The 116,574-nt window shown below is 44.0% G+C and overlaps 4 protein-coding genes, 1 non-coding gene and 1 pseudogene across 7 annotated transcripts; 4 read left to right on the top strand and 2 right to left on the bottom strand.

Annotated features, from left to right (window-relative positions):
• Positions 1–49,222: 49,222 nt before the first annotated feature.
• Positions 49,223–52,153, top strand: LOC136471276 (uncharacterized). Its single transcript, XM_066469007.1, has 6 exons — positions 49,223–49,640; positions 49,715–49,809; positions 50,503–50,591; positions 51,385–51,451; positions 51,547–51,738; positions 51,896–52,153. Exons 1-5 carry the CDS (start codon positions 49,561–49,563, stop codon positions 51,564–51,566), a joined length of 351 nt encoding a protein of 116 aa, XP_066325104.1. The 5' UTR covers positions 49,223–49,560; the 3' UTR covers positions 51,567–51,738; positions 51,896–52,153.
• Positions 52,154–55,162: 3,009 nt separating this feature from the next.
• LOC136475894 (tubby-like protein 4) lies at positions 55,163–57,368 on the top strand (annotated as a pseudogene).
• An 18-nt stretch (positions 57,369–57,386) lies between these two features.
• Positions 57,387–69,016, bottom strand: LOC136475895 (ubiquitin receptor RAD23b-like). Of its 3 annotated transcripts, XR_010763312.1 has the most exons (14): positions 68,739–69,016; positions 66,624–66,785; positions 65,704–65,742; positions 65,564–65,631; positions 65,426–65,470; positions 64,808–64,985; positions 64,578–64,709; positions 64,441–64,509; positions 58,622–58,669; positions 58,429–58,538; positions 58,178–58,259; positions 57,953–58,086; positions 57,816–57,854; positions 57,387–57,621 (listed from the first exon to the last, which is right to left on the bottom strand). XR_010763312.1 is itself a non-coding variant. In XM_066473552.1 (13 exons), exons 1-12 carry the CDS (start codon positions 68,802–68,804, stop codon positions 57,973–57,975), a joined length of 1,113 nt encoding a protein of 370 aa, XP_066329649.1. In that variant the 5' UTR covers positions 68,805–69,016; the 3' UTR covers positions 57,387–57,854; positions 57,953–57,972. The 3 variants fall into 3 exon arrangements, 2 of the variants coding, with proteins under 2 accessions (XP_066329649.1, XP_066329650.1); XM_066473552.1 differs by having other exon boundaries at positions 57,387–57,854; XM_066473553.1 differs by having other exon boundaries at positions 57,387–57,854; positions 64,441–64,506; positions 68,739–69,015.
• A 9,326-nt stretch (positions 69,017–78,342) lies between these two features.
• LOC136471274 (gamma-glutamyl peptidase 3-like) lies at positions 78,343–79,559 on the top strand. Its single transcript, XM_066469006.1, has one exon. It carries the CDS (start codon positions 78,485–78,487, stop codon positions 79,400–79,402), a length of 918 nt encoding a protein of 305 aa, XP_066325103.1. The 5' UTR covers positions 78,343–78,484; the 3' UTR covers positions 79,403–79,559.
• A 6,948-nt stretch (positions 79,560–86,507) lies between these two features.
• Positions 86,508–86,644, top strand: LOC136478843 (small nucleolar RNA Z247). Its single transcript, XR_010764516.1, has one exon. It is a non-coding gene; the product is annotated as a small nucleolar RNA Z247 (small nucleolar RNA).
• A 14,912-nt stretch (positions 86,645–101,556) lies between these two features.
• Positions 101,557–105,876, bottom strand: LOC136471273 (uncharacterized). The gene is made up of 8 exons (XM_066469005.1): positions 105,459–105,876; positions 105,235–105,359; positions 105,096–105,133; positions 104,573–104,683; positions 103,115–103,194; positions 102,854–102,890; positions 102,470–102,511; positions 101,557–102,072 (listed from the first exon to the last, which is right to left on the bottom strand). Exons 1-8 carry the CDS (start codon positions 105,711–105,713, stop codon positions 102,005–102,007), a joined length of 756 nt encoding a protein of 251 aa, XP_066325102.1. The 5' UTR covers positions 105,714–105,876; the 3' UTR covers positions 101,557–102,004.
• Between the last annotated feature and the right edge of the window lie 10,698 nt (positions 105,877–116,574).

Raw genomic sequence — 116,574 nt, 5'->3', positions numbered from 1 at the left:
AACGTATAAGCATTTTTTGTCTGGTTTCGAAGGTTGTTTTCGCTATACTGCTCTTGACAGTGTTACATTTGAGACATATAATTAATGGGCATAATATTCGGTACATCGATCGATCCAACGTAGAGCACGCCATCAGGGGGCTTGTGATGGCTTGTAAAGCCAAACATCTCCGTTGGATTTTTGTCGCTTCAAGTCATTGAAGATACAACCCGTTGTGTGAGCTAGAAAACACACACTCTTGGTGTTTGCGATGCACATACACCGCACTTATGGTGTAAAATCTATTGTTAACATATGTGAAGTTACATCCTTTCCTTTGAATATGTAGTGCCAACTTTATTCGCTTACAACAAAGTTAATCTTAAACGAATGATAGTTGAATAATAGAAATATTTCACCACTAAGAATGTATAGGCAGTGTTCGGCTGAGCTACAAGCTGGCTTGTTCGGCTTTTTTTTCAGTCGGAGCAGTGTTTTTCTCTCACAACATTCCAACATGAACAGTAAAAAATTCATACCAGCCGAACACTCTCATATATGTTAGGAAGGAATGGTTTAGACTGTAGACACTTTTTTTGTTGTTGTTGTAAGCTTTGTATTTACTCTCAAGGTCACATGGTTTGAGTGTTTATCTTGGTGGTATACGAGTGCTTAAATAAGCAACACGTTTTTGCCACGAGTGGTATATAGCGATCAATATATGTATGGCATTGAATTTGTGCCATTTTCTTGGGTATGACTTATGAGGCATATTAGTGTGAAGAATGGAAGGTGGCAAATAGCACTAACCAAATGTCTACAAAGTGCCAAATAAAATAATATATCCTTAGTTTCAAATTATAGCTCACTTTAATTTTTGTCATAAGAAAAATTCTATTACTTTGCCAAAATACCTGGCTGGTGAGACATGAAATGGACATAAGTGAGCACGCCATCAGGGGGTTTGTGATGGCTTGTAAAGCGACACATCTTGGTTAGATTTTTGTCGCTTTAAATCAGCCTCTTGCGTGGGCTATGAGACACATACTCTTGGTGTTTGTGATGCACATACACCTCACTTGTCGTGACATTCTATTTTTAACTATGTGGGATTAATGGATTATGCCCTTTATTTTTTATAGTTAGTGCCAACTCTATCACTTACAACAAAGTTAGTTATTAAACGAATAATAGTTGTATAATAGAAATATCACCCCTCAACTCTGTTAATGCTATAGATGTTAGGAAAGAATGGTTTAGGCTGTAGACTTTTTTGTTGCTGTAAACTTTGTATTTACTCTCGAGGTCACATGGTTTAAGTTTTATCTCAGTGGTATATGCGTTCTTAAGTAAGCAACATGTTTTAGCCACGTGTGGCATGTATATAGCGATCATGATATATGTATGGCGTTGAATCTGGAATAGTAGTTGGGTATTACTCATGAGGCATGTTAGTGTGAAGAATGGAAGGTGGCAAATAGCACTAACCAAATGTCTACAGAGTGCCAAATAAAATAATACTCCCTTAGCTTCAAATTATAGCTCACTTGAATTTTTGTTGTAAGAAAATTACTTTTACTTTGATAAAATTTATAGAAAAATACACACCAACATCTTAAAATATACGTCCTGTTATCAGCCAAACGAACAGGGCATTACTTTTTCAGCCAATGGATATTATTTTTCTCTCGCAACAGATCGTCAACGGTACTTTCAGCCATGACTTATCAGTCAAGCGAACAGGGCAATAAACGAGCTATATGTGGAGATTTTAATGAAAGTGGTGATTTAGATGATGTTGGTGCACTTTACTCTAAACTTAATCAAGTTCAATAATTTAACTTAGCAGAAGACTAAAATAAATACTGGAATTTGAAAACAAAAGATGGTTGGACGTGCTTGGTTTCTCTTGTCTGCGTACCGAGGCTGGCATCCAGGAGCCAGGTTCCCGCAGGTCAGGGTCTGTACATGCAGGATCAATTTATTTGGCTCACGTTTCCATCCTTCTTCTCTTAGCGCAGAGAGTGTTTGGTGAAAGGTCCTAATGATTAAAGTGGAGTGAATAGCTTATTAAAAATTCTATAACAACACTTAAGTCAAGTGGTTAGATAATTATGAGGTAAAACAAGTGTTGCGCTAGTCTATTAAAAATATAAGCCACATGTCCACAATTCTAGTTATTATGATCTCTAATTCACACAATGGCTAAGTCACTACTGTCTAAGTTAGTGAGCTCTCAAAGACTAACTAAATAGCCTCACTAACCAAACTAACAAGACACAAGCTAGCTCTCAATACTAAAGAGCTTAGCTACACTAGGAAAGTAGGTGCAAGAGAAGTAGCGAGGTTTATACCGCCGTGGCAAGAGATATACAATCAATCACAATGAGAATCCCGGAGACAATGATGACACAATGATTTATCCCCGAGGTTCACTTCCGTGCCGGTAAGCTACGTCCTCGTTGTAGCGATTCACCCACTTGGAGGTTCACGCGCTAATAGGCATCACACGCCTAACCCGCAATCGGGTGCCACACAAACAACACAAGATGGGGATCCACAAGCTACGAACAATTCACTAGAGTATCTTTTGACTCTCCTCTAGGGAAAGGTCAAGAACCCCTCACAATCACCACGATCGGAGTCGGAGACAAGCACCTTCCTCCGCTAGACGATCCTCGCTGCACCAAGCCGACTAGGTGGCGGCAACCACCAAGAGTAACAAGAGAAATCTGCAGCGAAACACAATCACCAAGTGCCTCTAGATGCAATCACTCAAAGCAATGCACTTGGACGCTCTCCAATCTCACCAAATGATGAATCAATCAAGCAAGATGAGTTAGAGAGGAATGGCTAGGCTCACTAGGGTGTATTCTCAATAGAAATGGCCAAGAGAGAGAGCACAAGCTGGTCACCACGTTTATATAGGGAGCACCAACAAATAGAGCCATTGCCCCCCTGTCTGCACTAATCTCAGGGCGACCGGATACGCCGGTCAACGTGACCAGATGCACCAGCCTCAGCGTCCAGTCGCTGACCGCCGTCCACATGTCCCCCGTTATGAATCTACGCTGTCAGATCCCAATGGTCGATTTCCACCACGCGAGAGCTTAAGTCATGACCAGACACACGACAGTGAGACCTGACGCGCCCAAGCCACGTCCGATCGCGCGTGCCCACGCTGCCTTCGCACCGAGACCGAACGCGCCACTACGTGACCTGACGCTGCATGGACTCAAGTCAATTCCAGAGAGGGTCTAGTGTCAGCAAAATGCAACCGAACGTGTCCGTTCGCGCTCGACCGGACGCACCCCTGTGTCCGATCCAGTCTAGCTTCGTGCGCCAACACAACGTCGCCTATGTCAGCGTACGTCATCATTGACCAGACCTAGATGCTGTGCGTCTGATCACCTCCTTGTGCCAGCGTCCGGTCAATAGACCGAGACTGTGCCACTCTGCCACGATGACCGGACTCACCTGGCCAGCGTCCGGTCACCTTGTGGCCAGAGTCCTGTCGATCAAAAACTAATCATTTTGATCACCAACTTCTCCACCCTTGCTCAAATGTGTCAACCACTAAGTGTATCACCTTGTGCACATATGTTAGCAAATTTTCACAAATATTTTCAAGGGTGTTAGCACTCACTAGAATCTAAATGCATATGCAATGAATTAGAACATCTAGTGGTACTTTGATAACCACATTTCACGATGAGTTTCATCCCTCTTAATAGTACGACTATCTATCCCAAATGTGATCACACTCTCTAAGTGTCTTGATCACCAAAACAAAATGTCTCTATCAAATATACCTTTGTCTTGAGCCCATTTTATTTTTCTCCTTCTTCTTTTCCAAGTCCAGAGCACTTGATCATCTCCATGGCCATCACCGTCATCATGATCATCAACATTTGCTCCACCACTTGGAATGTGTACTAACCTATCTCATGATCAGTTAGAGCCAAAGGTTAGTACCTAGGGTTTCATCAATTCACCAAAACCAAACTAGAGCTTTCAATTGGTCACACGCTCCTAGCTCATCTCGTGCACACGCCAGGAGAACGTCAAGCACTCAACATGCACCTTGTGAACCAGGCTCACCAAAAAATGGAATCAAATTTCATATCTCTGCAGCCATGCCATAGAGCCAGGGGCGGAGATAGGGGGCCCAGGCCCCCCTATGAACGTGAGTTTTCCACTAATTTTTTCTAAAATTCAAATAAATTTTGAAAAATTAACATTGTTGGCCCCACTAACATTCAAAGAAATAAACTTCCTGGCTCCGCCCCTGCATAGAGCCATTTTGCACGAGTTAAGCTAGGCATAGCTATGTAACACCTCTATGTTAAGCATTGCAATTTGCACTTGCATTTCATGAGCACAAGCATCATCCAAGCATTCATGAACATGAGCATATGAAATTTCATCTCATTCTTATACTTTGTCACATGAAATGTTGATTCATATATATATGCTAATGCTCACATATGCTAGGATTTACATGTCACCAATGTATAAAATGTTTATGGGACCTTAGGAGTACCTTAAATATGTTTAGAATGTCATATGGAACAACTTTTATATTCATGACTTGGACCAATTTGGTCTCTAGGTCATGGTTATAGTGTAGGCTTGCATTTTCAAGTTGTATGTTTGACCTAAGTTGAACTATAGCATAGAGTGTTTGCATGGCAGTGCACCCTTAAGAAAAGTTGTAGTACTCGACTAGGGTAACAACTTTTATTTTTGGGTCAAGACCTAATTCGGTGCATAACATGCTAAAAAATAGCTCACAAGTAGCTTGAAATGCTGTTTTGAAGACTTAAATTTTTTTTCTAAGTCTAAACTGCGTTTACAGTTTCAAGTGCTGCACTTTGGGATGATATTACTCATGAACCATTAGGATTTAGGCCAAATTCCTTTTAGCAATGTTGTAGATCTCATGTAGCTCTACAATTCTTGTTAAAGAAGTTTTTGCATTGGACGAACAATTTTGGAGTTACGATCGCGTGAAGTAGCTCTATCAGTCACGTTCATCGCCTCTGATGGTCGTGTCCACGCCACAGTTAGTGGCCGACCAGGGTAGGCCAAGTGCACCACGTGGTAGCCGTACATCAAGGTTGGCCCAATTGGTCTGGCCAGCGCGGAGGGTTATGTCGCGTGCCTACACTGCTCGCTTCCTTCACCCTCGCGCCACGCTTCTCTCTTGCACGCGCCAGAGCAAGCGTAACACCATGCCATCGTGCCATCGTTGTCGCTCCGCCGTGCTCGCTCGCTGTCATCGCCGCACCATTTCCCAATCAGTCGCGCCAACAGCTCCGCCATTATCACCTCTTCCACCCTGACCAGCTTGCCCCTCTTGCCAAGCCAGGGTAAGGGCACATTTTGCTTCGCCGCCCCCATGCCATCACCGGAGCACCGCTGAGCTCCATGCTCACAGTGGCCCAGCCATTCCACTACCCTACATGCATCCATCTCCTTTGGTCCATTACTTTGCTAGTGTCTAGTAGCTTAGGTCGAAGCGAGGGTTGACGCTACTACGTGTCGGTGCCGGAACGGTTCGCCACTCCACGTGCGACCGCCATTGCCGTCGTGGCACTGGAGCTTGTCGTCATCGAGCTAGTCGACCATGTCCCTCTATACTCTCGTGCCTTTGGTAGGGTAACCCTAGGTCTAGCTAACAGCATGATGGAGACCTCTCTCCCATCGCCATCTCGCCAGAACGGGGAGAGCACCATCGTGCTCTATGCGCCGCCGCGCTGGCATGCATGCGGTCAGTGCTTGCCGTCACATCACCGAAACCCTAGCCACCTAGGTTAGCTCCGACAGGTTACCACGAAGCTGCAGAGCACCTCATCGGTGCATATGGTAGCTAGAGGACGCCAGCGTACCGCCGCGCGACCACCGTCGTCCGCCATTGCCATTGGCGAGCTACTTCCAGTGAGCTTCTAGGCTAGCTGAGCACACCTATCGACACGGCTTGATGAGACGAGTAGGTAGGTGTTGTCGTCGTCGTCGGTGATCTCACCGCCGATGAGATATCGCTGGTCGGAGCACCTCCTCTACTTCTGTGTGTCTAACGGGTGGGTCCCCGTTGACCGCGGGTCCCGACTGTTAGTGTGTATAGAAGTGATTTCTGATTTATTTCATAGATTTGAATGCATGTTTCCAAATTTCATATCTCAAGCTAGGAGTGTCCAATTTTGGTGAACCAAATTTTGTTAGTTTCATCTTGAAGGGTAGTATTTGAAAAAAATATGAGATGCACTATTTCTAGTATTTTTCTAGGAGAATAAAATATAGCTAGATAAATGCTTTTTAAATGGTTTCTATCTTGTTAAATGCATAACTTGAGCTAGAAAGGTGATAAAATTGTGATTCTAATTTTGCTAGCCTTTTGTTGACATTCTCTAGCTAGAAAAAATACTAAACTTGTTGTAGTCATACTTTGAATATGGTCTTCATATTTAATCCTAATTAATTATTAGTTTCTACTAAAATTAATTGGGGTAAAAATACATAACATATGATCATGCAAATTTTTACACAGTATTCTTATGCTTGGAGGAATGTAAGAAAAATAGTAAATCTATTGTTTGACACTTTTCACTATGCTAAACTATTTTTGCTTAAATCAGCCTAGATAATTTGTATAGTGGACTATTGAGGTCAGTTGTAGGCTGCTATAATTTTATCAGAATTTATTAATCACTGGAATTATTTATCCTTTAAATCACCCTATTATTTAAGGAAAATAATAAATGGATATAAATAAGGTAGTTATGTTTGACCATGATGTTTTCTACGGTACTTGTGATACATATGATCTGTTTATATTATTAATAAGGCTTAAAAGCAATTGGTTGTGTGCAACTAGTAAATTATTGCTTTATAATTCAACTAGATGGCTGCATGTATAGTTTCGGTTGAGTTGATAATTTCATGTTGATAATAGTCTTTTTTGTAAAACTTGTTAATTACAAAGTTGTAGATAACTTACTTATCTACCTTGTGTTAAATTTTAATAGTCATAGGCCTTACGGTTTAAGAAGTATGGCTGTTAGAAGTCTGCTGTCAGAAATACTTGCTCTCTATATAGATTTGAATTATCGAATTGTTTGACCTAGATAACTACTGAATCACATTAAGATGATTAAAAGAATGTTGTAGGCAATTTTATATGCTTTCAAGAATATCTAAAACCATATTATTTTGGTGTGTATAACTCCAGTTATGGTCAAAACAAGTGGCTGCTATCTAGTAGTCGAGAAAATGGTTTACATAAGTGTTTGTTTAGTAATTATAAAAGAGATATGCACCTACTCAGTAAAATAAGTTGCAACTTGCTATTACTTTAATGCAAAGTCATTGAAAACACTTATGAGGATGCATTTATTACATCATACCATATTATACATATCCCCATATATGCATTCATGATATCTTAATTCATGCTCATGCATATAGGACCGTTCGACGAAATAATTCTATTGGAGTTCAACGAAGAAGAGGAGGATCAGCAGGAGATGCCTCAGACCATAGCTCTAGGAGAAGAGGAGTAGACTCTCGAAGATCTCCCTGAGTGCCAGGATCACCGACCAACCTCTTTCCTCAAAGGCAAGCCCTGGAGCATTCTAAGTCTCCCATGTTTTACAAAATATTACTTGAGTCATTTATGTTTGATGCATTAGGTTATAAGAGTTGATTCAAAAAACTTGATACATAGAACTACCTTGTCTAGTTACATATACCTTTAACCCTGTGTAGGTCTAGGATCGAATATATGCTTAGCCATGCTTAGACCTGTAGAAGTTAGGTGATTTCCTATCACCTAGGAGATATAGGTGGATACCGAAGCACGGTTGGCTATATTTGCTATCATAGAAAAGAACCATGAGGTAATGAAAATGGAAGCTAGGCGGAGTCTATGTGTAGGTGGACTCATGATTCTATCTGCGCCGATTAAGGACCGTACCGTTGTTGGCACTTCTGACAAGATTGAACGCATGCCTCTCACTTAGCTGGCCGGATAACTTGTTCTGACCATAAAGCCGAGTAGCTCAACTCAGGCTAGGCCCCGCTCTATTAGAGTGCGCACTCTGGATGGTAGTAAGGATGTGCGAGGAGCCAGCCATGAGCCCAAGGGTAGGGTAGTCCCGATCGTCTTGGCAGCTGGTTGTCCCTGATTGTACAGCGCTGGGTGAACCCATGAAATATGTACCTAAGTTGTACTAAAGGTGACCTAAGGTGACCGTTGATCTGGTCTACCTAGGTTTGTGTTAGGAATAAATTTCCAACTGGTTGAAATCAATTCGAATCACCGTCTCTCCTGGACAGTGAGAAACTTGGCTAGCCCTAACATCGTAGTAATTGTGTTCTGGAATATGATGGTTCGGATGAACATGGAATTACTACACTAGCTATGGTTACTATTGTATGCTACTAAATGATATACTACATGTTTGGCATAGGTTAGTTGCTAATCTAAAGATGAATAGATATAATTAACTTGATGACCGAATTATAATTGTACAACTGAATCAATCGCTTTTTATGCAAAATGGTGTCAAGCTATCTCCACTTATAAAGCCTTGCATAATCCTTAGAGTCACATTATTTTTGGTTTACGATGGGTAAGTCTAGCTTAGTACCTTCTTGTACTTAGGGTTTTATTCCCATTGTTGCAGATGGTACAGTTTATCACGGCTATTGCAAGAACTGCTTTTCGTCCCACCGTGGACGAGGAGTGAGCCCTGGGCAGGCATCTTTTGTTAATCCTTCTTATATGCTTTTGTGGGAGTTTGATCCTGAACATGCACTATGTATTTGAACTATGATGGTAGATGTTAGTTTCAAACTTTAATTTGCTTTCGCTACTATTTATTAAACTTGGTTTGTAACAACCTTAGTTCATACTCTGCTGAATGAACTGCATTTGTGAACTTTATGTAACATGTGACATGTATGTTGAATCATGTACGATCTTAGTTGTATGTCGATGGTTAATCGAGACCCGTTGTGGTACTCGATGGACTACTGGGTTTATATGGGCTCAAGTATGATATTGCGACCGCTTACGGACTGCCATTGTACTTGTGCTCTTATAAATTGGTCAGTTCTACGATAAGCTAAGCAACCAAATTACATTGTATCATGAACTCCAGCCAACCAATAATGTCCAATATGTTTACTATTTTATGTAAATGATTTCTTCGTAACACATAGAATACCCGCGTTCCTCCCCTTGTAGAGTACAATACTGTATATCGCAAGGTTGAATGCGACGCATCATAGGATCGCCATAGTTCATAGGTGGCAATGTGCCATGCCACTTGAGAGTCTTGAGTATGGGTTTGAGATTCGAGTCAATCAACTAGACAAGGATGACACACACCATCTGTAACACCCTTGGTGTTATACCCTAAACAAACTACTAAATCATATCATGAACATCATGTTTATGTAGTAATGTATGTGATAGAAGGTGTTGATAAACTTCTTGTAGCCTAAAATGACCAATAAAAATGTTAAATGGAAATTTATTCAATAACTCATGTTATGTCAAGTAGGGTGGAAAATCAATTTTTATTGAGCAAAAGTATTATATAACATGTGTATGACACATGACGGGTACATAAACTTAGGGTCCCTCATGGACCGGCTTCCCAACAAAGGCTCGGCCCAGCGGACAACATTGCAAACGATGCATAACTAATGGGCCCGCCCAAGTACCTAAAATGACAGTCTAGAAGGGCGATCCAATCTCCGACCGGAAGGCCTGGCCGAGGAGGAACGATGCCCGCTTCTGACTCTGGCCCGCCTCTTCGACCGGAGCGCTTGCTTTGGTCTCCAACCCGCCTCTAGATGGCCTCTCCGATCGGAAGGCCTGGCCAAAACACCACTTCTGACTCTGGTCCGCTTCTCTGGCCGATAGTGCGACGGACCCCTACTTATAGCTCCTCTCCGACTAGCGCAATCAAAGTCGACTGGGACCGACCCACCGAGGATGTCCGCTCGGTAAGGACCAGGAAATGGATGGAGAAAGTAAGGCATGGCACTCAAGTCAACTGCAATACCAAGGACCATACCCTGTACACCTGTAGGACAGTACCCTATGACCTCCCTGGCATGACAGAACCGAAGCAGTGTTGTGGGCACCATCAACTCCCATACCAGACAAATACGGTAAGGCTCCCCCCACATGCCTCTGGGGCATTGATAGTGTTGTGGGCGTTGGCATTCACCATACCAAGCGAACATGGTAAAACCCCTTGCATGCCTCTAGGTATCAACAATGTGGCAGACACCGACGTCTGCCATACCTAAAGAAGACAACGCAACATCCCACGTGCATCTAACATTAAACAGTATTATGGGCGCCTACCATCATCTTGTACCCACCGGCATGGGCAACAAGACTTAGTAGCATACAAACTCCCTCCCTCTCACTTATAAGGCCATCCCCTTCATCTATAAAAGGGGATGTGCTCTCTCCCAAAAGATAGTTCATTCAGATCGATCAAGTTTACTAGTACACAACAAGAGAACCACCAGGTTCAAACCACAAGCACACACTTGAATACTTAGCACATAGCGGGACTCCTGTCATTCTCGGGCCTTTAGACCAGAGTCCAACCGGACCTCTTGTACCCCCCATGCTTCTCCTTCTCGTTTGTAAACCCACTACAAACTTCAAGCACTTGGGCTTAGGAATAAAGTCACTGACCGACTCAAACTGGATGTAGGGAACGTTGCCTGAACCAGTATAAACCCTGTGTCATTGAGTGCTAGGCCACCTCCGATCACAACGTACAACAAAACTACAAATATTTACGTGTTGGTCACTTTTTGCACCGACAACACCTAAATAAGGTTTGAAGTACAAACTTTGTAGGTGGCAATGCAACTCTTGCTGTAGAAAAATAATATGACTAGCTAGTGTTTCTAATGGCTTGGAAATGGAACTTGAAGTCAAATTCAACTCAAGACTTGGAAGAAATTTTAAGTTTAAAAATAGTGTGACAATGCCATGTTGGTGAATTAATTCTGAAAAATCTAGCTAAAGGTTAATGTTGTGTTTTTGCTCCTTATGGTAGGCTGATGTCCCCTTGTTAGCATAGTCAAGGCAGTTTAGCTTCAATTGTGTTAGGTTTGTTTTTAGACGCGCTTTAAAATTCATGCACGTCATATGCCTAGCCTGTGCGCACGGTCGCCTCGTGCGGCCGCTCGGCGTCGCGCGGCGAGCTGCATCCCATGTGCCATGGTGCTGAGCCTGATCATCTTGTCTAGCCGTGGCTGGCCCCAGCGGGCCGCTGTCATTGCCCTGTAACTGCTGCCATCATGCTAATGTCCCACCTCGCTACTACGTGCATTGTTGCACCGTGCTAGAGGGCTACCACTGTGCTACGCCGGTGCAGCCACTGTGCGGTCACATGGCGAGGTGTTGTCGTGATGTTGTTGTCAGGTGCCCCTACTGTCATCGCGTGCATGTGCCATTTTGACAGCTGATCCGTGCATGGGGTCAGGCCGAGGTCAGGGTCGTTGTTGCCATGGCTACGTGGCAGTCGTCCTGCCCTGTGATTCACCTACCATGAGTTCATGTTGTCACTTGCCGCATCTTGGTCAACCAACCCTAGCTTTAGGGTGACAGTGATGCCTCGCTGCTTCGCCCTATCTCGCTAGCCGACGCCGATGAGTCACTCGGGCCTGGCTACTGCATTCAAGTGCTCCGCGCACTGGCACCCCTCTTAGCTCCATCTAAGCAATACCCAACGCACCTCCTACCCTCGCTCGTGCAGCCATGTCCTCGCATTGTCATACCCTATCGGGTCATGGCCAGGTCACCTTTGATGGGGCCGCATCGCGTGATGTAGCAGTGGCGATGCGCCACCCTCTCCCCTTCATAATCACCAGCTCAAAGCTTCCCAGCTCAATTCCTCCCATCAGTGAGAAGTAGAGGAAGTTAGCTTGATGCCCCACTCTTGTCGGGTCCAGCGGTGGTCTGGTCATGGCCAATTTTAGATTTTGCTCGCCGCCGGTCATGTGCGTCGTCGAGCCGGTAGGTTTAGGGGTAAGGCCCGTAGGGTTAATAGCAGTTCAAATGCTCGTAACCCCAAACTCGCCTTGACTCCCTCCATCCGTTACTCACGCCATTTTGGTCAGAGAACTCATCGGCGACGTGGTGACTCATGAGTGTCCATCCCGAAGCACCGCTGCCCTGATAGCTCGCACATGGCCAGACCGTTGCAGTGCTCCCCAGCTTCAACCGTCAGTAGGGCGTACACTATGGTGAGCTGCTAATACTTCTCCACCATGTCTACCTTTCTATGAGGGCATAGGCTCATCGGAACAGTCACGCAGCTGCCACGGATAGCCACTCACCGCTGCAGCCTATGACAGTGCGCCTCCGAGTCCATAACCGCCACCCATCCTTACGCGTTTAGCTGTAGATGGTGGTCGGCCCCTTAATTCCGTCATAGCGAGCCTAGTTTGCCTGGCGTAACCGCCTTAAGCCGTTGGCCGCCGTGCTGGCGTGCATAGGGTTTCTAGGGATCTCCCTGTGGTAAAGGTGAAAACATCCGAGGGTGTGGGAGCAAGATTACTTACGGTAGAAATAGTGCGCATAGTAGTCGTATTAATCTCTGAAAGCTCAGGGGTTTTCTACAAAGCCCCCGCCGTGCGCGAGCGCCCCCGGCCTTGGGCCATACTGGGCCACCGCGACGCGCGCGCAACCACGTCCGCGCTGGGCCGCAGGGTTGCTGGGCCGAATTGATTACCGCCGGCCCTTTTTTCTTTTCTAAGCATTTTCTAAATTAGTTTCTAAGGAAAAATTGTAAATTCAAAATAAATTTGTGTAGTTGACCAAAAATTGTGAAACTAATTTTGTTAAGTTCCTAAAATCATGATCTATCTGCTAGTATATTTTGTTCACATAATTTTATAATATTTTTAGGAGTTATCTAATTAATTTAGGATGCTTAATATTGTAAGATATAAACTTGTAGGAATTTTTGTGATAAATTGGTAACAGTGTTGGCTCTGAAACTTTCACAGTGAATTCCTAACATTATTAGGTGCTCACTGTAATTGTTGTAGCTCCATAATAATTCGTTTGCTAGGGTAGCTAAATGAGCCCTAGTTCGAAAATATATGTTTAACTAATAAAATGCCGAAACACGTTGAGAGTTTAGACCTAGAACATTTTTTGGGAAACAACGCCTTATTCGACAACATGGACACGTAGCATAGCATGTTAGTTGTTAGAGCTATCTCATTAGCTTGCGAGGCATAATCGTATTTCTAAGAGTTTTGGTTGCCGTTGATTATTTACGTCTCTGCGTTGCATCCATGTGGGAGAACCGCCCGAAATAACACGCTTACGGAGGTGCTCGTCTTCCACCAGACTCTAAACACCCTGAAAGCAAGCTACAGTAGGCGGTATCCGTTGGGCACACCCCAAGGGAGAACCCGAAAGATCCATATTTCCCAAGGATCCAATAATGAGAACGAGTTATAATACTTGTCCATTTCATACATCAGAAGTTCTTAGAAATTACATTATTACATTACCAAATTTCAGACTGCGAAATAATAAACAGCAGAATTTAAAAATAAATATCTAGCAATAAAGGACGAGGATGCGTCTGAGCCCACCAGAAGAATCCTCCACACAAAGGTACTTCTCATGCATTACCTACAACAGGGGTAAATAAACCCTGAGTACATAATGTACTCGCAAGACTTACCCGACTAGTGGGATTAATTTCCTGACTCCAAGGAGTATGATAAGCTTTATGGTTTGCTGGTTTTCTTTTGGCAAAAAACAATACTAGTAGTGAGTCCTTATTGTTGTTATTATTACCAGCCGTATTAAGTTATTATCTATCCACTCTATATAAGCACCTGTTCTACTTTCAAGCAAGAGTTGAGCAATCAGTTTAATTTCCTCATCTTCTATCTTTCAGTTCTTACTACGGTGCTAGACACGAAACAAGCCGTACCGGATTGCCCGGTGATTTACGAATCAATGCCCCAGCTGGGTACCCCAAAAACACATGCCCCGCTTGTACCCTAGGCACAAGTAGGACTAACCCATCACCCTCCTATCCAAGGTGTCTAGGTCCCCGTACAAACTTGGACTCCAAGCCCCCACTCCTGAGTCCCGGACTCAGTATGGTGCAAGGACCTCCACCATCTCCGCCTCCAATCAGTCGGTCCGAAAAGAGCCGAATCCATGACAAGAGAGCAATGAGTCTTCATTGCGCCCATACCCAAGTATGTGCTTGGGATAATAAGTCTGTGACTTGCCCACGATGCCTTATGCAACGACCGGTCCTTAATTGACATAGACAAGGAAAGAGTGTAACCAAGCTATGCCCTGTTGGCCATAGGACACAACCCCTTACACCTACCGATACCCAAACCACATCCCTGCCCGGCCACCATTTACCTTTACAATATTTTACCATGAGTGATCATATTTATCACCTATTTGTGGGTAACGGTAGGTTACTCACGCTACCGATATCCTGAGTATAGCAGCTACTCGACCTATACTAGTAGAACTCATAGGTAGATATATTTATGCATGTAGTTTCTATAAAATACTTGTACGTAAATGCACATCATATATATATATATATATTAAGTGATCATAAAATAGAGATTATGCAATGGGGTTTGCCTTGGGCAAGCGACGGGTCAGCAAAGTTAGCACCAAAAGGCTCTAGGGCTCCCTCCTGCATGAGGATCTCCTTCTCATACTCCTCAATGACTTCCTCATACTCCTGTTCATCGACGAGCATGAACTGTACCAACTCGTAATCTACATGCATGAAATGATGATGCAATACCTAGTAATATAGCAACAACAACTCTTAAAATAAAAGTACATCTATCTAACTACTAGCTAGTGCTATCGGCTAAGGTACTAAGTTACCTACTGTTACCACTAACAAGTACGAAGCATGACATACATTATCACATCAACTAAAGGTATTCTTACTCCTAATACCGACTTAATCTATATATGATAACACAAGGCTAATAGCTACTCTATTTATCAACTTACTCTAGGACTACAAAATTTATAGCAAGTACATAATAATCTAGTGAGCCCACTGTAAAATTTTCATAGCTATAGCTATCACCAATTTACCACAAAAAATCCTATAATTATTAATCTACATAATACTAAGCTCTCTAGTTTGAATTTATGAACCTACCATTGTCACAGCTAACTGTAATCTAACTACACTAACAGGTGGATGGTATTTTTGTGAACCTAACAAACTTGGTTTCACTATTTTTGGACATCTATAGAATTTACTATAATTTATAAAAGTTCAGCTCAAAACTTAATTGAATAAACATTTATACTTCACTGGAAATTTGAAAACGTATTCCACTACGTGGCCCAACTCGCGACGCGGCTCAGCCCACCACAGCGACACGCGCACCAGCGTGGCCCATGTGATGGACCGTTCCCACGACAGCGGCCCAATCGTGGGGAGACCCACGTGCGCGACGGTGAATATGCAAAAGAGACCCCAGCTTTCCGCTAAATGAATCTGTTGTCCCTTCTACTATTCTACTCTCTCGCTGATGCTCGCATTTATCCCCCCGTCTCATCTCAAATTTACGTTATGACACCCCTGGCCAGATTTAACAGAGGATGCGGTGTCTTCGGCCAACGCCGATGAGCACAGACCCTCTCGATAGCAATACTCACCATCGAGACACTCCTCAACGCAAATGTAGTTGAACGAGGTACCCATCATCACGATTGGTGGCGTACAGAGGCACGGCCATGCACCATGGCCGGGTTTGGCCCACGGTGACACTGACGTCAGCTAAACGTCTAGCCCAGTGCTACCACTACTCCTAGCCTCCATTCCTAGAGTACCGATAACACCCTAGATGTTCTAGATACAACCATCCTTCTCCCAATCCAACCGGCCATGGACACAGTGGCGACACGGTGTCCACCGGTGATGGCCACGCACTCCGGCGAGCCTCAGCCCCAATTGACTCACCCAGCTATCCTAGGAGTAGGAGGGCCTTACCAGCAACACATAGGACAGCTTGGACAAGGTCGTGGGGCATGGTAAGGTGACTGGCCACATACGCGGGGTCGCTCTAGTTCTCGGCAAGCACGATGACAATGTTCCCGGCGACCTCAGCTCCGCCAGCGAGACCGCTACACGAGTGAGGCCACCAAGTCAATCACTACACAAAGCACAACCTAATTGAAATAGTGGAGCACCATGTGATGCCCTGGCCGTGCGCCCGCTTTGACGGCCATGGCAGACCGCCGTGAGGGGAACGCCCTGCATTACCTCACTGTAGGCCGAACGAACGTCGGGACGACTCCAATTGGAAGCTAACCACCCGAGCTCATAGTGTGTATAGTTAATTGAAAAAAAATGTGGAGTTTGTGAGGCCAATTGCAGGGCCGACGCCTACAGACTTATGGTGGCCGGCGATTGCAAAAACTTAAATTGACGTCCCTCCATTGTACGACCGCAACAGTGGCAGGTTAGGCACGAAGCTGTCCTCCCACTCGACCACCAAATGTGCTCGGTAACAAGGATGGGGCCAGCTCATTGGTTTGGCTTTGGCGTGGCTCAGCCGGTCGGTGACCTTGCAGGTGACGTGACGGAAACCTTTGGCGTGGCCTCGCACACAAACATGAAAACGAGGGCAAGCCCACGCGCGTGCAACCGAACATCAACAGGAGTTGTAGCTATGCGGCAGCGTCAGACGGCACGCAGTGCAACTGGGGTACAATGCGACACGACAGCGAGCAGCAGCCTTAGGCGAACACGATGGAGGGGGCAGCGTAGCTAGGCTTGCCAAGCATAGCACGCGCACGTGCCATGTGCCAAAGCGCGGCAGCAAGAGGTCATGGCCAGCAGCATAGAGCCAAACGTGTGGGTGTGCCTACGCAGGCGCGATGGGCGGCCAGCACAGCAACGCCAAGAGCCAAACAATGACCGCACCCAAGCGCAGGCACCATCAAAACATGCGACTTGCATGCTTTTTAAAGTTACTACAAAAACCAACCCGATGATTCAGTAACTACACCACCTATTTTATGCTCTAGCTGGTATATCAGGCTACTAGAGGAAACCCTAAAACCATGCCACTACCTAATCCAATCATTCTACAAAATTGTCAAACATAGCTTCGTCAACGCATTGTCCGACGTGGGAAATTTTGGCTAAGTCCTAACGATTTCACGTCGAATGCAATTTTCAAGTTACCCGATACACTAGCTAGCGAATCCTGTTCTTGACCACACGTATTTCATTATCGCCTATGAAGTTTGGACTACCAACTTTACTATGTTCCGCTGATGCATTCCATAGCATTTACGTCCGATAAAAATTCATTTAGAACCCTAAGTGATAATATGCGACATGAAATATAACATTCGTTTCTTGTTTCAAATGAACGTTTCAAGTTTTGAATATCGATGTATACCCTATATTACACACATTTACACACAAGTATGATGCTCATGTAGTGTTTTAGCAAAAACAGTATAGTGTAACACCGTGGGTGTTACAAATCTACCCCCCTAAAACAAAATCTCGACCCAAGATTTCATGTGCCTAGTGTGAGAAGGAGATAGAAAATACATTTCGACGCAACAACTAACTATCTAGACCAGCAAGAAGGTGAGGGTAATGCTTCAATATGTAGCTCTCTTGTTCCCATGTAGTTTCATCCTCTGAATGGTTTTGCCACTGCACCTTGTAGAACTTTACCACATTGTTCTGGTCACTCTCTCTTTCTCATCCAGGATTTTGACAGGGTGCTCAACATAAGTCAAATTTGGCTAGAGAGTAAGCCCTTCAATTTCCACAGCTTCATCCAGAACCCGTAAATATCTCTTCAATTGCAACACATGAAACACATTGTGTACCGCATATAAAATATCAGGAAGCTAGAAACGATAAGCAACTGGGCCACACTGCTCCAACACCTGATAAGGACCCTCATATCAAGGGGCTAGCTTGCCATGGACACCAAACTGATGCACCCCTCTCATATGAGACACCTTGAGATACACATAATCTCTAGCTGCAAACTCTAAGGGCCTTCTTCGCTTGTCTGCATAAGCTTTCTATCGGCTTTGAGCTGCCTTCATGTGACTCTGAATAATGCTTACTTGCTCTTGAGCCTCTTTGATGAACTTAGGCCCAAAGTACCCATGGTCTCCCACTTCAACCTAGTTGAGTGGTGTCCTACACTTTCTTCCATATAGAGCTTCAAATAGTGTCATGCGGATGCTTTCCTGGTAGCTATTATTGTAAGAAAATTCAGCTAACTTCAGGCATTCATCCCACTTCTTAGGAAAATAAATGGCACAAGCTCTCAACATGTCCTCGAGCACCTGGTTCACCCTTTCTGTTTGGCTATCAGTCTGGGGGTGATAGGTTGAACTACAGAGGAGACTAGTCCCAATACACTCCTAGAGTTGCTCCTAGAAGCGAGAGACAAAAACTGAATCCCTATCAGAGATGATGGTAAGGGGAACTCCGTGTAGGGTCACAATCCGATCAAAGTATATCTCAGCATACTTCCTGGCTGTATATGAAATATTCACCGAGATAAAATGAGTAGACTTAGTGAGACGGTCCACAATGACCCAGATAGAGTTATAGCCCTTGGTTGTGCGGGGTAAACCCACAATGAAATCCATAGAAATATCTTCCCATTTCCACATAGGAATGGGCAAGGGCTACAAATATCCTGGAGTACGCATATAATCTGCCTTAACTCTACCACAAGTGTCGCACTCCACGACATGGCGGGTGATGTCCTGCTTCATGTTGGGCCACCAGTACAAGTGGCGTAGATCATGATACATCTTGTTGCTGTCCGGATGAATAGACAGCTTTGAATGATGGGCATCACTGAAAATCTTTTTCCTCAGCTCCTCACTGAATGGAACCACTAGCCTATCCTTGTATCTCACTACACCATGCTCATCAACACTAAAGTGAGGGCCACGCTGAAAGGTCCTTGTATGGTTTTGGTAATTGAGTAACAACCTAGGTGGACTAATCGTGTTTATGTGAGATACACTAGTGATTAGTCCATAGGTACATGCGTGTGAGCAACATATGCCATGAAGGTGAAAATGGCTTGGAGATGTTACAAAGCTCACACATGTGATAATGAAGGATCTCATTGCAAATGAGACATGGCATTGAGTCATGTGATCAAGGTGGAGAAGATCAAGGCATGACTTGGCTTGATGGACCGGTTGCAAGCGTGAAGGGCAAGTTGGAGGCTTTGGAGCGATGGACCGTGTGGCGGTGAAGCTTAAGCAAGACTTGGTGCCGATAGATGAAGGCAATGGTGAAAAGCGAGTGAAGTCAAGATCGATGAACCAATATGATCACATGATGATATGAAGTGGATCATATCATTGTTGATCATGTTGGTGCATGTGTTGCATCGACATTGGAGAAGATGGAATGGAATGCACAAGGCAAAGGTATAACCTAGGGCATTTCATTTCACTGGTCATAGGTATGTAGAGAAGTTTATGACTGAGTTTAGGATAGATGGCCGCACTATCAAGAGGGGCAAACTTGTTTGCATATCGGTCATCTAGTACCACTTGAGTGATCTAACTTTGCATCATCTCTAGGATCAAGTGGCATGGCAAGTTGAGTGGCTAATCCTTTGGAAAATGATTGTGAAAATGCTAACACACATACACATGGAGGTGTACACTTGGTGGTGTTGGCACATTTACAAAGGAGATGAAGTTAAAGTTGATGTGGATCAACTCAGCGATGAAACAAAGGCGAGAAGGGTTCAAAACTTCATCGGCAGAGTGTCCGCCCATAGAGTGCGGACTAGGTGGTTGAGTTGCAAGCCAGTGGTGCTTGTTACTCTTGGAGGTTGCCACCTCCTAGACCACTTGGTGGTGGTCTCCATCGAAGCCCACAAGAAGCTTATGCGGTGCTCCGAAGAAGAGCTTTGTGAGGGGCGTTGTTCTCGCCCTGCGGGAGCTACGAAGAGCAACTCTAGTAGAGCGAGACACGAAGGGCGACAAGTGGTCCAGCCGGGTCAAGTGCTAGAGCTTGTGGTAAGCACTTCATGTGGGAGAGTGTGACTTGCGGGTCACCACTAGCAAGAGGACTGGCGGCAACCTTGGAGCTTGTCTCAACGGGGACGTAGCGTGTTGGCAAGCACGTGAACCTCGGGAGAAAATCATCGTGTCAACATTGTCTTCATCATCTTCTCGATGGTTTGCTTTTCGCTCAACATAAGCTTGTATTACTTTCATATACATTGTGCTTGTGTAGTTGCTTTTGTAATTAGTTAGCTTGTGTAGCATAGAAGTAGCTTCCTTGCGTGGCTAATTTGGTGTGTGTAACCTTGTTAGTCACATTGCTTAGTTTGTGTAACTAAGTAACTTGCGCTCTATAATTTGGCTTGTGTAGCCTTGTTATTGAGCTTTGCTAGTGTGCTTAGGCGGCTTTATGCTTTTGCTTACTAGCATGTGTAGGAGCTCCACCGTTGCTTGAAGTACTAGTGGCATAGGTTTGTGTGACCTTGCTTCTAAAATTGATTAGGTGATCTCTAGCTAGCCCGACACCTTAATTGCTTAATTAGGATCTTTGCAAGGTGCTAGAGAACTTAGATAGAGGGGTGTAGTCTTGGCTAGACCAAAAGTTTGAATTCCACATTTATTTTGGTAAGCCGACACGATTAATTTTAGAAAGGACTATTCACACCCTCTAGTCTGCCATCTCAACCTTACAAGTGGTATCAGAGCTAGGTCTATCATTTGTGGTCTTCACCGACCTAAGAGGATGGCAACTTATGGGCTAGATGTTGATTGTCCACATATTTTTGATGGCACACACTTTGCACGGTGGAAAAATTGGATGATATGCAATTTTAAGTTTATTTGCCCTCAAATGTGGTGGATGGTAGATGTAGGCTTTTCTCATGTGTTGGATGAAAATAATCTAACTCAAGCATAAGAGGAATGCCTAGATCTCGACACCCAAGCAATTGGCATTATGTATAGATCTTTGGATGATAGCATATTTGGAGAGATCATTGACATGAAGACCACCCATGAGATTTGGAGTTATCTCAATGAGAAGTATGGGACGGTCTCCGATGATGATGATGAGCCCAAGAAGGAGGCACATGAGGATGTTGAGTGTGACCACAACTTGGTGATTATGGAAGATTGCTCCATCTCATGGTCAAGTGATGATGATGATGCTACCACAAAATCACTTGACAAGATTGATGGTGATGCTTCAAGTGATTCCAATGATGATGCTACTCCATGCACACTTGATGGTGATAATGATGGATCATGCTCGGGCTATGACAGTGATGTTTCTTCAAGCTCTCCAACTACATCACATTACTTCATGTCACAAGGTGACACTAAGGTATCTAATGCAAATGTGATTGATCTTGATTCATATGAGGAGCTTCTAGATAGATATGGTGGCATGATCAAAGCTTTAGAAAAAGATATGGCTAAAACCAAGAAATTAAAAATTGAAAACTCTTTTCTAAAGAACACATGTGAACAACAAAAGCATCTACTCTATGTTACTACTTGTTCACATGAGGAGCTAAAATTGGCTCATGAGGAACTTAGTGTTACTCATGACAACTTGGTACAAGACCATGCTTTTCTCACTAAAGAACTTTTAAATGAAAAATCTAAAACTAGTGAGAGCTTATCACATGGGTCAATTGATCAATCACATATCGTTGCTAACCCTTGTGATGTAGGCAAGAAGCATGTATCCACCTCTTGTGATGATTTATTAGCTATGCCATGTCCTTCGCATATAGATGCTTGTTCTACTTCTATGTCTTGTGAGACTAAGCTTTTGAAGAAGAACAATGAGCTCAAAAATGAAGTGAAGAATTTGAGCAATAAGTTAGAGAGGTGCTACAACTCAAAAGTCACCTTTGAGCACATGTTGAAGACTCAAAGAAACTATGGTGACAAATGTGTCCTTGGCTTCAAGAAGAAGATGACAAAGGGCGAAAGAAAGAGAGAAAGAAAGATGAAGAAGCTACAACAAAGAAAGCTCTCTCACACCATGTGCTACCGATGTCATGAAGCGGGGACACCTTGCAAATGGTTGCCCTAACATTGAGAAGCTCAAGAAGATAAAAGAAGAAGAAAGGCTCAAGCATGTGAAGTGCTTCAAGTGTCGCACTTGGGGTCATCTTACCTCAATGTGCCCAACCAAGCAATTGGTGAAGCAACTAGAAGAGCCTCAACCAAAGCCACAAGTTGAGCAAGAGAAGACACCCCAAGAGCAAGTCAAGATCGACCTTGAAGATGGTAGTGATTTGATGATAAAGAAGAAGAAAACTAGAAGGGATAGAAAAGCAAGAGAAAGGGCAATGCGTCTAAGGATGAATCAAGATGCAAAGCAAGTGAGCAAGAACAAAGAAGAGAAAATAAAGAAGATTGCTCACATGAGGTGCTATAGTTGTGACACATTGGGCCACCTAGCTTTGGGTTGTCCAAACAAGCTTGAGAAGAAGGCTCAAGCAAACAAGGAGAAGCAAGGCAATGAGAAGCATAACATAAGCAAGGAAGAAAAGGCTCAAGCAAAGAGAAAGTGCTACTCATGTCAGGAAAAGGGACACATGGCACATTCATGTCCCCTAGGTAACACCCCTATGCCTATTTCAATTAATGATGATTCTATGCTTAGGAAGAATAGTAATGGTACCTCTATGGTTGCTATTGCAAAACACCCCGCTACTCATACTAAGGCTATGCCTAAGTATGTTGCTCCTAACTTGAGAGGACCCAAACTAGTTTGGGTACCATCAAAAAGTGGATGAATGATTTTAGGTACCATCGGCATTAGAGGCTTGATTCAATTGATATCATATGTTGAATCAAGATATAAAGCCTAGTGCACATCCAAACTCAATGCTATGATATTTGAGTGAAGTCTAAATGCTGTCAACATACAAGTGTCAAATTCAAGTTGTTGGTGATTTATTGGATATATTAGATGGCTTGCAAATATTTGAGTTGAAGCTTACTAGTTGGATGATCATGAGCTAACCAAGATATATCTTTTGTTGATCATTTTATTTGGGTGCATATGAGTTGATTGAATTGGATAAATGTGCAATGTTGCTTGCTATGAGATATTTGAATGGATAAATAGCTTAGTAATCAAGTTTGAATTGATTTGTGTTGGATAAATTCATGAGATGACCTTTAGTAAGTGGATTGAATAGATTTATGTCTTGTGAAAGTATTCAAACAAGTTAGTTTCAAGTTTTGATTCATATTTGATGAAGTATAGCTCAATTGTTGAAATCTGTCCTATATTGCAAAATCTGAGCTAGCTGTGATCTTAGCTATGTTTGAGTGATCAAAACTTATTGTATTAGCATAAAAATTGGTGTACATACTCTAGACTTATAATAAAAGATTTTGTACAAATTTCATGAGAATTGGATAAGAAATGCTTTGGTTTTGGAGTGGATCTTGTCAGCTATAGTGCAGCAGTTTTCAGCATATAGCAGTGGTGGAAGAATTAAAATCTGGTAGCACTCTAGAAGTCAAATGAAGATCAAACTTTTACAGCTGCTAGATAACTTAGTAATGCACATCTCCAAATTTCATGGTATTTGGATTTGTACTTTGGGAGATATGTATTTTTCTTTGAGGAGTACAGAATCTGCCAGAAAGTGACAATTATTGGATTTATTCGTAGTCACTTTGATTGAAAGGTCCTCAAGTTGGAATCATGTTTATAAGTGATTGAGGTACCTAAGTTTGGTTTTGAGATAATCTAGAAGCATGACAAGCAAAGAGTACAAGGTCATTTGATTGAGGAGTGTACTTTACATATATTTGGTGCTCAAATTAGAAGATCAAGATCAAACTTAAGATGAAGATGAAGTTTAAGTTCTAGTGACTATTGGAAATCATTTGGTGGAAAGAAATGGACTTAAACAAGTAGAAAGAAAAGGACTTAAAGAAGGAATCGAGGTTACTCATCAAATTAAGTCCATCACTTGGATCAATCAATCAAGTTATTTTAAGTGGGTATCAAGAATGGTTCTTAGAGAGAGGTCACTTCTCCCTAGTGTAGGGGCTTGCCGCCTATGAGTAGGTAAACCAAGTGTGGTACTTGGAAGCTAACATGGAAGTGGTGATCCGAGAAATATTTGAAATGCTTAGTTGAAGCAATCAAAAGGGGTTGACCAAGAAAAGCAAGCAACACCCAAAAGAGAGCTAGTCATGATATTTCAAGTGGTATTCTCAAATTGATGCTCTCATACAAGTAAAGATGAAAAGAAGAAGCAAGCCAACAACAATAAGTGCACTTGATCATAAGTGGTATTCATTTCATATGGGTGAAGAATGGAATACAAAATGGTATCTATTGGTCTTCACCAAGCTTATGATTGGACTTCACAATGCTATTGGAGTAATGAATTGGAATCTATGTGACTATCCTCTACTCCAACATAGCAAAGGTATCATTGTAATGTGCATAATCATTTCATTCCTTACTAGTATGCAGTTAGTGCATATAGTACATGCTTCATAGGATCATGCATAATAAATGAAATGTTTAAATTCATAGCCTACCACTATTGCTTGAATGATTACTTAATCTAGTGGTTAGTATATGAATTGTTCATGAGCTAGTGAACCCAAGTACTTGATTTAATTTGGAATGCTAACAAGAGACAAGTACAATATTAGCAAGATAACCCTTACAAGAGGTGTGAAGAAGCCTGTCATTGGTTCAAACCGGACTTGGAAGCTTAGGCAAATCAGTTTAGTTCAAGTCAACCATAGAAGCTCATGATAGTGATAAGAGTACAAGCACAAGACAACAATGCAAATAGATATCTAGTTTATTTGTTACAAGTGGTATCTAGACTCAAGTATTTCATCAAAAATCTACAAGTGATATCTAGATCAACTCACAATTGATATCCTATAAGTGGTACTCATGAAGATAGCAAATGTTCAAGAAATATTTTTTATTGATAAATCAAGCAAGTGGTTCTATACTAGAAGATTCTTTCAAGTGGTATCACATCTACACATGGTATCAATCATGCAAGATGATGGTTCCATAAGTGATCCTCAACTTTAAGTGATCACCAAATGAAGAATGCATCCCTCACCTACAAGAGCTCAAGTGTATCAAATGGATAACCCATGCTATCACATAGGGGGAGGTGTCCCACAAATTAATATCAAGATCAAAGATCCTATGTGTGGTATCTCAAGAAAGCCCTACACAAGATACAAGTGGTACAAGTTATAAGTGGTATCTACAAGTGGTGTCATTCCAACAATCAAGTGATGTCCATAAAAAATGCAAGATTCAAGCCTCAACCATCTACCCCAAATACATACCTTTGCATCAATGAGAAGCACACCTTTTATGGAAATTGATGACAAAGGGGGAGAGATTGTACAAAGATATGAAAGCCTTGAGATTAAGATTGTATAAGAGAGATAAGATAAGATATGAAAGCTTTGGGAGAGATTGAGATAAAGAAGTAGAGGTTGGACATGGACATGGACATGGACAAAGAGGGAGCAACATTGAAGAAAAAAGATGGATCAAAATTCTTGGACAAGAGAAGCACACAAGTAGGGGGAGCAAGCTCATGAACTTTGATAAATTGCATTTGATATGTGCATATTCATGTGCTTGCTTGCATTGCATAAGTTCTTAAATTCAATATGCATGCTTGTGTGATGTATGCTAGTTGTAGAATTTGATTGATGAAATAAAAACTAGCATGCATAGGATGATAGTTAGACACTTGGTATGCTTTTCAAGTAATGCTAGTACCTTGCTTTTAATATTGATCTCACGAGGTATCTAGTGCTTTTTATTTCCAAGTGTTATCTAGCTAACCATGGTGCTAAGGATGAACTTAAAGGTGCAACTTCGATTGGTATCACACTTCAAAGGTTTACTCTATACACCTTAGCATCATTTGGTAGTAATTACTCTCCCACAATTCCAATCTATGCATATGTGCGAGCTTCAAACCAAACACTCTAGCACATATGTAGGGGGGTTTTGGGTTTGTGTTACTTGTCCAAAATCATTTTCACATGGTAAAATTGCTTGGGCAAGCAACATGAATCCAAAAGAGCTTAATTTCCATATCTTTGTAGAGTTGTCATCAATTACCAAAAATGGGGAGATTGAAAGGTCCTTGTATGGTTTTGGTAATTGAGTAACAACCTAGGTGGACTAATCATGTTTATGTGAGATACACCACTGATTAGTCCACAGGTACATGTGTGTGAGCAACATATGCCATGAAGGTGAAAATGGCTTGGAGATGTTACAAAGCTCACACATGTGATGATGAAGGATCTCATTGCAAATGAGACATGGCATTGAGTCATGTGATCAAGGTGGAGAAGATCAAGGCATGACTTGGCTTGATGGACCGGTTGCAAGCGTGAAGGGCAAGTTGGAGGCTTTGGAGCGATGGGCCGTGTGGCGGTGAAGCTTAAGCAAGACTTGGCGCCGATAGATGAAGGCAATGGTGAAAAGCGAGTGAAGTCAAGATCGATGAACCAATATGATCACGTGATGATATGAAGTGGATCATATCATTGTTGATCGTGTTGGTGCATGTGTTGCATCGACATTGGAGAAGATGGAATGGAATGCACAAGGCAAAGGTATAACCTAGGGCATTTCATTTCACCGGTCATAGGTATGTAGAGAAGTTTATGACCGGGTTTAGGATAGATAGCCGTGCTATCAAGAGGGGCAAACTTGTTTGCCCCTCTGTCATCTAGTGCCACTTGAGTGATCTAACTTTGCATCGTTGCTAGGATCGAGTGGTGTGGCAAGTTGAGTGGCTAATCCTTTGGAAAATGATTGTGAAAATGCTAACACACATACACATGGAGGTGTACACTTGGTGGTGTTGGCACATTTACAAAGGAGATGAAGTTAAAGTTGATGTGGATCAACTCGGCGATGAAACGAAGGCGAGAAGGGTTCAAAACTTCACCGGCGGAGTGTCCACCCATAGAGTGCGGACAGTTCGACGGTGCCACTGGTGCCCTGTATAGAAAAGATAGGGTTTCACAGAACTGATCGAACGCTGGCCTCGATAGGACCAGCGCATCTGGTTAGTGGCAGCAGTGAGCACGCGGTCTCGGTCTCGTGACCAAATGCTAGCGCAAAGAGTGACCAAACGCTCAGGGTGTGCGTCCGGTCAGTGCTGATGTATGGTGACGTAGGTGGTGCTAGAGTTAGGCGTGTGGGCACAGAACTGATCAAACACTGGTCTGCGTCCGGTCATGGTGGATTGGACGTGTCCGGTCGCAAAACAGAGGCTCAGGGAGCTCTCTGGAAACGACCGGACTCAGGCGCAACAGCGTCTGGTCATTCACTATGCAGCGTCCGGTCGCAACTTAACCATTGAGATCGGGCGATAAGTATTTGAAGCTAGGGATGATGTGGTAGCCATCCATTGACTGGATGCTGGCAGGGTGCGTTCGGTTGATCTGACCGGAGCGTTTGGCCGTCCCAAAATTTGCCCAGTGAAGGGGTAACAGCTAGTTTAGCCCATGGGGCTATAAATAGAACGGGGTCTCGACCATGGCTAGAGCTGAGCACCTCAGGGGACTTTGTGTCCATGCTTGTGAATGCTTGGGAGCCCTCCATCTCACATATAATTGATAGTGATCATTCGATTGTGTGAGAGAGCGATTCTAGCGCGATTGCATCATGAGGTTGCATTAAGTGGCACTAGGTGGTCGAGTTGCAAGCTAGTGGTGCTTGTTACTCTTGGAGGTTGCCACCTCCTAGACTGCTTGGTGGTGGTCTCCGTCGAAGCCCACAAGAAGCTTGTGCGGTGCTCCAGAGAAGAGCTTTGTGAGGGGCGTTGTTCTCGCCCTACGGGAGCTGTGAAGAGCAACTCTAGTAGAGCGAGACACGAAGGGCGACAAGTGGTCTGGCTGGGTCAAGTGCTAGAGCTTGTGGTAAGCACTCCATGTGGGAGAGTGTGACTTGTGGGTCACCACTAGCAAGAGGACTGGCGACAACCTTGGAGCTTGTCTCAACGGGGACGTAGCGTGTTGGCAAGCACGTGAACCTCGGGAGAAAATCACCGTGTCAACATTGTCTTCATCATCTTCTCGGTGGTTTGCTTTTCGCACAACATAAGCTTGTATTACTTTCATATACATTGTGCTTGTGTAGTTGCTTTTGTAATTAGTTAGCTTGTGTAGCTTGCTAGTTACCATTTAGCTTGTGTAGCATAGAAGTAGCTCCCTTGCGTGGCTAATTTGGTGTGTGTAACCTTGTTAGTCACATTGCTTAGTTTGTGTAACTAAGTAACTTGCGCTCTATAATTTGGCTTGTGTAGCCTTGTTATTGAGCTTTGCTAGTGAGCTTAGGTAGCTTTGTGCTTTCGCTTACTAGCATGTGTAGGAGCTCTACCGTTGCTTGAAGTACTAGTGGCATAGATTTGTGTGACCTTGCTTTTAAAATTGATTAGGTGATCTCTAGCTAGCCCGGCACCTTAATTGCTTAATTAGGATCTTTACAAGGTGCTAGAGAACGTAGATAGAGGGGTGTAGTCTTGGCTAGACCAAAAGTTTTCATTCCACATTTATTTCGGTAAGCCGACACGATTAATTTTAGACGGTGTTTAAACAGGCTAAATGACCATTTAGGCGAACAGTGCCTGCAAGAAGCTTGTGCGGTGCTCTGGATAAGAGCTTTGTGAGGGGCGTTGAGCTCACCCCACGGGAGCCGCGAAGAGCAACTCTAGTAGAGCGAGACACGAAGGGCGACAAGTGGTCCGGCCGGGTCAATTTGGTGTGTGTAACCTTGTTAGTCACATTGCTTAGTTTGTATAACTAAGTAACTTGCGCTCTATAATTTGGCTTGTGTAGCCTTGTTATTGAGCATTGCTAGTGTGCTTAGGTAGTTTTGTGCTTTTGCTTACTAGCATATGTAGGAGCTCCACCATTGCTTGAAGTACTAGTGGCATAGGTTTGTGTGACCTTGCTTCTAAAATTGATTAGGTGGGCTCTAGCTAGCCCGGCACCTTAATTGCTTAATTAGCTTCTTTGCAAGGTGCTAGAGAACATAGATAGAGGGGTGTAGTCTTGGCTAGACCGATGGTTTTAATTCCGCATTTATTTTGGTAAGCTGACACGATTAATTTTAGAAAGGACTATTCACCCCCCCTCTAGTCCGCCATCTCGACCTTACACACGCCCTTCGGCAATCAATTTTCTAATATGGGGAATTTCTTCAGGGTCTTGCCTTTGCTCTAGAATAATCTGCTCCAGCAACTCTAATGTCAAGGCAATGTGAACCAGCACTTCTGCATGGTTGAGAGACAAAGTTGTTTCCTCAACCTGATGTGACTTTCGGCTCAAAGCATTGGCCACTACATTGGCCTTTCCTGGATGATAATGGACTTCTAAGTTGTAATCCTTTATCAATTCTAACCATCTCCTTTGCCTCATATTCAGTTCAGACTAAGTGAAAATATACTTGAGACTCTTGTGATCTGTAAAGATATGCACTTTGTTGCCCAACAGGTAGTGCCTCCAAATCTTTAGAGCGTGGACCATAGCAGCTAGTTCTAAGTCATGAGTGGGGTAATTCACCTCGTGCTTTTTTAGTTGGTGCGAAGCATAAGCTATCACACGCCCATCTTGCATAAGCACACACCCCAACCCCGTCTTCGAGGCATCACAATATACATCAAAGGGTCTGTCAATGTCCAGTTGAGCCAACACAGGAGCAGTGGTCAGAAATGTCTTCAGAGCTTGGAAGGCTTCTTCACAGGCTAGGCTCCAATCAAACTTAGCTTCTTTTGGAGCAGCTTGGTCATTGGCTGGGCTATCTTAGAGAAATCCGAGATAAAACGCCGATAGTACCCAGCTAGACCAAGAAAACCGATGAATCGGATGCACAGACTTGGGAGACTTCCAATCCAACACATCTTGCACATTATTGGGATCTACTAAAACGCCGTCAGATGTCAACACATGCCTCAGAAACTGCACTCAATCTAACTAAAATTCACAGTTATTGAATTTAGCATACAGCTTGTGCTCCCTTAGTCGAGCAAGTACTATCCGAAGGTGTTGGGCATGCTCTTCATCATTTTGGGAATATATCAGGATATCATCAATGAATATTACCACAAACTTATCTATCTCCGGCATAAAGACTAAATTCATCAGGTACTTGAAGAATGCGGGAGCATTGGTGAGACCAAAAGACATCACTAGGTACTCATACAGCCCATACCTAGTAGAAAAAGATGTCTTTGGTACATCATGTGGTCTGATGCTGATCTGATGATAGCCCGATCGGAGGTCAATCTTCGAGAACACCTTGGCACCGGCCAGCTGGTCGAACAAAGTATCTATATGGGGCAAAGGATACTTGTTCTTAACTATTACCGCATTAAGAGGGTGGTAATCCACACACATCTACAGAGTACCATCCTTCTTCTTCACGAAAATAGTTGGACATCCCCATGGTGAAGAACTAGGATGGATGAAACCTTTTTCCATCAACTCTTGCAGCTGCTTCTTCATCTTAGCCAATTCCCTTAGAGCCATGCGGTATGGGCGTCTAGAGATAGGGGCAGTACTAGGCTCTAGATCAATGGAGAATTCTACCTCTCTATCTGGTGGCAACCCAGGAAGTTCTTTAGGAAAAACATCCAGGAACTCACATACCACAGGGATGGGGGTAAGATCAGGAGAGGCTTCAGCATGGGCAGCAACAGATAAGACTGGATCTGAGGGTACAAGAAGAGACATCATATCCTTAGAAGAAGGAAGTCGTAACTCGATACTTCTCTGCTTCAAATCCAAGACTACCCCATACACCCGCAACCAGTTCATTCCAAAAATAGCATCAATGCCTTGCCCAGGCATCACCATGAACTATAGGCGGTAAGTGTGGTTGGCTAATACCAAGCTTACTATGTCTGTTTGGGTATTGATGAACATTTGCGAACCCGCAGTACGGATTCTATAGGCATACGGTATAGCCAAAAGTGGTATGTTGTGCCGGTCAACAAATCCCATGCTCATAAATGAATGTGATGCACCAGAATCGAACAACACATAAGCTAGATGGGAATCGATGGTAAACATACCAGCCATCACCAGTTCCTGCTACAATATCTGCTCAGCATCCATGAACTTCACCTATCCGAATCAGCTGGCTGGCACCTTCCGCTTGATCACAGTCCGCTTGGCTAGCCTAGAGTTCGCTGATGGTTGAGCAGACTAAGCTAGCTAGTTCTGGGGACACTCTCAGGCATAGTAGCCATCTTTGCCACATTTGAAATAAGCGCTAGGCTTGTTCCCAAATCCCTAGCGAGGTGGGACCTGCTATCCCTGAGGTTGCTGGGGATGCACCTACGAAGTGGGTGCACGGTGCTGTGTGGACGAAGTCTAAGAAGTATGTTGGGGCTACCAAAACTAATGCCCACCTGATGGTTGATAGGGCACCCATCGGACAAGCTGTACCTTCCGAGTATGAGGGTGGCTAGAAGACCCCGTGGCCACCTGCTTCCTCTTCCACTCTGCCTAGGAATCCTGTTGTAAACCTTCCATGGCAATGGCAGCGTTCATCAGTGCCCCAAAGGTCTGATAGTTCATAGTGTACAGCTTCTCCTGAAGGATATAGGAGAGGCCGTGAAAGAAATGGTCCTTCTTCTTCTCGTAAGTGTCCACATGAATGCCAGCATATTAGGACAAGTGATTGAACTTATTAACATAGTCCATCACTGTCATACTCCCCTGTCGCAGCTCTAGGAACTCAGTCAGCTTCCGATTGATAACACCAGCAGGAATATAGAACTCTCTAAATGCTATGGTGAACTCCTGCCAGGTTGTTGGATGATCTGGCTGCTGCATGGCACGGAAGGTATCCCACCATGCACTCATGGACCCCAATAGTTGCTACGCTATAAAGTGCACTTTCTGCTCGTCGGCCACATTTAGCAATAGAAACTTCTGCTCCAGAATGCGAAGCCAGTGCTCCACATCTAGGGTGATGAGGACATCACTTCTTTAGAGGTACCCGTTGATCCTCCAACCGTCATGCAAGGTTCAATGACCCAGGCTCGAAAGCGACAACTCAATTTAGAGGTGAGCTCGTTCTTAAGCGATACTTTTCATACTTTTGAGAATAGACTACTACCTAATGATGTTATCTTGCTTAGGAACATTGGAGAGGGTCATGAAGGACTTAGAGGAAGTGGTGGAGGTGATGATGACCAGCAAGGACGTCCAACACAAGCCGGAGGCCCAGTCCAACAAGAATTCGAGTCTGCCTCAGCCTCCAGGACCAGTCTGCCTTAAACTGGTCAACCAGGACGCATCCGGACTCTGTTTTCAATGATCAACATATGGATGGAAAGCTAATTTGATAAGGAAGCCAATCCAAGTGGTTTCATGTCAAAACCTCTTTGGAATCAACAGGGATTGTTGAAACAAGTCAGCATCCAGAATCTGCCAGGGTGCTACGACATCGTCTTTTGGTCCGTTGGACCATGTATCGAGTTTGGGCCCATTACGGGCGCGTCCAAGGGTCTTGCACGACCCTAGAGTCTTTATAAACAGCCGCTGCCCCTCCATTAGGGTTCGGGTTTTGCTTAGATTATTCTATCAAGAATAGTTTTGCCGTTCATCGGTTTGTGAGACCCCAACTTCGTGAGATAATCATTCATCTGCAATTTGGTTGTGTTCTTTCTTGTTCTTGCTTGTGTTCTTTGTTGCGCAGGCAAGGATTAGCCTTCTTGGCAAGGTCAACCTGGTCCATGACTTGGTTGATAACCAAAGGAGCTATGGTGCTAAGATTGCAGGGTTCGATCTTTCGATCTGAAGCCGGATCGGTGTGTCATTCTCTACCACAACGATAGTTACCATCACCTGACGGAAGATCGGGATCCCTGTCTCCATTAAGTGGTATCAAAGTGGTAATTAGAGCTAAGGTATACCATCAGGTTCACATTTATTCCCTAGTTTGAGTGTTTCGCATTCGTCCCATAGTCCAGTGCCATACTCGTTTTTCCTGTCCTAGAACCTTCCGCGCCATAGCCTTTGCATATTTCATTTTCAGAGTCCATCGTGTTGAGTTTGTGTCCTGGTCGAGGTCTTGTTGTTGGTTAGGTCGTGTTAGAGTCTAGTTCCTGTGTTTCCCCCCACCGTTTCCATCAAATCTTTGCTGTTGTGATCAGTTTTGCGCACATTGTTCCCGTTTTGTCCTCTAATTCGGAGCCAATTCTTAAAATTGGTCTAGTTTTCGCATACGAACTCCGATTTCGACGTTCCATATATCAAAATCGATCAAATTTTTTTTTTTCAGATCTATCCATCCCCCGCCATGATGGGGTTCGGAAATTTTAGATTGGTCAAAAAGTGGTCAAAAGATCCTCTTTTCGTGGTCACAAGGTTTTTGTCGATTTTGAGCAAGTTTTCTGAAAATTCCACATGCCACGTCTTACACTTGTTTCAGCTCATATTTTCTGTGGTTACTTCTTTTGTGCTCCTAAGTAAAGAAAAAATATAAAAAAAGTAAAATAAAAAGTCAAAATTTCCCAAAAAAACAACAACAGCCCAAAAAATAGAAAAAAAGCGGGGCAAAAGAGGAACAATATTTAGAGGAGCACATAGAGAAGACTAAAGTGAGCTGTGTTAGCATGTGCTATCTGGTTCCTTATTTGTGTTGTTGTTTCCATCCACCATACTTGTTTTTCATACACATGTCACCTTGCTATCCACCATACTTTTGTCACACACCTGGTACTTGGAACATTTTAGACCAGCAACGAGAACAAGTACTTTGGACTATAATTCAGCATTACTTTCTGTTGCTGCCTTGTGTGCCAGATATACATATTACTCTGTGTGTGCCTTCCAAGCTCCGCAAACTCTTCAGATCTGTACAGACAAAGGGCCTTGCAATCTCGGTACCACTGCCTCACAGGTATCATGAACCAACCGCCGGTTGTACCACCCACTGCTTGTGTTGGTAAGAACTTTGTAAGAGCTTGGTAAGACGCTTCCACTTGCTGTGAAAAGTGACACCACTGCAACCACATAGTCATTTGGTAGGTATAACTTTCACCTATTTGTTCCTATTTTTGTGTTTTCAATGGCAGGAGGTGAACAGACTGGAGATAACAATCCTAAAGGTTTTAATGAGTGTGTCAGTCAAGAGCAACTACAAGCTATTGTAGAGGATGCCCAAAAAAGGATAAATGAGGCCATCAGGAAGGCCGTCACTGACACACTCATTGAGCTCAACATTGGCAATAGCATGGAGAGATTGGACAAGCGAATTTCCATGCTAACCGACAAGGTTACTGAGTTGGAAACCTTTGTGGCGGGCAACAACGACGTCTCCGGTAGCAACACCGATGGTCAAGACACGGTGTATGATGCCAACGGGAACATAGGTTGAGCAACTTTCCGACAAGACAGATTACGACAACGTCTTCGCCGCAACACGATAGGTATGGGTTGTGTCCACCACCACCACCATCAAGGTAATAATCACCGTGTGCCCGATGATCCTTATGCTAAAATTAAGTTCACAATACCATCTTTTTCGGGTCATTATGATGCTGAGGGATATCTTGACTGGGAGATGACGGTAGAACAAAAGTTTAGTGCCCACCTTATACCTGAGCAGCATAGAGTTAGACAAGCTACTAGTGAGTTTAAGGATTTTGCCATTATTTGGTGGAATGGGCTAGCTGCATAGAATGCTTTACCTGGTATGTGGGAAGAACTTAAGGTAGCTATGCGTGATCGTTTTGTTCCTCCTTATCATAGAGACTTGCATAAGAAATTGATGCATTTAGAACAAGGAGATAAATCTGTACAGGATTACTATGGTGAGCTCCAAAAGGGATTGATGCGCTGTAGTGTTGTGGAGGGAAACGAAGATGCCATTTGTCGTTTTTATTCGGGTTTGAGGCGTGAGATTCAGGACATTGTTGATTATAAAGAATTTAACACTATCAACCAGTTGTTTCAGTTTGCTATGCTTGCAGAAAAGGAATTGTAGGGGTGTGAACAGCAGGGCAAGAGCAAGGTCAGCACCAGCACATACACGCCACGCACGGCACCATCTTCGAGGCTGACCAAGCCAACCACTTTTCGGGCACCTCCACCAGCGAGCAAGCGACCAACAACCTCTGGAGTTTCTGCTACACCTAAGGCACCTCCCGTACGACCTTCAGATTTAGGTAAAAATTCTTTGCAGGTGCCTACTAAGAGTTTCTCATCTGTTGCATCAACGGGACGCACTTTGAGCATTCAGTGCCACCGCTGCCATGGCATATATTGCTACAGAAGATGGTTACATCAGCACCTCTGACATTGAGGATGAAGAAGACCAAGATGCAGATGAGGAGGACGGCGAAGTCCTTGGTGACGAGGCCACGGCATCCTATAGGAGCATCGTTGTACAGCGGGTGCTTAGCTCATAAGTCCAGCAACCTGAGAAGCTACAACGCCATAACTTGTTCTAGATTTTCTTCGTCATCAGCGACCGTCGAGCACGTGTCATTATTGATGGAGGTAGCTGCAACAATTTGGTGAGTTCTGATTTGGTCAAGAAGCTTGGCTTGACCACATGCCCACACCCATGTCCATACCATATTCAGTGGCTAAATGATTCTAGTAAAGCAAAGGTAACACAAACTTGCAGAGTTTCATTTTCCATTGGTTCTTATGCTGATTCTGTTGATTGTGATGTGGTACTTATGCAAGCTTGTTCACTCTTATTGGGTCATCCTTGGGAACATGATAATGATGCTATACACCATGGTAGAAGTAATAAATACACTTTTGTGCATAAAGGAAAGAAAATTACTTTGGTACCTTTGACCCCTGCTCAAATTGTACAAGCTGACAGAGAACGCGCTGCTAGTTTGAATGATGTTCAATCTGAAAATCAGCAAGTTGCTAATTCTATTTTCCCACCTAAAAAGGATAAGTCTACATCTATTTCTAAGGCTGAGGGGATTAAATTGAAGGGTGGTGTTATGCTTGGAACAAAATGTGACTTTGCTGAAATTTCTGATGATGATATTTGCTATGCTTTGGTATGCAAACGAGCTATGTTTTCGCTTGATGATATTGTTAGCTCGGTACCTCCTGCTGTCACTAACCTTTTGCAGAAGTATGAGGACATTTTTTTAGCTGAGATACCCTCAGGGCTGCCACCTATGAAAGGAATAGAGCATCAAATCGATTTGATTCCAGGAGCGACCTTGCCCAACCGAGCTGCCTATCGAACCAATCCTAAGGAGACTAAGGAAATTCAGCGGCAAGTCCAAGATCTTTTGGATCGTGGGTATGTATGTGAAAGCCTTAGTCCTTGTGACATTCCTGTACTTTTAGTTCCTAAGAAAGATGGAACTTGGCGTATGTGTGTTGATTGTAGAGCCATCAATAATATTACTATTCGGTATCGTCATCCTATTTCTAGGCTAGACGACATGCTTGATGAGTTGTGTGGTTCTATAATTTTCACTAAGATTGACTTGCGAAGTGGCCACCACTAGATTAGAATGAAACTTGGAGATGAATGGAAAACTGCGTTTAAAACCAAATTCGGGTTGTATGAGTGGTTAGTTATGCCTTTTGGTTTGACAAATGCACCTAGCACTTTCACGCGCTTAATGAATGAGGTTTTAAGAGTTTTATTGGTCATTTTGTGGTAGTTTACTTTGATGATATATTGATTTACAATAAGTCTTTTGATGAACATATGGATCACTTACGTGCTGTTTTTAATGCTTTACGTGATGCACGTTTATTTGGTAACCTTGAGAAGTGCATCTTTTGCATGGATCGAGTTTCTTTTCTTGGCTATGTTGTAACTCCATAGAGAATTGAGGTGGACGAGATGAAAATTGAAGCCATAAAGAGCTGGTCGGTTCCCCAAACCATCACATAGGTGGGGAGTTTTCTTTGTCTTGCAGGATTCTACCGCCGCTTTGTCAAAGATTTCAGCACCAATGCTGCCCTATTGCGAGTTGACGAAGAAAGGGGTGGTGTTTCATTGGGGAAAGGCACATGAGGAGTCCTTTGACACTTTGAAGGACAAGCTTACACACGCACCATTGCTGCAACTTCCAAATTTTGGTAAGACTTTTGAGCTAGAATGTGATGCTAGTGGAGTTGGCATTGGTGGTGTTTTGATGCAAGATGGTAAACCAGTTCCTTACTTTAGTGAAAAATTGCATGGTCCTATTCTTAATTATTCCACGTATGATAAAGAATTGTATGCACTTGTTCGTTCTTTAGAGACGTGGCATCATTATTTGTGGCCTAAAGAATTTGTTATTCATTCTGATCATGAATCGCTTAAGTATCTTCGCTCTCAAAATAATATGAATCGTAGGCATGCTAAATGGGTTGAATTTATTGAATCTTTTCCTTATATTATCAAACACAAGAAAGGGAAGGATAATGTGATTGCTGATGCTTTGTCTAGAAGATATACATTGCTGTCCCAACTTGATTGCTGGATTTTTGGTCTTCAATCCATTAAAGAACAATATGCGCTTGATTCTAATTTTAAGTATGTGTTGCTTAATTGTAGAGAGGGACGCACATGGAATAAGTTTATGATCAGTGATGGGTTTTTGTTTAGAGCTAACTGCCTATGCATTTCAGTTAGTTCCGTTCGTCTTTTGTTGTTGTAGGAGGCACAAGGAGGTGGATTGATGGGATATTTTGGTGCCAAGAAGACGGAGGAAGTGCTGTCCACACACTTCTTTTGGCCAAGGATGAGGCGAGATGTAGAGCGATACGTGGCTCGGTGTGCCACATGTCAAAAAGCTAAGTCGCGGTTGAACCCACATGGTTTGTATATGCCTCTTCCTGTTCCTTCTACTCCTTGGGCAGATATATCTATGGATTTTGTGTTGGGATTGCCAAGGACTAAGAGGGGAGGGATAGTATTTTTGTGGTGGTTGATCGTTTTTCTAAGATGGCACATTTTATTCCTTGTCATAAGAGCGACGATGTTGTTCATATTGCTGACCTTTTCTTTCAAGAAATCGTTCGCTTGCATGGTATGCCTTCTACTATTGTTTTAGATCGTGATGCAAAATTCTTAAGTCATTTTTTGCGCACGTTGTGGAATAAATTAGGGACCAAGCTGCTGTTTTCTACAATATGTCATCCCCAAACTAATGGGCAAACTGAGGTTGTGAATTGAACATTATCCACCATGTTGAGAGCTATTTTGAAGCGCAATTTGAAGATGTGGGAAGAGTGTTTGCCGCATGTGGAGTTTGCATATAACAGGGCGGAACATTCCACCACCAAGGTAAGTCCTTTTCAGGTAGTGTATGGTTTTAACCCCCATGCTTCTATTGATCTTTTGCCTTTACCCTTCACTGAGAGAATACATAGTGATGCTAGAGAGCGTGCTGATTTTATTCGTAAGTTGCATGAAACAACTAAAGCAAATATTGAAAGAATGAATGAAAAGTATAGAATTGCTGGTAGTAAAGGTAGAAAAGAGATTAAACTTGAACCGGGTAATTTGGTTTGGTTACATTTGAGAAAAGATAGATTTCCTAAGCTACATAAGTCTAAATTAATGCCAAGAGCAGCTAGTCCTTATAAGATCATTGAGAAAATAAATGATAATGCCTACAAACTTGAATTGCCACCCGAGTTCGGGGTTAGTCCCACCTTTAACATTGCAGATTTGAAACCTTATTTGGGAGAAGAAGATGAGCTTGAGTCGAGGACGACTCCAATTCAAGAGGGGGAGGATGATGAGGACATCACTTCTTCAGAGGTACCCACTGATCCTCCAACCGTCATGCAAGGTCCAATGACCCGGGCTCAAAAGCGACAACTCAATTTAGAGGTGAGCTCGTTCTTAAGCGATACTTTTCATACTTTTGAGAATAGACTACTACCTAATGATGTTATCTTGCTTAGCAATATTGGAGAGGGTCATGAAGGACTTAGAGGAAGTGGTGGAGGTGATGATGACCAGCAAGGACGTCCAACACAAGCCGGAGGCCCAGTCCAACAAGAATTTGAGTCTGCCTCGGCCTCCAGGACCAGTCTGCCTTAAACTGGTCACCCAGGACGCATCCGGACTCTGTTTTCAATGATCAACATATGGATGGAAAGCTAATTTGATAAGGAAGCCAATACAAGTGGTTTCACGTCAAAACCTCTTCGAAATCAACGGAAATCATCGAAACAATTCAGCGTCCAGAATCTACCAGGGTGCTGCGACACTTTCTTTTGGTCCGTTGGACCGTGTATCGTGTTTGGGCCCATTAGGGGGCGCGTCCAGGGTAGGCGATGACCCTAAGACCTTTATAATCATATGCCACCGTTGTTATTAGGTTTTGGGTTTTGCTTAGATTATTTTGTCAAGAACAGTTTCACCGTTCATCGGTTTGTGAGACCCCAACTTCGTGAGATAATCATTCATCTGTAATTTGGTTGCGTTCTTTCTTGTTCTTGCTTGTGTTCTTTGTTGCGTAGGCAGGGATTAGCCTTCTTGGCAAGGTCAACCTGGTCAGTGACTTGGTTGATAACCAGAGGAGCTGTGGTGCTAAGATTGCAGGGTTCGATCTTTCGATCTGAAGCCAGATCGGTGTGTCATTCTCCGCCACAATGATAGTTACCATCACCTAACAGAAGATCGGGATCCCCATCTCCATTACAGGGGCTCATCTATCAGTGTGAAAGTGGGCGGGTGGGTCTTGAGGAAATCCTAGTAAGAGGAGGGTCCCTCAGGACGGCGGGCACCACCCCATTCCCACCATTGCCCCCGTGGCCTCCGCGGGCGAAGCCAGTGATAGCTTGTGCCATTAGCTCCATGGCACTGGCTAACTCGTGGTGAGCAGCCATCAGTTCTGCCATTGGCGGTCGTGGTGAGTCATTAGTGGTGGTGGTGGCGAAAAAGGATGAGGAGCCAGAAGTGGAGCCTCCTGACTCCCCCCCGTTGTCGTGCTCATTGGCCCGGCCACTCTCGCCTTGGCCTTTGCCAAGACCATGAGCCACCCAAGCACTGGTGCTTCCGCGTCCGGACCTTAGATTCATCTATAAGAGATAGGAACCATCCATTTAGAACAACCTTCCCGATCAGAAGCAAGGGATAGAGAGATAACAACACATTTATTAAGGCATTCCTTTAGTTAATCCTATCAATTTACTAATCCAATAATACGTGTAAGGGGATTTTAGTTTAGGCAAGATGCTATTATCATGATGCATGCTTTGGCCTATACGTTCACTCAAGCCGGAATATAGCGGCATTCGTAAACTTTTTGGCACATCGCACCCTCACTTTCCGTATACTAAGCGATTTCTTACGCAACGTAAGTCAGTGTACTAGCAGAAAACTGATTAGATAAAACCAGTGCCGCTATCCTAGATAGACTATATTGCTAGGGCTTATACTTATTTAACTAACTTAATCACATCCTATTTTCCACAAAACTTTTGTTGGTCAAATTTTTAAGTTTTAAAAAATAGTGATGAAACTTGTAACTATTATTGGCTCTGATACCAACTGTGGCAGAACCGCCCGAAATAACACGCTTTTGGAGGTGCTCATCTTCCATCAGACTCTAAGCACCCCGAAAGCAAGCTACAACGGGCGGTATCTGTCGGGCACACCCCAAGGGAGAACTTGAAAGATCCACATTTTTTCTAAGGACCCAATAATGAGAACGAGTTACAATACTTGTCCATTTCATACATCAGAAGTTCTTAGAAATTACATTATTATATTACCAAATGTCAGAGTGCGGAATAATAAATAGCAGAATTTAAAAATAAATATCTAGCGATAAAGGACGAGGATCCATCTGAGCCCACCAGAAGAATCCTCCACATAAAGGTACTTCTCATGCATTACCTACAATAGGGGTAAATAAACCCTAAGTACACAATATACTCGCAAGACTTATCCGACTAGTGGGAATAATTTCCCGACTCCAAGGAGTATGATAAGCTTTATGGTTTGCTGGTTTTCTTTTGGTAGAAAGCAATACTAGTAGTGAGTCCTTATTATTAGTATTATTACCAGCCGTATTAAGTTATTATCTAACCAGTCTATATAAGCGTATGTTCTACTTTCAAGCAAGAGTAGAGCAATCAATTCCATTTCCTCATCTTCTATCTTTTAGTTCTTACTATGGTGGTAGACACGAAACAAGCCATACCGGATCACCCGGCGATTCATGAATCAATGCCCCTAGCTGGGTACCCCAAAAACACATGTCCTGCTTGTACCCTAGACATAAGCAGGACTAACCCATCACCCTCCTATCCAAGGTGTCTAGGTCCCCGTCCAAACTTGGACTCCAAGCCCCCACTCCTTAGTCCTGGACTCAGTGCGGTGCAAAGACCTCCACCATCTCCGCCTCCAATCAGTCAGTCCAGAAAGAGCCAGATCCACGACAAGAGAGCAACGAGTCTTCCCTGCGCCCATACCCAAGTATGTGCTCGGGATAATAAGTCTGTGACTTGTCCATGATGCCTTATGCAACGACCGGTCCTTAATCGACACAAATAGGGAAAAAGTGTAACCGAGCTATGCACTGTTGGCCGCAGGACACAACCCCTTACACCCACCAATACCCAAACCACATCCCTGCCCAGTCACCATTTACCTTTACAACATTTTACCATGAGTGATTATATTTATCACCTATTTGTGGATAACGGTAGGTTACTCACGGTACCAATATCCTGAGCATAGCAGCTACTCGACATGTACTAGTAGGACTCATAGGTAGATATATTTATGCATGTAGTTTTCATAAAATACATGTACATAAATGCACATCATATATATATATATATAAAGTTATCATAAAATAGGGGTTCTGCACCGGGGCTTGCCTTAGGCAGGCGATGGGTCAGCAAAGTCAGCACCAAAAGGCTCCGGGGCTCCCTCCTACACGAGGATCTCCTCCTCATACTCCTCAATGACTTCCTCGTACTCATGTTCGTCGACGGGCACGAACTCTACCAACTCGTGATCTACATGCATGAAATGATGATGCAATACTTAGTAATATAGCAACAGCAACTCTTAAAATAAAAGTACATCTGTCTAACTACTAGCTAGTGCTACCGGCTAAGGTACTAAGTTACCTACTATTACCGCTAACAAGTATGAAGCATGACATACATTAAGACAACAACTAAAGGTATTCTTACTCCTAATACCGACTTAATCTATATATGATAACACAAGGCTAATAGCTACTCTATTTATCAACTTACTCTAGGGCTATAAAATTTATAGCAAGTACATAATAATCTAGTGAGCCTACTGTAAAATTTTCATAGCTATAGCTATCACCAATTTACCACAAAAATTCCTACAATTATTAATCTACATAATATTAAGCTCTCTAGTTGAATTTATGAACCTATCATTGTCATAGCTAACTGTAATCTAACTACACTAATAGGTGGATGGTATTTTTGTGAACCTAACAAACTTTGTTTCACTATTTTTGGACATCTATAGAATTTACTATAATTTATCAAAGTTCAGCTCAAAACTTAATTGAATAAACGTTTATACTTCACTGGAAATTTGAAAACGTATTCCACTACGTGGCCCAACTCACGACGCGCCTCGGCCCACCACAGCGACCCGCGTGCGTGCACCAGCACGGCCCACACGATGGCCCGTTCCCGCGACAGCGGCCCAATCGCGGGGAGACCCACGCGCATGCCGGCGAATATGCAAAAGAGACCCCGGCTTTCCGCTAAATGAATCTGTCATCCCTTCTACTATTCTACTCTCTCACTAATGCTCACATTTATCCCCCTGTCTCATCACAAATTTATGTTATGACACCCCTGGGTGGATTTAATAGAGGCCGTGGCATCTCCGGCCAGCGTCGGCGAGCAACAGACCCTCTCGATAGCAATACTCGCCACCGAGACACTCCTCAACGCAAATGTAGTTGAATGAGGTACCCATCATCACGATTCGTGGTGTACAGAGGCATGGCCATGCACCACGGTGGGGTTTGGCCACAGTGACGTCGACGTCGGCTAAACGTCCAGCCTAGCGCTACCACTACTTCTAGCCTCCATTCCTAGAGTACCGATAACACCCTAGAGGTTCTAGATACAGCCATCCTTCTCCAAATCCAACTGGCCACTAACACAGTGGCAACACAGCGTCCGTCGGCGGTGGCCATGCACTCCAGTGAGCCTCGACCCCAATTGACTCACCCAGCTATCCTTGGAGTAGGAGGGCCTTACCAGCAACACGTAGGACGGCTTGGACGAGGTCGTAGGGCATGGTAAGGCGACTGGCCATGTACATGGGGTCACTCTGGTTCCCGGCAAGCGTGGCGACGACGTTCCCAGCGACCTGCAGCTCCACCGGTGAAACCGCTACACGAGCGAGGCCACCAAGTCAATCACTACTCAAAGCATAGCCTAATTGAAACAGTGGAGCACCACACAACGCCCTGGCCGTGCGCTCGGTTCGATGGCCATGGTGGACCGCCACGAGGGGAACGCTCTGCATTACCTCACTGTAGGCCGAACGAACGTCGGGGCGACTCCAATCGGAAGCTAACTACCCGAGATCGTAGTGTGTATGGTTAATTGGAAAAATGTGGAGTATGCGAGGCCAATTGCAGGGGCGATGCCTATGGACTTATGGCGACCGGCGATGGCAAAAACTTAAATTGACGCCCCTCCATTGTACCACCGCAATAGTGGCAGGTTAGGCACGAAGCTATCCTCCCACTCGACCACCAAACATGCTTAGTAACAAGGATGGGGCCAACTCATTGGTTTGGCTTTGGCGTGGCTCGGCCGGCCGGCGACCTTCTAGGCGACGTGACGGAAACCTCTGGCGTGGCCTCACGTGCAAACATGAAAACGAGGGCAAGCAGGGCAAGCCCACGCGCGCGTAGCTGAACGTCAACGGGGGCAGTAGCTGTGCGGCAGCATCGAACGACGCATAGTGCGACCGGGGTGCAGTGCGACATGACGGTGAGTAGCAGCCTCAGGCGGACGCGATGGAGGGGGCAGCGCAGCTAGGCTTGCTGGGCCTAGCGCGCATGCGTGCCGTGTGCCAGAGCGCGGCAATAGGAGGCCATGGCCGGCAGCACGGAGCCAAACGTGCGGGTGTGCGCGTGCAGGCGCGATGGGCGGTTGGCGCGGCAACGCCGAGAGCCGGACGGTGACCGCGCCCAGGCGCTGGCACCATCCAAACATGCGACTTGCACGCTTTTTAAAGTTACTACAAAAACCAACCCGATGATCTAGTAACTACACCACCTATTTTACGCTCTAGCTGGTATATCAGGCTACTAGAGGAAACCCTAAAACCATGCCACTACCTAATCTGATCGTTCTACAAAATTGCCGAACGTAGCTTCGTCAACGCATTGTCCGACGTGGGAAATTTTGGCTAAGTCCTAACGATTTCGCGTCGAATGCGATTTTCAAGTTACCCGATACACTAGCTAGTGAATCCCGTTCTTGACCGTACGTATTTCATCGTCGCCTATGAAGTTCGGGCTACCAACTTTACTACGTTCCGTCGATGCGTTCCATAGCATTTCCGTCCGATAAAAATTCATTTAGAACCCTAAGTGATAATACGCGACATGAAATATAACATTCGTTTCTTGTTTCAAATGAACGTTTCAAGTTCTAAATATCGATGTATATCCTATATTACACACATTTACACACAAGTATGATGCTCATGTAGTGTTTTAGCAAAAACAGTACAGTATAACACCGGGGGTGTTACAATCCACATATATCATAATAGGAACAACAATGGATCATGGAGATGATCAGAGTAGCAGAAAGGATGGTGCTTTGATGATCGTGTCACCATGATGGAATGCTAACTTTTGGTTATATCTTACCTAGGCAAGCCTCGGTGCATAATCCCTATTATTCTGTACTTTATTTTATGCTTGTGCATCAAGTTTTAAGGAGTTGAATCGAAACCACTTGCATATATATATATATCCTTATCCTATGAGTCCTACTAGTATGTCAGGATCGTGTAGATTGCTATGTTATAGGATCTGATAGAAGCGAGTGATTATCTGTCACTCAAAAGAGATAGGAAAGATATTATTATTGTTATTATATTACTATCACATAGAATATATATATGGAGGATAATTGGAGACAGGGCGGGACTGTGCTTCAGATTTGGACTTGGTTAGGCAACTGAGAGAGTCTCAGATTGCATTGGTTCCGTCTGTGTCGATTGATGCCCGTCCGTTGCTGTGGACGGTAGTCAGGTCACAGACTTATTATCCTGAGCACATACTTGCTTATGGGAGCGGGAAGGTTCGTTACGCTCTTGTCGCGGGTTCCGGCTCTTTTTGGACCGACTGATTGGAGGCGGGGAAAGGTGGATGTCTAAGCAATGTACTGAGACCGGGTCTCAAGTGTGGGGGCTTAGAGTCCACGTTTGGATGGACACCTGGCCTCCATGACAGGAGTGAAATGGGTTGGTCTTGTTTGTGCCTGGGGTATAAACGTGGCGTATGTTTCGGGTTACCCAGCTGGGATACATTAATTCACGAATCGCCGTTTCTGTGAGACGGTACTGACTTGGCTATGGTCTAGTACCGTAATAAGAACTGGAATATGAAAAATGGTAAAATGGTTCTGATTGCTCACCACCTGCTTGAAAGTAGCATAGGAGCTTACATAGAATGAATAATTAATGAACTAATGATGACAGCTAATAAAATTTAATATAAGGACGCGCGTTTAGTAATGCTTTTGCGGATGCAATAACCCACAAGCCAAATAAGCCTCGCATATTCTTGGAGTCTTTTTTTCTATCGGGTAAGTCTTACTGAGTACAATCGAGTACTCAGGGTTTTATTCCTCCTGTTGCAGGTGATCGGAGGATACATACAACTGACTCTTATGTGTGAAAACCTCCTGGTGGGCTCAGAGAGGAATCCTTTCACGCTACGATCGTAGTATTTATTTATAACCCTCACTAAAGATTTTTATAAGAAAAGATGTAAAATCTGCTAGCATCTCTCATATAAAATGTCCACTATATTAATGCCCCACCATGTTATTAAATTAATCTTTATTTTTCCTGTAACTCCGATAACATTGTTATATTTCACCGTTATAATCAATTGAGGTAATGTTCGGCTACTGTAATAAAGTGATGTAATAAATGACTAAAGATGTTGTAAGCTTTATTCTCTCGTTTATGATCCTGATGGAAAAATATCGATTTTTGAGTTCTTTCTTGAGATGTGCTCAACGAAACTGCGTAGTTTAATGTCTTCTCTTAAGTGCATAGTATGTAATAGAAGACAAATATCTTCTAAAAACATTAGATCAGATAGTTCTGTCACACCATCCAAACAAGAAACTGGACTGCTGGAGTATCACGCCCAGCTTCTGGCTCCAACAAATGACCGCTCACCAAACTGAACTACCGAACCGAAAGACCGTATCCATGCTGGCTGGACATGGACGGAGACGAAACCTAAGACGTGGTAAGAGTGCCACGTGGGTACATGGATGCACGGTTCCTTGTGCTTGTGCATCGCGCAAGAGACAGTAGGATAGGAGGAGACGTAAGTTGTGTCACTCCACTTGGCGGCAGGACCAATTCTTTCCCGGGCTTTCCATTCAAGCGTAAGGATGCATGGCCCACTCATTGTAAGCAAAATAATTTCCTGGTAATGGTAGTATCTACCAGCCTGTTCGCTTGGTCGTAAACAATCATAAATTTTTAGCTAGAACAGTATTTTCCTCTTACATCAAACCAGCCAACAATAATAATCCACGATCGTATACAATCGTTTCAGCACAACCAAACAAGCTCTACATCTACGTAGACCTTTGTTTTCGGTGAACCGCACTGTTCTCCCGTTCCCCATACTCAGAACACTATCGATCTACAGTGATTCACCTCTGCTCCCGCCTGTACATCCCAGATGTCCACCACGCGCCCACGCCCACATCCACAGGCGACCCCACCGATTCCATCTCCTACAACTTAAAAGAACAAAAGTAAGATAATTTGTTGGTGCGATTTTTTTTTGTCGCTCCTCCCTTCCGGTCGTACGATACCCCGCGCTATAGAAAAAGAAACTACCATCCCTGCGATCCCCGTCTGCTTTGAAGGAAACAAATCGATCACCTAAGGCCACATGCATGGAAGGAAACAATAATCATGCACGGAAGAAAACAATCATGCGGTGCCCCTAAAATATGTCCACGTAAACCGGATGCATAAAACAGACGTCCCTAAAATACAATTAACATGATGCCACGTGCATGGAAGGAAACATGCATGGAACATACGTCCCTAAAATGCACGTAAACCCTATTACTGGTTGAGGCCATATGTATGGAAGGAAATAATCATGCATGGAAGGAAACAATCATGAGTTGCACATGAAACATTCAACAGTTATTTCCAAGCTATATCAGAGACTTTAATTCATGTCTTTTATTTGCATCGAAGAAAACTCATCCGAGGATGAGATTGTTGGTCTGACAGAAATGTTCAAAACACAATATGAATTTTTAAAATACTATTGTTCTTCAGAAAATCTTACATCTTATACATTCATTTCCTTGCCTAGAGGTATATATTATTCTGATATCCTTTGCTACTTGATTTGTGCAGTTCTTTTTTCTCTTAGAAAAGAAATCATTGAACTTTATACTTGAGACACAATTGATCAGGCCTCATCAATGAAACCCTTTCAACCAACAATAATTGGTCCAGCAGAGGCACCTAAACCTTTAGTTACCCATATTGCAGTTTAAGTTTCTAACACGAGAAAGAGGGAGGGAAGAGGGAACATAGTGCTATGCAAAGTGAAGTATAGCAAAACTGAATGGTCAGCTTCACACAAGAAAATTAGAGTATGTTGATGAAACTTAAGCAACATTTGTGGCACTAAGAGTTGACATATCTAGATATCATTTGCAATCTGCATTTTCTATCATACTTACAGTTTTCTAAAGGGCAGACCTTTAAAAATTTTCACAGCTAATAAGCAAGGTTGGAGCTAGAACAGTAGTGGTGGTTGAAAAGTTTAGAACATCACATGTCCTAATAGTCATAGATGATTGAACTAAATATGCTTGTTTGAGAACAAAAAAAATAGATACACAACTGGATCACTGCAATGCATAAAAAATTTCGACTCTCATGGACACCCTCATGGATCAGTGCAAAGCATCCCAATCCTACAGCATACACAAATGACAACCTTAAAGTTATGATATTTTTAAAGGGTGAACAATAAAGACCATCTTAGACGTTCTGGCATTAGAGTATATACGTGTAGATACATAGGCATGGTGGTGTAAGTGAGCAGCCAGCAGGAGTCGAGAGTCTGGGGGTGTTTGGATCCCAGGACTAAACTTTAGTCCCTGTCACATTAAATTTTTAGATATCAATTAGGAGGACTAAATATGAGCTAATTATAAAACTAATTACATAAGTTATGGCTAATTCGCTTGCTAGCGCAGTGTATAGGATGGCATGGAGATGTTGTGGAACTTATTCGTGGATTTGTTGGCGAACGAAAGAAATGGATATCAAAAATCTCTTCCTGCCGGTATAAAAAATGATCTTAGCCGCATCACGGAAAGATCTACACAGTAGAGTTTGTGAGTCTGCGACGCCACGCTCTCTGTGACTGTGTAAATTTCACGAACTTAGCTTTTTTGGATTAGGTGTCACTTTAACATCGGTCATATACTTTTACAGTATTGTTATCTTATCGTGCGATTCGTGTGTTTTTAATATAAAAGTTTAACTGTCCCGTACCAACGCACGGGTACGAATCTATTTGCATATATACTCGAACCTGTGTGTACATGATTATATGGAGATGCAGCAGAACTTATTCATGGATTTATTGGCGCATGAAAAAAATAAATATCGTAGAATTCTTTTTACCGATATAAAATATTATCTTAGTCATATCACGAAAAAGTCTATACAGTAGAGTTTATGAGCCTGCGATGTCGCGCTCTCCGTGACTGTGTTAATTTCACGAACTTTATTTTTTAAATTAAATATCACTTTGACGTCGATATTTAATTTAACAATATTATTATCTTATCATGATCTATTTTTTTATAATAAAAGATTTAGTTGTCCCGTCTTGAGGGAAAAAAAGAAAAGAAAAAAACCCGCCACATCCGCGTCCTCGCCGGCCGCTCCACGCGCAGATGCCGCGCGCCGCCGCCTCGCAGCCTCTGCCTGCTCTTCCTCTCACCCGTCTGCGACCTCCGACGCCTGCGACGGCACCCCGCTGGAGCACTACCCCTCCTGCGCCATCCACCGGCCGCAACGCCGGACCGCGGCAGTGACGCCGGGGCACGCCGGCCCGACACCCCCCGCCGGGCACCGCACCTGCCTCCGCGCTGCCCCCGGTCGGTGGCGTCCTGCAGCAGCTGCCCGCCCTCACTCTCCTCCCCCAGTGCGGTCCGTCAGCCTGCGCCGTTGGACCACGATGCCGCGTTCCAGCCGTACGGATGCCGAGGCCGCCTGCGTCGGCTTATGCGACCGGAAACCGCCGCGTCTCCGGATCTGGTGACTCCGCGGCTTCCCTTCCTTCCTCTTCGTTCTGCCATGACTGCGATCTCCGCCTCCCCTCTTTGTTGCAGCGAGCAGGGTCGCCTTGACGGCTGCAAGCGTGCCCAGGTGGGAAATTCCACTGCAGGTCAACCACGACAGCCTGCGTTCTACTTGGCCCTGCATGGTATGTGCTGTTAGTCGATTTTTCCTGTGCGTCATTTACATTCAGCTACGATCTTGCATATGTATGTCATGTGGCACTGCAGCTTTGGGGTCAGCCTTTGATTTTGTGCTCATTGCTACAATGCTACTCATCTTTTGATTGATTGCGCAGGTTTGTATGCCTATCTCCTTCCACGTTGTCTCAAGCTGCGCCCGAAAAAATCAGCGTATTTTTGGCGGACAACATGCAATCTTGGCCTACACGTGTTACACTGTTTCTCAGTCCCACTAGCTTTGCTGCGCTAATTTACATCAGAAGTTATTTTAAACTAAATCCTGAGCTACACTGCTAACATAGGTTGTGCCATGGCACATACGAACTAGATATCGTATGACTTCTCTGTCTCATGCACATAGTCAGATTTGTTACGGAATCGTCTTATTTCCGCCCTGCTTATTTCTGATAGTTTTGCCTAAACGTAAAATTACTTTAGTTTCATATACTTCCTCTATGTCTTGGACTGCCTTCTTCAGTCCTGCTCATTAATCCCAAATTTCTCAGAGTCAACATGTCCCTCATTGCTGTCTGTTACTAAATATTAGCAACCGCTAAACTAATTTATGTACTGCTTGCGGTTGATTTTGTTTAACATGTATCCATCTGTGACCTGGATATGCCAGCAAATCATGACACATTCTTGCTGTTCTGCCTCAGCTTTGGACCATGGCATTGGGCTAAATAATGCAGCTCTTGAACCATATGATGTCTCAGCTCTGAAATTATCATGGGATATTACAACAAAGGTTTGTTCCTTCTTACTTCTCAGGGTTGGTGTTATACTTTCGAATTTGACCATCTTATTCTTAAGCGATCAAAATGATTGTGATTTATCAATTGCTTTGCCACAAAATTTTACTGTCAAATTGGAAAATGACAACAGGGTTGGTGTTGTGCTTTCGAATTTGACCCTCTTATTTTTAAGCGATCAAAACAATTGTGATTTATCAATGAATTGCTTCGCCACACAATGTTACTGTCAAATTGGAAAATGACGACACATTACAGCCAGAAACTAGTTATAAAAACAATTTGCATTTCAATGACCGTGTGATTTTCCCATTACCAAACATGATAACTCTGGCACTAATTTGTTTCTAACATGGCAAGACATAAATAGTACTCTGGCACTAATTACCATTCCTGCCAAAAAAGAAAAATTGTTATACATTGTGTATATTGTCAGTCTGCTGCCCGCGCAAAGCGCGGGGTTACCCGCTATACTTTTGGGCTATGCCTCTTATATCAAATGATTTTGTTCCTCCATAAAACCCTCACACTAGCAAAAGGGATCAGCGACTTATCTTTTCCTTTGTTTATGCTCATTACATTGTACAAGCGTTAGCGGTTTTAATTGAAGATGTCTGATCCCTTTTGAGCTAATGAATGACTGCCCATGCAGCAGCATAAGCCTTTTTATAAATGATTGCCTGATATTTGCACCAGAAATTTCTCCTTCATATTGTGTCCTTCAACAACAACCTGTTACAAAGCTGTACCCTACTAGGTTCTAACTCATGTTATGCTATTTTAATTCAGAGATACGTTCATAAAATGATCATATACATGGAAGGGCTGCATATATTACCCAACATTTACAATCCAGGTTCCAACTCATGTTACAACCGTTTCCTTTTGTTCTCACATTTTCTCGACAATCTGTTTGGTATTTAGTTGCTGACTTCCTGCTGCTATTTGCAGGAACTTATTTGATATGCTGATTCCATTTGATAAGGCCTGATAATCTTTACCTTACAATACTTGGTGGCCTTATGTTCATGGAGTCCATGTGGATCATTCTTCATCCTCGTTTTCGTTTTATGAACACAAACTGGTCCTGGTCAGCAGTTTTATTTTTGTCCCCCACTTACAGTCTTCACAGGTTGATCCTAGGTAAATTTGATTTGCTCCCTTTTTTCTATGTTGGTTGCTTCCTTAGAACCCAGGACTACAAGGATCAGTTTGCCAGTTTCCAACTGCCTCACAGTTCCCTAGAGATCAATTAGTTAGTACTCGAAAGTTTATTGATGATGCTCCTCCGCTCACTTAGATCTTGGAAGAAGGAACAAGGATGCTTCAGATCTTCGATTTCGTTCGTCGCTACAACATCAACGGAGCCATACGCATTGGAGGTGCAGGCAGGCTGCTGCTTTCTTAGTTTGTTATTAGTAGAGCACTATGTCTATATGTGTGTTCCATGTGTTCTGTGCTTTCAGTTTTGCTTCATTTACAACCATGAATTTTGGTCGTATTATTAACTTCACACCTAATGGAACTGACATAGGAGATTCTCCGGTCGTTATTGTAATCTTCTAATTTGTATTACCCTTTATGTTTCCGAGATTCGCTCATACCTTTCCAACCAAGCATTTTAGACGTTTGTTCACCGTTTAATGTAACGATTATTGCACTATACCTTTTTTCCCCCCTATATACATATACCTGCCAGTATATGTATATATATCTCAGTTATTACTTATTAGCGTGAGGTAAATAATTTCCTGCTGAATTGCAGCAGCGAATTGGGCAGAATATTTTTTTTTTGAGGAAATTGGGTGGAATAAATGGACCCGTCTACTTTGTGTCAAATACTTATGTTCGTTTTGTTGAAATTTAGCTTATGCTGATGCTTATGTTGAAATGCTACGAGAGAAAAATGTTGTTGGTTCGCTAAAAAGTAGTACACAGAAGAGAGAACCCCAACGGTGAACGATAGGTTAAGCCCATGCAACTTCGATCGGCCCAAGTACAACGGCAGCTAAGTACACTTTAGTGGGCCCAAGCAGTGGGGGTGTTTGGTTCTTTCTAAAATTTAGTTCCTGTCAAATTGAATATTTGATATTAATTTAAAGTCTTAAATATAGACTAATTATAAAACTAATTATATAGATTAAGACTAATTTATGGGATGAATTTATTAAACCTAATTAGACCAGTCTTAGTGGGGGTTTCATCTCCCAGTTTTCAACACACCCATATTTTGGAAATAGTGCAGAAGAGTTTCATCCCCATAAAACTCTCTCTACTCCCATGAAACTTTTAACTTCTCTCTCTTCTTCAAGACAGTGTCATGTCAGCATATTTAATGCCCATGAAACCCTATGAAATCTCCATTGAGACTGATCTTAGGTTTATGTTTAGTCTTTGTATCGAATACCTGACCTCTACTGAACTTTGGTCCCTGTATCTGTGAAAAAGAAACAGAAAAAAACAAAACAAAACGAGGTGAAGTGCAACTCGTATCAAAGCCTACAGTAGAGCCTGGTCCTCGCGTGCCGGCACAACTTCGCATGTTGAGTCTTTAAGGCTAGTATAAACAATTCGCTCAGAAGCATTTAAACTTGGGCTTTACGTGCCCTCCTCCTGGTTGGTTGGTTCCAAAGCCGGGCTCCCTCGTATCGTACTTGCAGCCCATTAAAGAAAAGGCGACCTGAGAACTGACACGGCAGCGGCTGGATACGAAAGCCCGGGCCCGCATGGGGCTCTAGTCAGCATTGTCAAATACGGATGCGTCGGCGTCACGGCTCCGCTCTAGTGTCTGTACTCCTGGAGTACTTCGTACTACTACTCCAATCACCTCGTATCGTACGGAGTATACCTCACTTCATTCATTATTTCTGATGTTTAAATCCATGGAGTAAAGTTTTAAACGTCTCGAGTGTCACATTAAGATGTCACGTTAGAGTGTTTGGATAGTAATAATAAAATAAATTGTAGAAGTCCTCGGTAATTCGCGACACGAATTTATTAAGTATAATTAATCCATCATTAAAACATGTTTACTATAGCATCACATTGTCAAATCATAAACTAATTATATTTAAAAAATTCGTCTCGTAAATTAGTCGTAATCTATCCATTTAGTTATTTTTTTAGTCTATATTGAATACATTAGTCGTAAATTAGTCGTAAATTAGTCATAATCTATCCATTTAGTCTATATTGCATGAAGTATTAAATATAGACGAAAAAAATAACTAATTGCACAGATTGTGGCTAATTTACGAGACGAATTTTTTAAGCCTAATTAGTCCATGATTTGACAATGTTGTGCTACAGTAAATATGTGCTAATGGCGGATTAATTAGGTTTAATAAATTCGTCTCGTAAATTAGCCTCTATCTGTGTAATTAGTTTTATAATTAACTCATATTTAGTTCTCCTAAATAGCATCCGAACGTCCGATGTGACATGGACTAAAATTTAGTCCAGGAAACCAAACACCCCCTTAGTTCCCACCGAATCCAAACTTTGGCACTGTACAAAAAGAAGATTTCCGTCACATCAAACTTGCGGTACATACATGGAGTACTAAATGTTGACGAAATAAAAAACTAATTGTACAGTTTTGTCGTACTTTACGAGACGAACATTTTGAGCCTAATTAATCAACGATTAGACAATTATTACCAAATACAAACGAAACACTACAGTGCGCTACAGCGTTGGTGCAGTGGTTTTGGTTGTCCAAAATCTGGCCACTAAACAAGGGCCTAGTACTAGTAGTGGTACCAACAGTAATAGTGCAGTACTGGGACTGTAGCACTATGAATGAGTGTCAGTTTAATTCCTAAAATTTTGTAAAATTTTTCAAGATTTCTCGTCACATCGAATCTTTAAACGCATGCATGGAGCATTAAATATAAATAAAAAATAAAACTAATTACACAGTTTAGACAAAATTCACGAGACGAATCTTTTAAGCTTAATTAGACTATGATTGAACACTAATTACCAAATAACAACGAAAGTACTGTAGTACCATTTCCTAAAAAAAACGCAACTAAACAAATCCTGACAAAAATCCATCGCAGAGGGTAAAAGGTCCAAACCAAAAGATGACCGGAGACGCACGATTCCCGAGGGAGAGCGACCGTTGCGTTGGCAGCCGAAAGCTAGCCGCCACCGAGGCCAAGCAGTCGCTCTCCCCGTTTCAAATTTAAATCCCCCTCCAAATCACCCACCAATAAACAACAAATCGTCCACTTAGTTTAGTTTTCCTCTCTAAAATTTAGTCTATATCTTATTAAACGTCTGACACATACATGATATATTAAATATAAACTAAAAATAACTAAATACATATATTAAAACTAATTTGTAAGACGAATTTTTTAAACCTAATTAGTCTATAATTTGACAATACGAGTAAACATGTGTTAATATCAGATTAATTAGGTTTAATAAATTTATCGAGTGTTTATAATTTATTTTATTATTACCACTTCCACGAACGTGTCACGCGACGTAACGAGCCCTGGATTTTAAAAAGGCCTCAGTTCGTCCACCGAGCTGTCGCTGTCCGCTGCGCTGCGCACCCCCGCGTTCCGGCACGCCAACAGAGCCTGCACTCTACTGCAGAGGCCACGCCCGGCGATGGCGACCGCCACCACGCCCAACCCCAAGGCGACGACGACAAGGGCCAGGAGGGAGCCGCTGCGTCCGCGGAGCAACAACGCCGCCGCGTCTCCGTCTCCGGCTCCGGCCGTGGCGAGCGCCAGGCCCAGGCGCGGGCCGGCGGCATCCGCGGAGAAGGAGAACCAGCGGACGAAGAGCCTCGGCCACAGGAAGGAGGAGGAGGACAAGGGGAAGGCGGCGGCTGCGGCGACGACGACCGCCGAGCTGTCGAAGCCCGCGGAGCCGGCGCTGGCGGTTGTAGCACCGCCTACGCCTACACCGCCGCCGCTGAAGCCGTCGTCGCTGCAGCTCCGCATGAAGGACGAGGCGACCAAGGTGGCTGCGCAGGCGCCGCCCGCGTTCGTCGTCGGGCCCCGGGGCAGGGAGCTGCTGCTCCCGCCGCCGTCCTCCAACTACGAGGCGTGGGACCTCTCCGACAGCGAGTCCGCGCCGGCCTCCTCCTGGGCCACGCTCCCCAACAGGTACGCCGCGCCACGCCGCCGCCCGGACCTCCCCTGCGCCGCCGCCGCCGCGGGACCACGCAGCGGATAGTAACAATGCTCCCTCTTTCCCCTGTTCCTGCAGGGCGCTGCTGTGCCGGCCACTGCCGCAGGACGTCGGCCGGTGCACGTGCGTCATCGTCCGGGAGGCGGCCACCGGCGCCAGAGGCGTCGCGCTCTACTCCCTCTACACCAACGTGAGATGGCCTCCGACCTGCATTGTTTGAAATCCGCAAGGCGATGTCAGAGCGATACGAGGTTAATTTGTGTTTGTGGAATGGCGCAGGAGGGGCAGGGGCGGCAGGACCGCAAGCTGGCGGTGGCGCGGCACCGGAGGAGGGGAAGGTCCGAGTTCATCGTGGCGCAGAACCAGGACGGCATCTTCTGCACCGCCGACAACAACTTCCTCGGCACGGTGGGCGCCAACCTGGTCGGATCCAAGTACCAAATCTGGGGCCAGGTACATCCACACCTCAAATCATGCTTCTTCCTGATTGCGTTTGAGCGCTTGATGAGCCGATGTTCATGGCTGGCAGGGGAGCCGAGCGGACGAGCTGAAGAACCAGTCGAAGCGGCTTCTTGGCGTTGTCGCGTAAGATCCGACCGACCTCAGAATCCATCAGGAATCAGTCGCTCCCTTCCGGAATGCTTCTTGACCCACAATTTTTGGTTCCTGCAGGTTTGCCCCCACCATCACCACGCTCACCGGGAGTTTCAGAAGCATGAGGGCATGGATCCCCAAGAACCAGTCCATGCAGCTCAAGACCAACAATTCTGCTCAGGTAAAGTTCAGATGAAAAATTTTCAACATTCAGCGAGGTAATTTGGAATCAGGCAGATGGTTCTTAGTGACTATGGAAGTTTGCAGATTCAGCATGTCAGTGGGCTCCCAAAGGATTGGCAGGAGGAGAAGAGCAGAGCTCTGACCCGTTGTGCTCAAGAGCCCCGTTCTACAACCATGTAAGGAGTTCATGACAGCTTGTTTGATGCGTATTCCTCGGAGTGGTATCTCAACTCTCAAGAGGCAAGCTGATGATTGTTGATTTGTGTTGTTATGGTTCCGTGTGCCTCTTCACGACAGATGACAAAGCGCTACGAACTGGACTTCAGAGAGAGGGCAGGAAGGATGGGGTACAAGGTGCAAACATCGGTCAAGAATTTTCAGATGACTTTGGAGGTAACATTTCATTTGTCTGGTACGTATCAGAGATCACAGCAGTCGTAAGATACATGAAACTTTGCTTGGCAGGAAAACGGGAGGCAGACAGTGTTGCAGCATGGTAGGGTTGGGAAATCCAAGTACATAATGGATTTTAGGTAACAAAAAAAAGCCTCACCCAAAATTACTCCAGTGCTTTCGGTCCAATTGCGAGATCAGTTTCATCTCAGAAAAATGTGTTCTGCAGATACCCGCTGACCGGCTACCAAGCGTTCTGCATTTGCCTGGCATCGATCGACGCAAAGCTGTGCTGCACCCTGTGAAATGGGAGCCTTGCGAGGATGGAGTGTTTGTTTTTGACCTTTAGTAGCTGATGTAATCTAAGCGGTTCTGTACTTCCAGTCTTCCAGCTTCTCACCTTGAGAAGGCGATTGAATAAAAGATCATGCTAATACGCGATTATCCTTTTGCAACTTGAGTGTTACTTAATCGGTCAAGCAATGTTTTATAATAGAAATAGCAAACAAGTCTAGTTACACCAATCTGTCGTCGTTTATACACTTGCCAGCCTTGGCACACTCGACCTATCTGCAGTTCTGCACTCATCATCCACACATGCGGGCAGCTTGTTGCAAACACATCGTCAATTCGTCATCCTCCCTTTTGGTGGTAGTTGATCCTTGTACTTCCGCCAAGCCATACTTGTGTTGTACTTGCATCCTATGCATACAGGAGCAGAACTGATGTTTACCACTACACGCTGATGAATGGGAAGACACAACTGTAGCAATCTACTTAAGTGTGTTCAGCTACATGTATTTAAATGTAAAAGGCAACATGTAATATAGGTCTTGCACAAAGAAATCAATTCAAATGACTGTCAGCTCCATATCAACTCTGAGTAGTCACTCAACTTCCAATCTTGATCAATGTGGGTCAGATGTTGACGAAGGCTGTCAAGGTTCAGAAGAAAGAAATCACCCCAGACGTGAGCCACTTGCCATATATGTTTACCGAAGGATAATCAACCAGAGGATGGCTGAGTTCTCACCGTATGAAAACTATTCCCGCTTAATCTTCCTCACCAGCATGCTCCAGAAGATAGTTTGCTGCTAGCTCCGCATTCCTATCGCAGGCAAAGAATGCTTGAATAACGCGTGCTCTGTCGAACCCCATGGATTCAAGCTGAATATACAAAAACAAACCAAAACATGATTATGTGATCTCAAATATCTATGAAGTCGGAGGATAGCAAGTTCAACAAATGCGTGCTTACCCGTCCAATGGCCTCCTGCTCCTCTGGTGTAACACTAATAGCATGAGGCATTTCATCCTCCTCAGGTTGGTCTAAGAAATCCCTAGAGATTTCAAGGAAATGGGCAGAAGAAATGAGATAACACTATCTATTTATAAAATCAGTAAACAGCAATTCACACAATACCAGAAATCTATGACAATTGGCAAGTGGTGATGAAGCAGACAACCCAAACAAAGGGGGGAAAGTTAATAAAATAAGAGGATGCTTACCCCTCTCCACCTTCAAAGGGCTCATTTAGTAACTGAAGAAACTCATCATGATTCTCCTCAATCAGCCTTAGAATTTGAGGATTCTGCTTGCTCAACTCAACTAGCATAGGCTATAACATGATACCAGCAAAAAGTTCAGGCAGGTGCTACACAAGAAGTCATAGAATGTAAGCCAAAACAAATAATACAAAACCTGCAAAATTTCTGGATTTGTATGCACCATTTCCCGAACTGCTTGAAACTGCAAAATAATTGATATGCTCTTAATTCATATTTAGAACAATGAGGTTTCTTCCTTAATAAACTGAAGTAATCCCACCCTGCCGATCCCAAATATAAGTCCATTTGCACTTGGGGCTAACATTAAGGTGAGGGGTACAATGACCATGTTGCACATCAATCATTAGTGTGCATTGCATTGATTAGTGTGCATTTAAGTAGGAGTACACATGGAAGAATGAAGCAAAAGGTTGCATTGGAGTTATTGTTGATTTTTATTTGGGAGCATTTAGGAGAAGGTTAGATGGACATATATTTGGGGTTTCATTCCAAACAAAAGATTCAATAAAGTTTTACAAAGCTCATGTTCGCACCGCATTGGGATAAGGTCATCCTTGCACAATATGTTACCGTAAGATTAGTGAGAAAACAGGTGTGCTAGATGAGTGATACGGCGTGCTTTGCTACGGAGGTAGTAGGGAGGCGAGGCTAGGGCGCGTGGTCCAGAATCACGGCGTCGAGTTGGAGGCGCCGTGATCGAGCAGAAGGTAGGGCAGTAGCACGGCAAAGACAAGTGACGCCTGGGCGCCCAGGGAAGAGATTAATCTTAATCCCAGGCTGCTTCATTCAATCGTAATTATGTAGTACTTATACAAGCAATCCTCAACCGACTAGACTCTGACTTACGCAAATAACAAACTGACTTAAATAAATAACAAACTAAAGATAATAGTCCTAGATTCTAGGACTTGCTAACCGACTTGGCTTGGTGATCACGAACCAGCATTATCGTAGCAACTCCGGACTCTAGACACAGTTCCTGCGCTCGTACGTCTTACCGATCATAACATCTCTCCCCTCCTTGGGAAACAGCTCGTCCTCGAGCTGGAACGAGGGGAAACGAGCACGGAACTCGTCCACAGGCTCCCATGTGGCGTCGTCTTCAGGTAAGGAGTCCCACTTGATCAACACGTGCCAGACGCCGCGGCGAAGCTGAGAACGCAGAGCACGTTCTGGACGATGAAGCAGACGACCATTATGGAGAGGAGGCAGCGCCGGTGTAGACATAGGAGGGGTGCCCTTGAAGGGCTTGAGAACTCCGATATGAAAAACATCATGGATCCGGGCTCCCTCTGGCAGGCGCAGGCGATAGGCAACCTCGCCCACGCGTTCCACAATCTGAAATGGACCTGCATAGCGGGGACTTAGCTTCCCACGCACACCCGGCAGAAGGGACTGAGCTGGTCGGTTGAGAAGACGCAGGAGAACCCAATCGTCGACCTTGAACTGCAGAGCCCGGTGTCGGGCATCATAGTGCCGCTTGGCGTATTCCTGCGCCTGGAGTAGCCGGTCGCGAACTTCTGCGAGGAACGTGTCACGGTCGGTCAAGAGCCTGTCCACGGTGTCAGTCCGTGCTGTACCAGACGTGTATGGAAGAAGTACCGGTGGGGCACGGCCATAAACTACTCCGAATGGAGTCGTTCGGAGTGCAGAGTGGTAACTCGTGTTGTAACAATATTCAGCCCACGGCAACCAGTCCAACCAAGTCCTCGGTCGATCACCAGTGAGACACCTCAAGTACATTGCAATGGTCCGATTGACGACCTCGGACTGCCCGTCGGTTTGAGGGTGGAAGGCAGTACTCATCCGCAACTTGACCCCGGCGAGCTTGAAGAGGTCGCGCCAGACGTGGCCTGTGAAAACCGGGTCACGGTCACTTACAATGGAGGCCGGAAACCCATGCAGCCGGACTATGCCGTCAAAGAACGCCCTTGCCACCGTTGCTGCTGTGTAGGGGTGACTTAAAGGGAGGAAGTGCGCCTGCTTCGAGAACCGGTCGACCACTGTCAAGATGACACTCTTCCCATGAACACGGGGAAGGCCCTCCACAAAATCCATGGAGATATCGGACCAGACCTGGGAGGGGACTTCCAAAGGTTGAAGGAGGCCGGCGGGGTGCAGATGCTCCGTTTTGTTGCGCTGGCAAGTGAAACAAGAACGGACAAATTCTTTGACAAGGCGGCGGTCGTGGTCGACCACAAACTCTCGGCGTAGACGATGGAGGGTCTTTTCTGAGCCTTCATGACCCACGCCGTGGGCTAACTGGAGGACCTCGGGCAAGAGTGCAGACCCTGCTGGAATGAAGACACGGCCGCCCCGCTTGATCAGTCCATCAGTGACTTGCCAGGGCTCGCCGCGTGCAGCTACCACGGAGTCCCGGAGGGCGCGAAGCTCGTCGTTGACTTGAAGCTCATGACGAAGGTCCGTGAACAGCTGAAAAGTTGGCTTGGACACGGATTGAAGCTGCAGGTCAACATCAGTACGTCGTGATAATGCATCTGCGACCACATTGAGCCTGCCTGGTCGATACTCCACCGCAAAATCATATCCGAACAACTTGCTCACCCATTGGTGTTGGGGCACCGTAGAGAGGCGTTGATCAAGCAGGAATTTGAGGGCATAATGATCTGTGCGTACAACAAACTGTCGTCCCCATAAATATGGTCGCCAGTGCCGGACGGCATGGACGAGACCAATAAGCTCCCGCTCGTAAGCTGCTAATTTGAGGTGCCTAGCTGCAAAAGGACGGCTGAAAAATGCTAGGGCCCCGACACCTTGATGAAGAACTGCACCAAAACTCGTCCCGGATGCATCGCAGTCGACGACGAAAGTCTTGTCGAAGTCCGGAAGATGAAGCACAGGCGCCGCCGAAAGCGCCTTCTTGAGGGCATCAAATGCTTCAGTGGCTGCTGGCGTCCAGAGGAACCCTTCTTTCTTGAGCAGCGTGGTCAGGGGAGCAGCCACAGTGCCGTAATCCTTGATAAAGCGGCGGTAGTAGCCCGCGAGGCCGAGGAACCCACGCATCCCGCGCACCGTGGCGGGCTGTGGCCAGCTGGTGATGGCCGCCACCTTATCCTGATCCATAGCGACCCCGGCCGATGAAATGACGTGCCCCAGGTACTGTACTGAGGTAGTAGCAAAAGAGCACTTGGAACGCTTGAGCCGGAGTTGATGTTCGCGTAGCGCAGTGAGGACAACATTGAGATGTTGCAAATGTGTCGACCAAGACGGGCTATAAATCAAGATGTCGTCAAAAAATACGAGTACGAACTTACGCAAGAACGGCCGGAGCACGGTGTTCATGAGGCTTTGAAACGTCGCCGGCGCATTTGAGAGTCCGAAAGGCATCACCAAAAATTCGAAATGACCTTCATGAGTGCGGAATGTTGTCTTCTCTATGTCCGCTGCGTGCATACGGACTTGATGATAGCCCGACCGCAGATCCAACTTTGTAAAGAATCGTGCCCCTTGTAATTCATCAATCAGCTCCTCAACCACGGGAATAGGGAACTTGTCCTTGACGGTGACCTTGTTCAGAGCGCGGTAATCAACACAAAAGCGCCACGAGCCGTCGTGCTTCTTGACGAGGAGTACCGGAGCGGAGAACGCTGCTGTACTTGGACGGATCACGCCCTGCTGGAGCATCGCGGCACATTGTGACTCCAGCTCGTCCTTCTGAAGCTGGGGATATCGATATGGTCGCATAGCCACCGAAGTCGTGTTTGGAAGAAGATGTATGCGGTGATCACAGGCACGAGCGGGGGGTAAGCCTTCCGGTGTGGCGAAGAGATCGTCAAAGGTCAAGAGCAGCTTGTCCAACAGAGGGTTGTCTGAACTGGCCGTGACTTCCTGGAGTGCATTGAGGCGGCGTGTAGACTGCACATCCCACCGAGTAGAACCGATGCCGCGCCAAAACACTCGCTTGCCTCCTCTGGTGAATGCCATACAAAGGTCATCGAAGTCCCATAGAATCGGTCCCAGCGTGCGCAAGAAGTTGACACCGAGGACCATGTCCCACTTATCCATAGGAATTGTGTAGCAATCAACTGAGAAGACCTCGTCGGCAATACGAATGCCCACGTCGTGGGCAAGGCCGCGACAAGCAACGCGGTCACCATTGGCCACGACGACGCCGGTACCCGGGCATGGTTCGAAGTGTATGCCAACGCGCCGAGCTATGTCCCCACTGAGGAACGTGTGAGTCGATCCTGAATCCAGCAAGGCCAAACACTGGATGTCCCCAATCTGAACAGACACCTGCATGGTGTCTTCAGTCCGGATCCCGGCGATAGCTGGGAGGGAGATCGTGGGAGTTTCTTGGCCCGCAGGTTGTGTCTGGTCCTCTTCATCATCTGTCTCAGGTTCGTGAACAATATAATCAGCAACTTCCAAAAAAAAGAGACGCGCACACTTATGGCCCTGGACGTACGGCTCATCACAATTGTAGCACAACCCGAGCTTGCGGCGTTCTGACATCTCCGTCGGGGTGAGGAACTTGAAGGCCCGCGCCGGAGGTTGTGAGGACGAGGCAGCCTGTGCCGATGCACCACCGGGAGGAGGCAAGGCTGGCTGTCCCTGGCCCGTGCGGCGAGACGGTCTGTTCGACGTGGCTGGGAGAGCAAGTCTCGATGGCGCGTTGCGGCGCTCATAGGCCCGTGCCAGGCGCATGGCGCGGTGCAGATCCTGGGGCTCATGAAGCTCAACGTCGACGCGGATGTAGTCCGGGAGCCCCCCTGTTCAGCCAAACCAAGAGGGTGTTCTTTGCCGTCATAAGTAGGAAAAGTCAGCTTGTGGAATCTGGGAACTCCAGCGCTCTCCCCATGATCTTCATGAACAGGCAGCGGATGTGGCCGGTGCGGTGGTGTATGTAACACAGTAGCGGGGGACATGACGGCGCCGTTTAGGATGGCCGACATCGACGGCAGTGGCGACGGCGAATGCGGGAACGGGATAGATTGGATCGGCAGGCCCGTCGCCGGTGGCTGCGATACAGCGACGCTGGAAGTCGCAGTCGGCGCGCCGGATGATGGAAGCACCGACTCGGCCGATGAGAGCGACGGCGAAGGCAAAATCTCCAAGATCACCGGCCCGGACGCCGGAATCCCGCCATACCCCGGCATGCCAAGGAGTAGAGGCTGGGAGTATGGAAGGGGTGGTGGCGCCGATGGACCGGGGCGGCCTTCGACGGCCGTCAATCGCAGAGAGACCTCCCCCAGCTGACGCTGCATGCCTTGCACAGCGAGGGTCAGCGCGGCTAGGCTGTCCTCGATGGAGGGCTTGGGAGGGGCCGGCTGTGGTTGGAACGCCCCAGAGTTGGCCGCAGATGTGGATGGCACGAGCGGCCGAGTGGTGGCGGCGGAGGCGGCGGTGGTGGGAGGGATGGCCGGTGCTCCAGGACCAGACGTAGCCATGAACGCTGATACCAGATTGATACGGCGTGCTTTGCTACGGAGGTAGTAGGGAGGCGAGGCTAGGGCACGTGGTCCAGAATCACGGCGTCGAGTTGGAGGCGCCGTGATCGAGCAGAAGGTAGGGCAGTAGCACGGCAAAGACAAGTGACGCCTGGGCGCCCAGGGAAGAGATTAATCTTAATCCCAGGCTGCTTCATTCAATCGTAATTATGTAGTACTTATACAAGCAATCCTCAACCGACTAGACTCTGACTTACGCAAATAACAAACTGACTTAAATAAATAACAAACTAAAGATAATAGTCCTAGATTCTAGGACTTGCTAACCGACTTGGCTTGGTGATCACGAACCAGCATTATCGTAGCAACTCCGGACTCTAGACACGGTTCCTGCGCTCGTATGTCTTACCGATCATAACAATGAGGCTGTTACAACTTACTACTATGGGCACCTTATTTTCTAATAGTATATTTTAGTATGTAGGGGGAATAATAGAGAATTAACCCAAAAATATTAAACAACAAAAATTAAAATGAGAACCTGTTGATTGTTTCTAAGAAAATCAAGTGGTCCACCACCAGCACCACCTCCAGCATTGGAACCCCCCTGCTGAATTGTTTAATGGTCAATAGATTCTTCAACATGCAGTGATAATGATTGAACCACATAAAGTACACCTGTGGGAAAAGATTTAGTGGAGCAGTGTTTGGAATCCCAGAGAGACCGGCTTCCCCGGTAGGAGCTCGATCAGTTGTGTTTGCTCCTTGACCAGCAATTGGAACAGCAACTTCAGCTGTCACTGGAATACCCTAATGTTTGACAGAAAAAATCTATTACCACCAGAAAATTGGATTCCATCATTAAGTGCAAAAAGGCAAAAGAATGGGGCGACTAGAAAAATACATACAGAGTAGAGGTATTCAACAGCACGTTCCGGGTTGTTGTAAGCGGCACGGAGAGCCCTTTGGACTTTATCTTTGTCCCAACTTCCCCCACCCATCTCCATTAGCTGGTTAATCATTGTGTCAATATTGCTTGCTGATAGATGATTTGATGCTGCATTGTCATATGTGTTAGGAGGAGCCCTAACAAAAAGAAGAAGAAAATTGTTAGCAGAATTACTAAATGTACCAAAAAAAGAAGTAAAGGAAATGGAAATTTCCAGATTCATAAGAGCACTTCAGATCTATCTTCAACATAGGTATTGTACTCCCAAATTTCAGTTGGGGGTGGTGGTGTTTGGGGGGTGGGGGGGTATGTGTCACTATAATTCGGCTTAACTCACAGTGTTTTACCTATTGGGCCGTATTAAATTTACACGAAGAAGTTGGAGGCTCTATTCCTGCAAGCTATGGTCATTTTTGCAAGGTTGCATGATTTATGTCTCAAATAACTTCACAGACTCAACGAAGGTTGACATAGTTTTTCCCCTGAAGGAGGATATCTACGGAAACAGTAATGGGAATTTTAAGTGGTCAAAATCGCCTAATAGCACAGATGTGTGATTGGCAGGCTGGAAATATACTCTGCAGGAACTCCTTCAGGCTGAGAAGTTGTAGTTGGTGCCACCCTGCAAAAAGATGCATCCCATGAGTTTACGAAAAGAATAAAAACAAATGAAGAGGCTAGAGAGAAAGAAACAAAAGCTATAGCAAGAACTCACGGGGGTTGAGGAGCTTGTTGTGGGGCATCTAGAAGAGGTGCCTGCCTTGTTGCAGGAGTGTTTGAGGGCTAGTAATGGTTCATGCAGTTAGTACATAAGCTGGTAGTTTGTTTTTCCACCCGCAAAGGAAATAACTCTACCTGGGAAGATGAAGTTCCACTTGAACTAGATGTTTTACCCTGCAGAAAACAGAGTGGATAAGTATGAATTTATATGAAACAGAGCAAGAGTACATACAGGGAAAATGTTGAATAAAGGATAACACGTGCTGAGTGATGGTGCTAAAAGATATACCATTCTACATTAAACATATCATTCAAGGAACACCCAGTACCAGAATGTGTATTTCCATATCATGTACTTTTTAACTGTGATACAAAAGGAGTACTTTGTGTTATAGGTTTATAGCTACTGCGGGATGGAAGGTGGTATGAACCTTAGTTCATATCGGGGATAGGGAGGATAACCATTGCCAAGAGGACGGCTGGGCAAAGTCGGCGTGAAGGGAGACTAGAATATTTGGGGGTAACTGGATTGTTTGTTGTTCATTGCTTGATTCAATCTCAACTGGTTACAGGGTATAAATAGAGGAGCTCAGCCCCTATGCGCCCAGCCTCTGGCTCCTTGTTTCTGTCCCCAACATTAATTCTAATCTCTCATTAACTCTAATCTCTTCCCCAGACTCTAATTGCCATTTATTACAGCCGGCACCCCCTGGGATACCGTCCTGGCTGCATGCAGCAGGTCCCCGGATGCCCCACATGACAGAAGGATAGTATTAAACTATGCCAGATGATCAGCAATAAGTGCAGAGCACCACTGCAGGTCAAATAATGTTTCAGACAGATTCACCTTTGGCAAATAACTATATTATATTTTGTACCTAAATTTAACTTTTCTTCACATGTTACAATTCATCCTTTTTTGTATTATATCTGTAAATTTTGCATCAAGTTGTTACATTATCAGATTAAAGTTATGGCAAATACTTCAGTAAGACATAATAGCTATCTGAAACAGTTCCTATAATACGTAGCACAGAGATGTATTAGAAGCCAACCTTACTAAGCATGACAACTAGAAACCCATCTTCGTTAACTTTATTCTCATCCAATGTACTTTCATCTTTCAAGACCTTTCCATTGAAAATCAGCAGTTGTTGCCCCCATGGATAGCTGTCCTTTCCTTGTATCTCTTGGATGTTCTTCTTCACAGCCATAATCTGGTAAAATAAGGAACCGTTACTAGAACCTTGACAAAATATAGAATTCCAATAAAACCCATTCAACTATGATCACAAAACAGTAAGCTGACAAGCATTAATCCAAACCCTTGTTGTGCCTGCATCACCGATGGCGGAGGAAAGCAGAAGATATGGAAAAGAACAAGGAACCATGAGGTATTTGAACAAGGTACAAGGTAGGCAAATGGGCACAAGAGGCAAGAGAATACCAGCAATCCAGCATAACAATGAAATAGGCTCAAGCCCCAAGAGCATGCCAGTATGACAATCAGGACTGAGCATGGGACGTTTAAATGAAGCTGGATGCTGTTCACAACAGGCAACATGTGTGTCAGGCAGCAGGGACATGGTCTTCAAATGAGCAAGGTGCGGGTTACTTTGAGCCAGTATCTACCAACAAAAAGTGTGCATGAGAAATAGAAATCCTCATGCTCTTCCTTTTCAACGCTCCATTTCTTCCCTTCCTATCGCAAATTACGATTCTACTCATGTAAATCCATCTTGTGAAACTTTGAGCCTGATCTCGTTTAACTCCGTTGTAGCGAGTCCAAGGTTATCATAGCCCTACACTACACAGTACTTCTACAGAAGCGCCAAAACCATTTGCCAGAAATAACTCCAGTACATTGATACATAGATATGTTAAGACCTGGCACTTTCCAAATGTATACATCAGAGACCAGTACTTTAAATGCGTTTTCACATGCTCCCACCATCTAATCACACCCTAACCATGTCACGGACAGCACTCACACGGTCACACCCCAAAATCAGAGACCATTGCCTTAAATGGATTTTCACGTGCTCCCACCATCTAATCACACCCTAACCATGTCATGGACAGCACTCACACGGTCACACCCCGAAATCAGGGACTAGTGCCTTAAATGGATTTTCACGTGCTCCCACCATCTAATCACACCCTAAGGGCTAAGGTGGCGTTTGGATAGGCAGTGGGATAGGGAAATGTATATAGCATGGGATAGAGAGGAGTGGGTTATGGATTGGGAAATGGAGAGTTCAACCCAATCCATTGTTTGGCAGTTTGGCTGGAGTTTGGGTTTCAAGTGGGACCCACTGCTATAATTAAAAAAAGAAGAAAGCACTTGACTTTTCTATGCCACGCCCAATAGCACCTGCCTTATCCATCCATCCCAAAAGCAACGGTGCTCGATCCTGGTTTCCAGAAGACGCACCTCCAAATCGCGCAGGGACAGGGCCGCGCCGCATCTCCAACAAAGGTCCTGTGCGACCGCACCGGACCAAGCGGAAGCGCCTGAGCAGCGCGGGCGACAAGGGCTCCGACAGCATGGGTGACGGGGGCAGCGGTTGCTCTAGCTGCGCGAGCAGCGGCACGGGCGGCGAGGGCGACTCCAGCTCCAGCGACGAGGATGCCTCCAGCTCCGGCAGCTTCGGCTCCACCTCGGCTGCACTTTCGATTTCCCAATATAACCCACCCCTCCGGCTGGGATTGAATCGTCGGGATAGAGGTACCTATTTCCCTATCCCAGAGCAGCCCCATTTCCCTATCCCTCTACCCAAACGTGGGATAACCATGTCATGGACAGCACTCACACGGTCACACCCCAAAATGTCAGGACACCAAGTCGCAAATCAAATCCTATAAACCACAAGGAACACCTGCGGACCTCATTCTCCAGTCTTCAGGCCAACCCTATACCTTCGTCATCACAAAAATCGAATTCCCTGCTGCATTTTCTCGACAGCTCCTAGTGAAGCATACAGAGACAGGAAAACCACATCTCCAGCAAAACGTTCAGCTCTTCCCTGAATCCCCCCCGCGTCAGAATGCCGCAGAAACCACCCGCCTCGCCACAAGCGCTCACACCTACGGACCCGTCCCCGATAGGAAGCACCCCGGTAAGAAGCACGAGAAGATTTCAAAACGAAATGGGGATCGGAATATCTCACCGTGTCGTTGGGCTGCACCCGGATCTCGAAGTGCGTGCCCTTGAGGGTCTTCACCGTCAGCTTCATGGCGGCGGGCGGGGGCGGGGGCAACCCGAGGCAGGAGAGGCTCGCCTCCGCTCCGCTCCCGCTTCCGTGCGCGGGCTAGCCGTCTAGGGTTTTAGCGGTGGTGGAGCCGTGGAGCGTCGCTCGCGCGGAAGGCTCCTCCGGAGTTTGGGGGCGAACAGGACCGAAACGAGAGAGGCGATGCCCACGTGTGTGCCGGCACGGGCTGACGAATGGGGCTGTGCAGAGTATCCGATATTTCAGGCCTACTCACACAACTCTGGACCACGGCAATCTAAGCAGAATCGAAAGCCCATGGGCCATTCGGGACAGATCCGGCCGCGCCTCATCTCCTTTAAAAAATTGGCCGAGAAACACTATATAGTTGTGTAAACAAAGTGGCGCCCAATGCAATCCAAATTTAAATTCTAAATAATCTAAGGATACGAAGAAAGTTATATATATATATATATATATATATATATATATATATATATATATATATATATATATTACACATGATCTTAATCCAATTTATGTGTGCATACGAAGTAAGATATAGAATCGGCAAAATTCGATGGATATAGATTATCCGTTGGATTATCTGATATTTAAAATAGGATATCCAATAATATCCCTTTCTAGGCTAAAACCAAAAGAATTCATTATAGAAAATCGTTAGTTGGCAACTCTTACTTTTATGATGTGGTTGTTTTATGATCTAAATTTTGAATTAAGAACTTGCTAGCCGTTATTACTTATTAGCTAATAACTTGTCATGCTGTTGATTTGAGGTGATATGGTATTGGTTTGGCGATGGCTAAAATAGAGTGGTGATTTAGAGCAAGTATAATGGTTCCGTTCGCTGGTCTGAAACTTGGCTGAAACCGGCTAAAAAACATTGTTCCGGCTGAATTGTTGTGAGAGAAAAACATTGTTCCGGCTAAAAAAAAGCCGAACAAGCCATTTTTAAGACAAGCGAACGGGGCCAATAAAGGGTTGTAAGTGGGCTATATATTGAGTTGGAGTAGACAGATGAGAAGCGGGTTGGAAAGTTTACAGCCGACTTAAACACAAAAAATAAGAAATTTCGTGCTTCGTTGAGGCCCTATTTGGAATGAAGGATTTCCACGGGAATTTTGAGGGAACAGATTCTAGAGGAAAGGAATCACGTTGGAGCGTTTGGATTGAAGGAATGCCGAGTTACGTTCCACAGGAAAGGGAGTAGCTGATGTGCAAAACACAGGAAATAAAACATCCACTGCGATCCAAGGGAAACAATCATCGTTGGCTCTCTACTGATTACAATTCCTATGTTATAAATTCCTGTGTTCCAAACAGCCTAAATTTTCCGTTCCTGTGTTTTGAAATCCCGTAGTTTTTCACTTTTCATCGTACCTTATTCCTATGTTTTTACTATTCCTGTGTTTTGGATTCCTTCGTTCCAAACAGGCACTGAGTGGTTCTCCCCAAACATCCGAAATTAATTTTTAGTTGTGGTTTTCCCCCAAACTCCGGCTCTCCAAGGTGTCAACATCGTTCGACGTGGCAACTGACAATGGATTAGTACTAATTAATTAATTAAAATAAAACCAACAAGGCACGCGAGTTGCCGATTAAGGCCCCGTTTAGTTCCACCCAAAAACCAAAAATTTTTGCATAGTAACCGTCACATCGAATCTTGCGGCACATGCATGGAGTACTAAATGTAGACGAAAAAAAAAACTAATTACACAGTTAGCCGAGAAATCGTGAGACGAATCTTTTAAGCCTAAATAGTCCATAATTGGATAATTTTTGTCAAATAAAAACGAAAATGCTACAGTAGCCAAAAGCCAAAAAATTTCGGAACTAAACACGCCCTAAGTTATTCCTAGAAAGATTTTGTGTCGCCTTTGAGCCAGCTGCTGGCCAGGCGGCCCGGGCCCATGCATGCACGATATGATATGTACGTGTAGCGTACCATCGCAACACGCATTTGGGACCTTCGGTGAAGGGAAAAGTAACTTAGCAGCACTATCGTGTGGGACCAGGTAGAAACATGAAACCCGTTTACCTCGTGCTTGAAAGGATACTTTTGTGTGCCATAACAATGCAGCTGGCTCGATCGATATCCAGTTAGATGAAAGCCTGAAACTGTTTCTGCATGCGGTATAAATTTTTTATAGTCCAACTTTTATGTAGAAAATTATGCTCATTCCAAGATATGCTCAATGTTTCCGTATGTCTTTTTTTTCTACCACTGCGCACTGGCCAATAATTTGAGCGCACTCGGGTAATTTTTTATCTACTAGTGGCCCGTGGATATAAATAGTGTTAGGCCGGTCTCTGTGAACAGTTTTATGTCATTGTTTCTAAGATTGGCATGTCATACAGAATGAAATGAAACATGACGAAACACTCATTCTCAATGGAAATAAGTTTCATTATATGGTTTCATAGATATTTAATTCCATGACTCGGAGTTGGTAATCGTGCCAAAAGAGTTTCATCTCCATGAAACTCACTCCTTCTCTCTCTTCTTAAAAATATTGCCACATCATCAAAAATGCTTATGTAGTAGCTTATTAAATACAAATAAAACTACCATGAAACTTCAATTGAGACTGACCTTATATATCAAGTATAAGTCTCATGATAATTCTATCAAATTAATTACGAACAACATAGTACTAATTGCTAACAAATTAAGTTGTAGCTAGTTACTCGCAGTTGATAATTGTTTACCAAAAATGACCATGCGTATCAATTGGACAATCATGATGCTTGAATCATTATTGAAGTTGGTCTACTAACTAGTATAGTTAGGCCCCGTTTAGATGCGAAATTTTTTGGCTTTTGGCTACTGTAGCACTCTCGTTTGTATTTGGCAAAAATTGTCCAATTATAGACTATTTAGGCTTAAAAGATTTGTCTCGCCAATTACGGGCAAACTGTGCAGTTAGTTATTCTTTTTACCTACATTTAATGTTCCATACATGTGCCGCAAGATTTGATGTGACGGAGAATCTTGAAAAATTTTGGATTTTGGGTGGGATCTAAACATGGCCTTTATTAATAGGAGTGTCATACCTTTGTGTCTTCTCACTGTTGACAATTGACAGGGTCGTAAGGCCAGGGACAAAAGGTTTCATTGATCTGTTATTTATTTCGGCGACTCCATCACGTGATTTGGCAACTGATTGTGACCCTGGTCACGGCCGTATAAGTAGACATTGACAAATTGCTTCCGACATCGTGATTTATCTTCTAGTTTGTTCCTCTTCGTGTGTTATATATATCATAAATCTCTGTCCCTCTCAACTTTACCTTACCACTCGAGTCGCTCACTACTGCAGAAACGCTTTTTAGAGCCGACTCGTAACTTTTTGTAGGGGCGGTTTGGCCAGCCGCCCCTACACAATCGTCTCTACAAAATCATATATTTGTAGGGGCGGGTTCAAAGCTGCCCTTATAAATCGATTTGTAGGGGCGGCTCGTGTTACCAGCCGCCCCCTACAAATCAATTTGTAGGGGCGACTGTAGTACCAGCCGTCTCTATAATACCTGTTTGTAGGGGCGGTTTATTTTCCCGCCAAAAAAATTCAAATTCGACCAGAACACTGTTTGTTTCCGTGTATTCCATCCAGCGTTCGCGTTGCTGAACACCCCGCGACCAGCGTTCCAAACCACGTTCGCGTTGCCGAACATCCCGCGACCAGCATTCCGAACCACGTTCGCGTTGCCGAACGCCCCGCGACCAACGTTCCGAACCGCGTTCACGTTGTCGAACACCCAGCGACCAGTGTTCCGAACCCCTTAGACTATAAGCACAAGAGTATTTTATAAACTATAATTACAAGTCCAATTCACAAGAATATATACAATCTATCATTAAATATATAAATTCCATAAACATTGTTATCAACGTCCTAGAGCTAGCCTTTCAGTATCACGAATGTGTTGGTACTGAGGAGTTCTACCTAAGTCAGACTCTCGGCCATGGTAGGCGCCTTTGACGTGTACAATCTGGTCCAATATGAAGTTGCAAAGGTCGCCGACGAGCTCTAAGAGTTGGTCATCCTTGTATGGGTCTCTTTTCATTCCTTTCTCTTCTTTCCACTATAAGAGAACAAGTTTCGGTTTAGTATTTCATACCATTTACGAAGTTTTTATACTACAGGTGAAGAGGTTTAAACTTACCCTTAAGGGGTGTCTCCTGTAGGCACCGGTGTTACTCATCATATAACTTATATAGTATCCACAATGTACACTCCTAGGCTTCTGCTTGGGCACTGTATGTTTTGCATATGAAAATGTTAAGTAATGCTTTTGATAGCTATGTAATAGAGTACTGAAGAAGTAAGTTACGCTTACCGCACATAGTGTTTTTATAGCTAGATTTTCCTTCCTTGGTGGATCATGCCTTCCTCAATGATTAGTGACATAGAACCTAAATGTCCTGTTCGAATTATTTTAGCAAATACAACTTGTTAGTATCCAAAAGTGAACGTTGCAGGTATGTATATAAACATATAAGCTAATGAGGATTGTCGATATGTATACGTCTTGAGAATCGATATGAAGTCTTTGTATGTCACCGGATCCTTATCTATTGAATCAAAGACCCATGCAATGCTCCTCTCGACATCAACGGCTATACAAATCTAGTGTTTGCTGCATAGATTTAATCATAAAACTAGATAAGCTCTTTTGCATCGAATAAAATATATCGAATAAAGCTTTAAGTATATAGTTGAACTTATTTGAAGTTGTATGGTAGCCATATAGTAGAGTGTTGTTGGAGAGTTTTAAAAGTCAGGGCAATGTATGCCGCAACCTTAAGGGACTCTTCCCTTAGTTTCACCGTACGGATGTGCTCTTTCTCCCGAAGAGTCTTTGCAGCAGCTAGCTCTTTGACATCTAGTTTCCACTGTTTAGGGTAATTAAAATTTGTTTGGGCTATAGCTTGAGGGTCTATATACCCAGCTTTCATACTTGGCATTTGTTTGACAATGTGCACTTATATTCTACAAATCATGGCGTGGGTTAGTTACAACAAAATTCAAAGATTACATTCATATTATATCAGGAGGACAAGGACTTACAGGCACCACGTGCGAATTAGATTCATCTCCATTGCTTCTAAGTGAAAGCATGTCTGCATGTCATTGAAGTCAAAGATAATTTTCCCAGCTGGGCTTCCAAATGTGCCGGTGGAGAAGCATGCTTGTATGAGGTCTATGCTCGTTGGGAGAATACACAAGTACCAATTATGGAACCTTCTCATTCCAAGTGGTAGACGCTTGATGTCCCGATTTAGTAGGAAGGGCTTGCCTCTTTCATATGTTTTCGGGTAATCCTTTGACCATTTAATGGCATCAACATTTGGATACTGCTTTGCAATTTGGTGGAGTTTGCTAGTAACGTCCTCCTCAAAACCCCGTGATGGGACTTTTTTAACTTAGTTCTCAGGCTTGAACTGGTCATGAGAATACCACTTGGATACCGACAAAACATCTTTCATCGGAACATAAACTAGCCTTATGGTGATTGGATGCTTCTTTCGAAGTTTCCATTCAGGCACGTCCTCATCTTCTTGTGCATCACCTTCTTCAGGAGGCACTCGTTGTTCATGTATCGGCTATGCTTGTTGAGAAGACTATGGCATCTCATCATGCACTTGCTCGGTACGAGCTGGAGAAGGTTGTGGCATCTCATCGTGTTGGGATGTTGTACATTGTCAAGATCACTGGCCAAGTGCTGTGGTCGCTCTTCCTCTTATTGAAGGGATTCATTCCATCGTTGCTCAAGCCAAACCATACATTCCTTGGGTCATCACTAAATTCTTTGTGCTTCTCATTAAACCTTTGCCACTGACTATAATCAGCCAGGTGTGCAATCTTATCATCATCCACCTTGCGCTCATCATCCCACCATGTCATGAGTGCGGCTTCTTTAGGGTTTAGGAAGATACGTCTCAAGCGGTTGGTCACTGGCAGGTACCATATTACCAAGGCAGGAATTCTTCTCTGCTTTGCATCGTTGTCTAATGAAGTGTCCTTTGGGGGCTGAGATTCTTGTACCACCTTTTTTGTACACTTCTTATTCCTCTTTTTCTCCGTGGAGGCTTCGTCCCCACCGTAAAGGTTATTGTTCTTGTACCGGCTGGCCCTACACCAGGGACATTTATCCAGTGACTTGAACGTTTCGCCATAAAAAAATATACAGTGGTTCGGGCATGCATGGATTTTTTCAACCCCCATTGTCAATGGACTTATGACCTTCTTCGCTTGGTATGTGTTGGCGGGAACTGAGTTTGGTTGTGGCAGCACCCATGACAGGAGATGCAATAGATCATTGAAACTACAGTCTGATCAGCCGTACTTAGCCTTCAGGATGAGCAGCTCAAGCACAAAACGTAGCAATATCCAATGTGTTGGACAACCCTTTTCAACACCATACACAGTTTCATTGGATGCTTTTATCACCCTTTCTAAATTTTCTAGACCTTTCGGGCCATTTAGTAAAATCTCTGGTCCAAGGGCTCGAATCATGTCCTCTAAATCATCTTTATCCCCGACACATGCTCCACCATCATTATTGGCACCACCTTCGTCGTTACCATCCCAACCACCAGCATCACCACCTTGTTCATTGCCAAACTTGAAATCCATTCGTGCATCAAGCTCTATTGAATATTGTGACAGGGATTCTATGGTTTCATCATCGTATTTCTCCTCATCCTCGTCGTTAACAATAATCGTTTTACCATGATGAATCCACACTGTGTAGTCCTCAACAAATTCTCGCATAATCAAATGTGATATGATGATAGTCACATCTGTCCATGCCATACGGTTCTTATAATCTTTATAGGAGTAAATAATTGTATCCTTATTCTCTTTCAATGTTGTTGCATGCTTCTTTGCGGCTTCAATAAATTTATCCACCTCTTCACGGAAACCTGCCTTGAACCTTAACGAATCATACATCCAAGAGTTCCTGTACTCCATCTTTTACAACAACAACAAAACAAACATTAAAGGACTACTTATTCAGATATATATAAAAATGAATCAAATTAATAATTACTTGAGAATAATTGTATATACTTCAGATATATATGAATATAAATCTAATATAATTACATGAAGCATACAAACACACCATGGTAGAGGAAAATTAATTAAAGATCCATTTATCCATAAATAATTAAAATACATATTTATTGATTACAATAAACAATTTCAAAGACAACAGTTAGCAACAATTACACTTTACCCAATATCTTTCATACAAACCCTAGTCCAATTTTACCAAACATAAATTTACAAAAACAAAATTAATAAAAAAATTAAACCCTAAATCTAGATCTACATGCACATGAAACATGCATAAAACTAACTAATTGTTCACTAAAATCAAGAAACATGGACCAAATAAGGGTATGATCTTGTTCCCCTCCCTAATTTATCCTAGTACATTTAAAACTTGGGTCTAATTTGCTTTATAAGTAGCTCAAGCACCATAGAAGAGAGAGAAAAACAAAACTTTAATTACTCACTAACCAACCATTAAAACTTCAAAAAAGTGTGGAATAGCATTTTCTTACCTTCTACAACCTCTCCACCAAAGGATTTGAGACCAAAACCTTCCCCCTTAGTAGAGCAATTTTTTGGAGGTGCCCAATGCCTCCCCATTTTTCTTTCACAGGTTGAAGTGAGTGACCCGAGGAGCAAGAAGGTGCTACAGTTGCTTTATATGTGGGTCATTTTATAGAGGCGGCTGGTGATTGAGTCGCCCCTACAAATCGAAGGTATTTATACGAGGGTATTTGTAGGGACGGCTCAATCACCATCCGCCCCTACAAATAGCAATTCTGGAGGCGGCTGGTGAGTGAGCCGCCCCTACAAATCAGACCCATTTGTAGGGACGGCTCATATCACCGGCCGCCCCTACTGTTTCATTTGTAGGAGCGGCTGGTGTCTGGGCTCCCAAACACGTCACTATAGGGACGGCTCCATCACCAGTTGGAGCTATAAATAATTCGTCCCATTACTAAAAAAATCGTTTTTATGTAGTGGTTGCGGCCTTGCCAGTCACCGGGAGCGTTGAATGTTCTCATGTTACTCAACCGATGACAACATATTGCAAAATGCATAGATCGCCGGCGTACATATGCTTGACTATTATTCCTTTTATGTATCGAACGAATTACTAATTATTCCGATGTGGAACAACATTATAAGACGGTGCAAATAGATTTGATAGCACAACCGTATGGTTACACGACTTGCAGTGGAATACGGTGACTAGTCCTGCATGTCCTGCTTGGAACGAGACAACATCGGGGTCAAGGATGGAAGTGGTGACCTTGGGGTTTCTTCAGCTTGACAACTCTGTCATATAGCTTGTGGAGGGACATGTTAATGGTGGGGTGAGTGTTGTATATGTGACGTTTTTTTCGACGAGTGTTAAGGTCCCATTTCAACTGTTTTTTGTCGTTAGTTTGTTTCAGTTGTGTTGTTGTTGGTCGGACCTTCTTGGTTATTGTTGATTCATTGTACTATCTAGTCTAGGCTTCTTTTTAATATAATTGGCAGCTCTTCTACCTTATTCTTTTTTTAAAAAAGCTTCCCTAATATATACTCAGTGCGCCAACCCGTGAAGCCATCATGTGTGATTTATAACCTCTAGTCATCATGAAATTGAGTGCATGCTGTCGAGAGAGGGACAATGACACGACCACAAACAAAGCTGATAAAAAAATGATTGGAAACGAGATATTACAATACAGAAAACAAAAACGTCTAGTTTGAAAAAAAAATCCCATATTGTAAATGAACAAATAAAAAAACGACCAAAAACTATTTTTCCTGTTGTTTTCACTCTTACATGCTATCGGGACACGGATGGACCGATATAAAGATTTTGTACACAGATATGAAATAGTATCTCTATTCATCATTCTCTAGTGTGCGAATCCCGAATCTCATCATAAATCTAATGGTCATATGCACGAGGGCTTATGCTGAAGGAAAATTTTAGTTTGCCTAATATGCTCGTGTAGCTACCGCTCTCCTGCCTTTCCGTGTTGGAGAGAATTAATGCCGGCGGATGTGCCGGTTTATGTGAACTGCGGCCATTGCAATTTTTTCGCTCTCTCTCCATCACATTAAATTTTTGGACACATGTATGAAGTATTAAATGTAGATAAAAAAATAACTAATTACACAGTTTGATTGTAAATTACGAGACGAATCTTTTGAGCCTAGTTAGGCCATAATTGGACAATAATTGTCAAATACAAACGAAAGTGCTACAGTACCAAATACTGATTCCTAACCCCAATCTAAACCAGGCCTGCATTCCATTTCTAATTTTCTATATATCCCAACACTTTCCCCCACTGCCACGTTCTGCGCTGCAATTTGCACGCGTATCGATCATTAGTTTATATCAAAGCCATGCATGTGTTCCACAAGCGATCGCGACTCCATCGAGCTGCAGCAACACGCCTACGCGGCTACACGCATCGCAGCTTAAATACGAGCTCCGAATTGCTTGCAGATCATTGCAAGTTTGCAAAGCACGCACTGATCAGTGTCAGTGGCTCAGTGCACTACGCTCACAAGCTCGTACAACTAGCTAGCTAGCTGGGCAGCTGAGTTTCGTCTCCGATCGGCTGTATAGCTATCTTCTGTTAGTTTGCTCATCCGGCAATGGCTAAGCCGGCGGCGGGGCTCGGCGGGAGGCGCTACGCGCTACTGCTAGCGCTATGGGACTCGGAGTACGCCAAGGAGGTGTACGGCGGGTACTACAACGTCTTCGTCGCCGCGTTCGGCGACGCCAGCGGTGGCACCGACGAGAGGTGGGACTGCTTCCGCGTGATCGCCGGCGAGTTCCCGGCGCCGGAGGACCTGGCGTCGTACGACGGGTTCGTGGTGAGCGGCAGCCCGCGGGACGCGCACGGCGACGAGCCCTGGGTCCGGCGCCTCTGCGCGCTCGTCCAGACCGTGCACGCCATGAGGAAGCGGGTGCTCGGCATCTGCTTCGGGCACCAGGTGCTGTGCCGAGCGCTGGGCGGAAGGGTCGGCAGGGCTCGGAACGGCTGGGACGTCGGGGTGAGGAAGGTGACGTTCGCGCCGGACCTCCTGGAGGGCCGCCGCCTCGAGTTCCTCGGGGATCTCGTCGAGGACGACCTCCCACGGAGCGCCGCCCTCATCGAGGTTCACCAGGACGAGGTGTGGGAGATCCCGCCGACAGCGACGGTGCTGGCCTACTCGGAGAAGACTCGCGTGGAGGTGTTCGCCGTCGGGGAGCACGCGCTGGGCATCCAGGGACACCCGGAGTACACCGTCGACATCCTCCACAACCTCATCGACCGCCTCACCAGGCAGAACGACATCCGGAGGAGCGTCGGCGAGGAGGCGCGGCGAACGGTCGCGGAGACCGGCGGGCCGGACCGCGCGTTCTGGACGGCACTCTGCAAGGGTTTTCTCGGAGGGGGAAGAGGAGATCGTCCGCAGCCTGCTCCGCCGGTGCGGGAGACGGCGGCGCCGGAGGTGACCAGCTGCGCCGTCGCTGGCTGCGGCTTCACCAGCGCAGCTGCAATGATCCAGTTGGCTCGCAGCAACTAGTTTGGCTAGGGCTGGGTGCACGTTAAGTCGTAGGCAGAAAATCGTTAGTAGCTATTTGCTGCAGGATTGCACACTGTACTCAGTTCGATTTCCTGTTGACCAAAAAATGTACTCTAGTTCTCCTCTGCATTATTGGTGATGTACTTAAGCCCTGTTTGGTTCTGCGGTGTCTCCTAAAATTTCTGTCACATCGAATATTTTGACATATGTATGGAGTATTAAATATAGACTAATTGCGAAACTAATTGCACAACTTGCGACTAATTTGCGAGACGAATCTTTTAAGCCTAATCAGTCCATAATTTGACAACGTGGTGCTACAGTAACATATGCTAATGACGGATTAATTAGGCTTAAAAAATCGTCTCGTAAATTAGCCTCCATCTATGTAATTGGTTTTGTAATTAACCTATATTTAATGCTCTTTATTAGTATCTAAACATTCGATGTGATATGAATTTTAAGAGCGACTAAAGAACCAAACACCCCTTTAGAGCAAGTATAATAGCAGGCTGTAAGCCGACTAAATGCTGAGGTGGAGGAGAGAGGGGAGGAGAGAGAGGAAAAGCGGGCTGTAAGCTTACAGCTAGCTTGGGCACAAGAACCAAGAAAGTCTGTGAGAGAGATAAGTGGACCATGTATTAACTGTAAAGAGCCAACTACTATATGAGTGGGCTGAGAGAAGGCTATAAGGAACCTTACAGCCAGCAAGCCGACTGTATTATTAGCCTGGCTCTTATAAACTACCTTGTTTGCTCACCCATTTGTGTGCCTAGATTCGTTAGTACGTACACTTTTTTTACCCAAATCTTCAGATATTGCAAATTGACTTCTATATATATATGATCTCCATCAACGAAAATGTTGTCTGTTCTCTAAATGTCACTAAAGTTTTAATCAAATTAACGTAAATTATATAGTTGTATTGTATTCACCTTGCTTTTGCCATTGCGATCACAGAGCAATCTACATGTGCAGCAGTAGTAATTGTTCTCCTCAGGGCCGTCTCCACAAATTCAGGACTCCGGTTCAAAATGTAAATTGGGGCCCTAGATCTTTTTTAATGAATGGCTAGAAAAATTAATGCATATTTTTACTCATCAAATAGATAACTTAAAAATGTATTATTTCATACAATATGCAGAATATATCAAAAATTAACTCTAAAATAGAAAAGGTATTACTGACCTCAAGTTCTACAAAAAAGCATCATCTGTCCAGTATTTCTTGAAATGAATCTTCATTTATATCTTCATAATTAATCGTTTCAAAGGCATCATTTTCAAGTGCTGATTGATGACACTGCTACAGAATAAGCTATCACTGCCGACCCTATCACTATCGGAATTTTAAAACCGATACTGATAGATGCATCACTGCCGGTTCGTAAGAAAAAAGGCTATCACTGTCGGATTTTCTAACAAACCGACAGTGTGCCGGTTGGTAATAAAAACCAGCAGTGATGTCTATCACTGTCGGTTGCATTTCACAGACCGGCAATAATCCATAGGCTCCGGACCCGAAATTTTTATTCATCCTGGTTTAACTCGTCCGTACACACCTTTCTTCGTCTCTCCCCGCTCTCTCTCCTCTCTTTCTTCACAGACCGCTAGTGAAGATATTTCTTCGCCGCTCCTCAGACATCCTCCTCCCCCAAATCTCCTCTCCAAATCCACCTCGCTGCGGCCGGCGAGCGGATCCACCCGGCGACGAGCTTCTTCCTCCCGGCGACTGGCTCGAGCGCGGCTCGGGCGACCGGCGCAAGCGCGGGCGGGAGGGCGACCGCAGGCGGCTCACGTGGATCCACCTCCTGGTGCTCTTTCTCCTCTCTCACACTCTTTCTCCTTAGATCTGTTTCTTGGGATTTGCTTGTTGGAGTTCCCGGTTTGAGGTCCTTGTTGATTTATTGTGGCACTTCTGATGCATGTGGGCTTAATTAACTGCTTGCCATTTCTGTCATTTTTCTTTACTCGCTCACTTGTTTTCTTACCGCCGATGTTCGTCCTCTGTTCTTCAGGTAATCATGTCGATTGGACCTGCGGGTTCCTGCCATTTGGGTGAGCCAGCCTTACCTGGCAATCTTGGGGGCGTTTCGTCTTGCTGCGTGGCAGAAATGTGTGACCTGGAAGCGCGGCCTAAGATCTGGCGTTGGAGCGACTTGGCCTGCCCGGCGGCATCCCCAATCTTCCCCTCTTGGCCTCCCCTCCCCTCCCTCTATGTTGTGAGAATCAATTTATAGATGAGTTATTTTGTTTGTGTTGAACCCTGCTCCTTTGTCTGTGATGTACGAATCGATTTGTGGATGGGTTGATTTGTGATGTGTTGAACCCTTCTCCTTCGTCTGCGATGCACGAATCGATTTGTGGATGAGTTTTTCTGCTGTGTTGAATCCGTCCTTTAGTGGCGGCGGTAGCCAGCGAGCATGGTGGCGGCAGCGGCGGTAACGAACATGCTCCAGCCAACATGCTTGTTGGATTGTTTTTTTTTTTTGTTTTTCTAAATCTTATCATTGCCGGGTGAAGTACCGGCAGCAGTAGCAAGCGAGCATCACTGCCGGTATGCCACTGCCGGTTCAAAATCTGGCAGTAAAGGGGGATTTTGAACCGGCAGTGATGTCGAAAACTGGGGTAGTGTGAGGATCAAGGAAATAAACGTATTCATGTTTACAAATTCATAAAAATGATTTATATAGGTACATCTACATCGCAATTTGCCAATATATAATTTTAGACTATCAAAATTCATTCGGTTAATCAAACTGGTAATCACCTGTGCGTCCCTCTGGTCCCTGCTGGCCATTGCCGTTGCGGGCTTGCGGCCTGCCACCTGCAGCATTGCGGGCGTGCAGCTCAGGGCGCATGCGTTTCTTACTGCTGATTGCCGAGTTTGCGTTGATGGTGACGACGCGGGATGAAGATGAAGAGTCGAAGACAAGAGGACGGGAGTGGAGGGGACGCGTGCTGGTGCTGGTGCTGCCGGCGAGCTGAGGTTTGTCTTTCTGCCATTTGACGTTCAAAAATCTAAATTGCTGGGCAACCGGAGTAGTACTGGTCTGAGGGATGCGAGGTGCGGGCCATGCTCTTGGGGGCCAGTTCAGTCGCCCACCTCGCACCTGCCCATTAACGTCGACGACTCTAGTTCTCCCTGGTCTCTCTATTCAGTTCTTCCATAAATGGATTACACATATATAGTTAAGCCCTGAGTTCCAGCTCCAAGACCTAGAGCTAGGGATAAGGAACTTCAAATAATCTTAGACCTCGAGCTGTGTCTAACATGACCTAATAATCTATTTGTAAAAGGGTCATATGCCCCCCTCCTTGTTAAAATCATGGTCTTGATTCTTGAATCACATCGGGAATCCAATAATACTAACATCATAAATCGTACGATCATACAATGTGATAGGGTGTGATTGTTGTTGGCTACTGCTAGGTTTAATCTACCTGCCGCTAAGACATAAATATTGAAGGGGGACAATAAGAGCGAAATCAACGGCGAGTATTAAATATTTGTTAAGTTTTGGCAAAAATTTGAAAACTAATAAGATGGAACCATAATGACTAGTATGTTTATTTACCGAAAATCGGTGAAAGTCAAAATTTCGAACCCTACCTGCTACAGGAGTTGGAAAATTACTCTCACAAGTTATTATAGCAGCAGCAGTAGAAATAGTTACAACAGTAGCTGCAACGAGCGCAGCCGTAGCTACTAAAATTGTAAAATCGTATACTTAATAGAATCGTAGAATTAACTCAATAAACTAAGATCTTAAAATCACACTACAGAATCGTGATTTTTGAGCAACTATGATCAACACTGAGACAGAGGGCTATTGCAAAGCGCTGCCAAGTGCCAACTGGCCAAGTTCGTTTTCACTGGTCTCTTTGTTGTTTAATCTGCCGACACCATGCCATGTGACTCGGCAGCTGACAAGGCCCCTCAGCTCCTACTAGCCATGCATGCGTAATAGTAATTCTGGGAGGTTACACCACTAGCAATTACTAAAAAAAAAGATAGTACATGTTTCGTGCCGGGGCAACGGGCCGGTGGATCTCCACTTCCACTTCGGCGGGGAGCTCGATTAGTTGATTAAAAGCCACGTGTTTCACAAGGGACTGTGACCCCAGACCGGCTCCTCCGCGCACCCCGGCCGGTCGGCTCCATAAATAGTGTTGGATATAATATGGGCTTGGCCCCTATAATATTTAATAATCAAATAAAATTCTATGGTACGTAACATTAAGTGTTATATGGTTTAATACCATCCGAGATTTTGTCTGAACGCTGACTTAGCTTATATGGTTGGAAATTATTCATCTAAATTGAGTGGTTGAGAAAAGGATAAAGGCGTGCCATACGCGTGCGCGCGCGCCGCTGCCGCCGGCCGTGCCGTGGCCGTGGCCGTGGCGAGGCAAGCGGCGACGAGCGAGCGGGAAGGCGTGGCCAGTCTTTTGCCACTTAATCCACATAACAACGGGAGTTACTCCCCTTGATACCCGTCCCGAGGCGAGGCAGGCGGCGAGCGGGCGGACATGGGCAGTCTTTTGCCACTTAATCCACATAACAACGGGAGTTACTCCCCTTGATACCCGTCTCGTACCTTTGCGCGCATGGAGTAGCGGGAGAGCAGGTGCCTCCGGAACCCTCGTTCACCTGAGAACTCCGCACGGGGCGAGTGGTGATTAGGTTTTGGGGGAGCGATCCGCGACTGCTCGTCCACGTACATCTTCTTCTCGGTGATTGCCTGCGGAACGTCAAGGCGTCTTCTTCCTGGTGATCCGTTCGTGGGATTACACTGCGAACATCTTCCTGTATCGACTGTGGTCCGCGACTTCGAGCAACGCACTATGTCGACTAGTGCGAATGGAGCCTCCGATGCCCTCGGCATGGGACCCTCCACTGGGTACAGTCTAATCTCTGTGATTTCTGTACTTTGTGTTTTTACTGTATTCACCAGTATGTCATCTCTGCATGCTGTAGTGTTCATAAGAAATATACACATGCACATATATGTCGTCACAAACCTGCTGTTGTTATTTTTCTGGATTAAACTGATAATGAAAATGCCTAAATTCCTAACAATCCAAAAACCTAATGTTAGGCAACTTTCTGTCAGTGGTTTTGCTGCTGCTTTGAAGCCAAATAATTTTGATGGCAAGAATTTCATGATATGGCGTGCCAAGATGGTATTGTGGTTGACTGCGATGAACTGCTATCACGCCGCACAGGAGAAGCCTGAACAGTTTACTCCTGAGGAGGAGCGAAAGTTCTTGGCTGCCGATAACCTGTTTCGAGGCCCCGTGATTAGTGCACTTCATCCTAAGTATGAGAAAAACTACATATCTTGCACATCAGGTAAAGAATTATGGGATGCTCTTGAGGCAAAGTTTGGGATTTCTGATGCTGGCAGTGAGCTGTACCTTATGGAGCAGCTGTATGACTACAAAATGGTTGAAAACCGTTCTGTGGTCGAACAGGCTCATGAGATACAGGCGCTAGCGAAGGAACTAGAACATTTCCCATGTCTGTTGCCCGACAAGTTTGTGGCCGGCGGTATAATCGCTAAGCTGCCACTTTCTTGGAGGGATTTTGCTACTTCTCTAAAACACAAGAGACAAGAATTTAGCGTGGCTGAGCTTATTGGATCTCTTGATGTTGAGGAGAGGGCGAGAGCAAAAGACAACCGTGGAAAAGGAGTTGAGTCTTCCGCTGCCAATATGGTGCAGAAGAAAAACTTATTTGCATCTCGTAATATAAAAGAAGAAGAACATGCAAGAGAACAACAATGCAAAGCCTAAGTAGACTGCATAGTTTAAGAAGAAAAACAACAAGAAAGGTGGAGGATGCTTTGTTTGCGGGAGTGATGAGCATTGGGCAAGTGCATGCCCAGACCACAAATATAAGCAAGAAAAGAAATCAGCAAATATGGTCATTAGTGAGACTGGAGGAGGAACATCTGGGTATGTTAATTCTTTACCCTTTGTTCTTTCAGTTTGTCTTTCACCTGAGTGGTGGATGGACAGCGGTGCTAATATTCATGTGTGTGCTGATATTTCTTTGTTTATTTCCTATCAGATCGGCAGAAGTGGAGCCTTGCTGATGGAAAACGGTTCGCATGCGCGTATTCTTGGTGTTGGTACGGTCGTTCTGAAGTTTACTTCGGGAAAGTCGGTGCTATTAAAGAACGTGCAACATGTCCCCTCCATAAAAAAGAACCTTGTTAGCACTTCTCAGATGTGTCGTGATGGCTTTAAAATTGTGCTTGAGTCCAATAAATGTGTTGTGTCGAGACATGGAACTTTTGTTGGATAAGGTTATGATTGCGGAGGCTTATTCCGCTTATCTTTGCTTGATGATGTGTGTAATAAAGTGGTGAACAATGTTAATGTTTCGGATGAGTCGAATATATTGCATTCACAACTTTGTCACATTAATTTTAGCTGTCTCACATGGCTTGTAAATCTGAATTTAATCCCGAAATTTAACTTAGTCAAAGATTCTAAGTGCCATATGTGTGTGCAATCAAAGCAACCGCGCAAGCCTCACAAGGCTGCTGAGGCGAGGAACTTGGCACCATTAGAACTCGTTCATTCTAATTTATGCGAAATGAATGGCGAATTGACTAAAGGCGGTAGACGATACTTCATGACATTTATAGACGATTGTAATAGATTTTGCTACGTGTATTTATTAAAAACAAAAGTTGAAGCGTTGCATTATTTTAAAGTCTATAAAGCTGAGGTAGAAAATCAACTTGAGAAGAAAATCAAGCGTTTGCGGTCCGATCGCGGGGGAGAATATTTCTCAAATGAATTTTCTGAGTTTTGCGTGGTGCATGGAATTATTCATGAGAGGACACCACCATACTCACCATAATCCAATGGGATTGCAGAGAGAAAGAACCACACTCTAACTGATTTGGTTAATGCCATGTTGGAGACTTTGGGAGTATCTAAGGAATGGTGGGGTGAGGCTATATTGATAGCGTGTCATGTCCTGAATAGAGTGCATGGCATTGGCCACAACACAGAAGGGCTCATCTACAATCGCCGACTACTTCAATAAGATGAAATCTCTTGCTGACGACATGGCGGCCACCGGCAAACGTCTTGAAGATGAAGAGATCATCTCCTATGTACTAGCCGGACTTGACATGGATTTTAATCTGATTGTCTCGGTTGTCGTGGCGCGCACGAAGCCGCTATCTTTGGGTGAGCTCTACACCCAGCTAGTGAGCTGGGAACAGCGAATGGGTCTCCTGCATGGTGGATCCGGTTCATCTGCTAACACGGCTACACGTGGAGGCCGTGGTGGTTTCAACCGCAGCGGTGGTGGCCGAGGACACGGGTGCGGCCGCAACTGTGGCAACAACAACAACAGCGGGCGCCCCTGGCAGAACTACAACGGCGATAAACCCATCTACCAGCTCTGCGGCAAGGAGGGCCACACCAGACTCCGCTGCTTCAAGCGTTTTGATGATTCCTTCATCGGTCCACTAGAGCAATCCTGATCTGCCTCCTCTACACCATATGAGATCGACACCAACTGGTACACCGACACTGGTGCTACCGACCACATCACGGAAGAGATGGAGAAGCTCACCGTGAGGGACAAGTACCATGGAAACGACAAGGTTCATACTGCTAATGGCGTAGGTATGAGAATCAATCAAATTGGTCGAAGTTTTGTTCGTACCCCAAATCAAAATCTCGTCCTAAACAATGTTCTTTATGTTCCTGAAGCTAACAAAAGCCTTACATCTGTTCATCGTCTTACATCCGATAACCATGCTTATATTGAATACCGTCCCAACTATTTTTTGATTAAGGACCAGGTGACGAAGAAAACCATCTATAAGGAAAATGGACCCTAGGCCCATTTACTTTGAATTTTGGTGTTTGATGACCAACACAATCAAATTTGACTAATGAATTTATAAGTGTTTGTTTTGTAGTTCAATAGGGTGCAAGACATGACTTGGACGAAGGTGACGTGATGATCCGAGGATCAACACCACAAGCAAGACCTTAGGAGCATAAGAGAAGACCCAAGATATCAATCAAAGTCCAAGCACGAAGATAGAAACCAAGCCGTACGCAAGATCACGAAGAAATGAGCTCATAGAAGTGACCGGACGCTGGACTGGACGCTGGAGAAAAGTGATCAGACACTCCAATCAGTGGCTCGGCATCAGCAAGCAGCAACCAGACGCTGAACAAGTGAATCGATTGGACGCTGGCGGCAAACCGACCGGACACAGGACAACAGCGTCCGATCGAGTACAGAGAGGTTCCAGAGCGACGAACTTGCGACCAGACGTGTCTAGTGGCAAGTGACCGGATGCTGGCAATGTCTGATCAGTTGTTCGTGGCTCCAACGGTCGGGACGACCAGACGCATCCAATCAGGACGACTCCAGCATCCGATGAGTAGCAGAAAAGCGGGATTTCGTCCCCAACGGCTACTTTCTCAGTGGGGCTTATAAATACAACCCCCAACCGGCTATTTGAGTAGTGTGGAGCTGAGGAAATATACCAAGGGTGTTGATACACTATTTTAGTGATCTCCACATGCATAGTGCTTAGTGTTTTATTAGGTGATTAGCGTAGGTGCTTTGCGAAGTGCTTAGGTTGATTAGACCATTGCTTATGCGCTTGCTCTAGGTTTAGGCCTAGTTTTAGTGAGGTTTGTATACCTCTTACCACTCGGTGGTTGTGAGCACCATTGTTGTACATCGGAGGGGCTTGTAGTCTTACGAGATCACACCAACTAAGTTTGTGGTGTGGTCGCCATCGTGTACCGGAGGGAACAAGGCCCGCGGCGTTTTTGGCTGAAAGCTTGATAGTGAAGACGGCGGGGAGCATCTGGGAGAGGCTTGCTGAAAGGCATGTCGGAGACCCACTTGCGTGTAGGGAAGGCCCGAGGCTATCCATGGAGTTACCCGACCAGAAGCTTGGCCCTTTCGCGGGATTCCTTGCGAGGGGCTCCAACGAGGACTAGAAAGAAGCTTGAGCACTTCTCGATACCTTGGTAAAAATACCAGAGTCATCGATGGGAGTTTGCATATCTCTACCTTACTCTTTAGCTTCCACATTTACATTGATTACTTTACTCCTTTTGCAGTAGAGATAGCAACACACTAGCAAAATCGTAGTTGCACATTTAGATAGTTTATCTTTTACATATGTTTTGCTAAGGTTAGAAAAAGGGGGCCATAGTTTAGAGTTATAATTTTAAGTTGCCTAATTCACCCCCCTCTTAGGTGTTATGGTCCTCTTCAATTGGTATCAGAGCCGGTTGGCTCAATTTAGACCTTTGGCTTAACCGTCGTTGAGCCAACGCTATTTAGAGTGGTTGGGATGGATACCTCTAAGCCTCTGCACTTTGACAACACCAACTTCCCATACTATAGAGCTAGAATGGCTTGCTACCTTGAGACGGTTGATTTGGGAATTTGGAGAGTCACTCGTGACGAGATAAAATCCATTAAGAATCCCAATAAACCCACAAAGAGTGATGAAAAGGAAATTTATTTCAATGCTAGAGCAAAGAATTGCTTGTTTGAATCTTTTAGCATGGATGTGTTTAATCAAGTATTCACTTTAAACACAGCGCATGAAATTTGGTTAAAACTTCAAGAGCTCCATGACGACACAAGTAATGTCTGTGAGCAAAAACATTGTCTAGCCAAACAAAATTATGATTCCTTCGAAATGAATGATGATGAGTTTGTTCGTGATATGTATTCTCGTTTGAATCTAATTATCAATGAGCTCCATTCTATAGGATTAACAAAGCTAGATGATGCAAATATCGTGAGGAAGATCATCTCCGTGCTACCATAAAAGAAATATACAAGCATTATCATCATCCTTCACAACATGGAGGACTTGAGCACCATGACCCCGGCCATAGTCATTGGTAAGATAGCGGCATTTGAAATATCACGCAAGATGGGTCAAGAAGAAGCCTCTTCATCAAGCAAAGGCAAAGTTGTTGCATGTGGCAAGAAAAGGAAGATGAGGAGCAAGCAAGTTGAGAAAGCTCAAGCTCAAGCTCCTCAAGTGAAGAAGAAGAAGAAGATGATGAGGATGATGATGATGATGATGATGAAGATGAAGATTCAAGTGATGATGATCAATCTTCCTCCTCTACCTCCGACCTTGATGAAGAATCAATCAAACTTATCAACAAGGTGGAAAAGATAATCCAAAGGCTCAATGTCAAGGGTGTGCCCATCCAAATTTAAGATATCATCTTCACTAATCAAAGAAATAAGCAAAGAAAAAGAGGATGCTATGGATGCGGCGAGTTGGGGCACTTTGTGGAAGTTTGTCCAAACAAGCCCACACCCAAGACAAAAAAGAAGGCATACAAGAACCAAGCCCTCACATCAATAAGATCACGGAATGATTCTTCAAGTGGAAGAAGAACACCATCACAAGAGACGAGGGCGCAAGCACTCATCATCAAGCTCTTCACGTGTGTGCCTTATGGCACGAGGTAATGACAGCTCATCCTCTAGTGAGAGTGATAGTGATGATGAAATGCCTTCTTATGAAGAAATTATGCAACAAAATCTTAATTATGCTAAAGTTTGCACTAGACAACAAAAGAAGCTCGGGAAAATAAAAAAAAGCTAGATAGTTCACAAGAAGCATATAAAACTTTGCTTGAACAATATGAGAACTTTGCTAATCTTAATATTGAACTATCTACTGAAATTGAGCAACTTGAGGCTAGTGCAACAACAAATGCATACACAATCAACGATGAGCAACTTGTAAAGAAAAATGAAAAATTAAAAGAAAAGTTAGCTAGCTCATAAGATGCTTATAAAAGTTTGCTTGCTAAAATAGAAACCATGTGCAAACATTGTGATGAGCTAACTAATAAAGTTGCTAATCTTGAAGCCGTTAGTACAACCCTCACTAAGACATCTAAAAAGAAAAGTTCTAACATGTCTAAAAAGGATGCATCTACTTTTCGTAATGATTTATGTTTAGATTCATCCTTGTGCAACCAAGTTTGTGTTGAGAAAGTTGTTGTAGATACATGCACACAAGAGGTTGCAAAGGAGAATAAGCAACTCAAGCAAGAAGTAGCTCACCTCACCAAGGACTTGACTCAAGTAAAAGGCAAGGCGAAGCAAGCCCAACTTCATCAAGATAATACCGTTAAGGGAGTGAAGAAGCATGATGAAGGACAAACCATGGTTTGCTACGTGTGCCACAAGGAGGGTCACAAGTCCTATGAGTGCAAGGTGAAGAATGGAGGAGTAGCAAAGAAGAAAGAGAAAAAGCAAACAAGCAAGCTCTCCAACACATACACCAACAAGGTGGACAAGAAGGCCTCCACACCTTATCTCTTGAAGAAGAAGAAAAATGACAAGGTTGTGGCTATCAAGGTAAACAAGCAAGCCAATAGTGGGGTCAAACGCTTTTGGGTGCCAAAGGAAATCATCTCCAACATGAAGAGCACCAAAAATATTTGGATCCCAAAAGGAAAGTGAGAAGTTCTATGGACTTCAGAGAATTTGGAGACTTGGCAAAGTATGGGTGTATTTCATGGGGTGCATCATGATGGACAAAATCATTGCCAAATGGGTTAGTGAATACTATGGACCCAAATTCCTCTTCCCATGTTAGGTAACTAGATTTAATTTACTTCAATTGATATTAGATTTAAATTTTCCTACAATTGGTATCTTTTAGCATCTAGTTACTCTTCATGCCTAGGTTTGCATTTGCATTCTTATATATTTTGTCATGCATACACTAGGTACTTCATATGGTAGGCTTGCTCCGTTTCATTCTTATTTCTTGGAGCAATACTATATGGTTTAAAATTATGTGTCAAAGTCTAAATTGTAGATAATTTCTCCCAAATATCGCCTTCGAAAACGATTCTCACATTCATGTGATGTCATCTTTCAAGTGGTATTTTTATTTTAAAATTAATGTGCATGTTTCCTATAAGTATTCCATACTTGTGTGCACAAATTTAGGGGAGATTACTCTATAAGTTGGATGCTTTGAGACTAACACCTTTTCAAGCTTATCATGTGTGTAGTAGTCTCATTGCAAGGAAAATGGAGTCCCCGGAGTTAAGCATCATACTTCAAATATCCACCACCGATTGCAAGTGGTAGAAATCAAATTGATTTCTACATGTGGTATTTCTAAACCAATATCATCATGTTGATTTCATTTGGATATTTATATGCTTTCTCCGTACATTATATAGATTAAATTCCCTTGTGCAATACTTTGCCAATTATGCATATGCTTTACCTTCTATCATATCTATACATATATTTAGGGGGAGCTTAGTCTATATAATATGAGAGTCAAATTTTGTGATCTATTTCACTCTACACACAAAGGATCATAAAGTTTGACCCTCCCTTGTGCTACTAATGTCTTTCTTTTGGTGTTTGATTCCAAAGGGGATGAATTTAGAGGACCAAAAGCAAGCATTAATTTATAGTAATGGTCCGAGAAAGGGAGGATAGTGAATTATGGATTAGCCTATGTAATGGGGAGAATTTCTAGGAAGCAAGGCTTAAATCCATAATACCACATGGGAACATTTGCAAGGGCAAGATAAGTTTTTATGTAGTATTACAAGTAGTATCTTTTAGCATCATATAATCTTGCCTCTTGCATTGCATCCTAGCAAGTAGGTAGTTTTTAAAATTTCAAAATTCTATTATTTGCTTGCTTTGGTCGTGTTGTCATCAATCACCAAAAGGGGGAGATTGTAAGGAAAATGGACCCTAGGCCCATTTACTTTGAATTTTGGTGTTTGATGATGAACACAACCAAATTGGACTAATGAATTTGCAAGTGTTTGTTTTGTAGTTCAGTAGGGTGCAAGACGTGACTTGGACGAAGGCGACGTGATGATCCAAGGATCAACACCATAAGAAAGACCTTAGGAGCACAAGAGAAGATCCAAGATATCAAGCAAAGTCCAAGCACGGAGATAGGAACCAAGCCGTACGCAAGATCACAAAGAAACGAGCTCACAGAAGTGACCAGACGTTGGACCGGACGCTGGAGAAAAGTGACCGGACGCTTTGATCAGTGGCTCGGCATCAGCAAGCAAGGACCGGACGCTGAACAAGTGAATCAACCAGATGCACCAATGGCACTGTTCATCAGTATGACAACACACTGAGCAAGTGACCAGACGCTGGCGGTAAACCGACCGGACACAGGACAACAGCGTCCGATCGAGTACAGAGAGGTTCTAGAGCAGCGAACTTGCGACCGAACACGTCCGATGGCAAGTGACCGGACACTGGCAGCATTCGATCAGTTATTCGCGGCTCCAACGGTCGGGACAGACGTGCCGGACACGTCCGATCAGAACGACTCCAACGTCCGGTGAGTAGCAGAAAAGCGGGATTTCATCCCCAACGGCTACTTTCTCAGTGGGGCTTATAAATACAACCCCAACCGGCCATTTGAGTAGTGTGGAGTTGAAAAAACATACCAAGGGTGTTGATACACCATTTTAGTGATCTCCACATGCATAGTGCTTAGTGTTTTATTAGGTGATTAGCGTAGGTGCTTTGCAAAGTGCTTAGGTTGATTAGACCACCGCTTATGCGCTTGCTCTAGGTTTAGGCCTAGTGTTTAGTGAGGTTTGCATACCTCATACCACTCGGTGCTTGCGAGCACCATTGTTGTATATCAGAGGGGCGTGTAGTCTTGCGAGATCACACCTACCGAGTTTGTGGTGTGGTCGCCACCGTGTACCGAAGGGAACAAGGCCCGCGGTGTTTTGGCCGGAAGCTTGATAGTGAAGACGGCGGGGAGCATCCGAGAGAGGCTTGCCGGAAGGCACGTCGGAGACCCACTTGCGTGTGAGGAAGGCCCGAGGCTATCCACGGAGTTACTCAACCGAGAGCTTGGCCCTTCCGAGGGATTCCTTGCGAGGGGCTCCAATGAGGACTAGGGTGAAGCTTGAGCGCTTCTCGATACCTCAGTAAACATACCAGAGTCGTCGATAGGAGTTTGCATATCTTTACCTTGCTCTTTAGCTTCCGCATTTACGTTGATTACTTTACTCCTTTTGCGGTAGAGATAGCAACACACTAGCAAAACCGTAGTTGCACATTTAGATAGTTTATCTTTTGCATAGGTTTTGCTAAGGTTAGAAAAAGAGGTCATAGTTTAGAGTTAGAATTTTAAGTTGCCTAATTCACCCCCCCTCTTAGGCGTCACAGTCCCCTTCACCATCCTTAGAAGGGAATGTGAAGGCGGCCTATACCCGTTGAAGTCTAGGCCGTCATCGAATAAAGGGGCATTTGGTGCTGTCAAGTCTCCTTTGTCCAGGTGGCATAGTCGTCTCGGCCACCCTTCTTTTGCAATCGTGTAGCAAGTCCTTAGCAAAAATAGTATTCCCTTTGTTGCCGATTTGAATAAAGAAACTATTTGTGATGCTTGTCAAAAGGGCAAAAGTCATCAGCTACCCTATCCTATATCCACGAGTATCTCATTGAGTCCCTTAGAACTTATGTTTTCTGATGTATGGGGTCATGCGCCCACTTCTATTGGCAAAAACAGTTATTACATTAGCTTCATTGATGATTTCAACAAGTTTACATGGATTTATTTGCTTCGTCATAAATCTGAAGTTTTTCAAAAAAATTCATGAATTCCAAGCTATGGTTGAACGCCAATTTGATAGAAAAATTCTCGCTATGCAAACTAACTGGGGAGGGGAATATCAAAAGTTGAATACCTTCTTTCAGCGCATTGGCATCTCGTGTCATGTCTCATGCCCTTATGCACATCAACAAAATGGCTCCGCTGAACGCAAACATCGCCATATTGTTAAAGTAGGTCTCTCGCTTTTAGCCCATGCTTCTATGCCCTTAAAATTTTGGGATGAAGCTTTCATCACTGCCACCTATCTTATTAATCGCCTCCCTAGTAAAATTATCAATAACTAAACTCCTCTTGAATGTCTATTTCAACAAACACCAGACTACTCCTCTCTTCGTACTTTTGGCTACGTATGCTGGCCGAATCTATGACCTTATAACGCTCGCAAGTTGCAATTCCGCTCCAAACGTCATGTCTTCCTAGGATACAGTAACATACACAAGGGGTTCAAGTGTCTGGATGTCAATAAAGGGTGTGTCTATATTTCCCAAGATGTGGTCTTCGATGAACAAGTCTTCCCCTTCGTCGAACTCCACCCAAATGTCGGTGCTCGATTACGATATAAAATTCTCCTCATTCCTCCAACTTTGACAAATCCTTCACATGATTTTGGGGACGATAATTCTTCAGACCATTTTGATAATGATTCCCTGCTTACTGACCCTATGTCTAAGCGTGCAGCACATGAAAAAAATTTGGCGTCAAACGAACTAAATCTGGCTAGAAACGAGCGTCATTTCATGCTCCCCGAGCAATTTCCCGTTTTGGCAGGAGCAGGCGGCGATCCCCAGGCTGATTCACCTGCACCTTCCACTATGGAGCCGACAAGATCGGTCTTGGATCCGGCGGCATCAGCTCCTGTGCTCATGATGAATGCGTCAGCTCCACCAGCATCCTCTCTGTGTGCGCCACCTGTCTCGAACTCGCCTCGCCTGGCTCCGTGGACGGGGGGACAGGATATTTTGATCGATGGTGGAGAATCTCCCTTGGGTCCACCGCTCACCGGATCTTCTGCGCCAACCACAGATCAACCCACCAGACCTTTGCTCGACGGATCCTCTGCGCCAGCCACAAATCAACCCATCGGATCTTCTACATCGCCTGCAGCACCGGCTCTCCAGCGACCCACCACACGTCTACAACAAGGTATACGTAAACCAAAAATTTACATTGATGGAACTATTTGATATGGTCAGTTAGCAGCCACGATTGAAGGTCCTATTGATTTGCAACATGGCTTAGTCGATAATAATTGGAAGCGTGCTATGGATGTTGAATTTGAGGAATTGATCAGGAATAAAACTTGGCATCTAGTTCCACCTCAAAAAGATAAAAATGTGATAGATTGCAAGTGGGTCTATAAAATCAAAAGAAGATCAGATGAGAAAATTGACAGATATAAGGCATGCCTAGTAGCAAAGGGGTTCAAACAATGATATGGCATTGATTATGAGGATACTTTTAGTCCTATTGTGAAAGCAGCCACAATTCGTCTTGTGCTCTCTCTAGCTATGTCTAAGGATTAGTGTTTGAGGCAACTCGATGTTCAAAACGCTTTCTTGCATGGTTTCCTTGAAGAAGAGGTATACATGAAACAACCGCAAGGTTATGAAGATAAGACCAAACCACATCACTTATGCAAACCCGACAGATCCCTGTATGGTTTAAAACAAGCACCACGGGCCTGGTATTCTAGGTTGTGTGGTAAACTTCAGAGTCTAGGCTTTGTTCCCTCCAAAGTTGACACATCATTATTCTTTTATCGGAAAGGAAATAATGTCATCTTTATGCTTGTATATGTTGATGATATAATTGTGGCCAGTTCATCATAGGAAGCAGTGGATGCTCTTCTTCGAGATTTAGAGAAGGACTTTGCAATCAAAGATCTCGAGAACCTTCACTATTTTCTTGGCATATAGGTTCAAAGAAAGAAAGATGAATTACTTTTGACACATGAATGGTATGCTTCTGATATCCTCAAGAGAGTTAATATGCAGCTGTGTAAACCCGTCAAAACACCCCTTAATACTACCAAAAAGCTTTCAGTCACTAGTGGCATTCGGTTAGGAGTGGAGGACTCAACCAGATACATGAGCATTGTTGGAGCTCTCCAGTATCTCACCCTCACACGACCAGATCTGTCTTTTTCGGTCAACAAAGTTTGTCAATTCCTTCACTCGCCCACGACCGTTCATTGGGAAGCCGTGAAGAGAATATTGAGATATGTACAAGGAACAATTGGCCTAGGGTTAAAAATTAGAAAATCTAACTCTATGCTTGTAAGTGCTTTTTCAGATGCTGATTGGGCTGGTTGCCCTGATGACAGACGATCTACAGGCGGCTTTGCTGTATTCCTAGGTTGCAACCTAGTGTCATGGTGCGCAAGAAAATAGCCTACGGTTTCAAGATCAAGTACAAAAGCTGAATACAAGTCTTTGGCCAACGCTACTGTAGAGGTAATGTGGGTACAAAAATTACTTGATGAGTTAGGTATTCCACATCCTTTGGCAGCATGTTTATGGTGTGATAATCTTGGCGCAAAGTACCTATCGGCTAACCCTGTATTTCATGCACGCACCAAGCATATAGAGATCGGTTTTCATTTTGTACGCGAACAAGTTGCAGCAAAGCGCCTGGACATCAGATTCATCAGCACTACGGATCAGATCGCCGATGGCTTCACTAAGCCTCTTCCAGAGAAGCAAATGATCATGTTCAGAGACAATCTCAACCTCGCTGATAAGTTGTGATTGAGGGGGCATGTTAAGAATATCCAATAGGATCACATGACCGTAATATCTGGTTGATTGATATCTCCTAAAGATTGGTTGTGCGCTCAGGCTTTATTACGGCTTCGGTTAGATAGGATAGGTATCTCCTAATTGATGTAATCTTGTGATGTAATCTAGAGTTACTAAAGTAGTTAGCATTTTCTTGTTGTACAAGTTATACCACCATGCCAGGGGCTCTTCCTGACTATATTAATACGAAGCCGTGAGCCTGAGTGGGCATCACGTTCCAACCATTTTCACAGAGCGTGGAGGCGTTAGCGGCCGGGGAGCACGCGCCGGGCATCTAGGGCCACCCGGAGTACACCGTTGGCATCCTCCACAACCTCATCGACCGCCTCACCGACCAGAACGACATCCAGAGGAGCGTCGGCGAGGAGGCGCGGCGGACGACGGCGGAGACCGGCGGGCCGGACCGCGTGTTCTGGACGGCGCTCTGCAAGGGCTTCCTCAGGGGAGGAGGCAGAGCAATAGACGACTGCGGCAGCCGGCCCATCGTGACGGCGGCGCCGGCGGTGGCTGGGCATGCCGTCGCCGTCGCAGCTCCGACGATCCAGCTGGCCTGCCGTGCCAGCATCAACTAGTAGTTGGCATTGCAGCTGGTACTACTACGTGCCTTGTCGCTGCATGATTGATGCAGTACTTACGAGTTACGAGGCTTGCAGTTTCGGTACTGCGAGCATATGATACTGTTCACGAGGTGTGTACTAACGGCCGGTGAAGTCAGGTGAACCGGACAAAAAGTCGTCTTTTTTTTTCCGTGACCTGCTGCCTGCTGGGTCAGGAATTTACCGCGTATATAATGCACCACTACAATTCGCTGGAACATTTTTACAGCCAAAAACAACGGCTGCTACAGTGCCAGTAGAGAGAAATTACAGCGGCTAATGCTACAAATAAGCAATCCTTGCAGCGGCCCATACATTTTCGTTTTTAATCTCAGCCTGTCTGTAAGCAACTTATAAATCATATCAAACAGGTCCCCAGTATGGCAGGACCCGTTAATTTGTGGTGAGATTTCCACGTTCGTTTGTTACAATATTTTTCTCTCACAACAAATGAGTGAACAGTACTTTTCATTCTGGTTTTTTAGCGAAACGAACAAGGTCTTTGTTCTTTTTCTCGTTTCCTTCCATGGAAAGTTGGCCTGCACATAAGCAGCAGCAACAACAACAATAATTTGGGAAGCCAAATGTGAGATGCATTGTGGATTAAACTTAATTTCAGTTTCTGGTGATATGATAGATATACATATAGTAAACTCAAACATGATCTGATAGATATACATATAGTAAGCTCAAACATCTCGTGCATAATAATGTGGCCACGATAGCTCGATCTTGACTTGCAAGAAGATCGCATCGTTGTATTTGTCCAGTACTAATAATGATGTCTTGGTTTTGTCCTGCGCAATTCCGACATCTACAAAAATGTTGACGTTGGATGTGAATATAGAGTGACAAAGAAACTGTGGCGTGAAAGAAATGACGACCTTTTCACTAGCGAACCAGAATTTGTGTAAAAATATGTTGGGTGCCGGCTTAGGTTCGACAACTGAATTGTTGAAAAAAAAAATGGACAGCAAAACCGAACGTTCTCTCCAAACACATAGCTTACCACTAAAAAAATAATGTTGTTCAATGCTACAATAAATCTAAAGAATGGTAACTAAACCTAGAATACAGATTTCATCGTAAAGAACCTAACCAATTAAACTACGCTCAGTTCGTGTGCTTGATGGTTTTAACTCTCTTAATAATTTACTCTGCAGATTCCTTGTTGAGTTTTCAAAGAAAATTGACATTTTATTAAGAAAACCTTATGTAGATAGCTGTCCAAGAAAAGAAAGCGTACAATAAGATTGTGAATAACGTGGACGCCTCCAAGAACTAATTATAAATGCCTATTGATGTCTGATCGTTGGGTATCATGCAGGAAAGCGGGGCCACTGAAATGGACACAACTCGATTACAGCTTACAAGTGGCTTTCCATTTTGGAGCTTGGCCTGACATCAGTGTCAATGTTGTTCAGTAAAGGATGGTTTGTATAGATCAAATCTGGGAAAATCCATTATAAAACTCGCCTCATGCATGTGGTCAAATGGCTCAATGCCAACTTTTGCCAAGCACGAAGCGTGGATTGTTTAACTTCCACAAAAATACAGGTTCATTTTATATTTGTTTAAAGTCACCCCGCGCACAAGTGTGTTCGGGGGGTAAAGTAAGTGAAATTGGAAGGATTGAGGCAGAAATGTCCAGCCAGAATGAAACAGAAGAAAATGTAGGAGAAGTGAACGGAAGCAGGGGAAGGCAAAAAGGGTTTACTTGCTAAAGGCTTTCAAGCCCTACGTCTTTTTTTTTTTTTCTAAACTGCAAAGCTGGTGGCGAATGCCCGATTGAAACTACGTCAACGTCTTTGTTTGCTTTGTATTTATTTGCGTAATTACTCCTCTTCTAAATATAAGTCATTTTGGTTTTTCTAGATATACAGCTTTTGTTATACACCTTGATACTATGATATATCTAGATACATAGCAAAAGCTATCTACCTAAAAAAACCAAAATGATTTATAATTTTTTTTCTCGAATACGCAAAAGATTTACGTATCATTGTATTAAGTAGAAGAGTTTAAACATACAGACAACGCGCTTCCACCAAAACGATTTGTAATTTGGAACAGAGGAAGTACATTTGACTATGGATGTAAAATTTTATATATAGAATGAGTATCATTGTTAGTGTCGTCCCTAAACTTATCTCATGTTCACATCTAGATCTTCAAACTCTCAAATTATATATCCTGGACCTCAAACTTTTTCCTGTTTCCAGATAGGCCCAAAGTCCAAACCATTCCATAGCAGTTGTGCCACCAATTAAGGTGTTCCCGTGGCTTGATGATCATGTGAGCAACATCTGTACAAGATATCTAGTATATAAATCATATATACGGATGCTCAATACTTCATAAATATTTAGTACAATGACATATCTTCGAACATAATTAATTGAAAAATGTTGCCGAGCCAAGTATTAAGGCATCTTCTCTAACCAATCATATGTGCTAGAGTTGAGATTTCCATGAGGGGTGTCGTGGTGACATGCCACATAAGCACTTGGAGGTTGGTATAGATCAGTTTGGATTAACCTGAAAACTTAGGACAGGTTTAGGACCGTTGGTGGAATTCCCACTTTTATGTAGATTGACAACAAAAGATTAACATTACTAACCATTATGAAAAATATTTTCATATCATATAATTTCTTCCCATTTACCAATCAAAGTGTCTAGTCTATTTATCATGGCTTATATAAACTGACTTATGGGTCATAGACAGTGTTCCCCTTACCTATGTATGACCTATAAGTCAACTTATATAAGCCATAGGGCATACACACATATCTTACCGGGGCTGTCAATGTATAAATGGATTTTTTTTTTCAATCCGATGAAGTAATAATTAAGGCACTCCATCTCCTTTCTGTAAACCATGAAATTCCATATACAAAATAAAGTCTTACTTTCTTATTTTTATCACCATGCCAGTGTACTCAAATTATTGCAACTTGAGAAAGAAGTATACAAAGTCTCACTTTCTAAGGTTTTCACATTAAACACGCAAAATGAGGGAAAGCGAACTATAATTCTGTTTTCTTCTTGAGAACGGTTCAATTTCCTACAAGATTGGGAACATGCCTTTCACCATCCGTTACATGAATCACGATAGAAACTGCATTGACGTCTGGAAGCTACTCCCTCCATCCTAAATTATAAGTCATTCCAATTTTTTTGGAGAGTCAAAATATCTTAAATTTGACCAAATTTATATAATAAAATAATAATATTTATGATACCCAATAAGTATCATTAGATCTTCATTAATTATATTTTCATAGTATATCTATTTGGTGTCATAAATCTTTATAATTCTTTTTATAATGTTGGTCAAACTTGAGATGCTTTAACTCTCTAAGAAAATTGAAATGATTTATAATTTGGAATAGAGGTTGTACTAAACAAGCGATCGCAAATATCTTAAAATAAGTTGCGGTCCAAAAAAAAGTGGTAATCTATATTGGCCAAGCAGACTTCCCATTTCCCAAGCCGCTTTAGCTTGGTTCAATCATGTCAATTCACTGCAACAATCTCAGTGAATTAACATGAGTGAACCATAGCCCTCGCCGAGTATTTCGTTGTTGCAGGGCCATTGGATTGGGTCGTTATCAGGTTTAGGTTTGCACCGTATATTTTTCCCGTTATCAGTGAGAGCCAAACGTGTATCTGTCAGCCTTTCAGATGTCGATTGGAAGTTGCAATCATAATTTGGATGTACATGCTATTTCCCCCATTATCAGTGAGGGCCGAACGTGTCTCTGTCAGCCTTTCAGATGTCGAATGCTATTTCCCCCGTTATCAGTGAGAGCCAAACGTGTATCTGTCAGCCTTTCAGATGTCGATTGGAAGTTGCAATCATAATTTGGATACACGCAATTCAAGTGGTTTTGGCACTACACCAAAACTACAAGGGACCAACGCCTGCCTTTTGAACAAGCGACGAGGCACGCGAAGCAGCGGAGGGCAGGGTGCCGGACAGCGAGTTTCCAACATGCCAGTATACCTCATTGCAAGATATGCTCACTTTCTGTAGGTTTCACCACTGTACTATGTAAATATGAGTGCACTTTCAGGTCATCACCAACAACCAAAATGGATAGCAAATATTCAGGTCCATTATGCTTTAAAACAATAGCACAATTAAATTAAAAAAGGCTGAAACCATGAAGCTGGATTAACAAGAGAAACGGTAATGGTACAGTGATTCAAGAAGTGAAGGATTTTACATCACCACGAGCTGGTGCTGAACCTTCCCGTTGGATCCAGCTAATTGCTCTTGACAGGAGCACCTACAGCCAATATAACTCCTTACCCAAGTGGGTTATCTTGAGCCCAGGTATCACAGGCCCAATATGCCTTAGGGTCAAGGCAGGGCCAAGAAATGTGGTGATGTTCACATTCGCAAGGTAAGCCTTCGTCTCACTGCCACCTTGAAGTATCTTCTAGTAAAAGCAAAGTTCAACAGAAATGCTGTGCCAGCAGATTGTCTTGAAGCCGATGTGCCAAAATGAGCGTCATTTGATCACTTTGTTTTTCTTCTGGATGCAATCTCCGCTGCCCATGCTTTTCCCATGTCTGTCTGAAATTTCCCTGCATGGGAATTGGGGGAAATATGGTTTTTGTTACACAATCATTCTAATGGCCTAATACTGTGGAAAAATTAGTACATTGCGAAGTTGAAGAGATCAAGCATAAGCACATGATAAAAGAAAACCATAAAAAGCATAGACATGTATCAGTTCGTGATAAAAGAAAACCATCATGGATGGTAGTGTCAAGTTTCAACTAACAATAATCATTCGGGCACAAATATGTTCTCAATTTCTGATGAATGTTTATATTATCTCAGGAAAACATATTTCAAGTGTAAGAATGAAAAAATTGACGAACAGCCTGCCCAGCTTAGATGAACTGTTCGATTTTATGTGCTAGATGCTCATGAAATTCAGAAGAACATAACAGAAAGAGAGAGAAAAAGAAATCAAACCTGCTGTTGATTGGAAGAATTCTTCAAGGTCCCGTCCTTGCTCTGAAAATTTTAAAATACATAGGAGTAAGTGTGATACTGTTAACCCCAGCTCATGATCAACGAGGAGTTTACCAGGTATTAAATGATAGGATATGGATTATATGTATTACTTCTCACACCCAGAAGGCAGTGAGCAAATTGAATAATTATGTAAGCACAAATTATGCAAATAAAAAGATGTGCTATATTCGGAATGTCAGCTGATTTTAACTATATCCATTTATTTGGTTATTACAACAAGAATACTTGATGAATGCATTTTAATAGTTGTAGTTTGTACTTTATAGCTACTGTGCATGGGAAAACAATAGTTCAAATATTCAAGCACCAGTATGAACTCACCCTTTTCATACTCCAGAGCTTGAAGGATCATCTCAATCTGGAAATATAACAGAGAAACAAGAGATTACAGCATGTAAAGGAAAAGGAAGAAGTTGGAGCCACAGGTGAGGGTCATAATGATTTCCTACACTAGTTAAATACCCTGCCAGTTATATGGCATTGCCTGTTGAATGATCACAAGAACTACCATCTTATAGCTTCAGACAGATGTCATTATGCCACCAACTTGATGGATTGAAAGTTTGAAATATAAAACTGTACCTTGTCAAAATCTTTGACAACCTTTGCTTCCAAAGACGCATTTTCCTCATACTCCATCCAAAGTTCACGAATTTCTTGTGCTGCAAAACAACAGCATGCAGATAAAGTCAAGTATTTATTATATATAATAATGTGTCAAAGACCATAGAAACTCTTTAGTCTGGCTTGTACGGAGAACATCCTTTATCCTGCATGAAGAACTGTTTCCAAAAGGCTGGAGCCGGAGATTGACTTTTTTGAGTTCTATAAAAGGTTCACTTCACATGTATGTAAGGGATGCCGACGCTCTCCAATATTTTTTTTAGCGATTAATGTTTTGAATAACGAGAACACAAGCAGAACACTAGATTTCTATGTTGTGGAACTCTCAGGGCAAAAATGTTGGATGCTATGATAGCCATTTGAGCATAATAAAAGGATCCATAAGGCTTCAAGGTAGAAAAATTATTAGAGATGGAATAATATTATCACCATTTATTACAATATCATGTTCCAAAAAATCATAGGCATCAACATTTGCTGAACAATAATGGCAGTATACCAATGTATAAGAGGACAAACTCTTCAGTTTTGGCTTCTAGATAAGCATTTCTTATCTTTACAACCAACATTTCAAAATGTCCAGCGTCTTAGGATTTGAAAAATTCAATCAAACTAGTCAAAATATTTGTATATTTGTGCATAAAAGATACATCAATAGATTGTATTTCACATGCCTTTTAGTGAGACATTGGTTTTGTAGCAATTGATAATATATTCATATATTGTATGGGAAATTATTGGACAAAGCATACCTTTGAAGGAAATTCTCAAACCCTAATACACCTTATAAAAGGAAGAGAAGTATAAAGAACAGTTTCTCTGAAAAGAGTCTGAGAGTGATTTCAAATTATCATGAGTTTCCTTGACACCTAACTAAGGGAGTGAATGCTTTCAGAATTGTTCAATAATTATCTAAAGTCTAAACTATGTATCAAAAAAATGAGAACACAAGCTGTCCATTGGATTTCTATGTAGCAGAGCCCTTCAATATAGGACAAAAATAATTTCCAGGTCCTGATCTGCTTCCCTGATGGAAGTGAAAAGTATCGGCAAAATGACCATCTAAGAAATAATAATAGCAGGTGAATAACTTTTCGAGGGTAAAATAAAATATAAGAGTTGGAGTAATACTACCCGCAACTACTACAGTATTGTATTAACAAAATTCATTGATATCTGCATATTATTCTCTTTTTTTTCTAAGAACTATGGCACTATGCACAGAGACTGGAACCAGTAAGTCTAAACTATTGTGTAATCTAGAATGCTGTTGCCAGTTTGCAACAGCATCACGTTCGCTTCATATAATTACATATCGTGAAAAGACAATTTGTGGTAAGTGTTAACAGCCTAAGATGCCTAATTACCTACAGCATAAAATGTTAATGTATTACAATTGCAAGTTTTGGTATTCACCTCTTGAACCTCCACCAAGCAGCTCACACATATGGTCCAGTGCTTCTTTCTCCCTGCGGCTCTTCTCTTCCTTGGGTACACCATCAGAAGGGGTGATGTCACCAACAATTGCTGGAGCACCAAAAAGCAAAAGTTGAAATGAGTCAACCGAACCTGCATTCTCATAGGAAATTAGTGCCAACAACAGGCTAGCTGGCTTAGGAACAGCAAAGAGTCCATATGTATGGAAGGCATAATCATGTGTTCATTCTCACTGCTTTTTTGTAAGCTGAGCATGCTTCTGAGACAACGAAAATCTGCACATAGTTTAAGTTTCACACTTTGACTAGACCTACAGCAGAGGCCAAACAAGTAACTAATCATGGCATTCTACTACAGGTAGCCAGTGGTCTAGTTACCATCTACCAACATAGTATCAGGTAGTAATAGGCTCGCACATTCACAATTTTACATCCCTCGTCTCACACACGCAAAGACCCAAACATCAGTGAAGCCATCTAGACGAAGTCTTTTGAGGCCATACCTTCTGCAATGTCGTGCACAATCGCCATCTTGACACACCTGTAATTGAAGGGAGAAATAAACAAGTGCATGAAAACTGAACCGTAAGAAGGTTACATTCTGCCGAGCTTAGAGCCTGGAGAGCAAACGGTCAGGGTCACCTGTTGCGGTCGACGCCGGGTAGATCGGCCGCGACGAGCGCCATGACGCCCATCCGGTACATGTGGTCGGCCACCGACTCGGGGGCCTGCACCCCGCGCTTCACCCAGCCCGCCCTTTTGGTCGTCTGCAATCACATCCACAACCCCATCCACCGTCACATCTCCATCCAACCAAGCCGGCCCGCGGAAATGCGAGGCGATTAAATGGGGGCGCCGGCGCTCACCTTGAGGCGGTAGCAGAGCGTGAGGAAGTCGATGGCGCTGGACGCCGAAGGGGCCGGGACCGGGGCCCCGGCGTCGCCCGATGCGGCGAGGGCGGCGGGGGTCGGGGAGGACGAGGAGGACATGGCGGCGGCGAGGCGGTGGGGGAGCGCGCGGTGGGCCGGGGCGAAGGGGAAGGGGTGCTGCGGGGGCTTGGCGGCGGCGAGGGTGGTGGCGCAGAGGGAGGAGAGGGAAAGGGCTCGGCTCCCACCACCCATCGGTATTAGCTGAGGCCGGAGCAGGCAGAGGAGCGGTGGGCAGGGCAGGGCAGGGCAGGCTCCGCGGATGCCGGGGATGGTCGCTCGCGGAACCGGCGCGTGCCCGCCCGCGACCCCGTGGCCCAGCTTGTGCGGCGGGCGGACCGCGGATCACGTGGGGTTGCCTTCCCCTAATTTGGGCCCCAGCGCACGGGGATCGCGTGCCTCGCCGAATCAGTCGCGCTAAAGGGTTTTCCTTTCATTTTGGGCTGCCGTTCCCGTTCCGCAGAGTTGTGCAGTGTTGCGGTTAGCCCATGGTCGGCAAGGAAAGCGGCCCCGGCCAGTAGGGCCCCAAGTAAAAAGAAAAAAAGTCCATATTACCTTCATCAATTTTCACGAAAATCCGTTTTTCCTCCCTGAACTCCAAAATCGGACAAAACATCTCCTTTACTTTTAAAACCCTTCATCTTACCTTCTTGGCCCGGTTATAAGCGGTTTTGAATGCGGTTTTGTCTTTTTCCTTTTTATTTATTTTGGCTGAATCTTTGAAAAATCATAGTAAATCACAAAAAATCATAAAATGGAAAATCTAAATTTTTGGACTCCACATGAGTAGATCTACACAGTGAACATATAATATGGTATGCTTTAGCACAAAGTTTTTGCTGTAGCTTTAGATCTATGCTTTTCTCTAATTAAATAAAATAATTTATAGTTGTAGTTTCTATGGTCCAATTATGGTGAAATTTTTATGATGGGCTAATTATTATATACTTAAAATATAGTAAAAATTTCATTCTCATTGGATCATGTATAATTTAGTTATAGATTTTATTTAGGTTTATGTTTGTTAAATATAAATAAATCTATAACTAAGCTACACAAGATCTAATAAGTATGAAATTTTTACTATACTTCAATCATACAATAATTAGCACATCATAAAAATTTCATCACAATTGGACCATAGAAACTGCAGCTATGAATTATTTCAATTAATTACAGAAAAGCATAAATCTAAAGCCACAACAAAAACTTTATACTAAAGCACACCATATTATATGTTCACTATGTAAATTTACTCATATGGAGTCCAATAAATTTAGATTTTCTATTTTATGATTTTTCTATGATTTACTACGATTTTTCAAAGATTCAACCGAAATAAATAAAAAAAAGATAAAACCAGCTTTAAAACTGCTTATAACAGAGCCAGGGAGGTAAGATGAACGGCTTTCAAAGTTGACGGAGGTGTTTTGTAACACCCTCGGTGTTACATCCTAAATCATTTACTAAAACATATAATGAGCATCATGTTTATATGTTAGTGCATGTGATAAAGTGTGTAGATCAATTTCTTGTAACATAAAATAACTAATAAAGATGTTAAACGAAAGTTGATCCAATAGTTCATGTATATCAAATAGGGTTTAAAATTAATTTTTATTGAACAAAAATGCTATAGAACATATATGTGTCTTTTAAATAAAGTTTTGAGTTTGAACTTTATAGATGACAGTGAAATACTTACCGTTGAAAAATGATATTACTAACTAATATTTCTACTAGCCTAGAAATTACAAATTGAAATTAAGTTCAGCTCAAAAACTTAGAAAAATTTTCAAGTTTATCAACAGCTAGACATTGTTATGTTTAGCAAATTATTTTGAGAGATTGGGTTAAGAGGTGGTGTAGTGTTATAGCTCGATTTGATAGTCTCATATGCCATCTTGAGTATGGTGAAGATGGTTTAGATCTAGAAGCAACCATTTAGTTTTTATAGGCGCTTTAAAATTCGTGCACGACACGACCTCGGGCTGGTTGACCGCATGGGCGCGGTCACCACGCTCGGGCGCTCGGCGTCGCCACGCTGGCTATCCCACGCGCACATGCGCTGCCGCGCGTGGCCGGCCACAGCTGCTCTGGCCTGGCTGTGGCGTGGTCGCCGCTGGCTCCTAGCGCGCGGAGCCGCTACTGCTACTTACGTAGCCAGGCGGTGCTGTCGCACTGCCGACCCGTCCCATGCCACGACGCAGCCACTGTCAGTGCCATCGCCTCACCGTCATATCCATGCCTCCCTCTACGTCTCTATGTCACTGCCGCCCAGTGCGATGCCACCTTTGCCATGCGCACGTGGCCGGGCTCGCTGTCGCCGTGTCATTGATGGCACTATGGCGAGCGGGCCACGTCGGTCGTGAATGCGCGCGCTTGTCTACTAGCGCCAGTGCGTGCGCCTCCACGATCACGCCGACCGCATCCCACCAAAGCGAGGCTGAGCCGAGCCCCGTCTCTCTCTTTCTCTCTTTCTCCCTCTGTTGTTGTGCCATCAATTGGCCACCGAGTGATCATCTCCATTCAATTCAGCGCATCTACATCTTCATCATCAGGTGCTTTCACTGCTCGACCCCACCCAGCCATGAACCGTGCAAGGCCAAGCTCCAATTTGGAGTTTTCCCCACCACTGTGCTAATAAGGTCGCGTCCGGCCGTGGACGAGAGCAGCCCTCCTACCGTCCCTCCCGATCCAATTCACTTGCACCAATAGCTTCGCTTTGCCTCCCTCTATACCTTGCGCACATCAGCGGATTTTTGTGGCGACGCGACCGTGCCGCCGTGGTGCGCCGCCACACTGCTTGGCCACACATGGCTAGCCCTCCTCTGTCAACCTTCGCCCCAACCGTCACCTCAGCCTGGTCTAGGGTAGCCTCCTGATGCTCACGCGCTAACCAATTAGGCCTATAGCTACCCTAGCTCATCGGAACAGTGGCGCCGCCATTACGGATGGCCACGCATCGCTGCAACCTTCCCCAGCGAGTCATGTCACCCCGCACCATTACTTAGCATAGCTGCTCGGGTCGGAGATGGTGACTGGTCCGTTAGGTGGTCTATCGTAGGTCCCTGGTGGCCGACGCAGCCGTGCTTTGTCAGCCACGCTGTGGCCGGCGTAGTTCGAGGTCTCTTTTGCAAAGTTGTCGACGCGCACGGGATTCCCCAGCGTGGGCCGTCTCCGCATGGGCCGGCCTCACGTGGGCCACGCCTGTGGGCCGCTGCGCGCGCGTTATGTCGTGTGGGCCGCGTGAGATATTTTGTTTTTCTTTTCGTAAGGAATTAGAAATAGTTTTCTAATTTAATTTTTGAGCTGATCTTTGGTAAATCATATAAAATCATGTAGGTGTCCAAAAATTGTAAAACAAATTTTGTTAGGTTCCTAAAATTATGCTCTATCTATTAGTGTATTTAGTTTATATATATACATGTTGATACCAAGAGCTGTTAAATCATTTGAGAGTGCTTAATATTATTAGGTTAAATATTGTAGGAATTTTTGTGGTAAATGGGTGATAGCTTTATTCCTGAAATTTTTATGGTAGCCGCATTGTATTATTATGTGCTCACTATAATTTTTGTAACTTTAGAATAGACTAAGAATTAGGGTAGTTAAATGCTCTTTGTTTCAAATATGCATTAAATCATTTATAGAAATAAAGATATATCCTTCATTTATAAAGTTAGGTGTTTGTTAGTTGAACCCAACACTTTGCTTGGTAAAGATGATAGTTAGCTTAGTACCTTAGTCATTAGAGCTAGCTTAGTAGCTTAGTATGTGTATTCTTAGTTTAGGAGTTGCTATTGCTTAAATGCTAAGTGTTGCATCATTATCGTATGCATGTAGAGAACGAGTTGGCGAAGATCATGACCACCGGCGATCACGAGTTTGAGGAGATCATCGAGTAGTACGAGGAGGAGATTCTCATACAAAAGGAGGTCCCAGAGCCGCCACTAACTGACCCAGCTGACACTGCGCCGACCCAAGGCAAGTCCCGGTGCATAACCTTAATTTTATAATTCACCGTATATATATGTTATGTGCATTTATGTTATAGTAATTTTATGAAAACCATATGCATAGATATACCTGTCCTAAGAGTCTTACTAGTGTAGATTCGAGTAGCTGCTTTGCTTAGGTTTCGGTAGCGTGAGTAGCCTGTCGTTACTCACAATAGGTGATTATTATTACTCTCATAATAAAATGATGAAAGGAAAAATAGAGACAGGGCAGGGATATGGTATGGGTATTGGTGGGTGTAACTGGTTGTGTCCTGTGGCTAATAGGGCTTAGCTTGGTTACACTTTTTCCCCTGTTCATGTTGATTAAGGACTGTCCATTGCTGTGGATGATAGTCAGGTCATAGACTTATTATCCTAAGCACATACTTGCTTATGAGAGCGAGAAGGCTCGTTACGCTCTTGTCATGGTTCTGGCTCTTTCCGGACCGACTGATTAGAGGCGGGGAAAGGTGGAGGTTTAAGCACCATATTGGGACCGAGTCTCAAGTGTGGGGGCTTAGAGTCTAAGTTTGGACGGGGACCTAGATCCCGTGACAGGAGTGGAATGGGTTGATCTTGTTTGTGCCTGGGGTATAAACGGGGCATGCGTTTCAGGGTACCCAGCTGGGATACATTGGTTTGTGAATCGTCATTTCTATGAGACGATACGACTTGGCTATGGTCTAGCACCGTAGTAAGAACTAAAAGATGAAAGTTGGTGAAATAGTTCTGATTGCTCAACCCTTGCTTGAAAGTAGAACAGGTGCTTACCTAGAATGGTTAGCTAATGAAGTAATCACGACTGCTAATAAAACTTGACTGTAAGGATGAAGTATTAGTAATGCTTTTCGCAAACAAAAAGAAAAACAGCAAACCCATATTACCTATCATATCCTTGAGTGTTGAGAAACTATTCCCACTAGTCAGGGAAGTCTTACGAGTATATTGTGTACTTAGGGTTTATTTTACCCCTGTTGCAGGTGCATCTTGAGGAGTAGCTCTTATGTGAAGGATACTTTTGGTGGGCATAGACGGATCCTTGTATTGTTTTCGCTAGATGTTTATTTTCATTCTGCTATTTAATTATCGCACTCTGAACTCTGGTATTGTAATAAATAATTTCTAAGAACTCTTGTTGTATAAAATGGACTAAGTATTATAAGCTCGAACTCATTATTGGATTCTAGATGTAAAACGTGGATTGTTTCATGTTCTCTCTTAGGGTGTGCTCAATGGAACAGTCTGATGTAGCTCACTTTTGAGGTGCTTGGTGTCTAGTGGAAGACGAGCGGCTTCGAGAGCGTGTTATTTCGGGCAGTTCTGCCACATGTTTTGCCTGGTTTTGGAGTTTAGGAAGGAAAAACAAACTTTCATGAAAGTTAAGGGAGGTAATGTGGACTTTTTCCAAGTAAAAATAGTGCAAGCCCAACAATTTATAGCCTTTGCTTAAGCCTAGTCTGAATTTTAACCCAGCTCAACCCATCGAGAACTTATAGTATGGGAAAAAGGGATTAAGAGCCCATTTGGATAATCAAAGATTATGAGAGAATTTGAATAGTAGAGTGATTGTAAGAATATAGATTATAAATAATGGTAATGCTTGGTTGAGGGCGTCCGGACAAACGGACGGACCAACCCACGCCCGTAACGCCCAAGAAAAAAAGAGTGGGCATGCAGTTACAGTCAGGAGGGCTCGTACCCATCCTTTCTATGGGGCGGTGCATGAGAGCATGTATGGACACTCATTCAGGGTGCATACAACATGTGGGGAACTGTGCATGTGTGTGACCACGAAGGAGGCTCCCTGCTGCATCCACCGCTGGTTGGACCAGCCAGCCAGATCCCTAGCCACACGCGCCCAGGGCCGTAGGCCTCCCTATTGTGCCTGCCCTCTACTGCATAGCGCCTAGGCCTATTGCTTCTTGTCGTCCTACTTTTTTCTCTCTCTGTATTGTCTATGCCTAGGCCAAGCTGCTTATGCTGCATGCTACCTACAGCGTTGCTGCTTTGGCCAACAGGATTAGCCAGTTGCAGGACCAGCCCGGCCGCTTGCCTGTTTATGAGAGGAGCACGTGCCCACATCTACATGCGCCATTTACTGCTTCTGTGACGGTTGACTGTTGGCAGCTGAGTGCTGGTCTAAATTTTTCCATCACTCCATGGCATCGAGCTCTCTATGTTTTCATTGTTTTAGATTATGTTTCATCTGGTGTTGCATGTGTTTTATCTGGATGTTGCATATGTTGCATTGGCTATACACCTCTTCCTAGGATTCCATACTTAGGCCTTTATGTTGATAAGTACGTTGCAAGTTTATGTTTAAAATGTTCTTTTAGACATGTTGCAAGTGTTTTATCTGAATGTTTCATATATTGCAATGGCTAATATGTATGTTGCAAGTGTTTGTTTCAAATATTTCATCTATTTCAAATATATATTGCAAGTGTTTTATCTGGATGTTGTCTATGTTGCAGTGGCTATACACATATGTTGCAACTGTATGTTTTAAATGTTTCATCTATTTCAAACGTATGTTGCATCAAGGCCTTCATGTTGTAAGTGTTCTCATTAGCAGACACAGTATGTTTCATGCGTTTGAGATATATGTTTCATTACATAAATAAGTATAAGCCCTAGTAATATGGTCTATCTAGGATAGTGGCACTGGTTTTATCTAATCAATCTTCTACAAGTACACTAACTCACGCTGTGTAAGAATCGTTAGCTTACGGGAAGTGAGTGTGCGCTGTGCCAAAAATTATATACGAATGCCGCTATATTTCAGCTTGAGTGAACGAATAGGTCGATCCATGCATCATGAAAAGAGAATTTTGCTTAAACTAAACTCCCCCACATGTATAATTTTTGGGTAGTAAATTGATAGGATAATAAATAAAGGGAAATGCTTTAACTCTTAAGGAAAAGTTTTCGCTTGTAACCATTTATTGGGCCTTATCATCTCTCTAGTCGTTTGTTTCTAAATATGGAGGTTTTGTCCCTAACGATGGGTTCCTATCTGTTTATAGTTGAGCCTGTGGTCTGGTCGTGGGAGCACCAGTGCTAGGATAGGTTGTGGTCTTGGTGAAGACCAAGGCAAAAATAGTCGTGGCGATGATAACGACAATGCCAATAGGGAGAGCCACGAGGCCTCACTCCTTGGTCCTCCTCCGCCACCACCACCGCTTCTGATGACCTATGCCGAGATGATAGCTACTCATCATGAGTTAACCCATGCCCTAGAGATGCTGGCATAGGCTATTGGTGGCTTCGCCCATGGAGGCCCCTATGGCAATGGTGGGAACGGGGGTGGTGCTCGTGGTCCTGAGAGGCCCTGTTCCTATCAGGACTTTTTGGGGACACACCCACCCACGTTCCCACTGACTGCTAAGCCTCTAGATGCGGAGCATTGGCTTCGTGTTCTAGAGCAGAAGTTTTAGCTGCTCAATGTGACTGATGAGCAGAAGGTGCATTTTGCCACACAACAGCTTCTAGGATCTGCTAGTGCTTAGTGGGACACTTTCAATGCCATGCAGCCTATGGACCACCATGTGACTTGGCAGGAGTTTACTACTACTTTTCGTTAGTACTATATTCCTGCTGGTTTGCTGAACAGGAAGTTGTCTGAGTTTCTAGAGCTGAAGCAAGGAAACATGACTGTTATGGAGTATGTGAACGAGTTCAACCATCTTGCACAGTATGCTGGGACTCATATGGATACTGATGAGAAGATGATGAATCGTTTCAATCGCGGTCTCTCTTGCATCTTGTAAGAGAAGTTGTATACAAGGGGCTATTAGACCTTTGGTGCTTTGATGAATGCTGCTATTGCTATGGAGGGACTTCAGCATGACTCTTAGGCTGAGTGGAAGCACAAGAGGGTGATCACTGGGTCTTCTAGTCACCCACAGTCTCAAAAGGTACAGGTTGTGAGGAGGGTGTCCTATCACTCTCCGGGTGGATAGTCGTCTAGCTAGACTCCGCAGATTCATCCGGCACCTCCCACTAAGTACCGTGCACCTAATCAGCAGGTGCAGTAGCCTTAGGGATAGCAAGTTCCACCTTGTTAGGCATAGGGGAACAAGCTAGGTGGTTGTTTCAAGTGTGGCAGGATGGCCACTATGCTCGTGAGTGCCCCTAGAATCAACTTACTTAGTCTTCTCAGCCTTCAGCCAACTCTCGTCTGGTCAAGAGGACTATCATTAGGAAGAAGGTGCCCGTGAGACACTCGGGACATGTTAACTTCACTGAGGCTAAGGAGTTCCCACAGGGAGAGCCTATGATGGTTGATATGTTCACCATTGATTCCCACCCAGCATATGTATTATTTGATTCTAGTGCATCACATTCATTCATGAGTATGGGGTTTGCATAAAGGCACAATATATCTACTATGGCTATTCCTATGGCCTATAGAATCAGAACCCCAGATGCGCAGTTGTGCGTTAAAACTCTGACGGACACAATAAGACTAGTGCTAGAAACTCACTCTTATAGTCTCTAGTCATGTTGTTGCCTGGGCAAGGCATAGATGCAATTTTAGAAATGAATTGGTTGAGAAATTATGGGGTAGTCCTGAACCTTAGGTAGAGAGTTGTTGAGTTGAAGCTTCCTTCTTTTGAGTATAAAATGTCTCTTCTTATGTCTTTAGTTTCCACCCTACTAGTTATTGCCTATACTGAAGCCTCTCTTGATCTTACCTCTATTCCTATAGTCTGTGAGTTTCTGGATGTCTTCCTCGAGGATTTACCTAGGTTACCACCGGATTGGGAGGTTGAGTTTGCAATCGAGTTAGAACCTGGTACTGCTCTTATCTCATGGTGTCCTTACCGCATAGCTCCAAAGGAAATGGCAGAAATGAAGAAGCAGATAGAGGAATTATTGGAGAAGGGATTCATCCATCCTAGTTCTTCACCATGGGTTGTCCAGCTATTTTTGTGAAGAAGGACGGCACTCTTTGGATGTGTGTGGATTATTGCCCTCTCAATGCTATAACCATTAAGAACAAGTATCCTTTACCTCATTGATGCTTTGTTTGATCAGTTGGCTAGTGCAAAAGTGTTTTCAAAGATTGATCTTTGTTTTGGGTATCACTAAATTAAGATCCGACCACAAGATATACCAAGGACAACTTTCTCTACTAGATATGAGCTTTATGAATACCTAGTCATGTCTTTTGGTCTTACCAATGCTCCTGTATTCTTCATGTACCTCATGAACTTAGTCTTTATGCTAGAGTTGGACAAGTTTGTAGTGGTGTTCATTGATGATATTTTGATATACTCCAAGAACAATGAAGAGCACGCACAACATCTTCGGATAGTACTAACTCGATTAAGGGAACACAAGTTGTATGCCAAATTCAGCAAGTGTGAGTTTTGGTTGGATCGAGTGTAGTTTTTAGGACATGTTCTAACACTTGAAGGCATCTCTGTGGATCCTGGCAAGGTGCAGGACGTGTTAAATTGGAAATCTCCAAAGTTAATGCATCAGATTCGTCAGTTCCTTGGGCTTCCTGGGTATTATCGATGCTTCATCCCTGATTTTCCAAAATAGCTCAACCAATGACCAAGTTGCTCTAGAAGGATGCCAAGTTTGTATAGAGTTCGGTTTATGAAGAAGCTTTCTAAGCCCTGAAGAAGTTTGTTACCTCTGCTCCTATTCTTGCCCAACCAGATATTGATAGGCCGTTTGATGTGTATTGCGATGCCTCTAGGACGGGACTAGGACGCGTGCTTATTCAATATCTACATGGATCACAAGAGTCTTAAATATATTTTTACTCAATCCGAGTTGAATATGAGGCAACAGAAGTGGCTTGAGTTAATCAAAGATTATAACTTAGAAGTTCAATATCACCCTAGAAAAGCTAATGTGGTGGCTGATGCCTTAAGTCGAAAGTCGCATCAAGTTGAAGAAGAATCTTTGTCTCTCAACCATTCTGAGGTGTTAGCCCATATTGCTCTAGTCTTGGATCTACTTGAGAAAATTATTATAGAGCAAAGGCAAGATGCTTTGGAAATTCCACATATCAAGAAGTTAATTACCGAAGGACGTGGTCCTCATTTCAGTGTTGATGATCAAGGTGTGGTGAAGTTCAAGAACCAGTTGGTGGTTCCCTCAAGTGATAAGCTTAGAAGAAAAATTTTGGATGAAGCTCACAATTCCAAATTATCCATTCATCTAGGAAGTAACAAGGCGTATTATGATTTGCGTCACTTATATTGGTGGCCAAGTATGAAACAGGACATTACCAAATACATCTCAGAATATGACATTTGTGGAAGGGTTAAGGCAGACCATATGCGTACACCTAGATTTTTACAACCGTTGCCTATCCCTGTTTGGAAATGGGAGGATATTTTCATAGACTTCATTGTGGGTTTGCCCGCACGGCAAAGGGGCATGACTCTATTTGGGTCATTATGGATCGCCTCACCAAGTCTGCTCATTTTCTCCCGGTGGATGCAAGGTATTCAGCCAAGAAGTATGCCAAGTTGTATTTTGATTGGGTTGTGATCCTACATGGGGTTCCTCTTACCATTGTTTCGGATAGAGGATCAGTTTTTGTCTCTTATTCCTAGGAGCAACTCTAGAAATGTCTTGGTACCTATCTCCTCAGAAGTTTAGCTTATCACCCGCAAACTGATGGTTAGGCAGAAAGGGTCAATCAAGTACTTGAAGACATGTTGAGAGCTTGTGCTATTTTTGATCCAGAAAAATGGGACGAATGCTTGACTTTAGCTGAGTTTTCCTATAACAATAGCTATCAAGAGAGCATTCGAATGGCACTATTTGAGGCCCTATATGGTAAGAAATGTAGGATACCTCTTAACTAGGTTGAAGTGGGTGACCGTGAGTACTTTGGACCTAATTTTATTAAAGAAGCAAGAGAACAGGTCAGCGTTATTTAGAGTTATTTGAAAGTGGCTCAGAACCATCAGAAAGCTTATGCGAACAAGAGGAGAAGGCCCTTGCAGTTTAAAGTTGGTGACCATGTGTACCTAAAGGTATCCCCAATGAGAGGTGTGTATCAATTTGGAGTCCATGGAAAGTTA

The sequence above is a fragment of the Miscanthus floridulus genome, chromosome 8 (assembly GCF_019320115.1).
Source record: "Miscanthus floridulus cultivar M001 chromosome 8, ASM1932011v1, whole genome shotgun sequence".
Taxonomy (NCBI): domain Eukaryota; kingdom Viridiplantae; phylum Streptophyta; class Magnoliopsida; order Poales; family Poaceae; genus Miscanthus; species Miscanthus floridulus.
This window is presented reverse-complemented; position numbering and strand designations above follow the sequence as displayed.

Excerpts from the sequence above, each read along its gene's own strand:
- LOC136471276 (XM_066469007.1), top strand. The coding sequence starts at position 49,561 with ATGCCGCGTTCCAGCCGTACGGATGCCGAGGCCGCCTGCGTCGGCTTA. Across the intron at positions 49,641-49,714 it reads CCGCCGCGTCTCCGGATCTG|CGAGCAGGGTCGCCTTGACG; the intron begins GTGACTCCGCGG and ends TCTTTGTTGCAG. Across the intron at positions 50,592-51,384 it reads CATGGGATATTACAACAAAG|AGATACGTTCATAAAATGAT; the intron begins GTTTGTTCCTTC and ends ATTTTAATTCAG.
- LOC136475895 (XM_066473552.1), bottom strand. The coding sequence starts at position 68,804 with ATGAAGCTGACGGTGAAGACCCTCAAGGGCACGCACTTCGAGATCCGG. Across the intron at positions 58,539-58,621 it reads CAAATCCAGAAATTTTGCAG|CCTATGCTAGTTGAGTTGAG; the intron begins GTTTTGTATTAT and ends ATCATGTTATAG. Across the intron at positions 58,260-58,428 it reads CCCTTTGAAGGTGGAGAGGG|GGATTTCTTAGACCAACCTG; the intron begins GTAAGCATCCTC and ends TGAAATCTCTAG.
- LOC136471274 (XM_066469006.1), top strand. The coding sequence starts at position 78,485 with ATGGCTAAGCCGGCGGCGGGGCTCGGCGGGAGGCGCTACGCGCTACTG.
- LOC136471273 (XM_066469005.1), bottom strand. The coding sequence starts at position 105,713 with ATGGGTGGTGGGAGCCGAGCCCTTTCCCTCTCCTCCCTCTGCGCCACC. Across the intron at positions 105,360-105,458 it reads CGCTCTGCTACCGCCTCAAG|ACGACCAAAAGGGCGGGCTG; the intron begins GTGAGCGCCGGC and ends ATGTGATTGCAG. Across the intron at positions 102,891-103,114 it reads TTGTCAAAGATTTTGACAAG|ATTGAGATGATCCTTCAAGC; the intron begins GTACAGTTTTAT and ends TTATATTTCCAG.